The 125196-nt window shown below is 52.4% G+C and overlaps 2 protein-coding genes across 3 annotated transcripts; both read right to left on the bottom strand.

Moving 5' to 3' along the window:
* Positions 1–21527: 21527 nt before the first annotated feature.
* Positions 21528–23000, bottom strand: Txndc2 (thioredoxin domain containing 2). The gene is made up of 2 exons (XM_076836916.1): positions 22916–23000; positions 21528–22624 (listed from the first exon to the last, which is right to left on the bottom strand). The coding sequence occupies exons 1-2, from the start codon at positions 22998–23000 to the stop codon at positions 21528–21530; spliced, it is 1182 nt and encodes a 393-aa protein (XP_076693031.1).
* Positions 23001–29466: 6466 nt separating this feature from the next.
* Rab31 (RAB31, member RAS oncogene family) lies at positions 29467–121011 on the bottom strand. Of its 2 annotated transcripts, none has more exons than XM_076836652.1 (7): positions 120833–121011; positions 74132–74211; positions 70052–70133; positions 55816–55887; positions 54427–54533; positions 40506–40615; positions 29467–32384 (listed from the first exon to the last, which is right to left on the bottom strand). In XM_076836652.1, exons 1-7 carry the CDS (start codon positions 120869–120871, stop codon positions 32287–32289), a joined length of 588 nt encoding a protein of 195 aa, XP_076692767.1. In that variant the 5' UTR covers positions 120872–121011; the 3' UTR covers positions 29467–32286. The 2 variants fall into 2 exon arrangements, with proteins under 2 accessions (XP_076692767.1, XP_076692768.1); XM_076836653.1 differs by having other exon boundaries at positions 120848–121011.
* Positions 121012–125196: the final 4185 nt, after the last annotated feature.

Below are 125196 nucleotides of genomic sequence, written 5' to 3'. Positions count from 1 at the left end.
TAAGAGCGGACGTGCGCTGGGGGACCGACCGGCCCGCTAGGGTGGGAGGAAACCACTTCTCTGGCTATGCCTCGCGGTGGAGGGATCCTAGACGGCCGCCACGTCTACGTGCTGCAAAGAACCCGTCTGCGTCACGGGGTCGCTGCAGCACGCGGGGCCCGGAGAGGAAATCCCGCAGCAAAGCCGGTGGCCCGGCACTCTGGGACAGACAGGTGGAAGAAAGGGACGTGCGGGGTTGGGGAGAGCGTCGCTGTGCTTTCCACTCCGCGTGGACCTAAATCCAGGAGCCACCAGGATAGAAGGACGTGTTGAGGCCACTCCCGTGCAGGGGCAGCCCAGACCCTGGAAGCCCCGTCGACGGAACTGGCGCCCAGGTGGCCGAGCCCAGCGCCCGGAGACCTCTGGCCGTCGGCTGGCGCTCTCAGAGGACTGCCCGCCCAGGGTGGGCTTCGGTCGCGGAAGCCCCGGAGGGGCGCTTAAGCAGTTCGAAAAACGTGCCAAATTCACCTCTATGTCAGATTCTCTTTATTCACAAGATTTATTTTGAAATCGTACACTTATTAAAGGGAGGCTTGTGATTTGTTTCCTAAGATGCCGGTTGACTGTCAGCCCAAGGAAGATTTCCCATGTATTTAGCTGTGCACGGGCCACCCTGACAGCCCTCACCAACTCCCACTTTGCCGGCCTGAGAACCCTCCCCACGGGCAGGCTAGCACCGGTAAGACCGGCCCTCCACGGCTGAATACACCCCTCTTACCAGGAAGCCTTTTGGAATCCTGGGCACAAACTTCCAGTTAGCAGGACAGCATAGGAGGATGTCTTGTCACGCCCCTGTGGGACCATGGCTGCCGATTCACCAAGGGGCTTAATGGGAATCCTGAATTGGATGGGTTCCAGTTTGCAGGCTACATCGTTAAGAAAACTCTGCTCATTGAAGTCATTTGCCATTGGATTCAACTTTTTCTCTTCTCATTATTGCTCCAAAGATCATGTCTCAAGGTCTATAAGAATTTATGTAACTCATATTCTAAGAGTTACATGAAACATCTTGGAATTAACCCCCATTACTATTTTAGAGCTTTGCAGGAATAATGGGTCAGAGTCCTCCTGAATTATCTACCTCTCATCAAATAGTGCACTGTTTAAGTGGTTTGTGCTTTGGTAATATTAATACCTTTCTTCTAGAAGTGCAAAGAACTTTACAAACACCATCACACACCACTCAGAACAACTTTATAACTTTTGTCAAATATGGAAATGAAACTCTGTTACTAACAGAGCTAAACCATAGGGGAAAGTTGCCCAATGTTACATTCTGTTCATTTTTGTTGTTCCCAAAGCCACCATAAAATGACACCCCAATGATTAAGGTAATAGTTTTAAATGTGATTGACATCTATTGTTTAACATGTGACAGGGAGCTAATGTTCATTCTCTTTGCTCTTTTCAGATTGATTAATGCAACACAGGTCTCAAAATATATTCATATATATATATATATATATATATATATATATATATACACACACACACACATACACATATACATATCATTGAAGTATATATATACAGACATTTATATGCTTTTGAGCTTATTTCTCTAGCTAATTTTCATGAGACTAAAAGGTATGAAATCCTTGATTTATTTCAACTTGTTCAAGTCACTAACAGTGTTCACTTTTGGGTAGATTATCTTTTATGGGTTTGGCTACATTTTAAGAAAAAATTTCTAGTATAGTGGTATCAGTATATACCCATCTTCTTCCCTATAGTTAAACAAGTTTTACCATAGAAGTGCTCTGTAATTATGAATTTATGAACAATTCTCTGAGTAATTCCTTTCAAGGTACGTACTTCCAATAAATATTAAGGCAGTTGCAAAGTATGTTGGTAAAAGTAACTTGGGACTGAGTCCAAGTCCTGCTTCCCCTGTGTGATCTTGGGAGCTTGCTTCACCTCTCTGTACCTGTTTCACATTGTAAAATGAGGATAATCACAATGCCTACATCCTAGGTTTACAAGGATTAAATGAGTCACCACACATGAAGGACTTGGGGTATGCCTGGTCCAGCACTGTTACCTTATTATTGTGTTGAATCTTAAATTTTTGCTGTGTACTTGGTACCTGGAAGCTTCTGGTGACTAGTGATAGACAGGGTTCCTTCCCTTAAAGGCCTACGTTCAAGGCTGAAAAAAATGGAATACCAACCCCACAGTTATTTTATTTGAATTGTGAACATTAGGAACAAAAATCTAAGGTGACAAGAGAATATTCAGGGGGAAATGAGCAGAGGTTTGGAGACATCACCTTTGGAAAGTGACAGGAAATGTGTTCTGAAGGATTCGTGGACATCCCAGGCAAAGGAACCTGTGTGAGGACCGCACTGGACCTAGGAAGGCTTGTTTTGAGTCACTGAACAGAGTCCTGTGGGCCCTGGGAATAAGGTGAGGAAGGAATACCAGGAGTTAAGGCTGAAAAGTCGAGCTCAGCAGAGGATCGGAAGCCATATTAAGAATTTGTGTCTTTATCATTAGAAAATAGGAAACTGTGGTAGGGTTTACATAATGGAGTCATATGAGCAATCTTTGAAAGGTCTCTTGGCTACCAAGTGGAGATCAGATTAGCGTAAGAGAGCTGTTGGCATCGCTGCTGTAGTTTAGAAGGGAACAGTGTTGGAGAAGTTGGTGGCTGGCACTAAGGCAGATACAGTGGAGATGGATAAACATTTGGGTGGATTTGAGAGATCTTTCAATGGTGGATTCCAATGAATCCACCATTGACCAATCAGTTATTGATTAGATATAGGGGGAAAGGGAAAGTGAGACGGTGGGGCTCCCTTCCCTTCCTCTGGCTTGTGCAGGTGGGCAGATGATGGCGTCATCCACAGGACAAGATTCTGATATTGGATGCAGCAGAGGGAAGATGGGGAGGCTAACTAGATGTAAGCTAGCAACATTCATGAGAAATGTTGCATAAGTGACTGGATGTTCGTGCTGGAGTTCAGAGCAAGGAGCTCTGGGCTGAAAACTAAAACTTCATGCTTGGCACTTGATGTCCTGGGCCATAGTGTGGATGAATTTCATCATCTAAGACAGAAATGAAGAGACTTTTCAACTGCAACTATTGTATATTGCATTAACTCCCAGCAGCTCAAGAGGCAGAGGCAGGAGAATCACAGGCTCAAAGCCAGCCTCGGCACCTCAGCAAGGACCTTAGAAGCTCAGCAAGATCCTTTCTCTAAAGAAAATATAAAAAGGGCTGGAGACATTCACCCCTGGTTACCATATGTATCTATCTATCTCTCATTAAGTAGAATAAGTCAGCCCTTTCGGCTTCCTCTGGGGATGCCTCCTGTATTGCAGAGGTCAACTGCTTTGTAGCTGGGATCTTGTTCATGAAATAGGTCCAACGATGAGATACACTTGTGTGAGACTTGGAATTAGAATGCTCTGAAGGCCATTGTTCTGTCCCTCCCAGCAATTTTCCTGCACAGAGCACAGAGACATGAGGTTTTTCTTAGCGACATTCCAGTACTCACTTACCAGCTTCCTGGATACCAAGAGCAATTAACTCGTGCAGGTTCAACAGAAGCTGTAACACCAGAAGCAAACAGTGGCCCCAGTGTCCTGACTTCTGGATCAAAGGTACGGGTGTGTCTTCAAGTCACCAGTTCCAGGGCAGCCTCCTCAGGTGGGAGCCCTGGTGAGACTGTTCAGTCTTGTCCTGAGAGCCATTCCTGGGGAACCCACTCTGGGTCCTGTCCCTCCAGGCCTCCCAACAATTTTGTGAGCACTTGTCACTCATCCTGCTTGTCATATCTGGACGGTCAAGAGAGCGAGTTGTCAAGAGGCCAGGAGAAGACTAGAAAGGAGCTCGCCAGAGCAGAAACCTGCCCACTTGTCCCATAAGGCCACACCTGGAAAACACCTGCAGAGTGGGGGTGACAAATGAATGAACACAGTACACACCTTCAGCAGACCCACACAACACTGATAAGGAGCCAGAATGTGCACAAGGCCAGCAAGAGTCATGGTGATGCTGTGCCCCAGAGTTACATAGGCTTATTGCAGCATATTGTCAGGCGTCTACAAGAAACAAAGTTCCCTAGAGAAGGCTGATGGAAGTGTCACCCTGTAAAACCAAAGCTGGAAGACACTTGTCCTGAGGACTTGACCTTGAATGTGCAGGTGAAGTTAAAACTGTAAGATCAGCCATCTTTATTGGTGAAAAGTCATTTGAAGAACATGTGTTCCCCTGTTAACCTTTTCTACTGTGGAAGCAGTGTGTGCTTATTGTGACAATGACACACCCAAAGGCATAAACACAACTTCCTCCTACATCTGCCAGTTCCCACTCCCCCTGAGGTAGCCAGTGTTAACTACCAGGGGATGTGTCACACCCCAGCCTTATCCACACCTGTAAAAATATAGCTTATTGCTGTTGCCACCATTGTCTACACATGCAGTTCTAGCTCGTGTGATGGGAGTGCCTTGTTCACCTGATGGTGCATTAGACTATCTGACCAGGTCAGCTGGTGTAGATCCAGCTTAGTCTTTTAATAGCACAGTCTGTAGAACAGATTGCCTTACCGGGGAGTCATTTGTCCCCATTGATAAATGTGTAAATTGATGTGTACTTTTATCACCACAGTGAGCACTGAGTAAAGATACTTATAATGTATCTTAGCCCAGGATGCTTCTATTTCCAGGAAAGGTCCCAATAGGACTGCAGGATCAGGGACCGTTCTGTTTCACTAGACTACACTCTTGTTTACCTAAAAGGGTGTACCATCACACCAACAGGGAAGTGCCAGGGTCCAGCACCCATCACACCAAGCGCCAGCTCTCACTCTTCTTTTAAACACCTAGGGGCGTTATAGATGTCCTTGAGTGGTTTAGGCCTGTAGTCCTGCCCTCTGAAAATGTAGGCATCTGCCCATTTCCACTGAATGCACCCTGCTCCTTCCATTGCCATTCAATAAATTGCAAAGATTAAGCAACCAGAGACTCTGCAGCTGACATGACCATTGTTCTTAAAGGCAACTCAACCAGAAGATGCCTGTGAACACTACCTCCTCATTTGACACCTCGCCTGGCAGCTCCCAGTTTCTGCCTAGGTTTCTTTGCACCGCCGCAAGGACACCTAGAGTAGATATGCATGTGCATCAGCAGAGGGTCATCCTAGTCCATCACTTTTCCCCTGTCATGGTGCAGTTAACTCTAAGGTAATGGATAGAAAGGCAACAGTGTAGCCTATATCTTGTATTGTAAATGATACAATATGTTTGAAGTGTTTAGGGCAGTGCTTCCCAGGTAGTAGGCTTTTTTTTTTTTTTTTTTTTTGTACTGGGAATTGATTCCAGGGATACTTCACCACTGAGCCACATCCAAAACCCTTTTTATTTTTTATTTTGAGACAGGGTCTCTCCAAGTTGCTTAGGGCCTCCCTGCATTCCTAAGGCTGGCTTTGCGCTTTGGGTCCTCCTACCTCAGCCTCCCAAGCTGCTGGGATTACAGGGGTGCATCACCATGCTAAACTAGTTAGTTTTTAATAAATGATTGATCTATGTTTCACAAGATTTAATTTCTATTTGAAAGATAATTTGTCAGACAATCCCTTAACCAGACATTGGTAAAAATAATTGGTTTCTTCATGTCTTTTGAAGTATAATTTGCTAATCATTTAAATCCACAATCAAATTATGTCTCCTTAATAAAATGCTTCTTAAACAGAAGACAGTTTTCCAGTGTTTTCTGAAAATAATGAGGATTTCTTTTAAATACTACTTATTCAAAATGGGGTCAATGATCTGTTTGAGACCAGCCTCTGGAGCAGGCTTGGAGAGACACAAAAACTGATACCTAGTTTCAGTCCTGAAGATGTTGATCTAAAAATGAACTTGAATAAGCATAAGCCAGTGTGTGAACTATTCTGGAAGAATAAAGGCAGCAGTGGTTAACTTAGGAGAGTTGGAAAGACCACAAATATTTGACCATTTCAGTATCTTTTATATTTGTATACACACACACAGATACACTCATACTCAGACACATAACCTTTTCTAAGATTTCCTACAAACCCACTTAACTTCTTTTCCTAGAGATTTTTGTTGTTAAGAACAGAGCCATTTGTTCTTAGCAGAGTTATTCACTATATCATGGAAACAATCCTAGTGCTCATCCTTAGATGAACACACAGACAAGACTGGATCCATGCACACAGCAGAACAGTATGCAGCCTTGAAGAGGAAGGAAATGCTCTTTTGCAGCAGGGATGGACCTTGAGTACTATGCTGAGCGAAGTGAGGTAGCTGCAACAGGACAAGTGTGAGTCCACTCTCAAGGCGGCTGGGGTGTGCCACTCAGCACCGCAAGGGGAGGGCAGGCGGAGAGGGTGCCTGCGTTTAACAGGTACAGAGTTCGGCTTCATGGGATGAAGAGAGTTCAGGAGCCTGGCTGCACAGCATTGTGATCATACTCAACACAGTTGAAGCACACTCGTAAAAGTGGTCAAGGTGATCAGTGGGGCACTATGTATATTGTACAATAAAAGGACACAGCACTTTTTCATTTTGGGCAGATGGTTAATCATTCAAGGCTGTAAGAAGGCCCTTGGTCTCTCTTTCTCATTCGAAGCTCTTCTTACCCCGCTTGTCTTGAGCAACAGCCTAGGGATCAGGAGCCCAGGGCTCATTCAGACCTGGGTTCAACCCTGTCGTTAAAATGGGGTCAATAAAACTCTTGCCCTGCCAGGTTGTTGTGGAAGTTACATGAGATAATACTTCTAAATACCTGAGCACTGTAGTTGGCACGTGTAAGTGCTCCCCAAATATTGGTGCGACTGACTTTATCATTGCTGGGCGGATGTGTGCCTATTTTTGTTTCCCTTTAGAGAATACCCAAGACTGGTTAATTTATAAAGAAAGGGGGTGAATTGGGCTCATGATAATTGGGCTCTGGAGAATGAGAAGTCCAAGACCAGGCAGCCAGAATGCTAAGGGCCAGACTCAGCTGTGGCACAGAGCAGAAGGTGAAGTGGGCCCCTGCGGAGGAGAGCAGAGGGCGCAGCTACTCACTCCCAGAGAAAGTGACCGTCCACCTGGCACCTCCCCAGACCCTCTCCCCACCGGTCTCTCTCACCCCTCCCAGAGCTGCCACAGTGAGGGATTCAGGTCCCAACATGTAGACTTTGGGGGACACAGCAAGAGGGCAAGTTGCTGGGGATAACGAGGATCCTACATTTATCTGGAGAAAGTGGTGCTTCGTGGATTCTCGCCAAGAGGCATTTCCAAGGGGTCTCCTTTAGACTCTGTTGAATGGACACCAGAGCTGTCAAGTAGATCTGTAGATCTTCACTACCATTTCTTTAGTACATTAAGTGAATTCTTAGTTGTTAGGTTGAAACAGGAATGTGAATCCATTGGGGGATTCTTTTCTATTTTACAGATGAATACACACGCCCAGCCCTAACCCAGTGATTTGGGCCTAGGGGCAGATGAAAGTGTGACCCTTGAATAGGAAGGCTCTGCCCAGGGGGCCCCCATCCTGCCAGGCAGGAGGCCAGCTGTCCAGTCTGAACTACAGAGGTGAACAGCAGGGAAGCCTGGTTCCCTGAGTGTGTCCCACCCCCACCCCCATGTTCGGAATCTGAGCTGATGGCACACTGAGGGGCAAAGGCTGGGCCCTGTGGTGCTCTCAGCATTTCCAGGTGGACACTTCATGCCTGACCTTCAGTGATGGACGCTGGAAGAGATCCCACAGGCCTCCTCCTCCGGCTGAGGCCTTTCTCTGGAATTGGAAACGCTAGGCAGATTCTGCATGTGACTCACCAGGCTGTCCATCCTCTCAGAGGTAAGGAGAGTCTGGAACCCTTGGGACACTCGCACTGCATTCTTCAGATTCTCTCTCTCCTCTCAGCTCCCTTTAAGTGACTGGCTTGCAGATGCCACACCATTCCAGCAGAGAGGAGAGACCAGACAGGCCTCAATCACCCTCCTAGAATGACAGCACTGGGTCCCCACCACTGCACTCCCTTCCACTGTGTGTTCCACGCTCTCAGCTGCTTGCACTGCCCCACAGAGAAGACCCAGTGTGTTGCGTGTTTCAGACAGACAGACAGACAGACCCACCAGGACTGCCCCAAGCTCAGTTTCCCCACGAGGGGAGAGAGACAGACACATTTGGACAAGTGAATTGAGCACATGGACTAACTAGGGTTATTCCTGTTTTTAATCGGGTCAGTAATTCATAGAATCACAGGTTAAGCTGTAGGAATGAAGTCAGAACTCAGATACAAGTCACGGGCTGAAATGCTAAGAATGAGTCTTTAAGTTTCTGTAGTCACTTGTAAAGTACTATTTGGATCATGTGTGGCTTATCTCATGTCATCTTGTCAACACGATTCCAGTTCAGAGGAAGCAGATGAAGCTGCAATTAGATTATGCCCTGCCAAGAAGACTTAGTAGCTGTGAAATTTTGGAAATTAATATATAAATTCCAAAGCTGTTGGCAATGTAGTCAACATATCTATCTATACATTGTCTTTTTTGAGAAATCTTTGAGCTAGAAACCAAGTGCCCCTATAAACCCCCAGCTGGAATATCCCAATCTGTAAAGGATAATATTCTCACTGCCTGTGTTAGGAATGGTCAGTGATAGGCCAAGACAATGACTTTATGTGAATCCGGGGCAGCAGGGACCTCACACACGGCCAGACCACAGTGTTTAGAACAAGTCTGGGGTGAGGGAGGTGCTCAAAATATATACATTGTTTTCCAAAAAAAAAAAAAAAAAGAGGGGAGAGCTCTTCCAGGTCCTTCCTCCAGCTGTTGCTGAAGGTGATCTTACGTAACCATAGAGCAGCTCTCAAACAGGCAATACTACTGATTCAGTATTATCCGAGAGTCTCTATCTGCATTAGAACATCTCAGTTTTTCTGCTAATGTGCTTTGACTCCTCCAGGATACAACTCGGGCACGGAGCTGTCCTCATCTGCTCTGTTCTGTGAGGGCGACTTCGACGTTTTTGTCTTCCCCAGCCTTGGTAGTTTTGTGGATACCCGAGAGTTATTCTGCACGAGGTTGCACATTCAGGGTCTGTCAGGGCTGTCTTCTTATTCAATGGAGTTTTGGTAAGGATGTGGTGACATGGGACTCCTCAGGGTATCCTGTGAGACGGCACCTGCTGCCAACCTACTACTGGTGGTGACTTGACCACGTGGTGAAGGTGGTGGCTGCCAGTTCTCCCCACTGTGTTGCTGTTTTCCCCTTGGGCATAAATGTCCTGTGGCAAGACAGGTCCAGGTGGTGCAGATATACTGTTTCTAGTCAGCACTAACTGTAGCGTCCATCAGTGGTTCTTGTCCGTCACAATTATCCCGGGGGGTTTGCCCAGCAGTGATTTTCTATTTTCATCATTCCTTCTGCACTTGTTAATTGGGACCAACTCTCCTTCCTCCCTCATTTCTGTTTTTATTTGCTTATTTGTTCATTGAAGTATGGACTCAGGGCTGCTTATGATGGTGCTCGGCTCCTCCCTCTGTGGCCACGGAAGGCCTCAGGTGGCTCCGGGCTCCCAGTGTGCCCACACTCTCTTACACACACACATTTACCTCAGGTGCCACCAGACACTTCAGGATCATCCTGTGTTTCCACATCCTGTAGGCCCTGCTTCCTTTTTTCAGATAAGAGTATTTAAAAAACAAAATCTGGCCAGTGGGTGTGCTCATTGCCACTGGTGTGGCTTTGCCTCTTTTGGTGGAAAAAGCATGGACATAACGTATAGTAAACACTCCTGCACACCCTGTCCAGCTGTCTACACAGTGGAAACCAGGAGCTCGTGCTGAGGCCTTCCACTGAACACCACACAGTTCATCCTAGCACCCCCCTTCCTTTCTGTACCTCCTCTCTCCAGTAAGGACCCTTGGGTCAGTCTCAGTAGATGTCCCTATTTGCTCAGTCATCACATGCACCCAGGCCATTGAAGGCTGCTGACCCACACCTCTGTTTGTATTTCACTTTACAACAGACAATGGAATACACTGTCCCACTGTCACTTTGGTAAGAGCTTCTCTTTGTTCCTAATACAGCTCAGTCCAGTGGCTGCTTTTGGAACTTGGCGATGCCCCCTCCCCTGTTCTATCTGCTTTGGGGTGGGTGAAGTGTCAGCTGGGCTAAGAGCATCAGCCGGCTCTAAACATTAGTAAAGGTAGCACTTCCCCTAGGGGGACATGCCTCCCGTCCCCACTACCTATTCTCACTGGTACCTTTGTCCCCTGTTCGACCCAACACCTGTATGTGTCCAGTCTCACTTGTCTCTAGTTTACTCTTACATTTCTTGTCACAAATGAGCAGATCATGTGAGCTTTCTTATATTACCCTTGTTTTTCTTGAAGGGTAGAACTTTATACTTTCTTCACCTTGCTTTGTTTCACTAAACATACCTTAGAAATCACTCCATACCCATTCATGGGGTGCTTCCCCATTCTTTTTTGGAACTGTGTAGTACTCCATGGTGTGGATGCTATTCAACTGCTTCCTGTGTATTGACATTTAGGTTGTTTCCAATTTTACAATAACAGTCGATGAATAGGTTGTCCAAACCCCGGGTCACCCACACAGTTACCCAGTGTCCTGCCCCCAAATCACACCCCTGGTCACATGGAGGGTTCTGTATAGCTGGCTGGAAGAGGGGGAAAGAGCACGGTTTGGCTGACAGAAGGGTTCACTCAGTACACAGATGCAAGATGAAAACACTCTTGTCTTCTAGTCCCTAGGCCCCCTGCAAGGCTCCCTGTTGAGCAATGAATAACCAGGTGCCTGTGTGTTTTCATTCTGTTGGAGGCGTGTCTGCAGGGCAGGTTCCCAGAGGGGCGACTGACAGGAGAGCAGCTATGCAGATTCAGGTACTCATACATTCCCTTCCTTTGTGCTGTGTGTTTCCGAGTCTGCCCTTCAGAACAAGCCCACCTTCTATGCCACGCCCAAGGGAAGAAAAGTTCACCAGGCCTTAGAGCAGAACAGTAAATGAAGATTCCCACCCGTTCCACATGAACACACAGGATTTCTCTTTGGAATAGAATAGGGGGCAACATGAAGTTCAAAAAGCAGCCACTGGACTGAGCTGTATTATGAAACACAAGCACCCCGTCTTTCTGCCTGAGCCTTAATAATTTGCTGCAGCAGGTTGTGATACTGCTGTTTGGTAGCTGCAATGGCACTGCCACTTGGTGAGTGTGTGCTACTCCAGCACCAGGACCTGCAAGCAGTGGGGACAGGACACCCCTGGACCCTCTGGGAGGTGCTAGTCTTAGTGGTGCTGTATTGCTTGCGTGCACTGTTTTGGCCCAGGGGTGGGAGTGGTTTCAGAGGCTCCTACTCAGCCTTCCTCACTACAGTGGCTCTGAGGCTGAGCTCCTCAGGTCCAAGAGCATGACCGCTGGGTGGCCACGGAGGGCCCACGACAAGCAGGAAAGCACATAACTGGCCAGGTCTCTAAGCTGGTGGGGTGAGGCATGCAGATGGCATGTCAGAACGGCAGGTGTCGATGCCAACTGAGTCCCTCTGCCAACAGCCCTTGAAAAGTCTGGGCATTCCCTGTGTTTATTATTATTTTATTAATATAATTTTGTTAATAATTTGTTATTTAGGATTTATCAGCCACATTGTTTTTGGACCTCCCTCTGGGGACTTGGCCATCTCCTCAGTTAAAGAGCTTGGAATGTGAAGACTGATCCTGGCCAGAATGGAGCAAGGAACGTGGCTTTTCATTGGCTCATCAAGCCTCGGCCTCCTGCTTCTCTGAACACTCACTGTTTCACAAACCCAGGGCCAGCTCCAGATCATCTCTCACAGTAACTGTGAGATGCCCGCTGCCCAAATGCCACCTTGCAATCTCTTCTATTTCTTAGGTTTGGGCTTAACACTTCTGTGACCCTAAAAGACATGGGAATTTCTCCACCAGCAAGCAAGTCACTAGACACCAGCTGGTGACAGCGTCAGACCCCACAGGTGGAGAGCTCAGTCCCTAGAACTGCCCCTACCAGGTGCCCAATCAGCTGCCTTGCCCTGCTTCTGACAGACCAGCTGTCCATCAGGGTTCTGTGACCCCCTCTTGGGTGCAGTTATTTGCTTGGGCAGCTCACAGAACTCAGGAAGGCACTGGATAAAGGACATTGCAAAGGATAGCAATGAGGCACTGCACAGGGTGAGGTGGGGAGAAGGGCACAGGGCTCCCACACCCTCTCCAGGTACATCACCCTCCGGAAACTTCCATGGTCAACTCTCCAGATGTGCTCTGAACCCTCTCCTTGGGGGTTTATGGAGACTTCACTGCACAGGCGTGGCCGGCCTGGAAAGATTCCTCACAGCCCCTTCCTGGGGGTATGGGGCGAGAAGCCCTGGAGCGAGGAGGTCTTGTGGCCTATTATCTGAGCTCTAGGGGCCAGCCTGGGGGCAGTTACAAGCCAAGGACCAAGAGACACATACATATGTATAAACTTTACCTGAAAGCCAAGCAACCATCTCCTGGAAGAAAGGGAGCTCCAAGGTGGCACTTGGGTGCTGAGACTGGGGAGGAGCAGACCTAGTCACAGCGACACCAGGATGACCTGGCCCTGCACATACCTAGCCCCACTCATCATGGTTGTCCCAGGTTACATCTCCTCCACTGCCCACGCCTCTCCCCGTCATCTCAACCCACCTTCTTCTCTCCATGCCCAGAATCAGTTGGACTTTTATACCCACCGATTGGCCCATGTAACTTAGCAACTTCTGTAGCCACCTCCTGGTTTCCTGTCCTGTGTCTCCTTCCTTTTCTTCTTTTTTTTTAAATTTAATTTAATTTAATTTTATTTTTTGGTACGGGAGATTGAACCCAGGGGCACTTAACTACTGAACCACATCCCCAGCCTTTTTTATCTTTTATTTAGAGACAGGGTCTTGCTGAGTTGCTAAGGGCCTTGCTAAGTGCTGAGGCTGGCTTTGAACTCGCGATCCTCCTGCCTCAGCCTCCCCAGCCACTGGGATGACAGGTGTGGGCCACCACTCCGCGTCTCCTTCTTTCTGCTTCTCTCTCAGCACAACAGGCTTCCTCTGCTGGCTACAGCAGGAGAGACCACTACTCAAAGACCTCCCATTCCCCCAGCCCCTCGGCTCAACTTTGGACTGAGAAACTAATGTGACTCCATTTTTAAAAACAAATAAATAACAACAGCTTCTACCTCAAGGCCTGTCCTAAGGAAGGGGGCGTGACCCTTATTCTTGGAAAAACCCACAGAGCACTCCTAAGCACATACCCACCCTGCTGAGTTGTCTGTAAATAACAGGAGAGGTCTGAGGCGCCAGGTGTCCCTGACTCAGTTAGACTAGGTGAGGACCCATAGCAACCCCCCTAGCAACCTCCAATCAGCATGAGACAGGGAAAATACCTGGGATGCCAGATGACCCCCAAGTAGTTTATGGTGGTTGATAACATGTTGGGAAACCATGTAGTTTAGCACGGACACCCATCATGGCCTAAACCAACCAGTTCAAACAAATCCCCCTTTAGTACTAACCAATCACCCCTACCCAACTTGTCCCCCCACTGAGTGCTAATCAATGTTAAGAGTTGTTGTTTGACTTTCCTGCGGTATGGAATGATTTGCTGTGTGATGTTGTGATGCATAGAGTATCCCCCCCCCAAACCTATAAAATCTCACTGAAAAAAGGACCAGGACTCACTCCCCGGGACCACTGCGTCGGGAACGGTTGTGAGACCAGGCTCGAGCTTGCAATAAAGACTCTTGTGTGCTTGCATTGGATTCGGCTCCTGGAGGTCTATTGGGGTCCCACGAATCTGGCATAACAGGACATGTTCACTTGACTTGTTGGAGAGGAGTCTAATTTCAACCCAAGGCGGCAAATGAGGCATCTCAAGATCTTGGCTTAAGCAAGTCAATAAAATATAAGAGTCCTAAGAACTAGCAATTAATTTGTTCACTTTAATTCAGAGTAGCTTTTCAGTTCCACGTGCACTGCTCTCAGCTTTCCCAGGGGACAGCCTGTGAGCTGTGCTCCCAGCAGCCACTCACAGGCGGTGGGCAGGCCTTGTGGTCACCCATCAGGCTTCCTCACCTGCAACCCACCCCCCTCAATTCAGTCTGAACGTCTGCCACAATCAGACGTGGCATCTGAGCCACTTGTGATGAATCCTGCTCTTTTTTTTTTTTAAGTACATAAGGAAAGAATAAGACCACAGTGGCCTGAGGGGATGACAGCTGATGGGAACTCACACAGCTGTCAACATCATTTTAGCATTTTTATGCTGGACTCATACCTACAATATATGAAAATAGCAATCCAAAATGAAGTCATGTTATAATGTGAATTTACAAATATAGTTTTTAAAAATCTCAGATGCCAAAACAAAATCCACTCCAAGGTAAATGTGTTCTTCTTCCTAAGAGCAGCAAGTGCTTGCAAAGGCACTAGGTATGGGCATGAGCCCTTTACTTTCCTGTGCTTATTTTATACAGAGTTTTACTTGAGTCAATTCAACTCTGATAAATTCCTGCCTAAATTTCTTAACTTCGGCTGGTTCCTGTTGAATCTGTAATTAAAGCTGTTATTTTAAAAAAGAAGGAAGGATCTTTTTTTAATATTTATTTTTTAGTTGTAGTTGGGCACAATACCTTTATTTTATTTATTTTTATGTGATGCTGAGGATCCAACCCAGGGTTTCTCATGTGCTAGTGAACATTCTACTGCTGAGCCACAATCCCAGCCCTGGAAGGAAGGCTCTTTACTGTATGAGTGAGTCCAGGCTCCAAGGTCTCGTGGGCCAAGTGCCAGGTTGTCTCTGGGTTTGCACCCTAACTTTCCTTTGCACCTTTGGGTCACCCTTGTTTTTTTAGTTAATTTCCATCTCCATAGAATGTAGGCTGTAGTTCAAATTAATTAGGGATAGGAACCCAAGGAAGGAATCATAGAAATCCATTCATGATGAACTCCAGTGATTCAGTGGCTTCTGGTAGCAAGGCGCTACTCCAAGTCCAGCCGGCAGCAACAGAATCTTTCTGAGGCCTTCCCTGGGAGGCGGCCACACCTGCCCTCCCTAGACAAGGATTGTCAGCTCACTGGCAACTTCCTCCTCGCTCTTGCTGAGGTCAGCAACAGATACTGACCTCTGAGTCATTGGACTCGAGTCCAGCTTTGCCTCTGGACCAAGGCTCTGTGGTGTTCCTGGGGCAAAGGAGACAGAAGCAGCTGGCTTCCCACCCTTCCTCAAGACTCCCAGGTCAGAGTGTCTCCAGTGATCACTGTCCCTCACTCAGGGGTCCTGAGAAAGCACCCAGATCACAGGACCTCACAGAGGACAGCAACTCCGCTCTTCCCCGTTCTTCCCCATGCAGCTCACTCTCAAAACTGCCACCTTACTGTAGAGTGAGTCCAGGCTCCAAGGTCTCAACTTGCAAGATTTTTTGTTTTAGTATTTTAGTTGTTGATGGATCTTTATTTTTATTTATTTCTATGCGGTGCTGAGAATCGATCCCAGTGCCTCACACATGCCAGCCAAGAGCGTTACTGCTGAGCCCAGCCCCAGCCCCTCACTAGAAGTGCCACACTTCCAGCCAGTGCACAGCAGGAGGATTCCATTTTCTCTTAGTTTTCACAATTACCCTTTCTCCATTCCAATCCTTGTCTATCTGACCAACTTCAGCTTCTTTGCATTACCATTTCTATGATCAACATTTTAGTTTTCAAATAATTCCTCGTGTCTCCATTCTGGAATTTGAAAATCTCGAGTTCCCAACCCTTCAAGCCACGGCCTTGGGTGGTACTGACCACACTGCCTAGAGCCAAACATTTGCCACCGTTGTGCCGGCACTTCTTACCACAGTGTTGAAAGGTCTTGTGGGCCAAGTGCCAGGTTGTCTCTGGGTTTGCACCTTGGGGTCACCTTGTTTTTTAGTTAATTTCCAACTCCATAGAATGGGGCTGTAGTAGGTCACAGTTCCCTTACAAGTTCTGGGAAGCAAAATATATATGTATATATATCTGCCAAAAATCACAATAGAATCTTACAGTATACTATAGCCCCCGAGTGCTTGCGGAATACAACTGAGTTGAAATAACCACTTCTGCCTCTATGGGACAGAAGTGCTGACCATGGAGGAAGTGGCCTACGTGGAACCCTGCTGTTAAAGCGAATGGGGCTTATTTCAAGACAGTAAGTTTCAAAAACATTGCTAGAGGGGACCCGCAGCTCTCCTCCCTGTTCACAGCCTCTGCGGCCCTGTGGCCTCCGCTCTTCCCTGATGCTCGCTACGCACTGAGGCTGGTTTGGGTCTTGGAAGTGTGGTCCAGTGCGGTGGGGCTGAGATGGAAGAACCCGGTCCTGGAAGGTGGAGGAGTCATATACACGCAGCTTGAGGAGGGGATGGAATTCTGGTCTCGTAGGATGAGTTATTTCTCAGGGGAGCAAGGTCACTCCGTGCGTGGTCCCTTCTTCATGAGGCAGTTTCTCTTCCTGCTCCTCTCTCATGCTGTGACAGTAGAGCCTGAACTGGTGGTGGCCCCTGATTTTGCACTCCCAGACTCTCAAACCGTGAGCTAAATAAATCTCTTTTCTTTACAAAGAAGCCAGTGTCAGGTATTCTATTAGAGCAAACAAACTAATATGATGTTTCATATTCCCCTTTGACTCACAAGCCATGTGCCACTTTTAGTGGAAGTCACTTGTTAGCATAAGATAATTGATCATTTGAATAAGGCACAAGCCTTTAGTTCTAAGGCTGCACACGTACAGACTCAAGGAAGTTAGATTGGATCAGAGTATAATGAGAGGGTGTGTTAAAAGGAATGTGATAAATACCCAGCCTGTTAATGGGTCTGGTTTTCCACTGTGACTTATAAGTGGGGAGAAGGTGATTCTGACGGCATCACTAGTGCAGCCTCTTGGTCTAATGCAGGGAGGCCACATGCCATTTCCTGAGATCAATATGCTTGTGTGCATGGCTGCTCTTCCTCCCAGTGCCCACAGAAATCCTTCCACTCCTGTGGCTTTGCAGGCCTGACAGGCTCCAGGCCCTGCAGTGGGGTTACAGTTGCTGTTGTTTGTTTGTGGTGCTGGGGATCAAACCAGGGCCTAACCTGTGCTGGGCCAGCACCTACTCCTGGACCACACCCCAGCACCTCTGGGTATACTATTAGAGCAAACAAACTAACAGGATGTTTCATATTCTCCTTTGACTCACAAGCCATATTAGCGTCACTTAGTGTCAGCGTCAGCAGGAGCAGCAGATGAGAGGTGGAAAACATCTGAGTCCGGCTGCTGTGGCCATCCCCTTAGGCTATCTGATTCCACTCTCTCTGAAGCAGGTTCCAGCTGGGCTTCTGCGTGACCAAAGCATGGTAAACCACCTACTTAGTGTCACACAAAGTCCACCTCCACGCAGGAGAGCCACCTTTGACTTGGCCTCCATTCCTAGACCATTTATAGTCTGAGGGCAACAAACACAGAGACTCTGCCTGAGGTGGCCCTGGGAGGTGTGGCCTGGGGCTGGAGTGTGGCCAGGGCTAGGTGCTGGCCCTCCGTCCACATGCCCAGGCTCCTGTCCTCCCCAGAGAGGCCTCCTCTAGGTCGTGTCTATTCCCTAGCAGGATCTCTCCAGCTGGAGTCTCCACAGCTCTCCATTAGTTTTCTTTTTTATTTTTTTAATTATATAAGTAAGTAGAAAAAACAAAATCAGAGTGAAAAAATCATCCATAGACACAGACGACCAATCATCATGACATGGGTTCAATTTCATGCCTTGGGTTCAATTTCAGTGAAGCAGGGACCTGTCTTTAGCACTTGACTTGCTTTTCTTTGTCTTGCCCTCTTCTCAATGCCCTCCCTCCTCTGGACGTGGCCAGCCAGCACGGAGGTCCTCTGCCTGCTACAGGAAGCTCAGAGCTGGGGCCCTGGGGAGGCAGCACTGGAATTCAGAGGGATATGAGCGGGCAACCAGCCGTGTTCTTATCCCTGGGTGCACACTGAGGAACCCGGGGTAGGAGCTGAGGTCAGGACCCTCCTCGTGAGGACAGCAGCAGGCTCCCTGGCGCCACCGCCCAAGAGGGCACAGCTGTGAGCGTATCTCCTGTCTAACTCAGAAGCCTCTCTCCAAGAGCCGTGCCCAAGAATGTCATCTTCAAAGGAACAAGACCTCTGTCTCCCAGCCGCCCCGGGCAGAGTCCTCTGACAGATGCCAGCCTGCAACATAGGCCTGGTCTCCCTCACCTCACCAGCCCTGTGTCCTTTCCAAGACTGGGACTCTGAAGCCACGCCCCCTCCCAAACCACCCAGATCAGATGGAGTTCAGTTCCTTCCCCCACCGCTGGGCATGTTTAAATGATGTCCTCATTTCCATCGGCTGTGGAAGATAATCACAGAACACACTGTCCTGTAAAAGTGACCACAAGGTGTCAAGATGGATGGAACCTTGGATTTAGGACCAGGGAAACAGGGATGACCATCAGGAGTGAGGGATGCTGACCATGAAATCATAACAGGACTAGGATACTAAAAACCTGACCGACACCACTGTATCCAATCAAGACTCAAGACGTCATGGACTCACCGATTCTCAATAGCCCTAAAGAACCTCCTCCCAGCTGACTGCCAGGGGGGACCAGGCATGTGTGTGTCTCCTTGCAAGGGGGACCTGGCATGGCCCCATCTCCTTGCAGGGGGTCCGGGCAGGGCCCCATCTCCTTGATGGTGAAGCTTTGATAAAGTTTTCTTCTTATAGAAGTCAGGGCAGCCATAGTTTGGGCTTCTACGCACACTGGGCAGCAATCCTTGCTCATATCAGGAATAACGTGAGTCCTGACCCTGCAGGGACACAGGAGTTGGGGCAGCAGCGGGGAGGGTGTTTCTGCAGGGGCTGGCGGCTCGTCACTGTGTCTGCCCTGGCCACCGTGCTCTGCTACCAGGAGACAAAGGGGGCACATCTGTGAGTCCTACTAGTGGTGAGATCCCAGAGGACACAGGCCCAGCCCTGCCCCAGGGCCTTGTGTGGACCCCCTTGGCAGTGCTATTCCAAACTGAGGAACCCACACTGGAGGAGGAGATGCTGAGGAGAAGATGGCCAGTTCCCAGTGTGTTCGTCGGCTTTCCATTGCTTCGACCGAATACCTGAGGTAGTCAACTCTTTTTTCTATTTAATTTTTTAAACTTATTTATTTATTTTTTTTATGTGGTGCTGAGGATCCAAGATAAGCACTCTGCCAGCGAGCGCCAACCCTAGCCCCTGACGTTAACAATACTCTTAAATCTCAATAGCAACCACAAAATTTGGGGGATTTTTGATGTCATTGTCCATAACATTACTTCGCAATCTAGATATTGATAACAATGACTTTGAATCTAGGGTCCCAGAAAGTCATTGCTTGGTGTATGTCACCAATGTCAGATTTCGGGGTCCCCGATCCTTCAGATTGCATAGTTTAAAGGTGTGGGCTCACCCGTGGCCAGACTGGCTCTGGTGGAATGGGTGGGGCCAACTCAGGAATGTCTGGGCCCCTGTGTCGAAGCTGGCAGAATCAAGGAAGCTGTTCTGCTCTGAGGGAAAGCAGGAGCAAGGCACAGTGTAAAGTCAGAGGAAGCCCCTCCCCAGAAGGAGTCCGTCTACTGGATGGAATCTGGACTCTTCCCACTGAGAAGACCTTCTCCATCTTGGCGCTGGCTTCTCCCCATGATCACTGCCCGGAGTGGCCGTGTGAAGACTCTTCTGGGCCCGGCATCAGCATCTGCTCGAGCACAGCATCTGTGGTTCAGCGTCTCACACTTAAGTCCTCAGAGAGACGTTTCACCCAGGGAGTTAGTTCAGGAACCACGGGGCTCCTCCTCCGCATCCTGAAGCTTGTTCAATTCAGGTAATGGCATCTGGGTGCTGCTGAATTTCCATCTTCTCTCCTGTTGGTCAAGAAGCTCAGGACAAAATACCAGCCCTCAGAGTGGACGTGGTATTCACTGAATGCTTCTAATTTCCTCTTACTAGTTCGCTGGCCTTATCATTATCCCTTTGTGCAGATCATTCCAAATCTTTTTTGGAACGAGGGCCAAGTGTAAAGGGTATTTGGTTCGCTCTTAATGGAGCAAAGGAGGCCTAACTCTGGGGTATCTCTGAGGGGGCCAGGGCAGGCCCACGGCCAGGCGAGGCCCACGGCCAGGCAATGGGCAGCACCACTAGAATTTTTCTTCCCCAGAGATTGCCACCCACCTGGATAAACAAAGTCGCCCACAGCTCTGTGACAGATGTCCCCTTCAAGGAGTGTGCTGCCCCTCAGCCCCCAGGATTGATTGGTTCAAATAAAGCAAACCTCTGATTGCCAGATCTTTGCATTTTTTCAAGAAAATCTAAAAATCTATATTTTAGAGGAAATCCTGGTCTTTAAAGTGTTGGCCATAAATTCATATTTTTAAAAACATTTGGACCTGCATAAAAGAGAACAGTGGCTGCTGGGTGGGGTGAGGGGAAATGGGAGTGACTGTTCAGTAGGAACAGAGCTCAGTCACACAAGGTAAGGTTACCTGCCTGGAGTGGGCAGTGTGGGGTCAGCCACTAGGACTTTGTTCAGAGGGCAGATCGGCTCAGGTGTTCATGTTACAATAACAAAAAGCAAAGGAACCCGAGGCAACTCTGGAGGGGGCAGGTGGCAGGTGTGAGCACTTGGCCAGACTCCTCCAGCTGCCCGGGGTCAGTGTGAGCAGTTCCTGGTACATCAATCGTGCCTCAGTGAAGCTGTTCAAAAAATAACCAGCCACTCTGGACCAAGCCAACACCTGAGGTCCAGACCTGGGCCTTTGGGATTGGAGACACCTGGGATTAGAAATCAGGAACCAGTAACCAGGGAGACAAGGCAGGAACTTTGCCACCAGGGCATTGATGTCATAGTGACACCAAGGGCAGGGGAACGTGAGACTCTGAGAAAACCCAAGTTTTGAGCTCTGTCTCAGATCTTTAAGGATGGATTAGTAAAGGGAGCCTTGGCCTGAAATCTGGGGACAGCCTCAGCTGCAGGCAGCTCCTCAGCACTCCCAGCATAAGACGTGTGGCCAGGCAAGGCACCAGTCTCTTCCAAACTCTTTATTTCCAAAAGTCTTTTATCAGAATCCCCAAAGGTATGTGAGCTCACAAGAAAAGACCTTTTTCCACTCATCTTTTAGTCGTATTCTCCTACAAAGGAGTTACCTAAGTTCCCAATGTTGCTGCAAAAAAAAATGAGCAGAATTTTCAAAGGCAAATGGAAAAATAAAACTGAGATTGAAAATGAGGGGACACTGGGGCTCTCGATGTCCACCCACGGAATCTCTGTCCTCAGCAAGAAGCTCACCACGGGCTTCAATGCCTTGAGCTGTGGAAAGGGTGACACTCCTGTCAGAGCAGTGCCATTCACACATACACTTTGGTTACCCTTGGTTTGTAAATCAAACAACAACAACAACAACAAAATCACAAGCTGTAAACTGCCGACTGTTGACGGTGTTTTTGAAATATACGGTCACTTTAATTCTGCAATGGCTGCCTCGAGGTTTTCTATCAGGGCTCCACTGAACTCGCCCACCTTCTCCTCCTTCTTATAAAACTGGAAGGTGGGGAGGGAGAAAACCTCCAAGTCCTTCACCAGCTCCTCGCAGACGTCGATGTCCACCTCCAGGAACACCACGTCCTTGTGCCTCAGGGACAGGGCATGGAAGAGCGGCCGGATATGCCGGCAAGGCCCGCACCAGGTGGCCGAGAATTCCACGGCCACCAGCCGCTCGCCGGCCGTCGTCAGCACCTCCTGGAGGTCCTCCTTGTCCAAGATCACTTTCACCAAGTCCTCCTCCAGGGGCTCCGGCGCCTTTTCCTCGAGCTCAAAGAGGTCGGCGTCCTGCAGCAGGAGGGCTTCCTCTGAGGGCTCGGGGACGTCACCCTGTTGGGGCTGCACGGTTTCCTCTAAAGATGCAGGGACACTGCCCAACACGGGCTGGAAGGTTTCCTCTATGGACTTGGGGGCCATTCCCACTGTGGCTTCAGTGGCTTCTTCTAAGGACTTGGGGACACTGCCCACCCTGGGCTGGAAGGCTTGTCCGAAGGCCTTGGAGATGATGCCCAGCCTGGACTGGGTGGCTTGTCCGAAGGACTTGGGGGCCTTCCCCGACCTGGCATGGATGGCTTCGTCTAGGGACTTGGGGGAGTCCCCCTTCTTGGGCTGGGTGCCCTTCTCGGAGGCCTGCAGACTGTGGCCCTGCAGGGGCTCTGTGATGTTGGCTGGGGCCTTGGGGGGGTTCCTGAGCTTGAGCTGCATGGCTTTCGCCAGGAGCTTGGGGGTGCTGCCTGGCTTGGGCTGGGCAGGGTCTGCAGAGGACTTGGGAATGCTCCCCGGTTTGGGGAGCACAGTTTTGGCTGTGGTCTTAGAGAACTGTGGAGACTGGGGGTTTTTTGCTGACAACTTGGGGAGGTCACTGCTCTGCTGCAGGCTCTGAGACCTTTCTGTGGCGAGCTGGAGTGTGTTATTGACCCCAGGGACAAAAGTCTTCTCTTTGGCCTTGGCTGTGTCCAAGAACTCTGGGACCCGAAGAGCCCCTTTGTTGGGCAGAACCTGTAATGGGCTTTCTGAACAACAACAACAAAAAAAGTAGATAGATAAAGTAAAAATATGAAAGAAGAAGTAAAACTCTCTGGGCTCCTACCCCGAGGAAGGCTGCTGCCCCTCCCAGGTCCTCCGTGGGGTCTGGTGAATGAGGTGCTAATGCCAATGACGTCATTCATCAGAAATCCGAGCAGCTTGGGAGGACTGGGCCTTTGGCTACTTTTTTGTTTTAATGACAACTTTCCTCTTGGTTGACAATGCCACCTTCTCCCCAAGGACATGTCCCCAAGGTGGCCCTCTTCCATCCCTCTTACCATTAGCGTCATCCTCAGCGGTTTCTTCTTGATCGTCCGATCTCATTTGAGACTCTTCTGTGGCTCTGGATGGAACACTTTCCATTTCCGGCCCCTGCCTCCGCCCTTCCTGACCCTTCGCAGAGGCCTCATGGTGAGGGGTGCCCTGCCCCTCTGCCCTGCTATCCACACGGGCACTGGAGTGCCAGGGCCATGTCTGCCCAGCCCGCATGTTACAGCTGGATTTCCCACTCAGGGTCCCCACAGTGACACCCGCAGTCCCCTGCTGGCTGGGTGCAGGGCCTGGCCACACTGTGCCTGAGACATTGTAACAGGCCACTGAGGTAAGTGCCATTATGATCAGCACTTTACAAAGGGGAAGCAGCTTTGCAGTGTGTGGCTTGCCCAAGGTCACAGACCTAGGGTGGAGGGCAAGTTCCAAGCTCACACTCTGAACTGCTGCTCAGGGCTATTCATGTCCTGTCCAGTCTGGTGGTGTGAACCCACTTTCCTGAGATCTCTGTTTAGGATTGCCCAGATTTAGTTTTCTCTTTATGATTTACTCATTGTATTAGTCTGTTTTCAATTACTATAATAAAACACCTGAGGTGGGGTATTTTATAAAGTAAAGACATTGATTTGGCTCACAGTTCTGGGAGTTCAAGGGTGTAGTGCCATATCAGCTCAGCTCCCAGCAGCACTGCTGTATTCTTCTGCAGCAGCACCCGTGGCGTGACCAGCTCCCACGAGACTCTGCTTCGGGACGAGACCACCACTCTGGGAGCCAAGCTTCTGACGCAGGAGCCTTTGGACAAGCCACACACAAAGCGCAGCACCACCTGTGGCTGTGGCCAGTGTGTCCCCTCGTTGCAACGGAGGCTCTTCCAGAGTGCCCAGGACAGGTTCAGCTCCTGCCAGAGCCTTTCCCCACCCTCCAGCTCCACCTGCACTCTCCTGCCAGGCACATCCCTCCCCTCAGAGGGAGAGTGTCCTGTGTCTGGCGCTGTCTCCCTCGGCCACACCTGCCCCACGGTGCTGAATGCAGTCCACGCTTTCCTCTGTTCTCGCAGCAGGTTGCACCTGTTCCCTGCACTTTGCAGGGTGCACCCAGGCCAAGGCGACGGTTGTTAAGGGGATTCTGCTCCCCGACATGCACTTTGCACAAGTATTCACCTGTTTTAGAAACCAAGAGGTAGTCAGGTTGGCCACAGGGGCAGCGAGACATCTGGGGGCCGCATTCTCCTCTGAGCTTCTACACCAACGTGCGGAACGGAGGGGGGAGAGAGACACGACGCAGCAAAGCCACATTCCTGACAACATCCGTCCTTGTTTCCCCAGATGCCACCAAGCACACCCCCACCTCGCTCCTGGAAAGCACTGGGCGAGGATCTCAAGGACAAGATGTGATGCTTTAAAGGACAAGAGCACATCTTTCCCCAATGTAAAGTGCCTCTGCAGCAAGAGGCCTCTCAGCTCATGCACGATTCTTAAGCAGAGGATGGGAATAAACGCCAAACCTTCTCCCATCAACGTCTTCCTCTTCATTAAATGTTAGGAAAAAAGAATCAGAACAGCGAGGCTGGGCATGTGTGTTGCTGACAGGAGGGGACAGTTCAAGGCGTTTCAGGAGGGAGTTTTAGCACTTGGGGACATGCCTAGATATGAGCTGGGATTCTCCAATACCTGAGTGGTTAACTTATGAGGAGCAGGGCTTACTGTGGCTCAGCATTGGAGGCTGTGATCCTCTGGCGGGCAGCACAGCAGGGGAGGAGCACCCGGGTGGAGCAGAGCCCTCAGCGCGTGGTCAGGAGGTGGGAAAGAGGAGGAAGCTATGCCCTCCTGACCCCAGGGCATACCCTCTTCAAGTTCCCACCACCACCCAGTGCCCAGTGGGACCATACTCCACACGTCTGCAGGGACAGTTCAGATCCAGCTATAGCAAGGTGTGTGTAGGGCCAGGGAGAGCCCAAGGGGAGGGGCACAGACACTAGGCCCACCTGGGGACACCAGTCTGGGCACTGGGTTCTCAGAAGCAAACTCAGTGCTTGAGGCCCTACAGGATCGAGATCACTGGACCCTGGTGCATGGGGGTCCAGGCCAGCTGAGAATCCAGAGAGGGCTGAGCAAGGTCTCAGCCTTGGGGCCAGGGATACAGCAAGGACACCGCAGGCAGCCTGCTGGTCCGCTGAGCAGTTGCAGCAGCAGGCAAGATCAGATGGTGGTGGAGGCCCACCACCAGGTCTCTGTCAGTGAGAGAACTCAGTGCTCCTGCGAGCGGCCACCAACGTTCCCTGGTGGAGACCCTGCCAAGGGTGCCTCTCCCTCCCCTCCCTGAGGGCAAGTCAGTCTGGAGAGGTAGACCTCACGCCCCAGGGGAGACCTTCCCCTGAGGGCCAGTAGGTCTGGAGGGGTGGACCTGGGGTGATGCAGCTTGCCCTACTTTCTTGCTGCATGAAACTGAGAGCCCCACGTCAGCTCTCCAGGGTCCTGACAGACGAGAGCAACTGTGCACCCTTCTCAGATGTGTTTCTTGAACAAAATGAGAGATGACATAAACTCCAGGTGGTGCCTGGTGTAGCCAGTGGCTCTGCTCACAGCAGCTGCTGCTCCTGGGCTCTTACTGGCTGCTAGCACCAGGTGCCTTCTGCAGGGGAGAACCCTGAGGTCCCACTCAGGGGCACCAAGAGCGTCCTCCACACCATCCTTGCTGGGGCTGCCTGCGGCTCCCACGGGGCAGCTCTTCCTCTGCACTTCCTTGCTCCAGCTCCAGGGCCTGGGGCACCCCACAGTACTCGATGCCTTGGGGAAAGGCATCTTCAACTTCAGAATTCTTGCTTAGATTTTACAGACATGGTGTGTCTATCACAGAACATTCCAGCCCAGCTGCAGGAGGACTCTCTAATCAAACAATGCAACATTTCTCAGCTTCATCACCCAATGGTCACCCCTGGTTGGAGAAATACAGTTGTAAATAGCTTTGCCCAAGTTCAGGTTTGGTTCTGCTGCCAAGCGATTCTGCCAAACATGGAAAAAAAAAAACACCAAACTTTCTTTTTGCAAAACCTTTTGATTCCAGGAGTGTGGATATGGGTGCATGTGAATTATTATCCACAGATTGCATTGAGGAAACTGAGGCTCGGGGAGGTTACCCACCAAAGGCCCTCAGCCAGCCCGTCAAAGTTGGGAGCCAGAATCAGCTGGTCTGACTCTGGATTCCTGAATCTCTACCCTGCATTGCCTCCGGAGAGAGAGAAAAAGGAAGAGAAGAAAAAGAAGAAAGTGGCGAGTGAAAAGCCAGGAGCAGAGACGCCACCTCAGGGCCAGGGCCAAGGTCTGCATCCTTGTCACAGCCACCAAGTTCTCTGTCACTCCACTTCATCCCGATGTCAACCCTGGAATGTGGCACTATGTCTATTTATAGGAGGAAACAGACCCAGAGAGACCAAGTTACTTGCTCAGCATCACATGAGGAGTAAGGGCAGGTGGGGGGATGGATGGGGGGGGGGATGGGAAGATGGGTGGATGGTGGGTGGATGGATGGAGGGAAGGTGAAAGATGGATGGATGGCTGGATGGTTGGGTGGGTGGACAGGTGGATGGGCGTACGGGTGAGAGGATGACTTTACAGAGGTAGCTGCAATAGGGTGCTTACCCCCAAGAACCCCTGAGTTTCCTGACCCTCTCCCTGACACTTCCCCCACTTTGCCAGGTGTGACGCATGTCAGGCTAGAATGATGAAAGTTCTACTTTGCTGCTAACAACACAGTACCACAGAGCGGGTGATTTATAAGGCAAAGAGGTTTGTTTCAGCTCACGTTCTGGCCTGTGGTCCAGGACCCACGTCTGGTGATGACCTCCTTGCTGGCAGAGCCCAGGTGGGGAGAAACAGAGGGTCTCTCTCCCTCTCTCATAGAACGTCACCAGAACTCAATAATGAGAGTCTTCCCTAGTGACCTAATCCTAGTCACTCCTCAAAGGCCCACCTCTGGACACCTCTAAATGCCATGGTGGCTTGTGATTCCGCCTTCTTCCTACCTCCCACTGGGGAGGACGTGGTTCTGGAGTGGATGCTCCCATTGGACCACAGCGCTGCACATTGCAGTTTGCCTGGTGAGGCCACTTGCTCCTGCTGAGTGTGGACAGCACCGCTCCGTCTGAGGTGCCCCGTCTGGAGGTGAAGTGTGCACGAGCAGAGAATTTCAGCCTCGAGGAGGCCGGCCTGGAGCTGCTCTGCCTCCCCCACCCCAGGCTCTAGGAAGGGGCCCTGGAGATAAGAAAAAGCTTAGCAGGTCAGGCTGGAGAAATAGGTTGGGACCAGCTCACCCAAACATGGGCGCAGGGGCCACAGCCACAGCCCCGAGCGGAGGAGTCCCCTCTGCAGGGCTGCAGCCAAGCAGGGCGCCCCTGGGCAGGTCCATGCCCTGGAGCAGGCACACCATGGCACCTCTGGAAACTTCCACACACCCTTCCCCCACCCCAGGGAGAAGGTGCAGGTTAGAGCCAGACGGCACATTAGGCCTAAGTGCTAGAAGCCACTATGGGCCACTAGGGGAAGGGAGGTGACTGGCTCAGCTCTGCCTTCAACATGGGGCCCCTCCCATCGTGGGGCCACTCAAGCAATCCACGGAGGGTCCAACTGGTGGCCACAGAGGCCTCCTGCCTATGGCGGGGGCAGGGAATGGGGCCCCTGAATCCCAGCCAGGCCAAGGCTCTGGGCAGGCCGGCTGCAGCCCAGCCAGGCCCCAGGCCCCTGCCCGGAAGCTGAAGGGCAGCGGGTGGTCATTGCTTTATGCCAATTTAAGTTCTGGCTGCACGTGTTGCACAACACGCAGTGCAGATGTGTGGACACACGTGGGCATTTAGAACCAGTTCTGAGAAAAGCTGAGAATTCGGGCTGGGGGACATGACCCTTCCAGCTGTGTCAGGCTTGGAGTGACAAACACTCTGGAGAGATGGTGCCCGCTCCTGTCCTCACCGCCCCACGGGGCACAGCCCATTTCTGGCACCTGCCACCACAGGTGTCATCCTTCGGTTTTCTCGCAGGAGCGAGGGAAGAAGGTAAGGCCATGAGCAGGCGGCTCAGCCGCTGTCACTGGGGAGTCTAGAAACCTAAGGGAAGCCATGCTTGCAGGGGATAGGCTGGTGACAGGTCGGAACCTCCCTCCTGCCCTGTCCGCAGGGCCTGCTCTCTGGACAGCACTGGGCTGCACAGGGAATAGGTGCAGACAGTTCAGAGGGGCCTGAGGATGCTGAAGGAGTGCCACCAGTCGCACCCTGAGCTCGTCGTTGTCCTCCAGGCCCCTCTGCCCATCATCCTGTGAGCCCCCCAAGCTGCCTGGGAAGGCCCCAGCCTCAGGGCACAACTCTCCCGACACCAGGTCCTATTACATACACCTGTGTGGGAAGGGGCGTAGCACCTATGCGGGGAGGAGGTAGGAGGGCGAATCCGTGCAGGGTGCCACTGACCAAGGAGGCCGCTGTCCAGTGGACATGTGGGTCCTCTCGTTCCTGGTGTAGATGGGGAAGCCCCAGCAGACACAAAGGAGGGCCGCCTCCCCAGAGACCAGGGCCCTGGGTCTCCTGTTGGTCATAGGGGTTTCTTTCTTTCTTCCTGCTTTTTTTTTTTTTTTTTTTTTTTTTTGGTACCAGGGATAAATTGAACCCAGGGACACTCGACCACTGGGTCACATCCCAGCCTTTTTTATATTTAGACACAGGGTCTCACTGAGTTGCTAAGGGCCTCGCTAATGCTGAGGCTGCCTTTGAACTCACAATCCTCCTGCCTCAGCCTCCTGAGCTGCTGGAATGATAGATGTGTGCCACTGCACCCGGCAGCATTTCTTGTTCTTGTTGGTGCCACACTGAAAGTGGAGTCCCAGCTGTGGCTCAGCAGTGTCTGGAACACTAGGAACAAGAGGCTCAGCCTGTTCCCAGGGCGTCTAACCTCACCTGAAGCTCTGCCTGGCATCAAGAGGCCCCGAGGGCACACTGCACCAGTGAGCTGTGTGCTGCGGGGGGCAGGGGAGCCCAGGCCCAGGGGACATGCCCATCTGCAATCCCCCCACAAGTTGGTGACTGTACTTATAAAATACCCGCAGCGTGGCACACTGGGCGGATGCTTCATGGCTTCCATCTCCACACCCTTCCTTGCTGGGGAATATTATGACAGAGTAATACAGGGGCTAGTGAGGCACACACCTTGACTCTGGGCCTTCTCGGTGTGTCCTGTTGGCTTTTATATCACGAGACAGATAAAGATTCCTAATAGGGCTCTGTTACTGCACAGGAGTGGCTCCCTGGGGCTGTGCAGGGTGACAGCTTGCCGTCCTGCAATTCAGACAGTGCGCTCATTTTAATTGGCCCATAGCTGCCACCATTGACTGTGCCATAGTTTACCATCCATTTCTGCAGCGGGAGACTGCGTTTTGCTCTAGCAAAAATGGTTCTCGTGTGAGCGGGTGCACGCGTTCCTCTGGGGATTCGCCACTGTTCATTCAGAGTTGACTGCCAAAAAAATTGATTTCCCAAAAAATGATTCTACTGAACATTTTAATAAGAAAAGGACACACTTGGTAAAACTTAGAATATTTATTAGTATGAATCAGTGTGTTAAATCCAAAAATAATAGACATGGTCGGGCACTGCTGAGGGAGCTACGCGCGGAGGAGCATACGAGGCGCGTGGCCTGCAGCAGATCAAGAACTGGGTCCAGCCCAGACAGAGGAAGCCCTTTACAGAAAGATCAGGTCAGGCCACGAGGGCAGGACAGGGCACTGCCCTGCATGACCAGCTTCGCAGTGAGGCCCACAGAGCAGTCTACACCCTGTGAGGTCTGAACGCGGCTCAGAGCCCATCACTCAACTTGCCATGAGCTCAGCTTCAGCCACCGCCAGTCACTAGCCTCCCAGGAACCTGGCACAGCCCTCTCTGTTGGTTACACCTAGGTCTGCAGCCTTTCAGTCTGCAAGGCCAGGTCTGCTCAGCACCCATGGGGCCATTTTAACCACCACGTGGAAGTCGATTCTGTCCCCACCCAAGATGTTTTCACTACTCTGCTGCCACTAGATGTCCCTGGGAACAACCCCTGTGAGAGTCCATGCCAGTCTGACAGAAGGCACGGCCGAGAGCCAAACCCATCCAGGGTGAACTGAATTATGTGTTGGCACAACCAGCACCAAGTCCTATTTACACATATACACACGACCACCTGTGGAGGAGGACAGGGAAGGAGCCAATTTTGGAAAATGTTGGCAGGGACAAGGCCTCCTATGACACTGCTTGTCATGTGGGACAGTGGCGATTCCCAGGCCTTTCTGTACCGTGGAGGTCAGAGCTCACTGATAGATAGGCCTGGGCAGCAAAAAGGGCAAAAGCCTCCCGGGGAACAGGCCTGGGCAGCCATCTGCAGAGGAGGCACAGCGTCAGGGTGCCCAGTGCCCAGGTGCCGCCTACTCTGCCTGCTGCCAAGTGCACTTTGTCCTCAGACTGGCCACAATAGCCAAGGCACAGAGCAAGGTAAGAGAGGGCTTCACACCCTGTGTGCTCCCGAAATAGGGCCAGGGGCTCATTAATGGCCAGCTCTCGACCTGTGGTCAAGACTGGACACCTTCTGCAAGATGCAACACCAAGAACCTCTTCCGGAGCTGTGGCACTGCCCTGGGCCTGTGCCGTGTCAGCTCCCGAGCCCGAGTCTCTGGCTAGAGAGAAGCACAGGTTTCCTCAAAGAGGAGAGTCCAACACAGGCTGCCCGTCTCCTGCAGAGCGTCACTTCAAGGTTCAACGTGGGTTCTTTATTTTAACTGTTGGCAAGAGGCAAAATAACATTCTGGCTTGCAAATAAATCGAGCCAGCCAGTTATGCTGGTGACATGGAAAACCCCAGGAGCCCTTGCAAGGGCCCTGCCAAGACATTAAATGCCACTCGCTAGCAGTTTCTGAGGCACTATGTGGGACAGCCAAGGTCATGCTACAATCAAAATGAGTGCTTCCTGCTGTCACATCCTGAGACTGTCAATCAACTCCCCCAAGGTGGGCAGTCCACTTGGCAGCACATCCCTGGGGTGAAGCACGTAGCTCTCTCTCCCGGAGCTTCATCACGGAAGGTTTGCTGGCCGTTGAATGCCCACCGCACAGAAGATACCAGCTGGCCTGTGCCCACACACACATGGTTTTCCTGGCCCCACCCCTCAACAGAAGCCCGTTCAGGAGACCAACTGCTTCTTAATCCCAAGATTCTTTGAAAGCTGGAGTGGGAACAGGATCTGAATCTTCAGTGAAAAAGCTCCTCTTCTTTTCCATGCTTTCCTCCCTTTACTTCCCTTGGAGTCGGCGTCTCTAATCAATGGGAAGAGAGGCTTTCAGGAGCCTCCTCCCAGCTGATGGACAATCTGGGCTGGACTGATGCACCGGCTACCTTCCTCCCCTAGCCTGGCAGCGTTTAAAATGCCCTCTCTGGTCTTAGAGCTTTGGGGGTCTAGAACTTTAAGGTGGCAATCCTTCCTTGGGCTGGCTTTGCGGTCACTCGGGATTAGTTGCTATTATTAGACGTTTGTCCTACAATTTAGATTCCAACACCCTCCAGTTAGTACTCCCTGGACATGACACCGTAAGACATTCTCTTAGGAAAACATTACTCTGTGCATTCAATGTCTGCAGAGAGAGATGGGGGCCAGGTGGTCCCCTGAGTGACATCCGCACATTCCCTCTGCCACTCTTTACATGGTGAGGACTTCGCTGACTTTCAACCTGGGGCCCCCAATCCCAAAATCATGTATGACTTTTGGTCTGATTTTGTTTTCAAAAGTTAGGAAAATGCTCATCCATCAGATGGAGAGATGTCCATGACAATTGCTAAGACCTCTCTCTCTTACCGCAGTTCAGGCCAGCGTCCACGGCGGTCCAGTCACGCTACTCTGGCTTCCTTCAGAACACTGATAAATAAGGCTGGCTTCGACAGCCAGCGAAACCTGACCTCTACAGTGACTCTGCCCTTCAGTGAAGGCTGGTCAGGGCACACAGGCCAGGGCACTGAAAACGTCCCAGACTCCAGCGAGGTGACTCAGGAAACCAGATAACAGTACTTTAAGACTTGGCTACAAATCCAAACTTCTTCTAATGTTAAAAAGGCAACTATACCTATTGCCTAATAAGTATAAAACCTCCCGTGTGCATCTCACGCTCCAAAGGCCACGTTGTGGTGGTGTGGTGGGTTTCCCCAGAGTTCCATAAAGTCCCCATTCAGGGACATTTCCTGCCTCGGTCTCTGCAGGTGTTCCAGGGTGGGAAGCTGCCAGCTCAGTTCTCCGAGTGCCATGCCAGCCCCCAAGAGTGGGGTCCCTGGAGGGCGCAGCACACGGCTCCTGCTTCCTCCAGCACTGTGCGCGGTGGCCCCTGGTCAGCAGCACCGCCGGCCCCCTTGCGAGGACAGATTCGCCACCTTGATGCAATCTATGTTCCCGTTCTTGTGGGGTTCCAAGGGTGGGATCTGGCGGCCTGGAACAAAGGAGGCCAAGGTTGAGCTCACCTTCCCAGTCTCCCCCACACCTGTCCCTGCTCTGCCCCCAAGTCAAGTCCACGGTCAGAAAGTCCTGAAGCCAGCAGCTCCTGACCATGCAGACGTCCTGGGATAGGCAGCATCTGCTCTGGGGAGATGGTTCCCAGCACCCCACCCTGCCCGTCCACCTGCCACCCCTTCCTCCCCAGCCCTCCCACCACCCACCTCACTTTTACATCCTGACTCCCACAGGAACAGGGAAAGCTCATCTGCTTCTCAAAATAGAAGTGGTCTGGGAATGGCAACCAGGAGCCAAACCCTCCACCAACACGCGGCCTGCCACTCTCCTGCCCAGCACCCAGGCCTGCCCCAGGCCCCATCTCAGGAAACGGGCTTCAAAGTCAGTACGAGAGACCTTAATTTAACTTAGAAATAAACGCAGAATAAAAGTGAGAAGGGAGGGGAGGGGCAGGGGTGGGAGCTGAGGGCCTGGCTTCCTTTGGATTCAATGCTGGTTTTGAGGGGGACAGGCCAGTGGTTGCATGCACCTGAGTGTTAAAACTGTCCATTCTGCCCAGGTGGGCGGGATGTCTGGTATGGGAATTCATCTCAAAAAACATTTTTAAAGGCCACGAAACCTGGAAGTCCACCCTTGGGACAATGGCAGCACTGTTGGCGGTTTCGCAGATGATGTCTGAGCCTGACACGGGGGCGGGGGTGGCACGGGCGCCACAGTCACCACCACTCTGCTGCACCTGGAGAGCCTGGTCATGGGCGAAGTCACCAGGGAGAAGTGACACAGGTGGACTTGACTCGGCCTCCACCCTGACTGTCCCCCAGACACCAGGCCCATTCCTGGTTCTCCCCACAGAGTCTCCTCTGTTTCTCAAGTCACCAGCCTGAAGGCAGGGCTCTGAAACAGCCCGTCCAGCCACGTGGGCAGTGGGAAGGACAGAGCTCCAGAGAGTCTTGACACAGCAGACACTCCTGGGGCCTTGCAGTGGCCAGGGCCCGGCAGAGGGCCAGGCAGGGGGAACTGACTCCGGAGGCACCAACAAATAGGAGACTGGGCCGTGTGGACAGCCACCCAGGCCCTGCAGTCAAGGTTGTCGGCATTTCAAGGTTAACAGCAGAGACCTTCATCTGCCTGATTAGTGCAAGGACTTTAATCTTAATGTCTGTGACAAATCAGAATCAACACCCGGGAAGACAGAGTTCACGCTGCTCGTCATGCTCGGACGGCAGGAGCCTCCTGGCCTCCTCACCTCACCCGCCCCACAGCCTCCCACCTTAGGTTTTCATAGTCTGGTTTTTTTTTTTTTCTGTGAAAAGTACCCGAAATATACAAAAAGCCTATGTGTGTGAGATTCATTAAAGTGACAAAGTGTTGGTGGGAATCTAGGAACAGGGCGCAGAGGGCAGGACACCCGGAGGCCAGCCACCTCCGCTTCCTGCCTGGCATGTCCTTCCCAAGGAGACGGTGAGCAGCCCTGCGTGGGCGCAGCCTCCACTGGCCCCTCTCCCTCAGGGTGTGCTGAGCTGGTGGGGGGGCATGGTCCAACCAGAGGCCAGGCTGGCTTCCTGGGGCGCCAGGTTCTCACATTTTCAGGACAGCCAACCCCTCACTCGGGAGAAATAAGCCCCATTGTCCCCATTCTCTCAGGATGAGTCGAAGACCCCTAGGGCTACCTAGAACTGGGGGTGCAGGTACCCTCCTCACACCGCTCTGCAGGAGCCCCGAGGCCTGGCTCCCATCCCCAGCCCCATGGGGAAGACAGAGTGGGGTTTTCATGGCCATCTCTTTGTACCAGTGACAAGGTCTGACTGCGGACCAGGCCCAGTGAGACAAGGTGACAATGGGAATGGTAATTAGGACAATTCCAACCACAGGCTGCACTAAAGGGCATCAAGACTTGGGAATTTCTTTAGGATTTTCCACTTCATATTTTCAGATGGCAGATGATGTGGGTGACTGAGAGCATGGCAGAGTGCCAGCCCCATGAGGCTGCACACACATGGTAGGGAGGAGGTGACCGCCAGGCCCTGGCCCACTCCTGGTCTCTGCCTGGGGAAACGCCTCATGCCTCCTGGCCAGGCCCAGGGTCCTTCTAGGGATCAGCGAGTAGAATGGGACCCACCCTGCTCTCCTGCAGAGCATGGCCCAGGGTGGGGGCCACACTCCCACCTCTAATGGAGCTAGCGGAGAAGACAGAGAGGACAGAGAGCTAGTGGCCGCAGGGAGGCCAGCACTCAGAGGAGGATGCATATGAGCGGCCCCTGGGTGACCCACAGAAGAGGCAAGCCCTGGGAAGGCTGCTAACGTGGGCACACGGCGGCACCGGGACACACCAGCAGCTGAAAAGGCTCTGAGCTCCATTGGGATGTCTCTGACTTGGACAACGTCCTCCGCCTGGGCGACCTCTGAAACAAGCTGTTTGAACATAAATCCCAGGCCAGAGTTTTCTCTTAAAGTGGTTTGTGCTGTGGGGGAGTCTCTGGGAGAGGCTGAGGACGCGTTTTTGAAGTCCAGTTTTCCCAACAGTTAACAGTCTAGACAAAAGCGTGCTCAGGAAGGACAAACCCACACCTACAGATCGCCTCGTGGCTCTCACCACAGCATAGGCACTTACACGCTGCAGGAAACGAAGCCTGCGCCCAGCGGCAGAGGCTTCAGCCCCACGGGAGGCCCAGCGTTCTGGGCCCAGGCCCAAGTCCTCCCCAGGGCCTGCAGATCTGGTCCTCTCCTTCCTCACACCCCAGCATCAGCTGGCTGGGCCCCCTTGTTTGGTTAGCCGGGCGGCCACTTGGGTCCAGCTCCCATTCTTGACCCTGATTTTCTGAGTCACCCAGATGAGTCACCGAGTCTGGTTTCCTAGGACTTGCCCTCCTTATCTTGTAAGGACCCTCACACCTCTCCAGTTTGGGAGGGGCTTTCGCATGCTGCAGGGGCTTATGGTCATGGGTTACCACCCTACAAATGCAGAAGGGGACACACAGAACACAAGGTTACCCCTGCACATCAGGGTGAAGAGCCTCAATGCCCCATATAGGGCCTGGGTGGGTGGGGAGACAGGGAGCGTGTTGGTCCAGAGCCCTGGAGACAGTCCAGGCCAGGATCGCGAGAGCTGTGGGAAGAGTGCAGTGCAGGAGAAGAGAGGGGCAGCGGGAAACCACAGGGGGATGTCCGGAAAGGGAAGGTCCCAAACACTGAAGCTGCTAAGGAATGGCCGTGCCTCTGGAAGGAGCAAGGGACACGGTCTCTGTCCAAAGTGCCTGCTGGAGGGACTAGCTGCCTTAAAACCCCAGGTCTCCCGTGACCTCACAATGTCTTTCCCTCTCCTTTCTTCCTTCCTTCCTTCTTAATTGATATACTTTTTTTAAGGCAACTTTGGGTTTACAGAAAAAAAAAAAAAAACCTGAAAACCAGAGTCCCGCATCCCTGTGCCCTCAGGCAGTGTCTGCACCATGCACTGGGGTGGGGCGTTCATTAGTTGAGCCAATATTAACACGGTGCTGGTACTAAAGCCCAGCCTGCACGGGCTCTCTCTGTGTGTGTCCACCTCGTAATATCCTAGAGAAAGGCCGTGGCCTGGCCCTCCCCTCCGTCCCCCCACAGAGCTTTGGCAGCCATTGATCTTCCCACTGTCCCCACTGCCTTCTCCAGAACGTCACGCACTGGGAACTTGTCAGATTGGCTTCTCTGAGTGAGCAAAACCCATTTAAGGTTTCCTGCATTGCGTGATCGCTCAGTTCTTTTTATCCACGAGTAATATTCCACTGTCTGGATATATTATTTCAATTTTCTAACAATTAAAAATCAAAAGAAACAAAAAAACATAAGTGAAAGAAGAAAGTGTTGAGAAAAATTAAAAGCTGTGCTGGGCAGGATGGCACAGGGTCAGAACGGGGAGGCTGAGGCAGGAGGACACCTCGGGCCCAGAAGTCTGAGAGCCGCCTGTGAACGCAGCAGGACCCCATCTCAGAAAAAATAAAATAAAACTCCTGCTCTTCAAAGGACCCTCCTGAAACAAGAGGACAAGCCTGGGAGGAAGTATCCGGAAACCAGACACCTGACAAATAAGGTCTACCCCAATCTGTAGATGACCCCGAGACTCGACAAGCAGATGGCAGAGGGCCCATGCAGGTCTGCCACTTTCTGGTTTGGGGTCTCACCCCATTGCTCAGGCTCATCTGGAACCCTGAACTCAAGGGGTCCTCCTGCCCGGGCTTCCAAACAGCCAGGACTGCAGGCATGGGGGCACCACCTCGGGCTCCAAGTGGCAAGATTTGAAGGATGTGTCACCAAATCATCCAGATGACAAGTAAGACCATGAAAAGACACTCAATGTCACTAGTCTTTAGGAAAACAAACTAAGACTACACTGAGACACCACCCTTACTTCCTCTCTCTCTCTCTCTCTCTCTCTCTCTCTCTGTACAGGGGATTGAACCAAGGGACACCTAACCACGGAGTCACATCCCCACCCCTTGTTTATATTTTATTTGGAGACAGGGTCTCTATGAGGTGCTTAGGGCCTTCCTAAGTTATGGAGGCTGGCTTTGAGCTGGAGATCCTCCTGCCTCAGCTCCCAAGCTGCTGTGCCACCCTACTCTCTTTACAACAGCTGACATCTTGGGTACCCAGTGAGGCTAGGGTGTGGAGTGACTGGAGATGGTGACAGAAGATGGAGACAGCCCTGGAGACAGTGTGGCAGCCTCCTGGAAAGGCAACTGCACAAGGTAGGCCACCCGGGCCGTTCCCTCCCAGGTGTTCAGCCCCGTGAGCCTGGCACAGGTGCTCATAGCAGCCAGAGAGCAACTGGGGCACGAAGCAGGCAAACAGGTGAACCACTGTGGCTTACCTAGACTGTGAACTGGTATGTGGCCAAGAAAGGAAAGGAGGAGCTCAGCAAGACCACATGGCATCCGCTCTGCACGACACCAGTCTGATGGCCCAGAGGACAAAACTCACCCCCGTGTATGGGACTCAAACAGACTCCAGTACCACCTTCCTGACTCAAACAGACTCCAGTGCCACCAGGCTGTCCAGGACAATTATGAGCCGTTGAAGACAGACCATGGATGGGACACCCTCACTCTCGGGTACCGTGTCCTTGGCTCGTCAGTGTTCCCAGGTGTTCCCCAGGCAACACAGTCAACCACCATGAACACTGCCTTGACCCTGTTAGGTGTCTCAAGTCATCCAGAGATGATTTAAAGGACACAGGAAGGTGCTTTTAACTGTGCATGTGCCATATGCAAATACGATGCCATCTGAATAAGGGACATGAGTACCTGCAGATCTCGGTATCCTGGGGTCCTGGAGCCAACTCCCTCCGATAATAAGGGACTAATAAGGGACAACTGACTGCACTGTTTTGCTCACCTGACCGACATCCTCTTTAGAACTGCTGATTAAAGGAAGGCTGCTTAGGGTTTTTGTATCCATTTGCTCACAGCCCAAATGGCCTTATTTCACACAGATCTCCTGTGGCTGCAGCTGCTAAATTAGTTTTTTTTGGCAGCAAAGATGGGCGGTCCTCGTCCTTGCCTTGCCCCTTACCTACTAAGCACGCCTTCATCAACAGCTGCCTGCTCTAATATAAAAGGGTTTTTTTTGTTGTTGTTGTTTTTTTTTTTTTTTGGTACCAAGGATTGAACCCCAGGGTACTTAACCACTGAGCCACATCCCGGCCCTTTTTAATATTTTATTTAGAGGCAGGGTCTCGGATCCTCCTGCCTCAGCCTCCAGAGCTGCCCTGACTTAAAATTTAGAGAAAAGGGGAAGCTGGGGGGGGGTGGGCGGGCTGAGTGGGAAAGTGTCCCTGGGTTCAATCTCTGCATTGCTCCCCCCAACACAAATTCTCATGCTCTAAACCACAGAGATGCCCTAGGGGGTTTCAAACCTCTCGTGGATTTAAAATAGACAACACTCTGGGCACTGCACCCGCTGCAGGGGTGGGGGGAGGGGAGGGGGTGGGGGAGGGAGGGAAGCATGGATAAGGACAGATGCACAGATGGATGGGCAGCAGAAATAGGTGAACAGGGATGGATGGGTAGACAGAGATGGATGGAGAGAGATGATAGAGATAATGAAGAGGTAGAGACAGGCAGAAACAGATACATAGATGAATTGAGACTTAGAAACGGAGAGAGAAAGATGAAGAGAGGGACAGATAGAGGTGGTAGATGGATGAGTACCTAGGTGGGATGGTAGGGAAACACCTGGGCAGACAGGTTCTGCCATGGACTACGCATCTCTGAGCTCACTGTCAAGGCCACTATAACTAAAGTCTTAATAACACAGAAACAAGCAAGTGTTGATCTGACACAGAGGACGAGGGTACAGGTATTCATTCAATGGCTTACAAAGGAATCAGTTACTTTGAAGCCATAATTACCCAGTGCCTTCAGCAAAACATGGAAAGGGATGCATAATGGCTGAACCACACCAAAAAACTCTTGCAAGTTAGTAGATTAACACTTGCCACTTAGGCTCCTTCTCTTTGAGGTCCTTGTTTAACTTTTACTTTAGTAATGACTTTCACAAATCTCAGAAAGTCTCCAAGCTCCTGCAGAAATCTCAAGGTGAATTCAAGGTGCACAAAGCCCTGGGCTTTTGTGGCTGGGCACTGCTGTCTGCCCTCTGAGCAGGGCTCATGCTGGGGGAAAGATAATAACTGTGCAAATGACAGGTGTAATGTCCCAGCGGCAGGTCATTCAGTAGAACCACCCAGAAAGCAAAATGCCAACAGCTGAATATGCCAGAAAAGCCTAAGGCCACCAGGAAGGAAGCAGCTCGCTCTTGGGGACACTCTGAGATGTCCCCCTGAGGGACACATGTGCAGAGCACCACCACTGCCCGTCAGGAGTCAGAGTGTGAGAACCGGGGTCCCCGCCGCAGCCTCTGCAAACCAGAGCTCAACCCTGCTCTGCTGAGTGTGGAATAACAACAGGACCGAACCCTTCTCAAGTCGGGAGGGGAGGCGGTGGCTGCAGGGGTAGCTTGGTGGCACTCTTCTCACAGTGGAAGGGACAGGGCTCAGAGCCCATCTCCGTGAGTTCTCTGTCCAGCTGAGGTAAACAAACAGGAGCTTCCCTGCTGTGAGCTCTCAGAGGCCAAAGTCATGGTTCCAAACCAGTAAGTGGGAATGGCATCTGTCCAGGGGCGAGGGCCCTCTGTGCCTTAGGCAGAAGGCCTCAGAGGAGAGGCAGACACTGGGCTGCCCTTCTGGAACTCCTGGTGCCAAGATGTTTGAGGTCAGCTGCCAACTGTTCAGGGCACCGCTTTTCCTAAGGAGGGTACCGGGACCGAGGTGCCAGCCTTTCCCAAGTGTGGCCTTGCCTAGCCTCCCTGCCCACATTGCTGACTGCCCCTGGGCCAGGGCAGCACCCAGAGCTCAGCGTCCCCACCCCTCTGTCAGCAGGTACTTCTGTGGCAGGAGCCAGAACAGAACGTCAGGAACAGAGTTGAGGAAGGTGGACCTGCCACTGCAGACAGGTGAGTGGGAAGATCAGCTGGGGAGCAGCTCTTGGAGAGGTTAACATGGGAAACCATCACAAGAAAGAAAAGCGCAGGTGACCAGGTGGGCCGTCCCCTCCCAGGAATCAGCACATCCGCTGAGGAAGATCTTTACAGAGTGACTCTGCTCACGCCCAGGTTCAGGTCATGTGGGAGGCAGATGTTATTTTTTGTGGACAATGAACAGGCAAAAGAAATGATGAGAAGGTTCCCTCATTTTGTTCACCTGGAATTAGTGGGTTTAGCCGGTGACCGGAACTTTTAGACCTCATGGTTCTGTTTCACGTTTCGTTTCCTAAAGGTGCCAACATAAAATGCAATCAATGCATACCTTTAAATTAATATGCATTTGACTTTGGAAACAGGGCTACTTCCTTTGAATTCACAAAATGTAGATGAACAGGCCAAAACACAGAATTATGGAAACAAAACTGAGGGGCACAGCAGATGTGGGTTCTGACAGGTGCCCAGCTGTGGGCTTAATCTGCACAGCATCAGATCTGCTCAACAGAGCGAGGGGCTGCCTGGGAGCTAGCTCTACACGGCATCCTGGCTCCTCCAGCACCGAACGGCTGAAAACACGGTTTCAGGTACTTACTGATTCCTTGAAAGAGCTCCTCGATGTTAATGGCATTCTTTGCACTGGTCTCGACCACAATAGCACCTATGGATTCGGCGTACTCCTTCGCATCCTTCAGGGGGACCTCCCTGGAAGAGGGCAAACCCAGATCATCATTAATGCAGGTGACCCCAGGTACTCCTCAAGGGAACAGCTTGGTTTTCCTACAGAATGACAATCACCTAGCAGGTGTTGCAAGCCTGGTCTCTGGGATGGGGGAGGCATGTTGGACCAGTGCTCCTTGTCCCCAGCAGAACAAGTTGTGGGCAGGGGGAAATGGCTGAGAGGGTGGCGGTGTACATTTCAGCCTTCAGAGCCAGGGCTGTGCTGTGGTTTAAATGTCTGTCCCCTGCAAAACTCACGCTGAAATTTAGCCATTATAACAGCATTATGAGGTGGCAACTTCATGAGGAGATTAGGCCCTGGGGCCCCACCCTGACTGCTGGGATTAATGCCTCTGTAAGAGGGTGAGTTTGGGTCCCCTTTGCCTCTTGGACCTTCCATCTGTGAAAAGGAAGGATTTCCTTAAGGGGACAAAGCATTCAGGGTGCATTTTGAAGCCAGAATTCCCAGACCTGCTGGTGCCCTGATGTGGAACTTCCTGGGCTCCTGAGTTGAGAGCCGCTGGGTCCCTGTTCGATGGATGGGTCTGGGGCATGCTGTCACACCAGCACCACACTGGCCAAGGCAGACTGTTCCGTGACTTGACATCAGAACATCACCACTGGTGCCCATGCACTCACTCCACACAGCCGTCCCTCCCTGTCCACAGGTTCTGAGTCCACAAATTTGACCAGCTGCAGATGCCAAATATTCAAAATAAAATGGTGCCTGTACTGAGCACGTGCAGAGGTTTCCCCTCAACTCCCCAATGGCGCGGTGTGACAAGTGCCCTCAGCATCCACACTGCGAGGTCACGATTCAGAGGCCACTCAGTCACAGGGGACATGGGCAGGTTCTCTGCAGACACAGGCCATTCATTCCACACAGGGACCTGAGCACCCAGACTTGGGTGACCTTAGGGGGTCCTAGAACCCATGCCCACAGGATAACAAGGGACAAGTGTATCATCTTTCACAAACCAGAGGAAACATGTGACATGATTTGAGGATCTGGAAGTGACAGTGGCTGTGTGACCACGTGGTTGGCACTTAGAGGCCTTTACTTCTCACAGGCAGTTCCCCGAAGGCTTCAGGATACGCGCTCAACCTACATGAACAGCCTCAAAGAGATGGACAGCTCGGTTTTCAGTGTGAAGATGCTGTGGTGGACCTCCCAAAAGAAGGACAGATGCTATGGAAGTTCATTTATTTGTTCAGTGAATATTCCTCCGGCTGCCGTTGTATGCCGTCCCTCTTGCACGTGGGGGGGACAAGGTGGGACCCTGCCTTCTGCAGCCTGCACCTTAGAGCAAAGACACACAAAATGCACCTGTGGGCTGGGGCTGGGCTGTGGTCAGAGGCAGAGCACTCGCTTCGCATGTGTGAGGCATAAAAACAAATAAGTAAAAGTCCATCGACAGCTAAAATACTATTTTTAAAAAAATCAGAGGATAGAAAGTGGTGTCTTTTGACTTGGGAAGAAGCCCTGGAGGAGTCACCTCACGGGTGACCCTGACAGCTGGGCAAGGTGGGGGTGGGGGAAGGAGGCACTCAGCCCCAGGTACCATCAAAGGTGGGTTCTGCACCCCACTCTGCTGGGTGCCATGGTGGCTTCACAAGGGAACACTCTGGGGTCCGAGTGGACCGAGTTCAGGGTGTCTGTTAGGAGAGGTCCACGGGAATCATGGCAGGTGGCCAGGAAGGCCCCTCAAGCCTGGTCTCATACCCGGTGGCCTCTGAAGAACAGGAGGTGACAGGGTGGCTCCAGGAATGCAGCTGCACTAAGTGGATGGGGGAGGGGGAAGGAGAACCTGGAGCTCTCCTGAGGCTGGAGGAGACAACCCACTGACCAGAAGGACGGCTGTGGGAAGGAGACAGGGCAGACACCAGGCCAGACCGGGCAGGGAATCAGGGACGGCACCCCGACCCTCCTCTCCCTGCCTTCAAACACCGCACACATGGTCTCGACTGGTGTACAAAGTTACCGAGAAGATTCTACATTGGCCCTCAGATTCCTTATGGACCCCAATCATACGAGAAGAGAACTTTCCAGATCTCAGCCAGAGAAGGCTGTAGAGTCTGCCCTGTGGCCACTGAGGCGGACCCGGCCTCACCTCCTTGTCCCTGGCAGGGTGTAACTGCCCCGAGGTGGGCGGGCATTCCAAACCACTTCAGTCCAAACGGCTGCCCCACTCGGGCATTGCAAATAAAGCCACTAAGGATCTGCGGGACTCGAATCCTTGGTGTCTTTGGTCTTTGTTGGTTGGCTTCTTGTGATGGGGGTTTCGACCCTGGGCCTTACCACTGCGCGACACTACGAGGCCATAGTACTGGCTGTGGAAACACTTAAGGAGCCGGCGGTTACTGAGAGTCAGGAGGGCCAGCGAGAGCCAAGCAGCGACCATGTGGGAGTCTGCCAGTGCTTCCTCGCTGTGGCAGAGCAGAAAGTTCCTGAACGTCGGAAATAGGGGCCACCTTGAGGGACTGAGCCCTCAACCTGAGAGGTCTGCTCCACTCTGGGCAGCTGGTGCTGGAATTCGGTCAGGCGCAGGCACTGGACACCATGTTGGGAGGAATAGGGGCTCTAGGAGGTTCAACAGGCCTGTGCTGCCCACAGGGTCCTTGGGCTGTGCATGGATGTCCCCTGCAGCTTCCAGCTGACACATTCTAACAGCAGGCCAGCTCAGGTTCCCTTCCTCCTGCACCATGGCTGCAGGAAGGAAGCTGGTGCCCCAGGAAGGGCTCCTCTTCAGGAGGAGCGAGGAGGGGCGTCCGCCCGCTGGGTTACGGTTGGAATAAGGCTGCTTCAGCCTCACCAAGCTCCCTTCACTCCATCCACCAGCAGGACGCTGTCCAGCGCCGCGGTGAGGACAGGGGTGGGCACAGGCAGCCTAGGTAAGAACCTGACTGGGGAGGTGGCCAGGCTCAGGCCCCAGGTGCTGCCCAGGGAAAGCCCCTCCCCCATTGAGCGTCCTCCTCACGCACTTCCCCAGGTCCCAGGCCCCCACTCCTGCCAGTGGGTGGGTGACCACTGTAGGACCGCCTCGTGCCAAGAGAGTGGGCGCTGTGAACACCCGCAGGAGACCCTGTCCACAGTAGAGGCCCTGCCACAGGGGAGGCCCCGTGTCGGTGTTTCTCAAGTAGACCTTGGCAGAGCCGAGTCAGCAGGCGCTGGCCCCTGCGCCCTCCCACAGAAGCCAAGACTTGGGCAGACATGCGTAGCAGAGAACGGGGGCTATCGGGTTCCTCGGAGTCCACTGCCACCTTATGCCCCAGGAGGGCTCGTCTGGGTCCCCTCTCCTCTGACACACAGGGGCAGGAACTGCCAGCCAACTCGCCAAGCACGCTGGCTTCCACGAAGGACCCCAAGAAGAAGCAGCCTCATGTTCTCAAATCTTTTCTTGATTAAAAGACTCTGAAGTCCATTCGGAGCGACCCCAGGGTGTTGGGGAGCAGGGGAGCCCAGCGACCCCTGGAGTGAGCCCCTACCTGAAGGCCCTGGGGCCCTTTCCTGACTGTGAAGGTGCCCCTGGCACAGCCAGCCTTTCCACACCCTTCCAGCCTGTCCTTTGTCTCGGGACCTTGTTTGGGTATTTTTTGCCACAGGGAAGCCTCCACCTTGTCAATGTCACCACTTTCCTCAGTGGCTTCTGTGGTCCTGGGTCTGACTGAGGTCATGGTGCAGGGTCACCCTCGTCCAAGCTCAACTCTGCAGTTCGCCTGTCTTCTCCGACTTTTATGGTTTTGTTATTTGACATCTGAATCTTTGTTCCATTTTGAATTTATCTTGTCTGATTTTTCGCCTGTGACTAGCTCATCATCCCATCACTGATTACTCCTTTTTTACACTGACTTAAGTATCATCTTTATCACAAACTAATTTCCCTGTCTATTTCTCCCTACTTCTTGGTCCTCCGGGCTGTTTGCCGATCCTTTGGTCCAGTCTGGGCAGTGCTGTCAATAATTTACTACTGAATCTGAAGGGATAAGTTCCCCCTCAACACTATGTTTAGTTTTCTACATGAATTTTAGGATCGTTCTACAAAACCTCTTTTACAAGAGTCATTTTTGTTAACTGATGGATACCTTAGCAGATTCACACATCAATTTAGAGCAGATGGACATTTTTACAATACTCCAGTGCCCTATCCAAGGAAGAAGTACCCATTTCCATTGAAGTCTTCTTTTATGCCCTAATGGAAAGTTTTATCTATTTAGATTTGACTCATTTCTTGCTAAATTCATTCCTAAGATTTGCAAGTCTTCAAAAAATTTTATATTATATACATGTCAATAATTGATCATTGGGTATTATAAATTTGTATTACTAATGTCATGAAAAGCTTAATTTCTAATGTTTTTTCAAGTTGGTTTGTGTGTAGGTAAAGAGCAGACGCTCTATTCCAACAGTATTCAGAGGATAATCTTGGTTTTACTAATCTGGCTAGCAATTAAGGAAATTCCCACGAAAACAAGGACTACGCGTAGACTGGCCAAGAGGGAGCGTTCACTGCCACCAGCCACAGAATGCAGAGGACTCCACCCAGCAGTGGCAGGGCCTCGCAACGCCAGAGCTCACAGGGTTCACTGCAGTGCCCACTTCTGCCAAGATGCTTCCAGGTACCTTGGAGCACGCAGAAAAGTCCTTGTTTTCCCCGGAAAATCAAACACCCAAGTTAAAAACCAAAACACCTGGATACTAAGAACAAGGAGATGGACAGAGGAAGACCAGGACCCTGCAGTCCCCCTGGACTCAGCCTTCTAGACAGCCTGGGGCCCGGTTTCCCAGAGCAAGTACACTGTGCCAGCAGTTATCTGGGGCTGGCTAGGCATGAGGATCCTGTGCCCCTGAACTACCCCATCAGACGTCTCAAGGGCAAGCCCCACATTCCAGCAGCTCCCACCCGCTGCCTATTAAGGGGGTGGACTGCAACGTGTTGGAGTCTGCACTCTACCCACTAGTAACCGGACCCTGTGAAGCGAGAGTTTGGACCTCTGTGCCAAGGCAACTCTGCGAAGGACACGGCGAGACATCCACTGCTCAGCCCCATTTTGCAGGCAGAAGAATGCAAGGACAATGCACTTGAGCCTTTCCCAAGACAGATCTGGTGGCTTCCAGCAGTATGTCACACTTCCAGAGTTCCACCCTGGCAGTGGCTAGGCACTTACATTCCGCCTCTCCTGGAACATGACAGAATGCCTCCTTTAAAACTTCCCCTGTGCTTTCACTCTCTCCCAGGCACAGCCCTATTCAAGGTCAAGTTTAACAGACCAACCAAGCCATCCTATGCAACACGGTCACAGTGAGCAGAGACAGCTGAGTGCCCAGTGGGACCCTTGTCCGTCAAAACCATCCCACTGGCTTAAGGTACTGCAGCCCGATGCCTTGGGAATCGTCCACAGCATCCCATCAGAGTTGAGCGTTCAGAGGCAGGTTAGGGGACCACACGCAGGGCCGCCCAGCCTTCCCTCCTCAGCACCCACCCTGTGGGCAGTCAGAGCTCACTACCCTCCCGCCAGCCTGTATTGTCCCTAAATATGCAGAAAACATCTGTGTAACTAACACAGGGTTGAGGCAACTGAGAAGAACCAAACCTCTGCTAAAAATGCTAGTGCTTATGACACGAACTGGTTTACCCACCAGTGGAATGACAACTGAAATGGTTTTCTTTTAAAGAACAAAGAATAATTACTACCTTCACAGAAACAGTCTGACTGGACAATGACCCACTTCAACCATCTGAGCCCTTCACCTGTCCTGGGCGCCCGGAAGAAGGTCGGTTCCCACGGGTCCTGCCTGCTTAACACCCTGTGTGGGAGCTGCTGACCACGGCCCCGCCCTGGTGTCAGGTTCCGGCCTCAGGCCTGTGTGGCCTGTTTCTCATGGAAAACATCAGCATTGGATTCCATGAGCGTAAAACAGGGTTCTCTTGGGGGCCTTGGCTGTACCTTGGCTCCTTAACAGCCTTTCTCCAGGCAGAAGTTTAGGCTGGTCCTGAAGAAGCCAGAGAACGCTGGACACAGCAGTGAGCTCCAAATCCCCCAGCAGGGTCAGACCGGCTCCGTTTCCCCTCTTGCTGGCTTGGGGATTACTGCTGGTCATGGGTCCCATTTGTACTTTATTTCTGGCAGGAAGGTCAAGATCGCAGGCTCTGGAACACATGACTGCCCCTCCCCCCAGGTGCTCTGGGCTTGGTTTCCTGGTGGCTAACACGGGGCACAGGAGCAGCCTTGGCGCCCTCCCCAACCTGGAAAGCAACAGGGGCACCTAGCTTGGGCAGGGCGTCGGGGCAGGCAGGAGCAGGCCACTCTCGGCATGAGGCACACACCCAGGGCATGACCCTGGTGCCTCAGTGTCACAGAAGAAAGCGCCGTGTGCCGTGACTAGGCCTCCAGACCAGTGGTCAGCCACAATGTGCTCCAACACGTACCTTCTAACATTTGGGATACGTCAGATCTTTATTATCCAGCATCTCAAATTCTGTTATTTGGTTTGTGTAATTAGTAATAAAAAAATTCCTATGTCCAATTTTGGCCCACTCCCAAGACTGGAATACATTTTAGAGTCACGTGAAAGCAATATAATTCTTATTTTCCGCCAAAAAATGTGTATTTCCAAATATGTTTTTAATCTGTTGAAAATGTCAGCATTACTCCCAAACGTGGAGCAACAGAGGAGCTGCCTGGGGTTAGCTGCACAGCCCCCAGGAATCCAGAGAGCTCTCACTGCCTGCCAAGAGGCTGGCAAACGGATATCCTATCTCCAACTAGCAGTGTCTCCTGAAGCATCAGGAGCCCAGGGCCACCACAGGCTCTGGAGGAGACGGTGCCCGACAGGCAGCAACAGCTGCCACCGGCCTGAGTGAAGGGGAAGCAGGGGCAGGAGCCCTCCGGTCCAGCACACTGGCCACTGGAGACCCATTCCCTGTGCCCTTCCTAACCTCTCAGCCAGCAAGGCGCCGACCCTCCCTATCACACGAACCACGTTCACCCCCTGCTCCACCTCCTCCCAAAGCTGCCTCCCTCCAGCCAGGCACAGGGGCTTGGGAGGCAGAGGCAGGAAGATCATGAGTTCAAAGCCAGTCTTGGCAATTTAGCGAGGTGGTAAACAACTCAGTGAGACCCTGTCCCTAATAAAATACAAAATAGGGCTGGGGGTGTGGCTCAGGGGTCAAGTACCCCTGAGTCCAATCCCTGGTACCAAAAAAAAAAAAAAAAAGATCCTTCTCCTCTTTTCTTGTTATCGAGCCACGGAAACGGATTTGCTGACTGAATGACTGAGGGCTGGTGATACAAAGCCCCTTCTACCTGACCACACCATTGGCCCTCTCCCCTCCAGTGCCTTCGGCTGGCCACAGCCTCCAGTCCAGGAGAGACATTCTCCACTCAGGGGCAGCAGTCCCAAGGGTCCCCCCTTAGAGCTAGAGACACCCCAGTGCTGACGTAAGACCCTAGACCATGAGTCTACTCCTCAGACAGGGAAGAGGCCAGACCGGCGTCTGCAGGGCCTCCTGGGCTGCCTTCGCTGGGAGCTGGGGTCCTGGCAGAGGGCTGCCCACAAGCCTTGCTGGGAGGCCTTCCCCACTTCCCCTGGAAGACAGAACAAACGAGGCTTGATGCCCTCCATCGGCCATCTCCTGCACCCTCCCTTGCCCCTCCTGACTCACAGCCCAACGCTATGGAACCAGGAAGTGCCCACAGACCCTGAGTGTGAGGAGCTGCTCACAGGAGCATCCACTGGACAAAGGCCAGTTCCCCAAGGAAGAGCCCACACCTGGGAATCCAGAAGGCCCAGCACAGGGTGTGGACCCAAGGAGATGAGGCCAAGCATGGGCACAGGGACAAGCCTGCTCTGGGAGGGCTGGGCAGCAGTTTCCCCAGGAGATGGACTGTGGTGGCAGCTATGAGTGGAGCCTTGCTCACAGAGAGGACCTTGACCCCAGAGGAAGGGTGAGGGGTCATTCTGCTGAAGGCTCGGGTAGGGAGAGGCTGCCTGTTCCTCTCTGATCCGACCCTGGAGGGTCCTGGCCCTCTGACAATCCAAGCAGATGTTCCTGAAGTACCTGCAGCCCCTTCATGGACACTGCACGGCCAGGTGACCCTAATCCCTTGCCTGTCCCAAAGACAACCAGGGAGGGGCTGGGTGTCAGGCTGCAGCCCGTGGGGCCTCATCCTGACAGAGGCAGGCAGACCAGCCCCGGCTGGTTCTCCCGAGGGCCATGAGGTGAGAGGCCCAGGAAGAGGGGCGGGCAGCTGGGCTGCTCCTCCTGCTGTGGGCATGGACAGTGCTGGCCTGCTGCAGTTCTCCTGGGGTCTGGAGGGCACAAGAGAGGACAGGCGGTGGGGCCTGCAGTCAGAGCCCCTGGCAGAGCCGGGCTAGATCCGGGACGGCCTCCTCTCTCCCACCCACTCCTCTCACCTAAGACAATGCTTTCCGCGTCTGGTCCAGTCTGCGGACACTTGTCAAAGGATCACTAAAAATGGCCGAGTTCCCTGCTCCCTCTCCTGTGAGTGACAGCCTCTGGAGCTGGATCCTGGAACTTTTAACAAGTGCCCTATGGATTCGGAAGTTAAGGAACCTTCTAAAGCCCAGAGGCAAGGTCACCCGTTTCTTCTCTCTCAGCACTCGACTGCCCCACTTTCCTGCCAGGCCCAGGACAAGGCTCCCAGCCCTTCTGAGAGGCTTTTTTTCTGAGACCCCCGGCCAAGCTGCGGGCAGGGAGCGAGACAGGCCGGCGGGAGCAGTGCCAGCTCCTCAGCCTGCTCCCTGATGGCTTTATGCCCACACAAGTCTCCAGATTCTGAGATCTAATCACCACTGGCCCAACAGTTGGGATCGAGGCCCCTCCACCATCCCCTCCACCTGCGTCCTCTGGAGCAAGCACATGAGGCACGCTGATCCCTGAGCGGGCTCCTCCTCTGCCCGGCACTGTGCACTCAGATGCCTCCAATGGTGGAGCCCAGTTCAGAAGCTGCTCCACTCCTGTCCCAGCACCTGTCACACGGCGGCAGAGCTCCTCCCACAGCTGACAGACTTGTGCCATTAGAGCCTGCTGGGTGAGATATCTCTCTCTCTCTCTCTCTCTCTCTCTCTCACACACACACACACACACACACACACACACACACACAGAGTCCCTTGCAACCCTGATGAAAATACTGTTTTCTGGGAATTACAGGAGAGCAAAGCATTTGGGGATTAGAGGAAAAGAAGGTCAAACTCTGAATGAAGCCTGGGAGGTTTGCAGACTTGGCTGACACCCCAGAAAACCCAGGCCAGGGGAGGTCTGCAGCAGACAGACCAGCTGGCCATCGCCCCTGTCCTGCATGGGACACCCGACGGACAGAGGCCCTTTGGCTCATAGGCCCCACCTTTTCCTGGAATATTCCTGTCTCATGTGTTTGGGGCAGAGACCGTAGGGCGGGCCTCCTGTTGCCTGGGTGGGAGGCTTTGGTTGCTGCCTTGGGTTTCTGTTTGTTTGTTTTGCAGTGCTGAGGATCAAGCCCAGGGCCAGCCCAGCAAGCACTGAACCACTGAGCCATGTCCCACTTCTGGAGGGAGTGTCATAGCCTCCTCCTGTGTTTCCTTTGCACACTGGTATGTGACTTGGTTGATCACTTGGCTGGATGTGTTCACAAAACTTCAAGGAGCATAGCCTGTGGGAGACCAACCTTGCACGTGACTGGGTCATACACCCCGGCTGGGTGCTGAGGCGCTCAGTCACAGAAATGTGGCAGAGCTCTCCCTACCCTTCTTGGGTTCAAGGGACAGTGTCTCATGCATGGGTGTGTCTTGCTACAGCCCCATGGGTGGAGCTACGCTCAACTGTTCCTTTGTAATATAACCCCTTGCCCTGTTTAGGATAGAATCTTCCGTGGAAGTGCCTTGTGTGTGTCCCCTGCTCTTACTGTACCCTTGGGCGTGGCCTACCCAGATGTCAGTCAACTTGCTGACAGTGGACATCATGAAGATAGACTCAGCCCCCTGAAACCTGACCCCTTGCCTCATTTGAACAGCTTCTCCTCAATAAAAGGGGTCAGCACAAGCTCTTCCTGCGGACCCTTAAGGTCGAGGAGCCGTCACAGTGACCCAAATTAAAAGGTATTTGTGTCTCTTTTGTGGTTATTTTGCGCATCCCACTTAGCCCAGTTTTCCTGGAGTGACCCCTGAGCCTTTTAGTCTCGAGAACAGAAACCCGGCAATAGCCCCTCTGAGTTTTGCTGTATGTACAAGTGGTGTGTATGTAACGTGCATATGTAGACATACCACACAAACCCCTGTTCCAACACTCACCATTTTATCTAAATAAACTTTTTATTCATCGAATTTTTAGTGAGGCAATATACAGGCAGCTATCAAAAATAATACCAAGAGATTCCTTGCACTTTTGCAGTTTCCCAACAGGGTCACATTTCACAAAACCATCAAGAAAAGATGTCAGCACTGAGACCCTGTCCCGTGCTGTCTTCCCAGGTTTCCTTGTGTCCACTGGTGGGTGTCAAGTTCCTATCACCTGGCAAGGGCATGTTGCTGGTGCCAAGTCTAAGGACTCTTTAGCCTGGGCTGGGGTTGTGGCTCAGCAGTAGAGCACTCGCCTAGCACATGCGAGGCCCTGGGTTCAATTCTCAGCACCACATAAGAAGTAAAATAAAGATATTGTGTCCATTTACAACTAAAAAATAAATATTAAAAAAAAGACTCTTTAGCCTTAGATCCTAATTTTTCTTGGGAGTTTTTCTGAAAGTTTTATGGTTTTACATTAAAATCCATGACCCATAGATTGGCATTTGTTTTCATTTTGCCTGTGAAGTTGGACCACCGGAGCTCCCTGTGGGAAAGGCTCTCCTGCCTTCCTCCCGTCCCTCCTCTGTCAGCCAGCTGAGTGCAGCTGTGCAGGGTCACTTCCGTGCTATCCCAGGGCCTCTTCGCACACTCCTTGGCTGCTCCTGGCTACCACAGTGCGCCTGGCTACGGGACGCGGGGTCCTCCATTCTATGTCCTCTCAGTGCTCAGCTGTCCTGGTGCCTGACTCAACCAGCAGGCATGACACTCTTTGTAGGGTGATGGGAAGGTTCTAGAATCACCTCTGTGAGTACTGAACTTACTGAGCCACACACTTAGATAGAATTTTATGGATTTTGTGGTTCATAAGCTATTTCAATTTAACTATTGTTTGTAAGTAATACTGTTTAAAGGTACAAGGATCAAACTAGATTTTGTTGTTGACCTAATCAGAGGTTGAAGGAGAATCACAGAGTGATTTCCTTGCTGCGTGAGCCAAAAACAAATGCCATCTAAAATGGTTTTGTGCCTGACAAGAAGTCAGTACTCTGCGCTGTACCCGCAGCTGCGAGACTGGCAGAAAGGGCACTACCTGGGACTGTGGGCTGCGGATCAGCAGCCCTGACGTCGCCCCTGGAGGCAGGACTGGGTGGCCTTGGGTTCTCCCAAAGGACCTGGGTTGTCAGTGCATCTCCAGTCGGGAGTGAGGCGGTGGGTCGTGTCAGCCAGGGATCCTGACAACGGCCCAGGCAGGAACCCACTGGGCACCAGAATGCTGCAGAGGAGGGCACAGGGCCAGTGCTCACAGGGCGGCCTCGGCCGAGGTGAGTGTCCCCAGTGCTGGTGGCAAGGCCAGGACAGGGCAGGCCCGTCTCCCTGGTTGAGGAGCCACCCTGTGACAGAGCCCTCCCTGAGCCGCAGGGGCCTCTTAACTGCTTCGATATTTTGAACTTGAACCAGAGAATACCAAGCCAGGATCTCTGGAGACCAAGGCTGGGCGTCCTGGTCACCAGAGGTAAAGGCAGCCCTGCTGCCCCAGGCAGATGTTGCTGGCCGGCAAATGCCCATTTCAACTGGATGCCAGCTCTACATAACCATGAGCCCTCACCAAGGCCATTCCTCTGGGAACTATTTCCACTGGACCCTGCTCCAGCCAAGGCCACTGCCCTGCCCTGCTCCCAGGTCGAGCGGAAAGTGATCCTGCAGGTGGGGGCCGGGCAGCCTTTCCGGATCACAGCAAAGACGGCAGACATCTGAACTCAGTCCAGGGAGCTTGAGGATCGTCCAACCCCCATGAAAACAGACAATTAAGTGGGTTTATGGCTATTACTATAAACCAACAAGATGCAACGTGATATAAGGCTTCTAAAATCCCAAAGCAGCCAAGCAATTTGTCAAATGCCGTGATACAGACCTTTGCAAGATCCATTTTCATTGCTTATTTAACTCTGGTGTGGTCAAATTTGGATTAGCAAAACCAGAAGCCTGACATAACTGTCCTTGTGAAAATCGACGACTGGACATCCTGAAATTAGATCAGGAATGGGGACCACGCGGTCCAATGCAGCAGACCCCCGCCCCGCTCAGTGGGTTCAAAAACATTACGTGGAAAATTCCAGGAAAAATGGTTTACATTTGAATAACTTTTATTACAGATTGTTGCGTTTCATTTCCATCCGTGGTTGGGGTCCTCTGCTGTACTGTGTTAATACGCTTTCCCAGAGGATGTATAGATAGGAGAAATGGGGTACAACCTGCAGCTTCAGGTACCCACTGAAGACCGTGGACTGTGTCCCCATGGAAGCAGGGGGACCACTGCACAGCCTTTTTAATCCCATTCAGTTAATTAAACAGCTTGCTCACTAGGCTAGAGGGAGCCACTTCAAACTCCAACCGTGTGGACTGGGTCCCTCTCTGTGTGCTCTGGTGTGGATGTGACTGCGTATGCCCCAGGGGCACAGTCCCTATGGGGGGGTGCTGAGCTGTGGGACCCTTCAGAGGCGAGGCTGACTGACGGTGGGCACCACCCCAGGGAGGGGTGAATGTAGTGCCCACTGGACCCTCAGCCAGCTCCCGCAGGGTTAGGGCTGTGAAGAGAGAAACTGGCCCCAGCTCTGCGTGGCTCCTGTGTCACCAAGTGACCCTTCTGCACACAGCTGGGCCCTTTATGTTATGCAACAGCCATGGGACACTTGCCAGGACACCACTGTCACATTCTTGAACCTCCAGACAAAGCTCAATAAGCCTCTTTTCTTTATAGTGCCCAGCCTCAGGTATTCTAACACAGCAAGCACCAGGCAAAGGAAGCTACAGGACCCACGTCACAGGGGGCCATTGTGCAGCTTTACTCCTAGAGGAAATGCACCAGAGTCAGACCTCCAAACCCCACAGCAATGTTCTGTGGACCAGACTATATGCTTAGGTTAAAATCCAGAATTAAAACAGGTACGGATGCTATGGAAAATATTAAGAATTTAAATGGTCATTTTCCATACGAACATGTTGCTAAAATTGTTAGTGGGAATGAGAATAGTAATGGAAATCGTAGCAATAAAAAGTCAACAAAACACTACAGAGATACCTAGGGTCAGGCATGTGACTGTGCTGTATATGGATTGTTGGTTTTGATTTTTTTTTGTACTAGGGATTAAACCCAGGGGTGCTGAACCACTGAGCCACACCCCCAGTTCTTTTCATGTTTTATTTAGAAAACAGGGTCTTACTGAATTGGTTAGGGCCTCACTAAGTTGCAGAGACTGGCCTCAAACTTGTGATTCTCCTGCCTCAGCCTCCCGAGTCACTAGGATTATAGGCGTGTGCCACCGTGCTCCACATGGGTTGGATTTTAACATTCCTCATCTCCTGGCTGTCAGATTTGCATCAATTCTCCTTGACCACGTTGACCACCACAAGTGAGTAGCTATCAACTGTGTCATCACCCAGGGAGGCCAGAACCCCCAGCCAGCGGGGAGGAGGGCAAAGGGCGAGCCCTGCGAACAGGCTCGAGCCGGCTCACCTGATGTCTGAGAGGTCACACTTGTTCCCCGCGATGGCCACCACGATGCGTTCTGGGCCATGTTCCTTCAGTTCTTTCACCCATTTCTTCAGCGTGTGGAATGAATCCTAGACCAGAGCACAAGGCAGTTGTTGAGCCAACCCGCCAATGTGACATTTGGCCAAGTACAAACACAATCTCCCCATAATTTAGAGGAGACCAACATTTTTAAGAAACTCTCATAGTCAACATTAGCTACATGATTCCTGCATAGTCTATGGCAGTTTCCTTTCTCCAAAATTAACACCTGGTGAGGTTCAGAAAATCACTGTAGTCGTTTTTCTATAAACAGCATAGATTTAACGCTCTCAGGGCTGGGAGGTGGCTCCCGTAGGACAGCCTGCCTGGATGTGAGGCCTCATGTTCCGCCCCAGCTCCGACAAACACAGCCGCGGCCTTGACTCTGGTGCAGGAGCCCGCTTGCCTGCACGGGCCTTCACCACCGTCCCCCAGGTCACAGGACAGGGGTCAGAACTCAGGACAGCACAGTGTCACTAGAGCAAGGGCCATGCACACTGAGTGGCACTTCAGGGGAAGAAGTCATGATCCAGTTGCTGGAAATCGGGGAAAATGCCGCCAAACTACTGCATCTACTTGCCCATGAGACCCTACAGCCCCGACTCAGGGACGACACATGCACCTGAATTCTGTGCACACTGCCCTCATCTGTGGGGGATGCGCCCCAAGACCCTCAGTGATGCTTGACAGCATGTAGTCCCAAGCCCCAGTGTTCACCCTGATTTTCCTCCACCTACATGTGCATGCTGACGTTTGATTTATAAAGTAACAACAGCATGGGATGACTATGGCCGTGCCCTGCAATGCAGTCATTGAAACTTAGGAAATGTCTTTCTGGAATTTTCCACTTCGTATTTTCTGATGGCAGTTGACCTTGGGTGACGGAAACTGGAGACAGGGTGACAACTGTACGCAAACACAGCACACGCACCTGCGTGCGCCTGTGCCCTTGGCATTTAAAGGAGCACGATCAAAACACTACCAGAAAATAAGTACGCAGACTTAATGAAACAGAGCTGAAAGATGGACTTTTACTTAAAATGCTGACACTCTGGAGGCAATGTCAGCAGACAAGATCTGGGGACAATATCTGCAAGTGGACGATCCAGTGTTTAGAAAGGGAGGTTCTCTGTGGTCTGATTTAGAGGTGAGTCTGATACGCTTCATCAGGTAGGGGTGACATACACTCAAGGAGGGTCCTTGCCCTTGACCACCCACTAGGAGGCCTCGTCCCAGGCTCCTGGCAAGACTCAACAGTGCCAGCTCTGCTGGGGTCCCCCGAGACAGGGATGTCACCACAAGGGCCCCTGGTCCTAAAGGAGGCGCTCTCACCTGTTTGGTGATGTCGTACACGATCACGGCAGCGGCCGACCCTCGGTAGTACATGGGCGCCAGAGAATGGAACTGCAAGGACGCAGACAGACGTTAGACCACCGACATCAACGTGTGCTTCCACTGTTGTCCCCGCAGGGTCTGCAAACTCCTCTTGGGGTTCTTCCAGGGATCCTGTTAACTTTCCTCCCCTCACCCCCCGACACTGGCTTGCGGTTTCCAGACCATGAAACCTCCTCAAGAGTGCAAAACCCAAAGCCCAATTTTACTTCCAATGACACCGTCCTGGGAACTGTCTTCTCTGCACTGCCCGTCACTGATCTAACGTGGCCACCCCGGGCAATCCCAGGAGATTACATAGCAGCAAGAAAATACGTGTCCCAAGGGAGGGAAAGAGCACGCTGGAGAGACAGCTGGACCTTGCAGAGCTGGTGGCCGGGGCAGCCTCAAGCAGTGTCCCTGCTTGCTGGCCCTGGCCCTGCCAGCTCCTCGGTCCAACAGATACCACCCCAAAACTCTCGAGAGGAGGCAACTGTCTGCCACGGGTCTTTCCAAGCCCACTGATGCCACCTAAGTGTGCCTGTTGCAATTGCTAGACTCCCACAGTGTACGCCTAGTGGCCTGAGATCCACGTGTCACACCCAACAAAATGCCCATGGTTTTCGAAACAGCCTCCACCTTAGGAAGAGAGTCGTACAAACTTCAGTTCTCAAAGCTCCCGGTGGAGCCAGGCAGCGGTGGCCTGAGGTGGACAGAGCTCCCTTCCACCCAGGCCTCCTCGAGCGGGCGGGGCGCAGGCCTCATGAATGATTGAAGAGAAAGTGGCAAAGGAGGCATTACTCATTCCTTCCTTCCTCCAAACGGAATCACTTTGAAATAAATCTGCTGGCTCAGCCACTTAGAGGGCTTTATTGCTGGGGACGTGGGGGTTTTAATGAGTTAGAAGTTCCCATCTCACTTCCAGAAGTCAATAATGCACTGACCAAGGGTAATGTTTGTGGGGGACAAAACGATGACTCACTCCTGGCACACACTTTCCACATACATAAAGCAGATGCGCCACCGTCAGCCTCCGAACGCCCCACGACGCCACGTGACTTCTGCAGGGTTAGGACTAGGACCCAGGGGACGCTGGCAGAAAGACTCGGCTAGAAATGAAGGTCAGGATCCCAGGAGGCTGACAAAGCTCTGTTTTAAAATCTCACTGAAAGGATGTTGGAGAATCAGCCCAATAGATGTCAGTTCAAAATCCCTTCTTCCCCAGTCACCAACGACACACCTGTGAGACCAGACTCCAGGGCTCAGGTCACTCTGTGGCCCATTTAATTGTTCAGAAGCAGCCCGGGAACTGTGAAAGGCTATACTTCAAAAGAGCGGGTGTCCACGTCCTCAGTGGCTCTTAACCACAGCTGTCCAGCATACGGAGGAAGGGGTCTGCCAGGGGTGTCCCTCTGTAAGAGGGCGGGTCAAGCACTCCAGCTCCCTGGACAGTGCTCACCAGGGGATATTTGTCAGCTCTGCATCACTGTCATGAAATGCCTGCCGTGACCAACTCAGGAAGACAACAGGCTTATTCCAGTGTGCATCTGGGCAGCATCAGTCCGTTGGGGGTCACCCCAAGGCTCTGGGCAGCACATCATGGCGAAGCTCTGCTCACCGTGAGCCAGGCAGCAACAGACAGGAAAAGTGGGGGACCAGGGCCTGTCTCCCCACCAAGGGCACGTCCCCAACAACCTGAAAGGCCTCCGGCAAAGCCCCACCTTCTCCCCAGAGCACCACCCTGGGGACCCAGCCTCCCACAGGGCCTTTGGGGCACTCCAGACCCACCCCCAGCAGGGCAGAGGGTGGATGGGCGTGGCCTCATAAGTGTCTACACACTGACTCAGGGCTGGGCCTCTCGAGGACACAGAGCCCTCCAAGGGCACCATGACTCACTCTCCTCGCCAACCTCAAGGCCTGGCCACCAGGAGTGGGAATTTGGTTCTGGTGGACCACAGCACGGGACACCAGAGAACCATCAAGCCCAGGTTCCAGAAGAACACTCGATGGCACGTGGGCGAGATGGCATCATTCAGTGACTCCCAGCGTCCCCTATGGGCATCGAGGCCTTCAGGCGCTTTTTGGGGAAAAGGTTTCTTGGCAAAATGGGCTTGAGAGACACGAGACATAGTGCTGCTGCCCCAGAGGTGCACGGGGAACCATGGGCACATAAGGGGCGGCCCAGCTTGCCGTGAAGGCACCTGTCCCTCTTGGTCTGGACTCTGAGTTCCCAGCACCTCCTATGCCTTGTTTCAGGTTGTCCACATCAACACCCAGGAACCTGTAGCGCTTAGAGCCACCTTAGAGCACGGCCTGACAGGAAGGGGGCTCTGAGTCTGGCCTGGCTCTGTCTTGGTTTTCAAATCTTGTCAAATGAAATGGGGTCAGCAATGACAGCCTGGTTCTTCCAGCTCTGTGACAGCGCTCATTGCACAGGGACCAGGGGCTCTGGGCGAAGCCAGCTGCCCAGCCTTGCTCTTCTGACTGCCGCACTTGCAACACACTCACTTTTTCCTGTCCCACACCCGCCTTCATGTGCGCACACACACACGCACACACACAGGGCTCAGCTGCATGGTGCACATGTGACTCAGTAGACCCCCTAACCCTCAGACCACCCTGTCCACTTGAGGCAAGAACCCTTCAGTGCAGGTTGGTGGCATCAGAAATCTCATGGCAGCATGCTCCTGTGGTCAGGAGTGTGCGGTGCTGGATGACCACTACATTTCCAAGGCGCAGCTTGTGCTGGGCTCTGCCTCCTGGAGAAGAAGGAGCTTAGCTGAGTGCGCCCAGGCTGGAATGCAAGAGGGGTTTCACAGCAGGATGTCCGGGGGGGGGGGCGGGCAGCACTGGTCTGTGACCATGACAGCATGGGGGTCTGCCTCGGGAGCCACTCAATCATAGGCCCACCCAGTCTCCAGACACTGTCCCCCAAGGCCTGTGTCCTGAAGCCACAGAGCTGGGGATTCAGAGAAGGAAGCAGGAGAGAAGATTCCTGACATTCCAGCGTCAGCAAAAGAATGGAAACACATCCCCAGGGTGTCTTCCTTCCCTCACAGCACCCTCTCTCACGAGGAAGCAGAGCGCCTTCCAGACAGGCCACTAAGGACCTAAGGACAGCGAGGGGAACCGCAGGAGACAGAGGCTGAGCTCCTGCAGCAGCTCCTGCTGGGGACCTCAGAGGGCAGCGCTCCTCGCTCTGCGCTCTGCTGTGTCTGAATTGCTCGAGAAAGTGTTCAGCACGATGCGTGACTCTGACTCTGACTCAGACAAGACAATGACAAGACTTCTCTTTCTTTCCTAATCACTGGGGTTAGAGCTTCTTACAGCAGGGGTCCCAGGTAGAGGTGAAGTACCAGGAAGAACTGGGTTAGGGTGACCTAGGAGCCCAGTTCTCCTTTCTGCAGGTGCAGGGTGAACCTTCTTAGCAGGAAACAGACTTCTCTCCATGAGTCAGGGCCTGGGGTGTGGATCAGTCTAAAAGGCCACCCATGAAACCACGCCCCCAGGGCAGTGAGCCTCAGCTATGAGCTGTCTGTGGGCAACAGGAATTTCCTAAAGTCCAGAGGGTGGCCCCACCTTCCTAGTTGTCATGTCACAGGCAGCCGCTGACCCAGGCATCTGCAAAAAAATGACCTGGTGTGGGCACCAGCATTGGAGGAAGGTGGTCACTGCCTCTCTTCCTGTCCTCCCCACTTGGCTGGCTCTGGGGTCTCACACCCTGTCCAAGGCAATGCCCTGCAGGGTGCAACAGCAGGCCAGCCTTAGCCAGGAGGCAGCAGGCACAGCGGGAGGAAAAGGCGGATCCGGGGCTCTCCTGGGCTCAGGCAGCCCATCTGCACAGCCCCAGAAAGTCCCCCAGTGACCCAATCACACAGATGCCATACAAGAGTGGGGTCTGGGTCCCCCAACAGCCTTAGACCTGCCCCGGAGGCCCTGTCCCTGCCACTGCCTCCTCTCCAAGCAAGGTGACCTTCCTTGAATGGGTGCTGGGCATCTGGACAGTGCAGTGGCCTCTGAGCTGACCACAGCGGCCAGAGGGATCCTGATTTGAGCAGCTGGATTGTGATATTTGTTTCCACAGAATGTATTTATCTTCAACTTCTTGTTGTGGAAGTTTCCAATAAACCCAAGACAAGAACAGTGTATAAAGAACTTCATGTTCTCGTCCCCACCTTCAAGGTCATCACCACCACAGCTGCTGGCTTCCTTGCTGCCCCTCCTCGGCTCCCACCTCACGGGCCACAGCCCCAGAAGGCTCTGAAGCAAATAAATACCTGGCGTCTTGTGGATCTCAACACCAGAGTCTGTTTTCCCCTCTGTAAGTCAGACTGTATCACTTCCTCCTTCCAAACCCTTCTGATTTACCCAGTGCAGATCGAGCTCCCCACGCTGGTGTCCAAGACGCGCTCCTGGGCTCCTCCTGCTCCTGGAACACACAGCCACCCAGGCCTGACCTGCCCCTGAACACCCCCAGGGCCACTCCCTCACAGTTCCCACCTAGGAGCACAGAGCCCTCCAATGGCCCACAGCAGGACTCCACAGATACCTAATGACTGAACTGTGTGCTGTGACTCAATGGCCCTGGGACAGCAAGCAGAGAAGACAGACTTAGGCTCAGCGTGGTCATGTGAGCTGTCGCCCCATAGCTCCTAAATGGCAAAACTGGACCTGAACACAGGTCTTTTGGCTCCAAGTTGCACTCTTCTCCCACTCCCGTGTTGCTTCTCTGAAAGGAAATGTTGCTTAAACTGATGAAACAGAGACATACTTAGTGCATCACTGAACACGTGGTATGTGCCAGCAGCCACCAGGCCCTGGGGACCCTGGAGTGTGGCAGGCAGAATAGTGGCCGCAAGGATGCCCCTCCCCAGTTCCCAGGGCCTGTGCTGTGTCCTGTTTGAGGCAAGAGGGAACTAAGTTTGCCAGTCCGCCGACCTTCAGGTGGGGAGATGACCTTGGATTATCTGGGTGGCCCCGTGTGATTAGAGGTCATCAGTGGAGGTAGTGAATCAGAGACCCGAAGGTGCTGCTCTGCTGGCTCTGGAGATGGACAGGGTGGCTCCAGCCAAGCCATGCAGGTGGTCTCCACAAGAGGCAAGGAAGGACGGGAGCTTCGACACAAATCTGCAGTCCCAGGGCCTCGGCCACTTAGCAATGAGAAACTGATGTGACTCCATTTTTGAGAAACCAGCCTCTACCTCAGAGCAAAGCCTGTCCAAGGGAGTGGGCATGACCCTTGTCCTTGGAAAAACCTACAGAGCCTTCCTACGCGCATACCCACCCTGCTGAGTTGTTTATCTACGAATAACAGGAGAGATCTGCGGTGCCAGGTGTCCTTGACTCACTCAGGCTAGGTGGGGACCCATAGCAATTCCCTAGCAGCCACCAATCAGCATGAAACAGGGAAAATACCTGGGATGCCAGATGACCCCCCAGTAGTTTATGGTGGTTAATAACATGTTGGGAAACCATGTAGTTCAGCACGCACACCCCTCGTGGCCTAAACCAATCAGTTCAAACGAATCCCCCTCTTGTACTAACCAATCACCTTACCCAACTTGTTCCCGACAGTGAATGTGCTAATCAATGTTAAGAGTTGTTGTTTGATTTTCCCGTGGTATGGAATGATTTGCTGTGTGATGTTGTGACACATGGAGTATCCCCAATAAAATCTCACTGAACTGGGACTCACTCCCTGGGACCGCTGTGTCAGGAACGGTTGTAAGTCCAGACTCGAGCTTGCAATAAAGACTCTTGTGTGCTTGCATCGGATTTGGCTCCTGGAGGTCTATTGGGGTCCCACAAATATGGCACTACAGCAAGACGGGGTCTCAAAGTGCAACAAAAAGGGCTGGGTTGAGGCTCAGTGGTAGAGCATCTTGGGTTCACTCCCCAGTACCTCAAAAAGAGAAAGTAAATAAATAAAAGGCAAGGGAGGCTCTTCCTCACGCCTTCAGGAAGGACCACAGAGCCCTGGGTCACTTTAGCTTCAGCCCAGTGATACCCATTTTGGAGTTCACACCTTCCAAGGGGGAAGACAGTGAGTCTAATGTGTGAAGCTCTGAGTTGTGGCCCTCACTGTGGCAGCAATGCAGGGCACCCAGCCATGGTGAGGAAGATTAAAAGGTCCCACGGAACAGCCTGGGGTTTGCAGTAGGCAAGGGGCGCCTCCACACAGCAGGCTGGGGGCAGGACCCTGGGGCAGCGTCAGCTGCTGGTGTCCAGCTGGGCCATCCTGCTGCAGGGCCAGTAGAGCGGGCAGCACAGAGCTCATTCTGGGCTCCTGAGAGCCCCACTCTTCAAGAGCTTCCCAAGGTCAATTTTTCCTCTGACTCTGGCCAACTGCCTATGAACAGTGAGCCACTTTCTGGAGGGTAGATTCCAGCACTCTGAACAAAGGCAGAAGGAGGGCCCAGGAGTTTCCTTTGATGTCTGGAGAGCGTGAACTTGGCCCAAGGCAGGTGCCCTCTGGGGCCTGCGCCTTCTCTGGGTGCCCCCAGACTCTGCCTTTCACCACAGCTGGGTGGAGAGCAGTCCTGGAGCTCTGAGGCAGTGCCCTTCAGCTGGTCTTTCCAAGGACGGTAGGCAGACAGGGGGACAAACAGAAGGGGAACAAGAAGTCTGGCCAAGAGCACAGGGCGCCCAAATCCCCAAGTGCTTCCAGGAAATCCTCGGCTCCTGGAGGAGGCAGAGATGGCCCTCTCTACCTGGTATGGAAGGTCAAAGGTGAGGGCTGGCGGGCAGTGGGCTGGTGCGTGCATAAGACCCTGGGTTCCATTCCCAACACCAAAATTTTTTTAAAAAGTCTACACTACACGGCTGGGGTGCAACTCCAGGGGCTTATCACGTGCTCATCTGTGCTCTTCCATGAGGCCCGGGACACCTCCTAGCTAAGAGGAGGGCACAGGAACTAGGTCAGAGGGCACCTCTGCTCAGGGAGCCGGGTCACATGCTCTCAAGCACGAAGCACCACTTAACAAGGCCCCCGTCCTGGTTTAGAATGTATTGCTGAAAAAATGAAACCAGTGAAAATAATCCTTTTAAAAATGCAACTTGTCAAATATCATAAATTTTAAGATGGTTTGCTAAATTTTAAATGATAACCTCACAAACTAATCTTGTTTATGGTTCTATATGAGTTTACTATGGGGAACACATTTAAACAGACAAAAGATTTAATTCTTTATTCAGACTTTTTCCTCTGAGATCATGTTCCATTTCCAATCTTCGAGTTATTTCTAAAGAGATGAAAGACAACTTGGCTTATCACTTAAAGTGTAAATGAGCACTTCTACGTCGGGGACTAGGTAACCCCAAAGTCTTCTATAGACTGAATACAATCCCTATCCAAATTCCAGTCGATTTTTTCTTTGTAAATTTATACACAGGCTGATATAAAAATTCATGTGGAAATGTAAGGGCCCAGAGTGGCCAAAACCACCTGGAGAAAGAACCAAGCTTCCCAAGCTCAAAGCTAAACACAAAGCCACAAATGACAGGCAGGACAAGGTGGTGCCGCCCGCCCAGACCACCAACACGAAGCTCAGAAACGGTCAGCTGGTTTCCAGCAAAGATGCCAGGACAACTAACTGAGCAAAGACAGTCTTCACAACAAATCATACTGGGACAATGGAGCAAAGAGGGGTCCTTTCCATACCAGAGACACAAAAATCAGAAAGAGCTGGCCTGTGACACTTTTGGAAGAGAAGGCAGGACTTGCCTTCAGACCCAGGACAGGCACAAGCAGCACTGGGGAGAGCGTGGAGACTGAGACTGCGCACCCGGGACACAGGGCAGGACGGTCCTTTGGAAAACCCCTGGGCCGTTCCTCCGACTGCCAACCCCAGAGCTCCCACAGGACCCGTCAGGTCAGCTCCCCTCCTGAACACGTATGCCTGGTCAGCTCCCCTCCTGGACATGTATGCCAGGGAGACCCAAAACACACCTGCACAAAACTGCATAGAACATTCCAGCGCCACTCCTCCAACAGCACAGAAGTGGAGACCACCCGGGTCCACTCCCACGGCAGATTCGTGTGTTACAGGTGATCAACCTTCACCGAAGCCAGCACCCCAAATGGTGCAGAATCTGAGACCTGAGCATGAACCTGACCCCACAGGTGGACAACTCCACACCTGACCTCACACAAGGCCAAACACAGGGGCACCAAAGAGACCACACAAATTACCTTCAGACCGTGTGAGCGGTGTGCACCTGACATCAGTGAGCTCTGTGTTAGACAGAGTCCCGTCTCCCAGGTACCTCACTACACGTATTCAAATATCCCAAGGTTTTAAAAACCAGATCGGGAACCTTCTGATGTCAGGTGCTCTGGGTGAGGGACGCTCAGCCCGATCCTTGTACAACGTCCCTATTCCTCCACCACCAGCGAGCAAGGAGCATTCTGCACAGCTGTGACGGAGTGGAGGGACTCATCACAGGCATGCAGATCCTGGTCCCACTTGCATGACCCGTCTAGACAGCAGCACAGGGCCTGGGGTGCAGCAGAGTGGGCTTCGCACGTGACCGGCTCTGTGTTCCACCCCAGCACCATAAAAAGGAAAAGGAACCCCCTACCCACAGGGCTGGGGCATTTGCAGGAAGGTGGGCGTGACTGCTGACGGGGTTTCCTCCTGGGAACTGGGGGGCTCCAAAGCTGACTGTGCAGTACTGGGTACCCCAGAACCCCTGACTGCACAGGCCAAGTGCGGGAAGTGAATGGCGTGTGCGTCACATCTCAGTGAAGACTATAAAAAAAGAAGAGGCGGGTAGTGCTCCACCTGATAGCGGACAGATGGACAGACCCGAGCGGAGCGAACAGAGGTTAAGGCAACATTCCATGCCCTGGCCCACCGCCCTGCCCCCACATGCTGTCTTCTCCAAGAAGTAATTCACCTGCAGCCCTGCCTGGCCTGAGTGGACAGGGCATGTCACATTCCTCAGCCAACTACCTGTTATCTGCAGGAGAAATGCAGGCCTGAAACAGTGTTGATAAGAGGAACCCAAGTCACGCTGAAGGGGGACTTTTGTGACCCCCTTCACGGACCAGATCCTAAAACTCAGGGAGATAAGGAAAATTCCTCCCAAGCAAAAAATTTGTTAAGAACAGATTCCAATTAGAACCTGACAGCATGGGTCAAAGTGACCTAGAGTTGTCATTGCAGTGGCGACTTCAAAGTCTGATGTCATCCTTCTGTCAGTCACACATCAAGAGGTGGACCTGGACAGGACTGTCTGGAAACCTCTCAGGGATCCCAATAAAACCAGAGTGCAGGAGGGGCACCCTGACCTTCTCTCTGAGAGGACCCACACTCTCCTTTCCCTTGTCCTGTCCCTTCAATAAACTCACGCCTGTTACTGTGAGTGACATGTCTGAAATTTTCTGAGTTGACCATAAGAATCGGGGTTCGAAGGAGGATGTTTGTGCTGCCTCAGTTTCCTGGAAGGCGCAGCCTGGGGCACGCAAACCAGCAGTCAACGCAGAAAAAATGTGGACGAGAGCACGTCTTGGATAACGAGATTCCCAACCGCTAACCCTCCAGGATGGATTATCCAGAAAAGATGAGGGAGGGCAGGGTCAGCTGCACCCAAGGCGAACCAGAGGAAGAGGACGGAAAGACCCAAGGCCAGAGCTCCCAGTGAGCCTCAACCAGGCCACGAGGGGTCCCGGGAAGTGGAGAGACCCAGAGCCACAGTACATCTGCTTCTTCTAGATGCCCTCCCAGGGCGCTGCCTCCTCCCAGCCCTGAGTGAACAGCAGGCCCCTGTCATGCACAGCCACGGGAGAAGTAGGGCCTGCAGCCCCTGAGCCCCCATGTTGTTTTTGCAAATTTTCGGTTAAGTGTGATTACTTCAAAATTAAAAGATTAAAACAAAAAAGACCTCACACACATGTAACCAAGGGCCAATTTTCAGGATTAATCATATTCTGTACCCTAAAGTCTCAGGTGTTTAAGAGTGCACTTGGAATTTCCAGTCACGCGGCTGTACTGGATAAAGGCAGCTTGCTCAGGCCCACAGGGCACCATTCAATTTGTTATCCCTTAGTCTTTCTTTCCTATCTATGTTCTAGCAAGTTTTTTTTTACATACTGAAAAAAGATAACAGTAGCAAATGACATAATGTCCTCTCCATACCCCAGTGGTGACTGGAGGCAGGTGGGTGTGGCTGGTGGAGGTGGGAATTGGGGGCCTGGCTGTGGGTATATATTTTGTATCTGGAGAGTGGAGTCTCTCTCTCTCTCTGCCTCCTGGTCACCGTGATGTCAGCTGCTTTCCTCCGCCATCCTCTCCCACCATGATGTTCCGCCTCACCCTGAGCCCTGAGAAGTGGAGCCTGCCTTTTATGGACCGAGACCTCCAAAACTGTGAGCCCCCGAATAAACCCACAGCATCAGAAATGCTGACTAAAACGTAAGTGAAGACATTATCCTCCAGCCTAATGGAAAACCCAGGAGGGACGTTCACAGGGCTGGATGGGGCTGAGATGTCACGGCCCCATCACAGATCCTGCCAATGGGCACTGGAGGGCGGGCTGGCAGATGCGTCCCTCTGTGTCCCAGGGACCACTCAGGTGTGGCTCCTGCACACAGGGTGGGGCACTGAGGCTCCTCCTGTGTCACCAAGCCATTCTTTCTTGTCCAGCTCCCTTTAAACATCCTTCTTTGTTAGAGCTTCCTATGTAGAGCGGGGGGGCGTGCTATTAAAAAGTCTCCCCACACGCATAAGGTAATAGCCCTCCAAAGCCCGCAGAGGCCACCACAAGGACCCAGAGGCACCCTCTCCTCTCCCTGCCCTCCTGGGAACCACCCTGAATGCGCAAATGTTGAAAATGTCCAGCTGCTAACTAGCTGGACTCAACAGCGGACTTTTAAAGACTCCTCCAGGAGGTGGCCACACCTCTCCTCCCACCCTGCAGGAAGGAGGCCAAACGCATGCTCCGCTGGATGAAGAGAAGACCATCTGGGCAGCGTGTGGAGGTCGCACTGCCTCTTATACAGAGGGAAGGAGGAGGATCCTTTGGCATTTACAGCGCTCAGAGGGAAAAATGATTTCTCCAGAATGCATAAGTCTGTGCCCAGCCAAAGAAGAACCAGGACTGGGCGGTGAGTGGGCCCTCTCCTCAACATGTGGCAGGCAGAGCTGGGGCCGCACCTCCACTCCTCAGCACTGGCCGGTCCCTAACTCCTGAGAGGCTCTGGTGGGGCTGGTCCCTCCAAGGGCCCAGAAAGCCGCCTTGACACAGTCACGCCATAAACCTGGACACTGTGGTTTGAAATTGTGAAATCAGGGAGGGATTTGTACAAAGAGAATAGAAGACGGTCAAGTCCGCCAAGTCCGCTGGCTCCAGTCATCGCGGAGGCGGGACGCCTGGCCACAGTATTTTTAGCTCAGAATTAGGCAAGGCCAATACTGGGGCAGTTAGAGCCAGCACAGGGCTGCCCAAACCCCTGAAGGCAAACATCCCTGAAGCTGCAAGACCCCACCAGGGAGCAGGGGACCGGCAGCCCCCGGGGAACCAGGCTGGCCTCCAAGGGCTGCACAGACCAGGTGACCACAAGCCTCCAGACATTGCTCACGCTGTCCACAAAACTGGACCCTGAAGGCGTTCACTTGGAATCGTCACCCCAATTAAATCCTGTTCCCAGAAGCACCAAGGAAGAATGTCCTGCCGTGGACCCCAGACTTAAAAAAAAACATCATTTTTAAGATTATGGATGCAGGCTGGGGTGCAGCTCAGTGGCAGGGCACCTGCTGAGCTCGCCCAAGGCCCTGAGTGTGCTCCCAGCACTGGAAAAGGAAAACGAGGCTTTGATATATTAATAGAGTCACAGATGTCTGCAGCCAAAAGGCAAAGTGAAGGAAAGCAGCAATTATGATCATGAGAAATATGATCAACTGAAAATTTCAACAAAATACCAAGTTTCATCAAAAGCTGTCAAGGCTTTGAATGGTGTATTAGAATAGATGTCACACATTGCTCAGAAATCTCTCCTTGGTGACACTATATATTCAAATGAGAACAGCACACTACAAAGAACCATGATTTCACTGATAAAAATCATCAACAGGGAGAGAAGCAGATGAAAAATGATCATCTAATGCCAATGTTGGAACTATCTGGGTGGTGGGAGTTTGGATAATCTTACTTTCAAACATATGGCTTTTGTGTGGTTTTTATATCAAAACAAAACTATAAGGCTCAGGTCCCATATGCTGGGACTCAGATTTTAGCTTTGCGCCTTATTAGCAGGGCAGCCGTGGGCAAGTTACTTAACCTCTCTGGGCCTCGATGACCTCACCTGTAAAGGGGGCAGATGCCCATACCTCCTGGTGCTTGTGTGAGTTCACACAAGGCTCACTCCAGTCTGTGGGGACACAGAAGTCACCAGCAGCCTCAGCCAGTAGCAGAAGCAGCAATACTGCCAATACTAAGCCAGCTGCTTCTAAAATCAGCTTAAAATGCTCTGGAAAAGCATTTATAAAAGCAACTATTTCAAGGCCAAAAGTAATAAGAGGGGGGAAAAAATCATTCTGCTTAAGTTTATACAACAATCCACAGAAACAAAACAAAAAAACTAGCAGGCTGGGTTGTGGCTCAGTGGTAGAGTGCTTGCCTAGTACGTGTGAGGTACTGGGTTGGATTCTCAGCACCACATACAAATAAATAAAATAAAAAGGCCCATCAACAACTAAAAACAAATATTTAAAATAAACAAATAAACAAAAAACTAGTAAGTCAACTACCAGAAACACACAGGCTATGTGAAGAAGTGAGATTCCTAAGTTGCCTCTTCCTTGAATATGGCATCTGCTTTAGAAGTCAGCACACCAGATACCCACAAAGTTAGAGGGGCCCTGGGCATTGGCAGAGCAGAGGGACCCCCGGTCAGTGATGAGTTAGAGGGGACCGGGAAGTGGCAGAGTTAAAAGAGGGAGGCAGGCTCTGGCTTCAGGTCTGCAAGTCTGTGCCCTCAATTTAGGAGCAAAAGGAGAAAACTGTCTAATGAGGTTAGGGTTTTAGGCCAGAAGACTCATCCTTTAAAAAACAAAAAAACTTCTTTCATATGCCTTAACCCACAAATTCGGAACGTTAGTTTTAAAAAGGGGTTAGTATAAAATGAAAATTATATAAACTAACATGATTAACAAAGAGCAGAAAATCAGGCATCCTCATGAACCCTGATCCTTTTTGGAGAGTGAAACAGTGAGCATGACTATGAAGCGAATTTACCAGATCACAGTCCGACCCCAGGGGCTCCGGAGAAGATGGGCAGGAAGTGCGTGGAGAGGGAGGGGACAAGTGACCTCGGATCAGACAAGATAAAGTGTGACCAACTTACCCAGGAGCTGTCGGCTCTGACAGAAGTCTCCATCAGGTGAAAGCTCAGGGGAGCCCAAGTCCTGGCCGGCTCTGCCTTGCGACTCCAGCCCCCCCTTTTGGCTTTGGTGACATGCACTACGGTTATTGCAAAGCCACCCTCTGCTGGTGTTAGTTCCATTTTGAAAATACTAAGGGCCTGTGTTTCTTAAACATGTGATCTTCTCCATACGTGTTTTCAGCAAATAAGGAGCATTAAGAACACGTAACAAGTCGGCCGCTCCTTCTGGGAGCTGAGCATCTGTTCTCCCACTTTCCAGTAAGACGACCCAGCTTTTCCCTGGAAACGAAGCCACCTGACTTCCAGCCACTGTGACAGCTTCCTTCCAGGGTCCTGTCATCACCTAGCCCTGCCAGGAGGGGGACCAAGTCCCTTGGAATGCTGAATGCAGGAGGGGAGGTGTGCCCGAGAACCCTCGGGAGGAGCCCCTTTCTCCTCCTGCTGAGGGGGTGAGCAGTGACCCCAGCCCAGTCCCTGGGAACTGCAGGTGCGGTGCAGGTGCTCTGGGCGGAGAGGCTCTCCTGCAGGGTGCCTAAAGTGGGCAACACAGGTCTGGAGCGTGGAAAGGAGCCAGAAGGGGCTGTCTAAAAATGATAGCAGCAGGGGCAGCAGGCGTCGTGACAGATGGCCCCTCTGAGCACCCTTGCCTCGCCCTGAGTGCCCGCTGGGAGCGCACACAGCGGAGGAGAAGCGTTCCCTCTGCCTGAGTCCCCTGGAGCCTGGCTTCTGTGATTGGCAGTAGAGAGCCTTGTCTGCCCGGGGACCCTCAGAAGCCCTCCCGGGTTCCCCAGAAAGCCACCTGGCGACACTCACCCGTTCCTGACCAGCAGTGTCCCAGATGAGGAACTTGTGAAGCTCATTTCCGCAAGGCACAGTTTTGGTCATGAAGGACGCCCTGGAGAGAGAGTGGACACCCCACGTTACTTGGGCCAGCGGTTCTTGTTAAGCCTCAGCAGGGCAAGAGCACCGGTGCTCGGAGAACCGGACAGCGGGTGCACAGGCCGGAGGAAGAGGTTCCGCACTGTGCAGGAGAGCAAGCACATTTCTGAACCACAACATGGATGCTCTCCCAGACTTTAAAGAGCAGCTCCAACTGCTCCAAGACAACAGCCAGCTCTCAGGGAGGGGTGTACACATGACCTTAGGGGCTCAGCACTGACTCTTGCAACAAGAGTAAAAAGGAAGCTTGTGTTTTGGTATTTTGGGGTTTTGACCGAACAGGGCACAAAAAGAAAGTTGTTCTGCATACTGGCCCCACTGATCCGCACCCAAGCCAGCTGCAGCCAGCCAGGCCCCAGGTAAGCCCCAGCCTGCCCGCACAGTGTAGGGGAAAGATGAGCAGTTGCAAAACTTATGTTTTCTCTGTTAAAAAAGGCGGGGGGTGGGGGGGTGGGGCGGGATTTTAAAGTCTCAGAAGATCATGAAACACTTGCTATTTTCTTCTTTGTGCATTTTCTCTTAAGGGTTTTCTTTGTACTTATGAAAGGGCAGAAATTCAATATTTAATAGTCTTGACTCCTGTGAGCAAAACATTCTCATTCAAAAAATACCAAGCATGGCTGGGGTTGTGGCTCAGTGGTAGAGTACTTGCCTGGCATGCGTGAGGCACTAGGTTCGATTCTCAGCACCACATACAAATAAATAAAATAAAAGTCCATCTAAAAAAAAAAAAATACCAAGCAGCCAGACACTATAGTGCACCCCCGTCACCCCAGCAACTCGGGAGGCTGAGGAAAGAGGATCACAAGTTGGAGGTTGGCCTTGGCAACTTAGCAAGACATTGTCTCAAAAAATAAAAAGGTGTGCGTGGGTAGTTCAGTGATAGAGCACCCCTAGATTCCGGTACTCCCCCAACCCCAAATAGCAAGCATCCCCAGTAGTGGGACAACCTGACATAAGAATCTTCCCAAAGTGAGGGAATGGCAAACACTCATCTACCTCCGGCCAAAAGTGTTTAATCTGGATTTAATCACACAGGAAACAATCACAAGTGGAGTGTGTGGACCTTGGCTGTGCCCTGGGTTAGGGAGAAACAGCTTTCAAAGCTATTTTAAGGGCAACTGGAGAGGGGCTGGAGCACAGCTCAGTCGGGGGAGCTGGCCTAGCATGCACCAGGCCCTGGGCTGCACTAGAACAAAAAATAGAACTAAGAGCAACTAGAGAAGTTGAGGTCTGAGCTAGATGGGAGGCATCACATTGCATCGGATCAGTTTTTGAGATATAATAATGGTGTCTTCCTTACATTCTGATTCTTGGGAGATGTGGACGGGGGTCTTCAGGGGTACAGAATCAGGGGTCTCTCCCTGACTACCCTCAGCCCTGCCTGGCCAGAGCCCTCTCAGGCTGATGGCTGCACTCCACCATCTGGCCGCCCGCCCTGACCCGCCTGGGCGGAGTGTGCACCTTAACTGGTCACCTCGCTGCTCTGGGCTGGGGGAGGCCGGTGGGGTGCTGCAAGGAAGGCACTGGGGCCGGGGACATGAACCGAGTGACGAGGCAGGACATAGCAATGAGCAAAGCAGGCAAAAGCAATACTGATCAAAACACTGGTGATGAGGAATAGTGCAGTGCGCAGCTCGAGCACCCGCCTAAGCATGCAGCATGGTCAGCTCTGGACGCTCGGCTCCAAGTCATCGACTCGAGGGAGGCCAGGAGCTCCAGAAACAGTGTGTGTCCCATGCTGGGAAGCCAGGCCACGGGGCCACTACTGCGCTGCCACAGGACGTGAGCCAAGCAGATGCTTAGGTTGAAGTTCAGAGGAAGAGAAGAGAATTCTAAATCACATGTGCAGATTCCAAAATAATCCCTAAAGCTGCAGCAAAAGTGAGGACCACCTTCCTGAAACACCACCTGGCAGTGCCCGCCCCATCCTCAACACAGACCCTGGGGCTAAGTTACTCCAGTGCTTTGAATCTAACCTAAAGAATAACACATAGATGGAGCAACAAAGGCTTGAACAATGAGGTCACTGAAAAATCAGTCAATGGCCTAAAATTCACAAAGTCATGATGAGTGGAAAAAAATACACTAACACACAGAGGGAGAGGCGGGAGGCCAAGGGAGCCCGGTCCAGGGAGCTGCTGGGAGGCAGGCGAGGGGTGGGGTCGGTTGTCCTTCATGGTTTTCCTCATTTTCAGTCACTGTACTTTCGTAATAGTGTTTCCATCATGTTCTTAAAGATAATGCGACATCATAAAAAGTGCTCAAGACATATGCAGCCTCCAGGTGTGGACGTCACCTCAGGGACGTGGGGCTGAGAAGGAGGATGGCAGGGTGGAGGCCAGCCCGGGCAACTCAGCAAGACCCTCTCAGAATAAGACAAAAAGGGCCGGGTGTCGCTCAGTGGCAGAGCGTTTGCCTATCACACTGGGGCCCTGGGCTCAATCCCAGCACCACCAAAAAAAGAAGAAAAAGAAAAAAAGAACTGCATATATACCGATTTCTATTTCTATGAATTTTGGGGGTTTTATGGTGAACAGGAATGTCTACAATCAGAAAAACTATTCTCTAATCTGTTCTGTGAAGGAAATGCACAGGCAGCCGCTAAAAAGAACCAGAAAGAGCTGTGTGGGCTGGGAAGGCGGGCTGCAGCCCCAGGTGTGGTGAGACACACCCTGACTTTTACAGTCTGTCTATCTGAAGACCTTTGGACCCAGAGAAAACACTCACCATGCATGCACTTGGGACACTAAATACTGGTTATATAAATTGAAGAGACAGGCATGGTGGCTCATGCCTGTAATCTCAGCTACTCGGGAGGCTGAGGTGGGAGGATGGCAAGTTTGAGGCCAGCCTCAGCATCTTGGCAAGACTCTGCTTCTAACTAAGAAACAAAATAAAAAGGGCTGGGGAAGTAGCTCAGTGGAAGAACACCCCAATACTGAAAACACACACACACACACACACACACACACACACACACACACACTATGGGATTAGAGAGCAAATAAAATCCTTTGATTTCACTTTTTATTTTATTTTATGTGCTTCTGTATAGTCTGGATGTTTTTATAACACGCATTACAATTTTAAAGACTGATATATAATTAGTAATTAATACTTCATCTTTAGAGCAGTTTTAGGTTTATAGGAAAATCAAGCAGAAATCAGAGTTTCCATATAATTTCTCTTGGGTTTTCTTTTCGTACCTGGGATTGAACCCGGGGTCGCTTAACTCCTGAGCCACGTCCCCAGACCATTTTATATTTTATTTAGAGACAGGGTCTTGATAAGTGGCTTAGGGCCTCTCTAAGTTGCTGAGGCTGGCTTAGAACTTGCACTCTTCCTGCCTCCGCCTCCCGAGCCTCTAGATTCCAGGTGTGCACTGCTGCACCCAGCCACATAATGTATGTTTTAAAACCCCAAATCAGCAAAACATATTTCCTAGATGAAACATCATCAACGGTGCCCATGGCAGAAGTGCCACTCACGCCCAGCAGCCCCCGCCCCGTGAACCTGTTGCTCGTCCCACCATGAGAGGCACACTCCCCGCCCTTGAACCTGGGCTGGCTCTGCACTGCTCTGACCAAGAGATGGTGAAAGGAGCCTGGGAAAGGAGCTTCTGCCAGCTTCCCTGCCTCGCTGGGGCAGAAACCGCATCAGATCTGCCCGGGGGCCGGGGGGACACGCTGTGGGCAGTGCCAGGTATAGCAGTGGTCGAAATAGAACTGCTGGGAACTGGCCGGGACCCTTTTGTCTGGAAATGTGGGCAGCGCGGTGTGCAGAACCGTGCTGCTGGAGTCCAGGAGAGGGCGCGCAGAACTAAAAACCACGGCAGGGACATCAGGCTGGATGTGGCAATCCACACTGCTGGGCGATGTTCACCACGGTCCTGCTGAGGCCCAGCTGAGCAGCCCCAAGGAGCAAGGAGAAAGGGGACCCACGGGCACTCACCCGATGGTGGGGCTGATGTTGTGGTCGAAGTGATCCTGCACGAACCGGCACACGATGCTCGACTTCCCGACACCGGTGTCCTAGGAGAAAAGGGAGGCTGCCGTGAGGACCCAGGGGTCAATGCCCACCTGACGCAGCCAGCCGAGCCGAGACCGGGGAGGGGCCAACTGCCTCCACCTCTTACCAGTGTTTCCTGATAGTGCAATTGTGTTGCTCTCACAGGAAGAAGAGAAATGGGGTGAAAACGAGTGTGAGGACCGTGTCTCACGTAGGTGCCACAGTCAGCCTCCAATGAGCATTTCACCGACAAGAATGGCTAGAAATGTGGGAATTTGGGGAGTGGTCTAAAGAAGATGTATGGCAACACAATGTGTTGGTAGAAACAACTAGTTTTGTTCAGAGTCTTGAAAGAAAGAAAGAAGACAGGAAGAGAGAGAGAAAGGGAGGGAGGGAGGCAGAAAGAAGAAAGGAAGAAAGAAAGAGAAAGACAGGCTCGTATCATCAGAGCGCCCGCCTCTCACATGTGAGGCACTGGGTTTGATCCTCAGCACCATAAAAATAATAAGTAAAGATACTGTGTCCATCTACTACTAAAAAAGTTTTTTAAAAAGAGAGGAAGGAAGAAAGGGATAAAATAAAAGCCACCATCTGCTTCCCCGGGAGTCACCCTGTAACACCTTGAATGCTGATTTCTACATGTCTGATGCTTTCTCTCTCAAATCTGATGTCTGGATTGTAGCCTCCAGTTGTACTTAATTCTAGAAAGGTCTCGACTCAGCTCTTTCTCTGCTAAATGATTCTTGAAAGCTGACTGGGACAGGTGTCCAGTTACACATGGCAAATTAAATACACAGTGTTCGTCTCTAGTCCCCTCCTGAACCACTGTAAGGCAGTCTAAGAAATCAGAGTCTGACTCACAAGGTCAGAGAGCTAGGACTAGGGACAGCCCCCAGACCAGTGACATCAACAAAACCCAGGAGGATGAGCGGCACTCGAGAAAGAAGCTGCCACTCAGGTGCCCGCAGGGAGGGAGGCTGGGTATGCAGGCCAGGTCATGCCAGGGAACAGCCTGCAATCCAGGAGGAAATGGGGGTCCCCCTGCAGGACCCTGGGGCTTGGGGACTTGGGCACAGCAAACACAGAGGCCACACACTATGCGCCTGATTATGTGAGCCCAGGAAGGTCTCCCTCCAGTGACACCATTTCCTAGACGAAATGAAATTTCCTAGATCAACGGTGCCCATGGCAGAAGTGCCACTCACGCCCAGCAGCTCCCCCCCCCCGAACCTTTTTGGTGTCTCCCTCCAGTGACACCAAAAAGCCCCACAAATTCTGATATTGGAGTTCCCCAACAAAAGACCCTGTGTGCACCATCCACAAGCCCCAGGATCGAGCTTTCAATTTGCATTTTAATGTTTTTAAAAGAAACACTAAGAAAACCCAGACGTTGATACCCACCAACAAAAGAGCAGGACACTATCTTGAAAGATCTGAGAATAAGAGCAACTTCTTAGAAATCAAAAGTTAAGACACTAGAAATTAAAAGGACGGCGAAGGAGTTAGGAGACAAAGTCAGGACAGTGCCCAGAAAGTGGAACAAGGTCAACAAAGCAGACGCCCTGGTTGGTAAGCACTGCTCTGCTGAGGCAGCGAGGCAGGGGATGTCAGGTTCAGACTGGCAGAGAGCTGGGTGGCAGCTCTTATCTCAAAGGATCGTGAGACCTTTCCCGAGCTATAAGCCACAAGGGCAAAGATGGCCACCCGGTTCTCTTATATTGAAGGTGGAAGGGTCAAAGTCAGAAGATTGAGGAGGCAATGCTGCCACTTCAGAGAAAGGTGTTTTTCTTCAGACACTGATATGTGAAATGCCAGCAGCAACCTGAATCTTCTGTGTTCCCTCCCACTCCTGTGTTTGGGGGACCATTCCAGCAAGCCCGGAGCAAGGGGGACCTGGGCTGGTGCCCTCATCAGACAATCCTGTCAGAGGGCTGTCCCCGTGAGGGGGCTGCCTGCTGGGAGTCCCCCCAGCACAGAGCCAGGCTCTCCCTCTGTAGCGTGGGGATCCGTGCGCAGGGCTCAGGGGTGGACAGCAGCAGCTCGCGGATCCCACCCGATGCCTTCATAGGAATCCGGCTTCTGTTCCCTCCCCAGCCTTCAGACACAGCTCAGTTCTTTCCATCTCCATGGCTTTTAAGCCCCGCTGTGGATAAGTGTGTCCTCGCCCCCCTGCGTCCACCCCTGAGAAATGGATAAGGTGGTGCCGCCTGCTGCCCTGAGGATCAGGAAACGCCCCTGGACCAGCTTTTTCCAGGAAGCCAACTGCTTCCTACAGACGGCCATGGGTGGGGTGGGGTGGGGGGAGTGGCCCTGCTGAGCTGACCACGCTCCACCACAGTTCAGGGATTCTCAGGGTGCCTCCGTCCGTCCATCATCATTCGTTCACCCCTATTCTTGCCCACCTGCTGCACATCCACAGCGGGCTACATGCCACAGTGGAAGGTCAGGGCCCCTTCCCTGGAGGGTCTCAGAACAGTGCTGGGTGCCCAGCAGGGTGCGTGCCAGCAGAGGCAGAGCAGGATTGTAGTCCACTCAGTCCAGGGCCTAGGAACCAGCTCCCCACCCCTCAGGCTGCTGCTGTTCAGCTCACACAGGCCACCTGCTGCCACACCAACAAACTGCGCTCCGGACAGCCACTAGACCCCCCCCCACTTGAAGCTCTGGGCAGCAGCTCTCCGTGCTCTCGTGGCCCTGGGTGCACCGGGCTTTGACAGAGGCTGCTCTGAGAAGCCCAGCTACCCAAGGGCTCTGCTCCAAACAACTGGCGCCAAGTCCCCAAAGCAGCCCCAAAGAAGCTGCCTGCAAGTCCACCCTCAACCTGCCCTTCTTGGTAAAAACTAAAAAGCCACATGACAATTACGCGACTCTCTTCTCACCTTCTGCATGGCTCACGCCAAAACTCCAGCTTCTCTGGATAGTTAGAGCAGCAGATTGTTTGACAACTCAACTCTCAGTGTTTCTCCTCCTTATACATCTTATAGGATTCACAGGACATAAGGGATAGGGGAATTTTTAGTTTGTCTCCGTAAAGGAAATCTTACAAAGAACAGCACCAAAGGGTCCTCTCTGGCCAGTGCTTTTGTGACAGGGGAAGTGGCTGCAGGCAGGGACCTGCCTGGCATCCTTCTTCCAGGACAGCTGCTGTTCCCCAGATGGCCACCAGGGGAAGCCCTGCCCACGCCAGGCCTGCAAAGCAGGAGGCTCCCCCAGCACCCGGCTTCTTTTCCCTGCTGAAGCCTCGCTGGGCTGTGTCACATAGGGAGAGCTGGCCCCGTGAGTCACAGCGCTTCACATGGAAACCGAATGGGAACAGGAAGCAGAACTGAGAGTCCATTAAGAAGAGAGGCGGACAGGGCAGGTCCTGGTGGCCCACCAGCCCCAAAGGCGACTGTATGTTTAGTGGACTTAGCCGGATGGAAGTGTTTCCATGTGTGACTTTTCTGTCTTGTAAGACCGAGGCTATGGTGGCCCATCTCATGCCATCCTCCGAGTTGAGGGCCTTCCTCAAGCTCACGCGCCTGGCCGGGAGTCAGAATCAAATGTTTCCAGCCCCTTCCTCTCAAACCTCTCACCAGTTAAATCCACCTCCCACCAAGGCAGAATTTCCTTTAGAGATAAAAGGTCGTTCCTAGAGGTCACAGGACTACTTTCATCATTGCTTTCTAGTTTCACCTTGCTTAGCTCCAATTACTCATCATGTCCTCAAGATATAACTGCTGTTATCTTGACAGTAATGAAAGGGAATTAGAATAAAGCCAGTTCTGAGTCCACAACCTGAAATAAGGTTCAGGTTCAGTGACACCGCCCCCACCACGCCATCCGTACTTCACTGTGTGCCTGACGTCAGCTGGTTCCATCAGTTTACTGGGAAAGGGACCTCTCACATGACGTCCCTCCATAATGCAGCCCTCTGGGAACAACCACTTACTCTGAGACGGGGATCTCCACCATTTGAACTGTCACATTTAGTTATCATGTGCAAACCTATAATTATGAAATGAGGAACCACAGACTTTTAGCTGATGTCTTACTCTAGGCACCCCAACCTGTAAAACCAAGCCGAACACTCCCCTCATCCCTGGATTGCTGCAATGGCCTTCGATTTTCCTACAACAGGAGAGAATGGCAACTCCAGCAAACATCTCACCGTGACCGACTCCTACTCTCACGGCAGACATCACTAGTCAATTCCACACCACGTCTCACCGAACCCAAAAAGGTCCTCAACATCTCTTCACCGCAGCTCTACAGGGAATCAGTATGAGGTGGTGGAGGAGGCACTGAGAAGCAACTGCTATCCTCCCTGGTCACCCTGACCTTCCAACACACCCCTGCACTCCAAACTCAAAAAGCCCACTCTGCAGACGCTATAGAGATCTTCATGAGTGGTAAGGTGCTGTGGGAAGCTTGCAAGAAATGTACATTGTTAATAATACTATAAATCAACATGCCTCTTATGCAAAGGAAATTATAAAACGTTAACAAGACCTATAGGTCCAGGAATTCCATTCCTAAGAACGCAGCTAAAGGAAGAAAACGATCAGTAGCTAGAAATCAGCTCGGTGCTGAGCACTTGCTTCCCATGCCTGAGGCCTTGGGTTCAACTCCCAGCACTGCAAGGAAAAGAAAAAAATGTGGGTTCCATCCCTAGACAAGGAGGAGGATCAGGGGAAACAGCATAACATCACTGCAGTAGCTGTGCCCAGTGGCACACGTCGGTAATCCCAGCAAACTCAGGAGCCTGAGGCAGGAGGCTCGCAAGTTTGAGGCCAGCCTTAGCAACTTACCAAGACCCTTGGCAACTTGGCAAAACCCTGTCTCCAAATTAAAAATTAATCCCTCCCCAAAATTCACTGCAGTACAATTTATAAGAAATGGCCTAAAAATTAACTATGTGTGAGATAAATTACAGCATATACAGTAATCTTCTAAACTGTTAAAGAGGCAGAATATATGATTTCTCCATTGTGTACTGCTTGATGTCTCTTGACTTACGACGGGGTCCGTGTCCTGATAAGTCTCCTAAGCTGAGAGTGCAGAATGCCTGGAATACAACTGACCCCTGAACACGGCAGGGTGCCTAATCACCTCCATGTGCTCAGAGGGCTGACTAGCAATGCCACCTAACATGGGCCTGTTTTATAACAAAGTGCTGGACGTCTCCTGTGAGCTGGTAGAGGCTGTACTGAGGTAAACAGCAGTGGGTACGTGGTACTTTCACACCAGGGCAAAATCACAAGCCAACGTGTCCTAAGTTGGGGGTCATCTTACACAGCAGAACAGCCAGAGTATCGTGCTCCCTTCTGGAGCACTGGGGTCCCAGCGCCCCTCATTGGTCTCAGAATCAGCTGACATGGGTCTCTGAGTTCCCCCATTTCTTTGATTCGGTCATCCAGTTAGCTCAGCGCCTACACACTTGGAAAGGTCTTCAGTGCTGATGAGGGGCAGAGTCAGGAAGTTCAGAGGACCCCAGGTGGCAGCTGGGGATAAGGAGAGAAGAGTCCAGACTGTGGGTAGTAAGTGGCCCTGGTCCCCTGACGAGGGGAGCCATGAACACATAGGAGCCCCCTGAAGGGTGAAAGTGCCGTTGGGGCACATGGGCCCTGGGCACAGCCACCTCACATGCACATGTCCTCACACACAGGTGGTGGGGTGCCATGCCTGGCCAGGCCCCTGGGAGGAGGGCGGGAGAGACCAAGTCCTGGGCTCACCCTCCTGGGCCAGGGCCCAGCAATCCAGGCCTTGGCCACTCGAAGACACCTCCTGGTCTCTCCACAGTCCACTCAGAGCAGTAAGCAGACTCAGGACACTCAGGGATACCACGGAAATGCCCTGGAGGCTCCAAACCAACAACCAGTGAAGCCCGTCTTTACAGCTCTGGCTAGAGCAGGGTATGTCCCCCAGCAAAGCCCCAAGCCCCCCACAGTCAGGAGGTCAAGGTCCCCAGGCTGGCACACCCTGTCACTTGGCTGGACTCGAGGCCAAAGGCTGAACATCACTCTAAAGCCACCCACGGACTCCCTGGGTCTCCAGTCTGGCCTCAAGTTGACTCTGGGCCTCGGCCTCCCTTTCCAAGGGGGTCTGAGGCTCGGGCACCTGGACACCTGCATGGGAACTAGACACTGAATGACATCGTGGTGGTATGAGCACTTCCCCTGTGTCAGAGCGCTCTTCACCCGAGAGGGCCTCTCACAGAGCAGGGAAAGGGCCCAGTTTAGACATCACGGCGACTCCCGCCAGACCAGCAGGAAGCAGAACCCGCTGATGCCCGCAGGGGGCCAGGGGGCCTCCTTCCCAGGCACGGTGCCAACAGGCCCCACCCAGGCAGAGGACACCTTGGCCTTCACACCATGACCCAGGCAGGCCGAGCAAAGCCACTCAGACACTGCAGGGACCATGCCACTAACAACCCAAGGGACACACCATATGGCCCTGAAATGCCATGGCCACTTGCTCACGTGGCTGCACTGGTGTGGGTCAGGGCTTGAGCCGTCACAGAAGCTCCTGGAGCTCACACATGTGGCACTCACAGTCAGCAGGGTGGGTTCTGCGGGGTCTGGGTTACAGACTGCACTTACTGTCCCCCCAACAGGGGACATGCCGCCCCAGACCTACTCTGAAGACACGGGGAGCCTTAACAAGGGGGAGTGTAGAGGAGTGGCCCAGGGACAGGCAGGAGCGCAGACTGGGGCTGTCCAGTCCACATGAGAAGATCTAAAGCCACCTAAGAACCCAGGGGTGCAGAAGCGGGAGAGACAGGGAGTCCTGCTGGAGCAAGGCAATCCCCGGTCCTCACCGCAGCTCATCCCAAGGGGCTGGGCCAATGGCACTGTCCACAACGCCTACATCAGGAGACTGTGGCCAAAAGTCATGTGGCTTGTCCAAGACCCTGTCACCAGTAAGAGCAGAGTTGAGATTCAGAAGGCGCCTGTACAGGAATTCAGCCAGTCAGCCACCAGCCGGGGGACAGAGAGACCAGGTCCCGACTCCCACAGAGAGGACCTTACCAATCTGCAGAGGACTCAACATTGGGTCTAGGGGGACAATGACAGGACTGCTTTCTCAGGCCATCCCTAGCACATCAGCCAGGCTGCCAGTGGCTGTGATCCAGAAGGGCATTTGTTGGAGAATCACTTGAAACTCAAATATGCATTTTTCCATTGAAATAATGCCACAAATAATGGTGATTTCCCCAGCCTGAGGCTGAACACAGCAACCCACTCACAACACTGTCTGCAGAGGAAAACCTCCACTCGTTGCAAAGGGAAGATCTTCGCCCCTGGGGACCCACCTCCCAGCCTTCAGGACAAGCGGACGCCCCAGGATTGAGGGAGAACATTTGGTGAGCCCCAGTTTCCACAGATGAATCTCACATGGTGACAGATGATGAAGCCATATGCTAATTTCCCAATATTGATTATAATTTTTTAGTTGTACAATTTGCATTTGATTCATTGTATAATTTTCGTGTCCTTGCCAATTCTTGAAATCTCTGTTTTTCACTTCCTTGAACCTAATAAACACTCACGATGTAAATCCATGTCTGATGACTGCCTCCTTTAGGCCCTCTGTGGGCCTGGCTCTGTGTGGTCCTGTGGAAGGTTTGGGGGAACTTGCCTGCTGTTCACATGTCTGGTCACATAGGGTCAGGCCTTGGCATGACCATCTTAATGAGGAACCTGGAGCAGCCTGTCCAGGCACATGTCCAAGCTGGAACTCCACCACATCTTCTTGGACACTTGGGTGACCATCTAAAGAAACGGTTCCATGGTAGCATCTCCCTACAGAAACTGTCCTGGTTTAGAAGACCTAAAGTGTGTGTGTGGTCAACAGCGCTGTCCCTTTCTGCTGTCAGTGAATTTACTGTGACTGTCACTCGAAGGCTGGCAGATGCCGCAGATTCCCCTTCAGTCGCGGAGTGCGCTGGCCACCGAGGCAGGGTGACACCCCTACCCTGCTGACGCAAAGAACACCCCCCTGGCACGTCCTAGGACAGCCAGAGTCACTGCCACCAAGAGTGAGAGGGTCTAGGTGCCGGTCGCCCGTCTCTCTTGGGTCCCCACCCCTGGGAAGACCTCTGGTCACCACCCTCCTCCCCGCACCTGCCCGGCGAGTGACAGAAGGCAAGGGAAGACAGTTTCCAGACGGGGAAGAGGCGAGTCCATGGCTGCTTCGTTTCCGTTTTCTTAAAATAGGCCCCTCCCGAGAGCAGGTGTCCCAAAGTGCAAACTGTGAGGCCACGCAGAAGCTTCAGTTTATCTTAGAAAGTGTGACCCTAACTGTTGAAAAAGAATTAACACACATCTCTGCTCTGATCCCACCTCCTGCCAAAGTCCACTGTCCCTCTGGGCACATTTCTTCCGGCACAACCTCTTGATTGGGCAGGATGGACCCTCGACCAGGACGCAGGGCCCACCTCCCGAGGGAAAGCTCCCCTCCCCAGTCATGGAGACTTCCTGGGTCATAAAAGCACCAAGCTCCAAACCTTGGGTTTCATTGTCCCGGGCTTAGCTTGTTTTCCAGAATAATATGTATGGTCCCCAAGTTGCAGGCCTAGCAAACCAGGGATGGCCACAGTTGTGGTAGGCAGCGTCTCAGCGGCTCCCAGGGGCCTCTCTCTAGGCACTTGCTCTTGTGTGTCACCTTTGTCTCCTAGAACGGAGGCACGCGACTTCTGAGGTCGGGGTATGAGACAGTCTGGTCTTCGCACCCCACTGCCCTCTCACCTGCTGGCTTGGACGGGACCACGGACAAGGAACCACGAGAGGCCCCAGCACACGTCAGGGACAGGTGCCCAGGCACTGCATCCCACCGACACCGAGGGAGGTAGCAGGCAGGTCCTCTCCTGGTTCCATCCCATGACTGTCACTCCAGCTGACGCCTGGTTGTGACCTTGTGAGAGATGCTGAGCTGGATGACCCACAAGCCAACCCACAGAAACCATGAGAAATAAGTGCTGCTTAAGGCCCTGGGCCTGGGTATCGGTCACCCGGCAGCAGTCACCCAGCAGCAGATGCCACAGGTGACATCCACCAAGCACGGACCCAGGGTGTTTGACCCAGGCAACAACCCAGGGCAGGTCACCCCCCTTTCAGATTAGGAGACTCAGGCTCAGGCCAGGTCAGCCGCATGAGAGGCTGGTCAGGGAGATGTCACAGCATCCAGGAGCAGACAGCGAGAGGGCAGATCAGAACCTGCTTCTAAGCTCCTAGGGGAGAACCTGGGAGTCTGCTGGGTGGCATCGCCACACCCTGCCAAGCACTGTGTGGTGTTGAGTGCCTCCACATGTCACTAGGAGAGGCCACTCTCAGGCACTGCGGCTCCCTGGGGAATCCAGCACTGTGTCCCCTCTCCTCCCTCCACGCCCTCGGTGGGGCAGTGCCAGCCACCACTGTTTCAGGGACACAGGAAAGCGCTCCACCCCGCAGAGTGGCCACGGCCAGAACCAGGGCTGCCCGGCCTGGGCAGACAGAGGGGAGGCAGGTGAGGACAGCCGGGCTCATTCCCTCTCCTCTGGGTTTGGGACGATTCTGGGAACGCCTCTCCTGAGCCCGTTCTACAGAGCAGCTCTTTAGGGACCCCGAGGCACTCTGGAGAGACACAGAGTGCCAAAGCCTTAGAAGAGTCCAGGCAACAGGACCGGCGACTTACCCACCCTGGTCTCCCCTGAGCGTGCTCCTGGGGTCCCTTTCCCATCTCGCCAGCCCCTCTCCAGCTGGGGGGCTGCCGACAGGCGTAACCCACCACCTAGGATTAATGTATCAGAACTTGAGGCACTGCTGCTGTTCCCACCTCTCTGATAAACAGGAAGACTAACCTTTCTGTTCAGGCAGGGACAGCACTGGAGACATCCTCTCCCCTCTGCCGGCTCAGCCTCGGGCAAGCGCATGCCTGTTTGGTCCTGTGTGCGTGTGTGGTGCAGGGGATGGAACCCAGGGCCTCACACCTGCTAGGCAAATGCTCTACCACCGAGACACACCCCAGCCCATTTAAATTTTATTTTCAGTCAGAGCCTCACTAAGATGCTGGTGCCAGCCTTGAACTTGCAATCCTCCTGCCTCAGCCTCTGGAGTAGTTGGGGTTACAGGCATGAGCCGCCATGTCTAGCAACCTTCTTTGGTCCTTGGTCAGCGTACTCTCATCAGACTCTTGTGACCTGGACAGACGCCCTTGGAGAGCAGAGCTCCCATGTCGCACACCACTGTCCTGGTCTCTGTACATCTGTGTTTGAAGCAACCCAGGGTCACAGCTCCTATTCACCCATCCCAAATCCACAACCTGCTTCATCTCAACAACTACACATTCTGCCTTGTCTCCCAACCCTGCTTCCTGCTCCTGTCCAACAGGGCCACTGGTGAATTGTGCAAGGTTTCCAGTTACAGGGTCCTGAGGTCCCACCCTCCATGCCATATTTTCAAAGCAGAGGTCCCGGCAGTGGTAACCATTCTTTGGCCACCCTCATGGAGAGAGGCAGAAGGACCCATGAGCAGGCACATGCATGTTCCACTGGGGTACTGGGAAGGACAGCACTGGCCACACTGCCACGAGCCAGCACCGTCCTCTGCCTGGACCCTTCCAACACTCCTGGTCCAGGAAGGAGACAGACAAGGAAGCACCATCCACGGTGACCAGTGCCGTGAAAGACACGGGGACACCTGGCCCCTAGCTGGGAGGTGGAGCAGAGACGCCTCAGCCAGGCAAGGCAGAGAGGGGCTGGGAGCACAGGATCAGAGCACCCAGGGAGGCTTCCAGTGAGCAGGAGGTGGGGCTCCTCCCCAGGGAAGACTGGGGCATGGAGGCCCCAGGGCAGCCACCAAGCCCCACCTCCCCCTTGTCTCCCCTCCCACTAACCCCACTCCCACTGGAAAGAGGACTCGCACCTGGTACAGGTCACTCGGGCGGTTCACTCGTTCTCTGCATTTTTTGAGCACTTACTATGTGTGAGTGTTATCGCAGATAAGGGCACCCTGTCACAGCAGCTCTACGGCCCTAGCCTAAGAGCCCGGTTTATGCTCCATTTCCACTCCACAGAGCAGGCAAATGATGAGGTCACACATCCCCACCATCAGGACACGGAAGAGCCAGTGTTTCAGACCACTCTCAAATACCAATAGCGCTCAAAGGCTGGCAGATCTTGAAGCAGAGGTCCTGGGTCACACAGGACCTGCAATCCCATAACCAAGAGCCGGACTGCGGCTGCCAGTGCGGCTCAGTGGTTGTGTGTGTACATCATGCCTGCGGCCCTGGGTTCGATCCCCAGCCCCACAGGAGAAAGCTGCTACATTACTGCAGGTGTCGTTTCATCAAATGAGGCCAGCACCCTCGGAGACTGTGCAGGGAGCTGGCAGACGGCATGCTAGCCCCGTCTATGAGCCGAGGTTCAGGCTCTCACCATCTACTCTCTCCCATACTCCCTCACAGCGTTATTGTGTCTGTGATGGTGTTTGACTTCCAAGGTCAAGGACACCAGGGCCTGGGTGGCATTGTCCTGCATCAGGAGAGGACTTGGGAGAGGGAGGAAGCGTGTCAGAATCGGGGAGGTTGGGCCCAGGGTTGGAGGAAGCCACACGCCCTGTCCACCACACCACGGCTCTCGGCCAGTTTGTCTGCTGTGGGTGAGGTCCTCCTGGTGGCCTAGCACTTCTGCAAGTACCAGAGACACTTTACAGAACACAAAAGCCATCCCCAACTCAGGGAGACCACCGTGGCCCTCACCTTCAACCTATGCTCTTTGGAAAAATAATGCTCAGAGGTTAAGAAACCTTACAAGGGAATGCAAGACAGACTGAACCGCAGCTAGAGAAGAATCCACCCCACAGAGCAGCCTCTAGCAGGGTTGCCCCTCCACTCTTCAAGACCGTCACATGGAGCAGAGATGTGACAGAAGGTGAAGACAGGGACAGCAGATGTGGACACATTTCCCAGGACAACCTGCATCAGCGTCTGGCTGACGGTGAGCTCTAAAGCCATGGAGGTATGTACCCTGGCTCGTAGGCAGTGTCCTCACTGCTACCCAGCTGAGGACAAACCGAAGGTCACGGTAGACTCCAGTGGCTGCGGGGTCCTTCCTCATGGCGGCGTTGGACAGTCCACCACAGAGCTAACACGTGTTGCTAACCCTGAAGTCCACCTGTCCAGCACAGAACACCAGGGAGCTCCTGCTGACAGATCAGGACCAGGGAACAGGCATGGGCCTGGCTAGAACAGCCTGTGCCTGCGGCCAGCTCAGCTGAAGTCGCAGCCAAACTTGGAAACCAGAGAGAATCAGAGAAGCCACCCAAGTGCCAGGCAAGGTGGGGCCACGGAGCCGTCACGCTCGGCCTGTCTCCGCGGCAAAGGCTTCAGAAGGGCTCACTGCCCGCGTCACCTGCCTGCGTTCCCGCCTGCACTGCAGGCCACGGTCATGGTCGGGAGGCACCACTACACACACCCCTCATCGCGTTCACAGAACCCAAGTCAGAGGGTTTCCTGCGGCATCTCATCTGTCGCAGAAAGTTCATTCCTAGGCTCCAGCTTTGCAAAGGCGGATGGGACTGACTTCATAAAAAGGAGGTGGTGGGGAGAAAGAGGAGGAGCAGTTCCAGCACAGATCCTCCGGGTTTGGACCCTCTGATCTCTTCCTCTAGCATTCTGGGAGCCATGGTGCACTGCCCCTACCCCGCTCCACTTTCCAGGCAGGAAGAAGACGGTTACACCAAGGTGACGGGCCAGAATTGTGAGGTTGGATGAGCCAAAGGAAGTGTGTTTCTTCACTTGGTGGTTTGGGCGACTGCAGAGCTCAGGAAGCGATTGCAGACCTTTCCTGAACTCAGCCCAACCTCTGCTCTGCCATGATCTGACCATAACCTTAGCAGCTCATTGGGAGTTCCCAGAGTCTGGCGCCTGCCAAGCCTGCACTTCACCACAGGCCACTTCTAGCTGAGAATCCTTCTCTGTTAAAAGGATCTAAGTGGCAAACGGTGCAGCCGTTAGTAGCAGAGGCAGCAAGACACAGGACAACAGCTGCACCCGTGTCCCCTAGGCTGCAGCGAGGAAGCTCTGAGCTGCGAGGGTTCTATTTGCTTCCTCTTGATCCCAGATCCAAACCAGCAGGTTGTCTATGCTCCTTCAAAACAGAAGAAAGAGGGTGTCTGTGTCCCGTGCTGTCTCCCCAGAGAGGAGACAAGCCTCTCCACCCCTCTTCTTCAAAGTCCCCAAATAGGCTCCCTCCTCAGCTCCAACCCTTCAGTGCAGCCGCCTGTTATCCAGGTCACCTTTCAACTGTTCAGGAAAACACCACACCCCGGGGTGGAGACAGACAGATGAGGGCCATGAGCTCGCTCCAGGGCCCCAGCCCTGCCTTCTGCATCTAGTCGCTCTCTGGGTGAAGGCAACCCCAGCCTCTCGGGTGCCGTTCACTCACCAGCATCCCCAGACACAACCCTGACCCACCTCCTTCCAGGACAGCAGGGCAGCTGATGAGACCCTTCCATACCCACTCCATGCTGTAACAGCTGCAGACACTCTGCTCCAGGATCCAGACCTGCAGCCATTCTGGGGAACAATTTTTCAGACCTTGGTCACAGTTGTTATTAGTCATCCCCGGCCCTTCATATGTGTAAGAGAACTCTGGTAAGCAGAGGCCCCAGGAGATCACAGAGACATATTTTCTTAGAAAATACTTTTACAAGATTAGAAAAGGAAAGCAATCCAAAAGTAGGATCATGCAAAGTGCAAGGGACAAATTCCAGCTCATCCACAGGGTAGCTGTGTGGGGAGCCGAATTTTCTGGTGTTCAGAGCATGGGAGCAATGGCGGGCCACATGGACTCCAGGATCAGATGCACAGAATCTGAATTTCCTCCTTCGTGCCTCTGTGCTATGGTTCCCTCTTCTGTAAAAAGCAGTCCCTACCTCCTGGGATTATCATGAAACCTAACTGCGCACGGCGCTCCGAGGGTACCAGTGGGGAGCAGAGGGTCCACAGCTGCTAATTCTCGTGATGCTTCTCTGTGGCCAGTTAAGAGCAGAGTAGGTGCTGGTTACTGTGGGAAGAGCCAAGGCACACAGTGAAGTCAGCTGCACCCAAACCTGCAACCATCTCCTTTTGTTTGTTCCTAGGGATGGAACCCAGGAGCACTTGAGTCACATCCCCAGCCCTTTTTATTTTTTATTTTGAGACAGGGGCTCACTGAGTTGCTTAAGGCCTCGCCAAGTTGCTGAGGCTGGCCTTGAACTTGCAGTCCTCCTGCCTCAGCCTCTTGAGTTGCTGGGATGACAGGCATGCGCCACCACTCCTGGTTGCAATGACCTCTCGATTCCAGAATCATCCTGTGTGGTCACAAGCACACCGACCTCAAACAGGGCTCTAAAAGCACAAGGCCATCCCACTGGTACTTGCCCTCACTTTCCAGTCTGTCCTTCCTACATCTGAATTTTGTAAGCCTACACGAGGCACTGCTGGTATTTTTTCAGAAGTCAACAGATAGGATCCAAGTGGCAGGATCTGGGCACAGACGTTCTGCTCTTCTCCGAGCCACCCTCTGTACCTGTGCCTTTCGACACTAACATCCTCCCACACTCCTGTCCTGACCCTGACATCACCATTTAAGTCCACCTTAGCCTGCACCACAGCCTAGTCTCGGGAGGATGCACTGTCAGAGTTGACCTAGCCAAGCCCGTCTGGCTCTTCTTTTTAGATAACTTTGGCTACTAGTGGCCATCTGTCTTGTTATGTGCATTTCGGAATTGGCCTTCCTATTTCTACAAAGGAGGGCTTTGAAATGTGGGTAGTAACTCTGTCAATCACTTTGGGTGATCAGTGCATCCCAGCTCACCGACAAGTCTTCCAATTCGTGAACAGATGCACTTGGGCGGCTTGGGTGCTATCTGATTCTCTCAGGAACATGTGGCTTTGGGTGCAGTCTTCGCTCACTAGGTTAAACTCAACCCAGGTATGTCCTTCTGGATGCGCCTGTGAGGGCATTGCTGTTAATTCGGAAGCCTTCAGAAGCCATGTCAGAAAGCACAAGTGACTCTGTGTGTGCCTGCACCGGAAGCTTTGCTGGCTTCTTTATTAGCTCTGGTAGGGACTGTGGTTCCTCGAGTCTGTCCACTCCTAGGGTCGAATCACCAGCACACAGATGTAGGTTGGCTTCTTCCCTCCAATTTGATGCTTCTTTTTCTTGCCTGAATTCTCCATCAGGCCTTCCAGGACCAAGGGTCAGGAGTGACAGTGGGCTTCCTTGTCTGTCCCTGACCTTGGAGGAAACGCTGAGGCCTTCCCCTGTGAGTATGATGTCGCTGAGGGCTCTTCATATACTCCCTCTACCCCGACAGGGCGGCTCCCTCAGGCTCTGGCTTTCCCAGTGTTCCTGTCATGAAAGGGTGTCAACACGATCAAGGGCTCTTTCTGCACCCTTGAGATGATAGGAGGGTTTCCTCTGTGCCGTTAAGGAGGCATGCTGCCTGGGTAGATTGCTTTAGTCTCATCATACCTGTGCTCCGGGGAAGACCCCCTTGGTCCTGGCATGTGACCCTGCTGCTGGGTCCAGCCTGCTAGCCTTTTGTTGAGGGTTTTGGCTCCCAGGTCATAAGGGGCTTGGGTCAGATTTTCCTGTAGTGGCACTGTCTCTGGTTTTAGCACCAGCCTCATTAAAAGAGTTGGGGGTGTTCCCTCCTCTTCCACGTTTGGAGGAGCCTGATGTTACTCTCCTTTACACACCTTGTGGAATTTGCCGGTAAAGCCTTCGGGGCTGAGCGTTCCTGCTGGGAGGCGCTGGTTTCTCTCTCACCTCTTGACTTGTTCCAGGTGGGTCCTTGTCTCATCCTCTGTCGGAGCTGCTCTGCAGCCGTGTCTAGCAGGGCCTCTGTCTCCTCCGGGCATCTCCTCGGCTGGAGCGTGACCACCCCAGCTCCCTCGCAGCCTGTCGGCAGCTCCCTGCCAGTTAACGTGTCCTCTCCTGGTGCTCCAGCTCAATGCGGGCCTCTGCTGATATTCTAAGAAGCGACCTCTGGTTCCGCGGACTGCCCTCCTGTTTCTGCTCTCTGTTTGCCTGCACTCAAGCCCGCGACGCCCCTGATCCCGCACACTGGAGTATGCTTTGTTGCTCTTCTGGTCCGCTGGGTGAGGGGCTGGGCACTGACATCATCTCCGTCCTTTCCAACACAGCTGCGCATCCCCCACTGTGCGCTGCTTCTGTGTCTCTAAGCACTGGATGCTGTGTTTTCATTTTCATTCACCTCCAAGTATTTTCTGGTGTCCACTATCAGCTCCTCTTGACCCACTGGTTGTTGATGAACCTTCACCCATTTCTACAATACAAAGAGAAGAAGTCCCCAAACCCTGAGCCCACAGATTCCCTAGCTCTTCCACCATCTGCACTCAAGCTCCTTGCAGCAGGGCCCCTTCCTGTTCCCTGGTGTTTTGTCATTTTTAGTAGGGACCATAAAATGTCCAGTTAAGGAATCATCACCAAAGCAAAATCCATCCTCCCACGATTTAAAGAGAACACATGCTGAGGACTGGACTGACCGCGTTGCTGGTGAGGAAATCAGTAAGATGTCACAACAAGGTTGGAGGATAGGCACGAATTTATATGGAGGGAAGGAAGGAACACTGAAACAAGTCTAAAAGTCGGAACTGGCTTTTCCCAGGGTAGGACAGGGTCATTTTAACCACTGTTAGTAGATTTTTTTTCCTATCCACGGATAGCAAGGACTTTGCAGGGCTGCTAGTCATGCGCAGCCTACAGAGGCGGAAAGCTGACCCACGGCCAGGCGGGGGCGGAATGGCGCATCCTGAAGAGCATCTGTCCAACACCTTTTTCCACTGGAGATGTGATCTTTTCTGCTTATTCTAAGTGTCCTCTCAATATACACAGAAAATAAAAAGAGAAAAATGAAAGGTATCGATGAGAAAAGGATTCACAGAGGCAAGCCCACCACCAAATTCAAAGGAAGTACACTGACTAAAGATCAGCACACCTGGGAGCCTGAGGCCACGGGGAGGACCTGGCGAAGAGGGCAGGCTGGGCGGCTGGAGGCCAGGTGCATCCCGGGCACCCCATGGGAGGCAGGTGCATGGGCCACGTCACTTGGCATGGCTGTGGATGTTGCGCGGCTGCATGGACAACTAACAGGGGGTTTTGCATAAGGCCTGCAAGACAGATGCCCTGGAGCCAGGCCGCAGGATGCCCATCCAGTCAGTGGAGACCCAGGACGCTAGAGCCTTCAGCCTGGGCGCAGCATCTCTCCAGGGAGCTGTGATCAGGTGCCCCAGGCTCTGCTTCTCACCAACTGCCTTCCTGTGCTAGACTCCAGAGGACAACAGCAACTTAAAAATGCTTCTCACTTAGGCTTCATATTAAGGTTTATTATTTGACTTAAGGCAACACTTTGTTTCCCAGTGACCAAAAGACAGTATATCTTGAGCTATTACATCTATCCTGTTTATTTCCAGTGACCTTGTCTTTATAGCTTTTGAGTATACTAAAATTTTTTGTAATCTATTTTCATCATCCTTCCTCCTATGCTGGTAATGCCTGTAGAGAAAAAGTCACAGACAGAACAGAAGAAATAAAAATTACAAAATTCAAGGAAAAAGAGATTATTTCAGGGAAGACCATTTCAAGCAAAAAGCAGGTGTAGGGGCTGAGATATTAACAGCCTTCTCACCAGCACTCCCCCCCATTTTAAAATATTTTTCTAGTTATAGTTGACATAACACCTTTTTTAAAAAAAGATTTTTTTAGTTTAGATGGACACAATGTCTTCATTTATTTTTATGTGGTACTGGAGAATCGAACCCAGTGCCTCACATGTGCAAGGCTCTACCACTGAGCTACAGCCCCAGCTTGCACCAGCCCCAACTTTAGCAAAGTAAAATCATGTTTCAGGGCATGTCCACGCTGCGCCTTAAGTGAGGATTATTTCCTCAGTTTTATTAGAAGACAAAAAACCATCCAGGAGAACCGTGCGCCTTAGAATCCTGGCATGCCGAGTCCCCAGCCCTGGAAGCCGCCCTGGGCCCCCTGACAGGACCTTCCACCCCTGCCTTGTCAGCCTTTGCTGTTGGGGCTGCCAGACAGAACAGCTGTCCACAGCCAGAACCAGAAGCCATCAGCTGCACAGCCTCCCCCAGGAGCCCAACCCTCGGAGGACCTGGCCCCACTGCTTCCACGAACCCCACTGGGGCTGCGACATCAGATTCCATGCAGCCCACCAAGCCTCTGCCTGAAACACAGCCCCAAGTCAACCTGCCACCTGGAGGAAATCTGCTATCAGCCCCACTCACTGTGCTGACAGGGCTGGGAAAACTCAGAAGAGCGCAGGGGGAGAGAGCAGGAGCCTCACCAGGGAACGCAGTCCATGAGGAATGGGCTCCACTCTAGGAGGGACAAAGGAGCACTTCCAAGTGAACTAAGTCCCTGCGTCCTCCCAGCAAGCTCCTGGTCCACGTGGAAACCCACCGCCCCTGGGAGGCCAAGGGAACTGAGGCTGGCCACGGCCTGGCCCCCACCCTGAGAGCCAGCAGTTCCCTGGAGCTGCTGTGTGTGTGCAAGTGTTTCAGGTCTGTGGGCACAAGTGCATGTGCAGGGGGTGCAGGCCCTCAGGGCGGGTGTGGCCTTCTCTGCCCCCTGTGCCTCCTGGGCTCCCCCTCCCCCACCTGGGCAGGGCATGTGGCTGCAGGGTACTCCTCCAGCTCTGACCTCCTCAGTCCTGTGATCCACCCACAATGGTTCTGTCTGGTGGCTCAGGGCTGTGCCCATTCTAAAGTCTGCCACGTCCCAGGATGCCCAGAGTGGCCACCTCTCAGGTTCACAGCATACAATGCCCCAGCATGAGTTGCCTGCCTGTGTGTGACCCCTGCAGGGACCTGCCCAAGTGCAGCATCCCACACAGTGAGGTCTGGGCCTGAGAATCCAGGGCCAGCTGCTACAGGACAGGAGGACAAATGCACATAGTGTCCTCTGGAGGTAACATGCTGCCATTGAAGACCCCTGTGCAGCAGCTGACACTGTCATTTCCCAAGGAAATCTGATTTTCTGTTTGTATCCTTAATCCAGCATTGATGTGATGTGGCCAGAAGATAACGGGGCTTCTGGAGAGACAGAGCCCCCAAACAGAATTTTCACACTTGCATTTGGAGAAGTAAAGATGCCTTCCCTCTAAAGTGATGTCATCTGGTGCAATAATGCAAACTAAGTCAAGTGCCGAGCAAGTCACCTTGCTTTTCCTGCAAGGGTTAGGGAGGCAGACGACCTCTGCGGTTCTCAAGAGGAAGAGTGGACAGTTCACCCCATGACCGCACCATCCTCAGGCTCCCGCCACACTGTGGCTTTTCAATGGTCGCCAGGGCACCGTGAGTCAGTAACCCCCTCAGCGCTCTGGGGTGAGGAGTCTGGGTCTGAGGCTCCACAACTCCGCGTGGGCCCGGGGGAGCAGCAGCAATGGACCCTGGGTTCACCGTGTCAGGTGGTCCAACCATACCACACAGTGCTCCCAGGACCCCCGTCCCTCCCCCTCAGAGTCCCCATCAAGACAAGAATCAGTGCCAAGTCTGCATCAAGCCTGCAGTCGAGGCACTGTTCCTTGTTGGAACATAAAAGGTGTTTGGGAGAAAAACTGCTCAAGATCCGCCACGCCCACCCTCTCCTTCACCCATCAGGAAGAGCCTGAGTTTAAGAAGAGCCCTCAGTCACCCAGCTGACCACTACATGTTCCCATCTCCCTAGGAGGCATCTGTGGCAGGTGGCTCAGTTCTGGCAAACAGGAGTGGGGTGGGCAATGTGCTAACAAGCCATCAAGCCAGGTCCCACCAGCCACCAGAACTCACGAAGGAGAAAGAGGACTTTACCCTGTTGACTCTCTCTATTCGGAGACCTCTTGTCTCAGCAGCTTAGCCAAAACAGTATCTAGAACCAGGCCCAGTGGCATCTGCAGTCCCTGCTCCTCAGGAGCCACGGGAGGAAGATGGCTAGAGCCTGGCTCTTCGAGACCAGTCTGCCCACCTAACAAGACCCTATCTCAGAAAGAAAAAAAACAAGAAGAGCAACTCTGAACCTAAGAAGCTTAAAACATGAGCTTCCCTCTCGAGTCAAGGACACCCGGCCGCTGGGGAACTTGTTGACTGATGGCTCGGCACACCACTTCTCACAGGGACAAATGCATCCCTGACGCATCTGAATTCTCATGAGTTCTTAAAGCAGGGAAATTCAAATTCACGAGGGCTTCTTGCCCAGCACGCCACTGCTCCATCACAATCCAGTTCTTCAGATCCACACTCTTACCAAGCCCCTCTTTGGAAAATGCTACCTGAGTAGAAAAAGGCTTTCTCCCCGTACAACACTCAGCCCAGAATGTTGACCAAGCACGCGGCGCTCTGCACACACCAAGCTGTCTGCAGGGGACAGCGGCTGCGCAGCCCGTAACTAGGCTGTCAGCACTACCCTAGCGAGGGATGACGCAGACCCCACATTGATGGCTCTGTCTACAGACTGGCCCCTCCGTAAGATGCCAGGTGCAAGTGACAGATTATTGCCCACACTTCTGACCAAGTGGCCACGGGGTGACTCACCATCACCCCCTCCCCACTGGAGCCACTCAGAGGACACGGAAAACACACTGACCTATCACAGGGATACTACAAAGGACCTGGAGGAAGAGACAACTGGGGCAGGCCTGGGAGAGGGATGCAGAGCCTCGTGCCTCTCCAGGGGTGCTGCCCCCCACCCCCCGAGAGCTCTCAGGCCCCTGGACACGTCATTGCCAGGCGTGATTGATTACATTGCTGGCACTGGTGACCAACTCTGCCTCCCAGAAGTCAGGGAAAGACTCCATTCTCTATCACGTCTTGATCTTTCCATGACCTGCCCCTGTCCTGAAGTTCTCTGGAGGCTGCAGGACACCAGTCATCTCATTAGTACAGAAAGGACACTCATCATTGGAGAAACCACAGTTTTAAGAGCCCTAAGCTCACTGTATGTCAGGGAACAGATGAAGGTCAAATATGTGTTTCACAATGTCCAGTAGGTGGCCGGTGAGCCACCCTGGCCTGCCAGGGGCATTCCTGGGACCAACCCATGCTCCCTACCTCTGCTTCCGGGTTGCTCTTCTTGGGCAGCTGCATCTGTTGTCATTGCAAAAGGCCCAGTGGGGTTGCCAAGGCAGCGGGCATCATCTGAACGGCAGCAGGTGGCGGCTGGCCAGCACTGCACTGTTGGGGATCCTGTCTTGTTGTTAGACAGAACTCCTTTTATGGCCATTCAGGAGCGAGCTTTCAACAGAAGCAGGAGCTGTGGGGAGTCTGTTGGGACCCTGACCTATTTAGAGACCCCTGCTTGGCTTCCTTAGATATGCCCTCGGGCATGACCAGCATCATCACAAGAGATGGTATAATAGGTATAGGACAGTTTGTTCTCCAGGCAATTTCCTGCCTTCGTGACAACCTATTACCAACCTCAGACTGATTTACTCTGGCAGCTGGTCCTATCCCAGGACCAGAATAACAAACACAAGCAAGTCACTTTGCAAGGATACTTGTGTAGAAGAGCCACCGTAGAAAATGACAGTAATTCGCTCATTTGTAGTGACATAGATACTGCTGGTGGGACTGCAAATTGGTGCAGCCAATATGGAAAGCAGTATAGAAAGATTCCTTGGAAAACTGGGAATGGAACCCCCATTTGACCCAGCTATCCCTCTCCTCGGTCTACACCCAAAGGACTTAAAAACAGGGACTACTATAGGGACATAGTCACATCAATGTTCATAGCAGCACAATTTACAATAGCTAAACTGTGGAACCAACCTAGGTGTCTTTCAGTAGATGAATGGATAAAGAAAATGTGGCATATATATACACAGTGGAATATTACTCAGCAATAAAAGAGAATAAAATCATGGCATCTGCAGGTAAATGGATGGAGTTGGAGAAGATAATGCTAAGTGAAGTTAGCCAATCCCCAAAACACAAATGCTGAGTGTTTTCTCTGATATAAGGAGGCTTATTCATAGTGGGGTAGTGGGGGGGGGGAGCATGGGAGGAATACACGAACTCTAGATAGGGCAAAGGGGTGGGAGGGGAAGGGTTAGAAATGATGGGGGAATGTGACGGTCATCATTATCCAAAGTACATGTATGAAGACAAGAATTAGTAAGAATTTACTTTATATACAACCAGAGGCATATAAAAATTGTGCTGTATATGTGTAATACGAACTGTAATACATGCTGCTGTCATATATAAATTTGAATAAAAGTTTTTTTTTTTAAAAAGTAGTGATGTAAAAGCCACAGCATTAGTGGTCCACTGAAAGCCAAACAGTTCATGGAAAAAGACAAACTGTTTCACAGAGAGAAAACAGCTTCCTGCTCTCTGTATTGAAATTTCTCTACCATCCCATCCACTGGCCTGGCACCGCCCAAATAAAGATACTTAATATCTACGGTCTATATAATGACACATTAATATGCATCGTATAGTCACGTTATATAAGGAAACTGTGTGTGTGTGACACCTGCCACAGAGGCAGGACCACAGGTCACCTCAGGTGCAAACAGATGGAATAGCTAGCTAAACTGACAAAAAGACTGCTGTAGAATTAACCTGACATATGGAACTTGCTTTTATTAGGGCCTGATTGGAGCTTTTATGTGCTTGACCTTGTCACAATAGCAGAATCCATCATCTGTGGAAAGTCATAAAGTCGAGATACGACCTTGGCATACAATTCAAAACTAATTAACCGATTCTCTGCTAGACACATAAATCTACTGATCCAATCTTAAAATCAGTACGTAAAACACAGGTGCAAATATGTTATAAATTTAAATAGCTTTTTGAAAGAATAAACCACAGATAATACTGATTAAGAACAAAAATAATGAATGAGTCCTTTCCACCAACATTCAATAGTATATTAAAACATGAGCACCAAAACATTTCCAAGCGTTAGGGGGAAATGTAGGGATTTACCATAAAAGAGTACAGTGCCCATAAAATAAGTGTATTCTAATACAAACTATGCATAATTTTCTAAGCAAATTTATTCTCACCACAGTCTGAAGTCTTTTTAGAAACTGAATGCAGAGCCCCTTAAGATTTCTCTCGCCTCTGACTAACCTTATTAACCAAGACTTATCGAGGGGCTTCAGATGTAGGCTGCATTAATAACACACAATCTGCAAACATTTACCTCGAATTCCCGAGAGGAACCCCACTATTTTCATGTCCTAAGTCATGATGGGATTTTATAAATGAACAAAAACAAATTCACACACTGAGAAACTGCAGCTCCCCCTACAACCCACGGAGAAGCCGCCGGGCAGTGGGAGGCTGAGGCCCTCGGCTGACCAGGGAGTGGCTCCATCCACAGAGGGCCCAGGCCAGTGCTGGTCCTGGACGGCCTAGAGCCGCAGAAAGACAAGCAGCACAGAGGCAGCTCTGGGCTTGGGAACCAGATGCCAGAATCCTGTTGAAAAGAAGACGTGCTACACCAGGACGGTGAGAGACTGGTGTGCACAAGGTGAACCCGCTGATGCGCTGCCCTGGGCAGCAAGAGGCAAGGCCCTCCTTACACCAGAGCCCAGCAGTCCCAGTAGCCTCTAGCCCACGGATCCAGGCCAATGAAGGCTGTGTGGCCTTGAGGCCCGGGGCTGACCAAGGCGCCCCGATTCAGAGCCCAGGCCAACACTAGGCACCGAGACCGGGCCTTTCACAAGCACCGCCTCTGGGGCAAGGCCTTTCACAAGCACCACCCCAGGGGCGGGGCCTTTCACAAGCACCTCCCCAGGGGCGGGGCCTTTCACAAGCACCTCCCCAGGGGTGGGGCCTTTCATAAGTGCTTCCTCTGGGGCGGGGTCGTTCATAAGCACCTCCTCTGGAGGCGGGGCCTTTCATAAGCACCTCCTCCAGGGCGGAGCCTTTCACAAGTGCCTCCGCCGCCGCGGGTCTTTGGGTCCTCTTCTGTGTCTGTGACCTGTCTCCTCCTGTCTGCCAGCTGCTCCTGAAAGGCTGCCCCCTCTTGGTTTCCTGCCTGGCTAACAGCCTCTGGACACTAGCAGTTGGGGTTAGAGGTGGGAGGTACGTTTGAGCAGAAAGGAATTTACTGGAAAGATTTTGGCAAAGAAACAAAAAGATGCAAAATAAACAACAGAATGAGAGCTGGTGAGGGTCTGGAATGGAGGACTAGACACAGATACATCAATTAATAAGCTAAAATATAAGGGCTATGGGGTGCAGGCACCTAGGACTATAAGGCGGCATGAACTGGGGAGAGACCCCAACCGAGCCCTCTGGGCCTGAGGAACACAAAGGCAGGGTGGATTGGAGTGATATTGTGAACTCACTGGGTCTTCAAAACATTAGAACTGGGAGCTGATTAAATAGCAACCTCAGCAGAAATTGCCCCATGTCCCCAGACTGGCAAGGAAGCCCCCCACCCCAGCACATGATGTCACAGCCCAGTTGGGCAGTCTCCGCAGGTCCCAGCTTTTCAGGAACTGGTTCTCAAGCCTCTCTGATAGGTCACTGCCCAGATCCCACAGCAAAAGAAAGATCTGGCCTTCTTAGCGTCCCTCTGAAATTAACTTTTAAGGACTTCTTGAAAGGAAAGACAAACAGCTAACACACTCAAGGCACCGGCTGGTTGACTTGGACGATTCTGGCCTGGTTCCGGCCCCAACCCCTCACTCCAGACAGGCTCAGCTGTGTCCCAGGGAAGCTGCGCCTCCCTGGGCACTGCTCAGGTCCTGGGCAATCCCTACACACCCTCCGGATCCCGGCCATGGAAGCCTCACACTCTGTGATTTTGAAGGCTTGAAGGCAACAGCCAGTGTTCACCTTTCAGCAAACGAAAGTTTTCTCCAATTAAAAAGTAATGAGCCCATTTCCTATCCCCTGAAATGTTACCTTCAGGGGCTTGGATTCACACGTGCAGATGGTGGCACTAACTGAGGAAGTGTCAGACTCCACACTGGAGCCAGAAAGTGCACGTACAAGGTCACTGTGACTCCATTTCTCAATCAGTGTGCGAAACCCAGGACTTCCCTGTTACAAAGTCAGCATTTCAGGACACACCAGGCAACTAAAGTTGAAAGAAAAGCCCCAATCCAATCCTTCCTTGGGGCAGGCAGGGCCTTAGGAATCCCCCTTACAAACAAATGTGCACGTCCCGCTCTTCCTGGTCTGGTTCCCCACTGCCACCACTGAAACTTACACAAAAAGTCTGACCATCGTAAACGACTTTTTTCAGTACATCTGAACACACATAAGAGGCTTAGATGTGCCCCAAAACAGGATGTTTCAATACACTTTCAACATTGCTAGTCAGCTTGTGTCACTGTGACCCAAAGACCTGACAAGAACAGCTCAGAGGAGGAGAAGCATATTTTGGGCTCAGGGTTTTCGAGGTCTCAGTCCATGGTCAGGTGACTCCACTGCACAGGACCTGAGGGGAGGTAGAATTCATGGAGGAAGGACATGGTGAGGAAAGCTGTTGGCTCACGGTATCCAGGTACCAGAGAGAAAGAGAGAGGGAGGGAGGGAGGAGCCAGGGGAAACATAATCCCAAGAGTAAGCCCACAATGACCTGCTCCTCTAGCCGTGCCCCACACCCCACCTGCCTGCAGTTATCACACAGTAATCCATTAGAATTATTACTTCATCAAATGATGCATTCACTGACGAAGGCACAGCTGTCGTAACGCCCTGGTTTCACCTCTGCATGAACGCTCTAATACATGACATTTTTAGACCCATACCATAACACTCCTCCCAAGGGGTTTAGGTAGGGTGGGACAGGGAGGGGGGTTGTGTGACTCCACGGTAGAGCACTTGCCCAGCGTGCGTAAGGCCTTTGGCTGGATTCCCAGCACCGTGCAAAAAAAGAAAAAGGACAGAGGTTTGCCTGGGAGGAGCCCAGCCATCAGTTTTCTAGTTGAAGCTTAAAGGCCGCTGGAGCCCAGGCAGTTGGGCCGCTGCTGCAGGAGCTGGGCATGGCTCAGCCCAGATCACTGTCTTCCTTCTGTGCAGCAACCGCAGGGTACATGTGCAAAATGCTACCCTGGGTTTTAGAAAATGCCCAGTGACCATGTGCACAACCCTGACTTCGTCACTCAGCTCTGTTTAAACACCTCCTGTGACAAAAAAAAACCCAAGAGTTCCATCCTTTACCTTCCTCAGTCTTGCAAACGTCACATGGCGGTGCCACAGCACCCCGCACATCACCAAGACTCCCTGGCACGGGGACAGCCCCCAGGTGAAAGACGATGCTTCAGAATAGGGACCTGCCCTTCCCCACTTGCTCATCAGTAAACAAAACCCAACAGTCCGACAGCCCTGGCCCTTCCTGCCTAAGGCTTACCCTGAGCCCTCGTCAACTGACACCCCCAATCTCTGCCCACACTCTCCTGGACATCTGCCCCCAGTAGGAAGGCAGCACCTGCTGACTAAACACAGTCACTGGAGACTTCAGGGCCACAGGTCCTGCCTCTGGCTGACCACCGGCTCTGAGCAAGCATCAGACTCTCGGGCTCCATTCCATCTCTGCAGTGATGACCGCTATGGCTCATTGGCCTGTGGTAGGAGGACACAGGGGAAGCACTGCCCAGGGCCCAGCAGATAAAGCGCAGGACAGACTCTGGCTCTTCCATATTTCCTGCCACAGGCCTTGCAATCTGTGGACTAACTCCACGGGAAGCAAACTCTATCCCATGGACACCCACGCATGGGAAATACCCCAGTGCTGGGGAGTGTGTGCCGAGTCACACCGTTGCTGGTTTTGCATCCTGAGCTGCACCTTAGCACTGGGTGCCCCGGCAGAGGCCCAGTGCACTGTGCCCTTGTTCTGAGCTCATTAAGAGCCCAAGGCAACACCACCAAGTGCAGTCCAGGTCATCTTCCAGATTACTATTCCAGATTACAAAACGATCATTGGTCACTGACTGACAAAGCTCAAGTCCACTAAGTACCCAGCAAAACTCCTGCATGTTAATAGCGGCTCAATAAATCTTTATTGAATGAGCCACCTGACAGAGCCAAAAGGACTGCTGTGAGAATCAGAAGTCACAACCGAGGGGCTCGGTGAGTGGCCTGCGGCCTGCTCTGCACTGTGTTCCCATCAGGGTTTCTGCATCTGTTCACCCACCTACAACCGGGGCCCCCCAGCAAGGAAGTTTCTCTGGAGCCTCCTTGCTGCCTACACAAGCCGGCCCTCCTCTCCCGCCAAGCAGACTGCCAGCACCACGCCCGCAGACAGCTTGTGCTGCCTATGCTCAGAGAGCTCAGGGAAACCGCTGGGGAGCCACGGGAGATGGGGGCTGGGCCACTGCTCACCATGGACTCATGGTCCCACCTTCTGCCTTCGGGGACCGTCCTGACATACAATGGCTTGACTCCCAGTTTTTCCACCTTACAATGGTTCCGGAGCCTTATGCATTTGATGGAAACCTGGGATTCTGAATCTGGATCTTTCCTTGGCCTAGTAACACGCAGTGCCATCCCCTCACACCAGGTGGGGTGGCAGCAGTGAGTGGCAGTTCCAGTAGCCACACAACCACAGGGTGAAACACGGACTCCTGAGCTGCGATGTTCAGGGAGTTAGGTGGATCCCACGCATTTCAGACCTAAGGCTGGGTTCGACTCACGGAGGGTCTGTAGGAGGCATTCTACATCACCAGGAGCATCTACAGAGAAGAGGAGGAGAGGAACTACAACTTTCAGCCTACCTTTCTGAATGTGAGCACATTAAAGTGTGATGTCAACTCACATGAGTGGGGAGGGTTATCATAGATTAAAAAGCAAACTCATCTTTCTATCACACAGGAACTGTCTCCTGGGATCTACTGGGAAGGGTGGATTCTTGGTACCGTGGGTCACTGGTGGGTCACTGGTCACCCTGGTCACTGGCAAATCAGCACAGACAAGTGAGCTGCAGAGAGGATTGCACAGCGTCCTGCAGGACTCGATCTTCTAAGGTGACTATTCCCCCTGCCTGTGTCCACTGCCAAGGAATTACTTAATGTACAAAAAAGTTCCCAAAATGGAATAAAAGCCCAAGCAACAGGGTAGATCTGGCAGTGCCAACTGTCCAAGCTGCCCCAGGTGAGAAGAGCTGGCTGGACCTGCAGCTGCGGAATCAGCAGGAGCCCAGGAGCCGGGAAGACACAGCCAGCAGTGGAGAAGCCGCCTCTGTAGGTCCCACTCCATTTCCACTGGGCTCAAGTGGAACTCTCAAAATCCAGAGCCGTCAGCTCAGCATCCCCAAACGCAACCCACAGCAGACAGTAAATGTCAGGACTCCCTCCGTCTCCCCACCAGTCTTGGATACAGAGCTCCCTCAACACCAGACCCTTCACTGCCATCTCTGCATGTCACACCACCTTCATGTCAGGACGACCTTGCCAATCAGGACCCAGCACCCATGTTTAGAATGTTGGCTTCTCCAAATGCAACCAATTCTTTGGAAACACATTTCCAAAGACTGAGGCTCAAAGCACTGTTTTTCTAAAATACTAAGATAGCGAAATGAATATATTTTAACTTGCCCATTAAGTTTGGTGCTGGCTGAGGGATGAAATAAAAAAATATTTCCAAACAACATTCAGAAGGTCTGTTTGCAAGCTTAAAATCTCACGCTAGCTACACCCACACAGAGGGCATGCAGATGAGCTGAATTTCATCAGTGTCAGAATAGTTGAGAGTGTTTCCTCCCAAAGAGATCCTCTCACCGAAGCATGTGAAAAAAAAAAAAAAACACCCAGAATTTATAGTTACTACACAAACATCCTCCGATCTGTCAATCAAAACTATGTCTTCCCTCTTACACATCAGAACGCAGGTAGTGAGATGTCAAGACACCAATAAATAGGACCAGACACTAATGGCTATATCTTCTAAAGTTCAGAACTAAATGGACGCTCACCAGATCAATATGCAGCCCAGAAATAGACCCATATACACATGGGGATCTCTTTAGGGCAAGGATAGCAGATCAGATCAGCAGACAATGATGAATTAATCATCGGAGGCATTAAAATAACCAGCTGAGCATTTGGATTGTGAGAAAAAGTCTGAATTCCTGCCTGGTTCTTTACCCCTAAGCCTTCAAGATCACATAATTTTTTTTTTTAATGTAAAAAAAGAAATGAAAATACAAAAGCAAAATGCAGGTAAAAACACTTATAATATTAGATACAGAAGGACTTTCTAAGCAATATATCACACACCAAACACACAAAGACAAGTGGATATATGGGACTAAATAGAGACTTCTAAATATTGGCACAAGTTTTAAAAATACAGCAAACAGTAAATAGCAAGCACTCCACTGAGAGAAGTACATGCAACACAAAGGACAGGGGGCTTGATTTCTTAATGTACAAATGCCCTCACAAACCAGTGAGGAAAACAGCTATGCACATAAACGAAGTGAGTAGGCAGGTGTGTAGAAAATCGAACAAACTCAAACTCAGGGTCTTCCACTCCACTCACAGAACACTCACACCCTTGACTGCAGCTGTGAGCACCAGCTGGGCTGAACTACACCCCCTGTTTTGCTTACCTACCAGGACAGGAAGACTGAAGGCCAAAGTCCCTCCTGGGGGGCTGGCGGAAACCAGCTGGGTCCCCAGTGGCCAGGCAACCCGTAATCGCTTTACGCCCCAGTGCCATCACCGGGCCACCACCTCGCACAGTTCAGATCGTGGGTCACGAGGCTCCATCACAGGCCCGGGTGACTGATCCCCAGGCCTCGGGTGAGCCACTGAACCTCAGCTACTCTGCCCTGCTGCAGGCAAGGGCCGAGCTCCTGGGGACCTTCAGGTGACAGCCCCACTCTGAAGCTGCCGGTGGGCTGCCAGCCATTAGTCAACTCATGGGCACACAAACGGCTTGTATCACTCTGAAGATTCTAGGCACTGCATGCAGGAAAAGGGGCCAGAGCTCAAATATAGGGACAAAGACCAAATGCATACTTCACAAGATCATAGAGGCTGGCAGAAAAATGTCAAAAAACACATGAACAGATGCTCGATGTCATTAATAAAGACATGCAAATTAGATTTTAAATCTATATTATGTATTTAGATTTTTTATTATATTCAATGTTCGTAAGGGGGTAAAAAATGGTGTCTTCAGACACTTACAGGAAGTGTGGATTGGTGCGCCAATTTGAAGGTTGATCCTGTAATTGTATCTCATATATATATATGAGATACAATTCTTGGACCCAATGTTCTGTTTCTTTCTTTTTTTTTTCCCCAAGACAAGGTCTGGCTAAGTTGCTGAGTCTAGCCTTGACCTTGCAATCCTTCTGCCTTGGCCTCCCAAGTTGCTGGGATTATAGATGTGCCATCACGCCTAGTTCCACACTGTGTTTCTAGAAATTATCCCACAAACATGCTTCATACATACATTAAGATTCAGGCACAGGGCTGGGGATGTAGCTCAGTAGGTGAAGTGCTTGTTTTGCATGCACAAGGCCCTGGGTTCAACCCCCAGCATGGAGGGGGGAAAAAATAAAGATTCAGGCACAAGGATTTGCACTGCAGAATTGCTTATTTACAGCCCCAAGAATTACCTAAACATTTATCCTTGGGGCACCAACTGTACATCATGGTGAACCACTGTGATAGAACAAGGCATGTGTGATTTCTGAAAAAATCAGAAAGACCTACACTTACAGCCAAGGAAACACATTCAAGGATGAAGAGCAATGCCTACATACACACAGACCACAGGGGAACACAAGAACCGTGACATTGGTGGGGGAGGTAGTCTCTGTTCACTTTTCACTTTGTACCTTTTTATATTGTTTTTATTCTTCTTAAGTATGCAACTAAGTTTTGTCATAAAAACAATTTTAAGAACGACTGATCTATTTGCTGAGAGTAGATCTTAACTAGTCTCACAAAAGAAAAGGTAACTATTTGAGGCAGTGGGTGTTAATTAGCTTGATTATGATAATCACTTCACAACATATATATATATCACATATATATAACACATATATATAAATATTACATTGCAAACCTTAAATACAATATTTTTCAATTATACCTCAATAAAGCTATGAGAGGGAGACTGATCTTAACAAATGTTTTCTTTCTTAAAAATGGAAACAAGTTTTGCATTTGTGTGCATACACACACACACAAACACACACACATTTTTGTGTGTGTGGTACTGGGGATTGAACCCATGGACACTGTCTGCAGAGCTACATCCCAGCCCTTTTTATTTATCTTGAGACAGAGTCTCACTGAGTTGCCCAGTCTAGCCTTGAACTAGGACTTCTCCTGCGTCAGCCTCCCAAGTCACTGGGATTGTAGGTGTGCATGTATTTTTAATATTGGGAGAACTTTAAAAACGTTAACTCATGAACAATTCACATTTTAATTAACTGAGGGTTCAGCAAATGTCAGCTTGTAAATGGGATCCATCAAGAAGGCCTGCCTGCCCGAGGGGGAACGTGTTGGACCTAGAAGCTCCTTCATCTGCTGGTTCCACTGGGGAAGCACAGCTGCCGGGGTGGCACAGGGGTGTGGCTTCCGAAGACACTGCCTTCTGACCTAACTCAGGGCCCCAGCATGGGTCACAAGGCTCCTGTCCCAGGAACTAGAGCAAACATCACTTTCACACAGGCACTTAAAAAGAAAGAAGATGTTCCAGTAAGCATATGCTACAGTCTAAAAACGAGTTTAAAAATAGATTTTCTGGGAGCTGGGCATGGTGGCACAGGTCTGTACTCCTACCTGCTAAGGAGGCTGAGGCAGGAGGATTCAAATTCAAGGTCAGCCTGAGACTCTGTCTCAAGTTAAAAATTCAAAAAGGACAGGAGATGTAAGTTGGTGGTAGCACTCTAGCCTAGCCTGGTTAGGGCTGTGCGTTCGAAAACCTAACACCAACAAATAAATAAATATAGAAATACATTTCCTGGTGTTAAGTTACCTTTTATGTAAAGGTAATGTCTGGAAGGGGAATAGGGTGGGCTTCTGGGGCTGGCAATCTTCTATTTCTTGATCTGGGTGTTTATATAGTTGTGTTCCAGTTGTGAAAGTCCATTGACCCCTAATGTTAATTGGTGACTTTGCTGTATGTGGATAGTGTGTGTGTGTGTGTGTGTGTGTGTGTGTGTGTGTGTCAGTCATACGTCAATCTAAGAATTCAGATTTATGTTTTAAATTTGGTCAAGTGGATGAAGATAGTGATGTCCTGCAGTGTTCATATAGTCAACCAAACACCACTACCTGGCAGGGTCCATTACAGAAAGCCACAGGAGACAGAGCTCCTCTGGAGGGAGAATCTGGTTTAATTCCTCTACACCTTAAGGTTATCAGGATGCAAAATGGTCTTGGGGAAGAGGCTGGTCAGAGGCTTATTCTTAATACAGGCCTGGCAGTATTCCCTGCTGGACAAGTCATCTATGCAAACTGGCAACATTTCACCATAAGGAAACCAGCCTGAGAGGATGGGATCTGCCATTGCTTGGCCACCAGAGCCCACGTGCACACGGCTGGGCCATGCCCGCAGTGGGCAGCCCTGCTTCCCTGTTGAACCAGCTGAACAAGGAGCTTCTAGATGCAGCCAGCTGGCCTCCCTGAGTGATCCCGTTCACAAGCCGACACTTCCTGAACCAATTATAGTGCTTAACAGGACTCCCTGAGGGAGTGGAAGGAACAAAGAGCGGGAGCCAGAACGTGGACCAGGCCAGAGGACCAAGTCCTCCCCAGGCACCGCCTCCTTGGCCTGGACAGAGCATTTCCCACAGCCGCATATCAGAGGGGAAACGCCTACCACGTAGGGCTGGCTGTGCAAGGGTCAAGTGAGATGTCACACAGGTGGCGCACGGTGACTGGGAGGGCAGGCCAGGTGCTGCTGCCATCAGTGCCCCTATGCATGAGCCCCTCCCACCTTCCAGGCTAGGTCGCCCCGACTCAGGATCCCTCTCTCCACACCTCACACCTGCCCACACCTCACACCTGCCCACAGGTGGGCAACAGTCACCTGCACTCTCCAGGAACCTGACCAGGACCCTGACATTGTAGCGATTCGCCTCTTTTCCTTCCACAGGAGTATTTCAAACCTGGTTCCACTGTTCAATCAACTATTTTCAAAATTGTTTCAATACAATACTTCCCTTTTCACATTTCTCTGTGGAGCTCAGGGCCCTGCACACGCACCACAGGAGCTGCACCCCTGAGCTGCACACCAGCCAGAGACACCCCTCTTCAATGCCCATCCTGTGGAGTAGCGGGAGCCCCCACAGCATGCTGGTGGGGACCGGAGCAGTGACAGCTGACGTCGACAGCACAGGAAAGCAGCTGTGTGCTTGGGCTCTGAGCCCCGCAGACCAGCTCCACTCCTGAAACACCGCCTGTGAGCACGGTCCTGAGCATGCTCCTCCACCCTGCACCCTCCCCCTCCCCCTCCCTCTCCCTGGTGAGCAAAGTGAGCACAGTGACAGAAGGGCCCTCACGAGCCCCTTACTGTCCTTAGGAGTGTGACGCCCTCGCACAGGGGGAGAACTGAAGATGACCACAAAGTCCTGCTGCTCCTCCCAAGAGGCGGACTCTACTCTCCACCCCACCCCACCCCCCGCTTCTGGACTGGCCTTGGTGACACACTGGTCAATGACAGGGGGCACAAACGACATTCTGGGAGGGTGGCAGCTGGCCAGAAGTGACAGATCCGCTACCCGCTTAGTGGGGCAAGCAAGCCTGCCAACCTCAGATTCCGGGATAGGAGGAGAAGCCACCAGGAGGGGCCGGGTGGAAGGAGGTTCCCGATTTGCAGCCAGCTCAGGCGCACACATAAGTGACGGAGCCCTCCCTTGTCCTGGCCCGGCCACCACCAGATGGGAACTGCAGGAGAAGTCCCAAGTGAGCAAGCCCTCCTCACCCAGTCACCCACTGGCCACAAGAAACACCAGCCAACAGTGCTGAGCCAATCCCGTGGGGGCCCCATAGGGATCGGTGGGTGACCGTGCCACGCAGCAGACACCTGGCCACTGTGGTGGGTGGTCACAGAATGTCACCTACAGTGAACAGCAGGGATCCCAGCTCATCGAGGATGGGCCATGACATTCCAGTTAACACTGGTTCCAAAGCACAATGGCGTATGAAGTTCTCGGACCAAGAATAACCAGTCGCGGTGCTACTGTGATGGGGTCCCGTGCTGCAGGAACGGCACCGGGCGGTGCTCAGAACACCCCACCTTCCCCCCACTGTGCCCCTGCCCTTTCAGAATCCTGCCAACACACTGACACCTCGTCAGGGAACTGGAGTGTCCTCTAACCCTCAGCCAGCACTGGTGGTCAGAGCAGGGTTCTTCAGGCTTCCAGGGCCTGCTCTCCATGGAGAAAGACAGTCCCAACGTAGCCACTAGCTATTTTTTTATGTAAATATACACAAACACTAAGAGTGCACCTAAACCGTGTACGCTACTCTAAATCTACACAGGACGGACGGACGCACTGAGGAATCTGGAACCCATGGAACTCAACACTTCCTGTCCCTGCAGTGCTGGGGGGTGCACCCAGGGCCTCGCACCAGCTGCCCAAGCCTCTGGCACCGAGCTGTGTCCCAGGCCAATCTCAGCCGTCTGCTGTGGCCAGACCCCAAGGTCAGCAGAGCCCTGGTACTTCAAGCCACGTCAGTGTTCCCATCCTCCACCCATCTGTCAGTGACAATGTCACTCTACCTTCAAAACAGCCCACCTGGGGGGCACCAAGTGCCCTGCTGCCAGGCTCTGAAGTCACTGCTACCTCCCAGGCTCTGCTCTGCCTCCTCCTGGTCCACCCCCACATGGCTGCCAGGTGATCTCCATAAGAGGTGACTGGACCCGTCCCTGCTCTGCACAGAAGACTTCCAGAGCCCCCCATGCCAAGGAAATGCAAAGTTCCCCACACGAGCACACAGACCCCAGACCAAGCCACAGCCCTGCCTGCCCTGCCCTCCTTCCACCCGCTCCTCCACCTGCCCTCCTCTACCCAGCCTCACTGCCCACCTGCTTCTGGAGGTCCCAGCCAAGGTCCTCCTCCCGGGGCCTGCCCGGCTCCCCAGGCCCTCCAGGCCCTTCCCTGCTCCCTTTCCCTCCCAGCTCATGCGTGGCACCTGTGTGCTACTAAGGTGTCAGCTCTGTGAGCTCAGGCGCCCTGGTCTCTTCTGTCACCTTGGCAGGGTGCCTGGCTCAGAGCAGGGGACACCTGTGGCACTGCTGAGGAGCCACACAGCCTTCACATGACCCCAGTGCACGATTTCCGTTCTCACTGCCCATTCTTTCCCCATTAACCCGTTTAACCCATTGGCATTAAAGCTGTGGCAGAGTTCTGTACAGGATAATCACACAGAAGACGGAGGAGTGCTTTCGTTTATTTTTCAAATAACAGAACACCGGGGACGGGGCTTAGTATGCAGCTCAGGCGCAAGGCCCTGGGCCCACCCCAGCGCCCAAAGCCAAGCATACAACACAACACAGAAGTGACCCACAGAAAGCCACCAGAACCTCCGGGGCAGACCCCCCTTCAGGAACCCAAGTCTACAGTGCTGAGTGACCCCAACCCCTGTCCCTGCGGAGGACCCCAGGCCCCAACAGAGGTGGCTGCCACCCATGACGGAGCAGAGACCCAGGAAAGGCCTGCACAAATGGAAGTGTGTTGCCACTGCAAACGTCACCCAGAGTGTATGTCCTGCTGTCATTTCACCAAACAGAGAGAAACTCCGACTTCAAGGCCCTCTGGCAATCTGACAGAAGCTCACTTTCCAGCGTTATTTTCAGGTAACCAGAACCAAACAATATCCACCTCTCAAACATCACCTTCGGCCTTACGATACATTTTGTAGGTTTAAATTTCAGCATATAAGTCACACATGCTCATGAATAAACCAAACAAAAAAGATGCCGGGTGCTGTGGCACACGCCTGTGATCCCAGCAGCTCGGGAGGCTGAGGCAGGAGGATCCCGAGTTCAAAGCCAGCCTCAGCAATGGGGAGATGCTGAGCAACTGTCTCTAAATAAAATACAAACTAGGTCTGGGGATGTGGCTCAGTGGTCCAGTGCCCCTGGATTCAATCCCCAGTACAAAAAAGAAAAAATAGGGGCCCACTGAGAGACCCACTCTGCTCCGCTGCACACGATGACCACATTGCATCCAGTCTTTTCAGACTCCTTTCTGCTAGGAATGCAGCATGCACAGAGCCCCTAGCGCTCCAGAGGCATTCCCCTCTGCACTAACCTAATCTCAGCCATGCTCCTAGCTGGTCAGCAGGTACCCAGCAGCCCTCCCAGCCACACCCACACTCCATGCACCTCCACTTTGGAACATCTGGCCACAGAGCATCCTGTGGCCTCCCATAAGATTGAGCTGAGTGGCTACTCAGCTCTCCCCATGCATGGCCGTCAGGACCGTGAACCCTGAGGTCAGAGTCCCTTCTTCTCGGGCCATTGTTACCTGTGCATACCGCAGGGCAGTCAGGCAAGCCACACCCTGGTGAAGATTCCTATTATCTTCCCCAGCACTTGGCAATTCATTGTTAAAGAACCCTCATTCACGAAGTCTGGCTGAGCGTGGGGGCAACCCTGGCAGTGCCCCACTGAGCCCAGCAGCTTGCAGAGCACCCTGGGGTGGCACGGCAGCCAGTGGAGCTGGTGGAGGAAACAGGAAAGCAGGGCTGGGCCCGGGGTGCCTCTTCCCGAAGGATGCAATGCGGAGGAGCAGATCAAAGTGCTGGAAGGTGGTGACCCTGCCGGGCAGGACAGAGGACAACCATGGCAGGATGAGGAGGCTGAAGGTGAGGTCCAGGTGATCAGAGGACAGAGAGGAGTCACCTGAGTGTAAAACGAAAGACCGAAGGAAGGAGAGGACCAGGTAGAGGCAACAACTTGGGCGCCCATGGTTTGCCAACCAACTAAAAACGAAAATGCAGTGGGGGGCGAGGGGGGCAATCAGCACAGCATAAGCCACTGCAGGAAAACACAGCTCAGGGGTCAGCAGGAATCCCGAACTTTTGCTGAAATAAAAATGTCTCATCTCACTGTGTCAAAACAGATTCGAATTTAAAGATGCAGGAGTCACTTTGCTCTGTGTTGGCCCAGTGTGTTCCCCTCCCAGTTCTATGTTGAAACCCTCCCCCAGGGGACAGTGTGAGCAGGTGGGCCTCCAGAGGGGACCAGGTCACAGGGTGGAGCACTCATGGAGGGATCAGTGCCTTCTAGAGGAGACCCAGGGAGTGCCCGCCCACTCTCCAGCACGCCAGGGGAGGATGCAGAGAGGAGACGGGCACAGTCTGCCATGGGCCATCCTGATGGACTTCCAGCCTCCACAACACTGAGAAACCAGTCACCGGCCTGTGACTCTGTTCTAGCTCTCCCTTCCAGGCACCTGCTGGGGACAAGTACTGAGACATTTTACAATGAAAACTTGGCTCTTTGCAAGCTTATTAGGAAGAAATTCAGAAAATATTTTTGCTCCTAAAACAAAAGGCAAGTTCATGAAGTATGCAGTACCTAATGCTATGAAAAGTGCTTTTACAAAAATGTCTTTTCAATTAAACTTGCCATAAGTGGCCAATTGTGGTGGCTCAGGCCTGTAGTCTCAGCATCTCGGGAGGCTAAGGAAGGAGGATGGAAAGTTAAAAGAGCCTCAGCAACTTAGTGAGGCTCTAAGCAATTTAGCGAGAACCTGTCTCAGATAAAAATTTTTTAAAAGGGCTGGGGATGTGACTCAGTAGTTAAGCACCACTCATTCAATCTCTGGTACCAAAAAATAAAAATAAAAAATAAAAACAAACAAGCAAGAACTTGCCATTAATGTAAATGTCTTGACCAATAGTTTGATTTTAAAAATAAATAAATAAATAAAGCAACCAGGAACAATCTGTTCTTGCCCCTTTTCCAACAGAAGCAAGGGCAAGTTTCATGTGATACTCTGAGCTAGCAAGTGCAAGTGTGTGTGTGTGTGTGTGTGTGTGTGTGTGTGTGTGTTCCTCTCCCCCTCTTTCCCCTTCTCTCCTCTTTTTCCCATCTCTCCTCCTCTCCTCTCCCGCCCCCTTCTTCTCTCTCTCTCCCTCCTTCTTTCCCAGGGAAGGACCTTTGACAAAGGCACCTTTAGGAGGACACATTCTATTTGCAAATCCTAGGCAGGATAGTGGCTGTGCCCCATGAGGGTAGAAAGGGAAGGAACTGGAGAACCCAGCTATCTTCTTCTTCCTGAAAAACAAATTGGAGCATAGAAAAGGATCTAACTCTCCGAGACATCTTGCTCAAAGACGACAAAATGAAGCTGGGTGTGGTGGCGTTCACCTGTCATCCCAGCTGCCTGGGAGGCTGAGGCAGGGGGATCATGAGTTCAAAGCCAGCCCCAGCAACTTAGTGAAGTCCTCCGCAACTTAGCAAGACCCTGTCTCTAAATAAAATACAAAAAATAGCTGGGGATGTCGCTCAGTATTTTAGCACCCCTGGATTCCATACCTGGTACAAAAAAAAGAAAGAGAGAAAATGGAGAGGAGAGGAAATCATTTCCCTGTCTTCCGCCTGCCGTCCTGCAGACCCCATTCAAATTTTGAGTCTTCCCGATACCTCTAGGGGAACTGAAAGTAGCTGAAGCATCTTCTGGGTTAAATACAGAGCAAACAGAAGCCACATTCCTAACCTCCAGAGAAGTCCAGAAGGCCCCAGGCACCAAGAACAAAAAATATGTCAGACTATCAGACAGCCAGGTGCACACCTATAACCCCAGGAACCTGGAAACCAGGGCAGCAGGATTGCAAGTTTGAGGCCAGTCTGAGCAACTTAGCAAGACCCTGTTTCAAAATAAAAAATGAAAGGGCTGGGATGTAGCTCAGTGGTAGAGCGCCCCTGGGTTCAACCCCCAGTGCCTAAATAAATAAATTAAAATTGTTATATGTACATATATATACACACATATGTATATGTGTGTGTATGTGTGTGTGTGTGTGTGTGTGAGAGAGAGAGAGAGAGAGAGAGAGAGAGAGAGAGAGAGAGAATCACAAAGATGCTGAAGCAAAAGGTCCCACGGTGAGAAACCTGCTCAGTGACTCCAGGTTAAGTAGCACTCTGCTGTATTCCCGCTGACAGGCAAAGGGAAAGGCAGGTCGGACTGCGCAGGACAGAGTTCCTCCTGGCAGCTCAACCGCCACGGCTGGGGTGAGAGCTGCAGAACCACGTCACCCCTGGGGAAGCCAGAAGCTGGGGCATCCCCTGCCTCCACAGAAGCCCAGCACCAGCTCCCGCCTGCTTCGTGCAGGGTCTGACCTGCACAGCCCTGGGCCACACACCTTGAGCAGCCTGAGCAGCCCGCACACAGGCCCGGCCTCAAACCCAGACGTCTGAAAGGCGAAAGGCTCCGAAATCCCCAACCGTTTGAGAGCCACCACGGCACTAGAGCATTTGGGCCTTCAGATCTCTGGCTGGAGGCACAGTCGGTAATTTAAGCCAACATTCCACTATTTGAAGAACCCCAAATCTGAAACTCCTCCCGGCCAGGCGTTTCAAGGACAGGGTGCCCAACCTGTCACTGGCTTCCCCGGTACCTGTGGAAAGGCAGGCTCCACACATCAAGTCCTGCATCTGCTCCTCTAGACACACTGCTGCCTGGCACAGGGGAGCTAAGGGACGTCGTTTAGTGGGTGCCAGATGGCAGAATGGAGATGACCACATGAAACCAGAGGAAGCCACAAGGAAGCCACCAGACACATCCAGGTCCTGGGGCTTCCTACAAGACACGTGGTCAGGATTGTCACAGATGCTTGTGTCACCAGACAAAAGGAGGGGACTTGCCTTGGATGCAAAGTGACTACAGAAACATGACAATCAGTGTCACACCTGCCCTCCCACAGGACCCTGGGTGGTGGCAAACAGCTGTGCAGGACACTCCGGGGACAGCTGGAAACATCTGAATAGGGACCGTGCGATTGACACGGGTATTGTGGCGTGCCCATCATAGGCGTGAGATGATAATGTCCTGGTGTGTAGGAGAGCACCTTTTTCCCTAAAGGACACCTGCTGGAGTCCTCAGAAGGAAAGTGTCCAGTCTGCAAGTTACTTCCAGTGGTGCAGGAGAAACACAGAGCTGTTGGTGATCATGAGAGGAAGGGAGAAGAAGAGGGGCCCTGTGTTCCCGCTGCCTCTAGGGGAAGGAAGACACAGGGTCACTGCCGCTGCCCCGCTTATCTGTGGGAACATGCTCCGCTACCCCCAGTGAAACCTGCACCCTCGTGACAGGAAGACGGGAAAGCTGACTTACAGCTTGAGTGTCCTGACGCTGGAAGCCCGGGACAGTCCCAGACCCCCCACACGCTGTTTTCTCCCGAGCAGGCACACCTGGGATTCAATTAATTTGTAAGTTAAGCATAGCAAGAGGTCGGCAATAATAGCTGTAATAAAATAATCATAACAACAAACTGCAGTAAAACTAACGTGGATGAGGTCTGTCTCCTTCAAAATATCCTACCCCGTGGGCTCGCCCTCCTTTTCTTGATGGTGTGAGGCAGTTGAAAGGAAGCCCTTCGTGGCTCCTCTGCTGCATATCCCAATTGCTGACCCCTCCACTTTAGTGCTTCAGGGTCACTGTTAAGTGAAACAAGAGTCACTGGCTAACACACAAGGGTTGTGACACTGTATCAGTCGATCCGATAACCAAGAAGGCTGCGAAGTCACTGCCAGGCGGGTCGCTCACACAGGATGGACACAGTGAGTCAGAGCGAGACCAAGGGCAGTGTGAGCCTCCATCGCACCACACAGGATGTCACACACTGGAAAACATATGAGTTATTTCCAAAATTTTCCATTTAACATCTTTCAATGGCGGCAGGGGGGTAGGGGGACTGCTGTAGTATCCTTTCAACTGTTTCATACATTTGAAAATTTTCAAAATGAAACATGGGAGAAGTGGAATCAAAAACAACAACAAACCGTTGCTGAAAGGAGGGCGGAGTCAGCGGAAGAGGGGTCAGGCTGAGAGAGGAGGGACAGAGCCCCGAGTCCATGCTGCTGCCCTCTCCTGTCAGGCCCTCCAGGAAGGCCCTGCTGGACCCTTCCGCCCCCAGGCACCCTCCAGATCCCCCTTACCCAGAGTCCACTGCGTGCAGCCTCCACCACCCCACAGTACCTGGTCACGCCCATCTGCCCAGCCTGGCCATGGACACCACTTCCTGTGCACCCAGCTGTCCCTGCAGTGCAGCCAGTGACCTCTCTCCCCAGCGGGGACCAGAGCCCACCTTCCTTGCTCCTGTCTCCAACCAGTGGCACTGCCCCTTGCAACAGCAGGTGCTCAGAGCGGAGCTGGACAGACCCTGTGCCTGTGTGTCCTCATGTCCAGGAGGCCAGGCAGCCCTGATCCCGCACACCACACCAGGCCCTCGGTGCCGGCACGCCACCGTCAGCGCCAAGGGAGGAAAGGAGGGATACCGCATGACTCGCCACCGTGCGTCCACGTCCCCGGAAAGGTGAGGACCACAGCCATCCTGTCGACCTGAGGCCACCCACAGCTCCCGGCACCACAGAGGCACTGAAGGGACAGGCACTTAGTCATCTCCAAATACACACAGACAGAAAGAGGACAGAGGAAGTGCCACCTTTGCCCCCACAGGAAGCACCAGACAAGTTTAGCCTGTTGAACAAAGGACACCTGAAGCCCCTTCCAATTGGCCCAGGATCGCCTTAGGTCCAGCACCTTAGAGTGCAGTTTACTCAGGACTGTGGCCCTGGGTCCGACCTAAGGGATCCGGCACGGCCACAAAAACAAGGAGACTGGCCCCAAAGGTGAGCCATGCCGGAGGGCATGGGGGAGGGCAAGTGCCACAGACTGAATATCTGAGCCCCCCATGCGTACACCGAAGCCCCATGCCCCAAGTGAGCGTGTCCGGAGGAGGCAGCTTGGGAGACCATAGGGTCACAAGGGTGGATTATCATCAAAGGGATTAGTATCCTCTTGAGAAGGATCCTGTCTCTCTGCCATTCGGGGACACAGCAGGAGAGCCAAGCAGACTGTGAGCTGGCACCTTGCGCTCCTCAGCCTCCAGAGCCCTGAGAAGTCCGTGTCATTGAGCTTCCAGGCTGCGGTATCAGCTGCCTGAACTAGGAAACGGGGACGAACGAGGGGGAGGCCAGGGGGAGGCTGGAGATGTTCCACCAATGGTTCAGAGACACACGCCAAAGAGACACTGAGTTCCGGAAGCCCTCGGAGGGGTGTGGCAGGCAGACTCGGAAGAAAAGAGGAACCAGGGAGCCTGAGGGACTGGGTCAGCCTGACCGGGGACAGGGCACGGCGTCAGCCACATGCCAGGTGCTGCCGAAGGACACCCCCACAACAGCTGCACTAGTCCTGTTGACCCAGGCACCCCCGGGGTCACCCGTGCCCAACCTCACTTTATAAAAAGGGTGTGATGTAGCAGAGGAATCGGGCCCAACCTGCCGTCCTCCCACCCAGAGAAGCCCGAGATTCTCAGAAGGAAAACAGAATGAGCATGCCAACGGAACCCACCTCGGAAAGCAAACACCGTGGTGTCTGCTGTGGCCTCTGTCCACGTGGCCTGCCCCCAAGGGCTCAAGTGCTGGAAGCACCTGGTCCTCAGCATGACAAGGTTGAGGTGCTGGACCATGAAGAAGCTGGCCAAGCACAGGGCGGTTACACGTGGGGACAACCTCTGGGAAGGGATGAATGCTGGTCTCTTGGAGTGAGTTGTCACAAGAACACACTTGACCCCTTGCAACAGGGCCAGTTCCCTGTCCTTTCCACCAGGCTGTGAGGCAGCTGGGGGCAATGCCATGCTCTTAGGACCCTCCCGCCATCAGTATCACGAATTAGATAAACCTTCCCATTTTAAAAAGCACCCATTCTCAGATATTTTGTTACAGCCACAGAAAATGGATTAAGATGCCTCGCCCCACCCACTACCCTCCACATCAGTTCCATCTGCAAGAACTCTAATAAACCTGTGCTCCCTCCTCGGGGACTTTCAGTTCAGGAGAGCGCCTGTGGTGGCCCCGCGGAGTCCACACAGCTCTGACTGCTCCATGTCACGGTAAACAGAAACCCGTTCCACTCTGGGGCCCTAGTGTCCATGAGACCAAAGAGTCCTTCCACTGCGCAGCCCTGTACAAATCTGAAATCTCCACCACCCAGAGTCCCAGCAGACCCCAGGTGTGTGACAGCTCTTTGATGAGCCAGGACACAGCTGCGCACAGAGGTCAAGCTCCCACAGGACCAGGGAAGTCCTGGGCCGCCTTCACCACGCACCCAGCTGTGGACGAAGTGGCAGAAATCTCCAGCTGTTGTCAAGACAACCAAAGTACAAACAGAAATCTCCTTGGTATTCCGTCCGGAAGCAGTCTTTAAGTGCACACGCACACACCCCCAGAGGAAATTATAAAACAGAGATGCGCCTCCGCCCCTTCCTCCCGCTGCGGCCACGTGGCAATGTGTGTCAGGAATGCCGCTGGGAAGCTTTCCACCTCTGGGGTAGAAGCAGCTGCTGCCTTGGGATTGCTTTTTGGTTTGGGCTTGTGTGTGTGTGTGTGTGTGTGTGTGTGTGTGCGCGCGAGCGCGCGCTTTGCAGTGTTCATGAGTGCCGACATTCCACGGTGGGATGGTTGGCACTTTCTGGGCAGGGCTGAGACTCTGGGGGTCCTGGGCATCTGCTGACCCAGCCTGGTGTGCTTCCCTGGGTCAAAGGCACCCGCAGCAGGTCCGCAGGCAGCCTGGCTACCCGAGGAAAGAGCCTTCACACAGGCCTGCAAGGCCACCCCACGTGGGGTCCACAGGAGAGTCCATATGCGGGACATTCAAGCCAAGAGTGGATAACAGGTAACGTAGGTGAGCCCAGTGCCCCTGGGTCCTGGGCTTTCTGCGAGCACAAGGCATTCAGAGAATGTTTCAGGCCATTATTCGGCCCACCTGGAAGCACTCCCCAAGAGACAAGAGCAGACACACCTAGCAGGCCAAGAAAATGGCATCGGCAGGACCCCAAACAACACTGCTACGGGCCAGGGAGGCCACGCCTGCCACCTGCTGCCAGGGACCCAACCCTCACATCAATAGAAGGGATCTCTGACCCCAGGAGGGAGCCGGTGACTACAGCTAGGAGTCACCAGCAGGGAGCAGAGGTAAAGTTTGCCCTGGCCGCGCGTAAGATAGTCATGTGGGGAAAAGCACATCCCTGAGCCAGCACAGAGATGGGTCCCTCAGCCCCTTCAGTGACACAGCAAGCCTTCAGCATGAGGGCCACATTCTCTGTCACATTCGGTGGGGATGCCAGAGTCTTGATCAGACTGAGACAGCAGGCACGCTGAGAAAACAGGAAGTCAGTGCCGGGCACAGGCAGGGCTCAGTCTAGAAAGCATGGGTCCCTACCCAGAGAGAGAGCAGTTGTGGGTCTCTCTCTGAAGGGCCTCTGGACTTGGCACTGGCTCGCTTTTCCAGACACTGACCCCCAGGTCACCACAGTACAACTGGGCATTAGAAGGACTCTGACCTCCCACAAGCCCTGTCACCCAGAGAACCAGCCTGCTCAGGTGAGCTTGCTGCAAACACCTGGCCCAGGAAGGGACCAAGCAGGGGACGAAGCAAACACTGCTCGTGGTGGAAAACGTAAGGCCACCCTGAAAAATAGGAGGCCATGAGGTGATATGACTGATGTTTCAAAGCTGCCACCTGCACAGAAACCTCTTCTCCGCTTCAGCACCATTCTCCCCACTTCCAAGGGGAAATGCCAATCAGCAGAGCCATCAAAAGGAACCAGCAGTCAGAGGGGAGCCAAGGGAAGGCACCGTCTCCAGGAGCCCCTGAAAACACGTGCTGCTTCCTGCCTTTCTGTTTATGCATTAGAACCAGAGACTGAACCCAGGGAGGCTCTGCCACTAGGCTACATCACCAGCTTTTTTCATTTTTTATTTTGAGACAGGATCTCACTAAGTTGCTGAGGTTGGCCTCCAGCTTTCAATCCTCCTGCCTCAGCCTCCAAAGTCACTAGGATTACAGGTGTGTGCCACAGTGCCCAGCCAGAGTGTGCTTCATTTTGGAGATAAAGAAAAAAGGAAGTTAAACTTATCTCCAAGTTTTGCTGTCACCCTGTAATCACAGACTGACAGGAAGTGACCATGTATCTTAAGAGTTCATCTGGTACAATGCTCTGCCTTAACGGGGAAGATGTTATTATGTGCATTTACAGATGAGGCAACTGTATTAGTCATCCAAAGCAGCATAGCCAGTTGGTTGGGAAAGAGCCCAGGTGCAGGCTCTTGCCACGGATCACTGTCCTTGTACGCGGATATAAAGATTCTTGCCTAAATAGTGAAACTGAGAAGGAGGGGGCAGGCTTTGGGGCAGGAGCCTGTGCCACCTACATAGACAACAAGGGAGACAGAGACAGTGACCCAAAACAAGGCAAAGATATTTCCTCCCAAGCCCAACTGACACATGCGACTCACTGTGCCTCTGTAGGCCAGGCTTTCCTGCTAAGTCTTTGGAGCCCTGGGACTGAATGGCTTCTAATTCCTGGCATTTAGGTCTGGACTACAGCAGACAGCCTGGCACACATGAAACCCACCCTGCCACACCCACAGTTCAGCAAGGGACCCAGAACAGCCTCCCAGCCAGATCCCAGCAGCTGCCAAGTCCAGGCACTGGGAGAGCCCAGCAGGGCACATCGGGGACTCACAGGGCAGGCGGCCTCTGCCAGTTCCCCTGGAATTACCATCCAGTCAGCGTAATTAAGGATTTTGGCTGAGGACAGTGGTAGGGCCAGTCGAGATCGCCTGAGCCAGAAGATCCAGAGGCCCGGCACAGGCACACCGTGGTCTGGCACAACCCATTCCGACTGCCATGCTTCCTCTTGTGCACCACGGCCCTGACAGCCCAGTTAGCATTTCTGAGACAAACTGGAAGGGGGTCTGCCCTTCGGCTGCTTCTTTACTTAGGAAACGGTCTTCTTGGGAGAACAAAATCAGCTGGCCTTAGAAGACCAAGCCTGGGTGCCAAAGGCCACTGAAGACACAGTTTAGGGCCTCAGTCTGCTTTTGGAAGGATTCTGGAATTTGACGCGGACACCAGGAAATGACTATAAACATTATCCGAGTCCCCAGGGGACGCAGTTCGCATGGTGGCTGTGGGTTCCAGGCTGTTTCTTCAGGCTGAGAAACACCCAGTTTGGGTAGGGAAGTGGTGACGGGGGAGGGGGCTCTCGGTCCCGCTCATTCTCACCCGCAGCACGGACGCTCGCGGGGCGCACTGCTCCACAGTACTTTCTTTCTTCGCCTTCCAGCCCGGCCATGCCCGGCCATGCCCTCGGTTTTCTCGCCCTGGCTTGAACTTTTTTTTTTTTTTTTTTTTTTTTAAGTGAATAAACCCATCGCTCCCGGGAGGCGAAAGAAACCCGCGGCCTCCCGAGGAGCTTCGACACTCCGGAAATCATCCAAAGCCGCCGTCCCTGTCCCGCGCCCTGTCCCCGCCCCGCCCACCCCGCAGCCCAGCGAGGTCGGAGGGTACCCCGGGACGCGCGGGTGCGGGTGGGACGGCGGGCGGGCGCGGGAAGCCTGGGCCGGGGGACGCGGGGACCCCGGGGCTCGGCGAGCGGCGGCCCGGGAAGCAGGCGCGGGGTGGCCGAGGGGCGCGGGGTGGCCGAGGGCGGGGACAGGGCGCGGACTCACCCCGAGAAGGCACACCTTGAGCTCCCGGATGGCCATCATGTGCGGGCCGGGCGGGGCCGGGGCTCTGCAGCATCCCCCGGGCCGGGCCGCTGCGCCCAGCCGTGTCCAGCCGCGTCCAGCTGCGTCCAGCCGCCTCGGCCCGCGCTCGCGCCAACCCGCGGGCGGAACCGCCGCTGCTATTTCTGGGCCGCCGCGGCGGGTCACGTGGCCCGGCCGGCTCCTCCCGGCGCCGGGTCCAGGCCGGGCCGCCCACTCGCTGCGACGCCCGGCGTCAGCCTCGCCCGCGGCCCGGCCTGGGTATCCTGGGGACCCTGGCGCCCCTCAGGCCCTCGGAGCTGCCCAGCCGCGGGCGGGAAGACGGACCACGGCCGGGACCGCGACGCCCCGCACCGCAGTCGCGCTTGGAGCCCACGCGCAGGCCACCAGGAAGGACCCTGGGCTCCGCAGAAGCCAGGCCACTGAAAACAGGGACGGCCGCGAAGACGGGGTGAGGACGGAAGGGGCCACCGCGAGGCAGCCTCCACTCAGCCCCCTTCACTGTCTTCGCGCGGGCCGAGGAAGATTCTGGAAGCAGTGGCCTGTCTCTCCTTCCAAACCCAAACCAGTGCCGCTGGAGAGGAAGCCCCCTTTCTGGAACAGAGGACCCTGCAGAGGACTGGGGAGCTCCCCGCTGGGAAGTGAAGGCCGCTCCGCGCTCCCCAGGCCAGTGCCTTCCCTGCCCGCCAGGGAAATGTCCAGCCCGGGCTCTGGCAGTGCACTGGCATTGCGGGCTGAACATGTGTGTGTTTGCTTTTAAACCCGATGTTAACAGTTCGTCCCCCATCCCAAACCCTGGCCTCTCTGCTGACCTTTGATGGATGGCACGCGTGCTTTCTCAGCAGGCCACCCACCTGGTCTCTTTGGCTTTGCTCCTGTGAAAGCCAAGCCAAGCTACCTCACACCCGAGTATCCCCACAAGGTGGGGACTTCCAAAGCAAGCCCTCCAGGGAGAACAGTTCCAGAATACTGGACCAAGAGGGACCCCAGACAGACAATGGCAAGTGATTTCCCAGAGTCACAGCTTCCCTCCCCTGAAGTGCAGGCTTGTGGAAGGTGACTTATTGGGACTAAATGTTCCAAAAGTAGCCACAGACAAGTTACAGGTCCCATTCAACATCCCCGTTATATCGCTCTCCACCCCTGATTCAGTAGCCAAAGCATAGACAATCTTTTATGTGGGCAGGGTGGAAAGAGAGACCAGCCCAGAACTACCCAGCCCTGGGCACAATGCCTCACTGTCCTGCCATGCGGGGGCAGGGAGCAGCTGCTACACACTTGCCAGACACCTGCCAAGGGCTTCCTAGGTCTCACTGGCACCCACGCTGTCCTGCCTGCCAGCCAGCCTTCAACCTCATATAGAAAGTGTCCTGCTGACTTTTCTGCCAACTTCCCAAAGCCAGGCCAGCCGGGGTGGGAGTAGTCTCCATCAGAAGATGTGGAGCCAGTGGGGATCTGTGTCATTCAGTTGCAGAGGATACAGCCACCCCAGATGGAGTGAGCAGGAATTCTTACTGCTCCCTCATCCTTGGCTGCTCTCATTCTGCAGGCCCCCTCAGTCATCTAGGTGTCTGAGGGGTACACGGTTTGTAGACTGTACTGGGACGTTCCCCTATATAGGCCGATATGTCCACCTCCCTCTCCCGGTCCCACTGAGAATCACCCCCTTGGTACCTGAGTATGATCAAGCCTTTCTCTCTGCTTTACTAAGGGCTGTCTACTCTGTCAACCAGACCATGCTTATGGGTTTATATCCCCTCAGCCAGGCCACCCTGGAGACTGTAGCATGGTTCCACAGAAACCAGGTCCTGGGATCAGCCCCTGGTCATGCACAATGCTCTGCACCAAGGGGAGGATGAGGACTTTGGAAGATGTGTTTTAGGAGTGACAGGTCCTGGTGGCTTGGGACTTTGTAAAGTCAAAATGTTCTCTATTATTATTCTCTATGTTTACTGTACAAGGGCTGATTGTATTTGTCAGATTTTTATTACTATTAGCAGAATATTTAAGGCAGGCTAACTTTATAAGAAAAGAGGTTTATTTAGCTAACAGTTTTGGAGGCTGAAAGCCCAAACTGCTAGGTGCAGGCTCTGGTCAGCCCTGGAGAGGACTTCATGGTGAGTGCTCATGTAGGAAGGAGGAAGAGATCTCAGTAGAGAAGCCCGGAAGCATTTCAGGGGTCAGGACTCTTGAGCTCAGGTGCTGAGAATCACCTATTCTCTTTGGAAGACACACCCCCAATGATCTAGGGACCTCCCATTAGGCCCCACCTCTTAAAAGATCCACCACATCTCTATACTACCACACTAAGGACCATATGAATGTCTGGGGGACACACGCAAGCCACATCCAAACCACAACACCCAACCTGTCCTCTGGAATTTTCTGTAATTATGAAGAGATTCTGACATAACTTAAGCAGGAAAAAAAATCCAGTGGTACATAACTGACAATTTACTAAATCAAAAATAAAACATGTTGGGCTGGGGATGTGGCTCAAGTGGTAGCATGCTCGCCTGGCATGCGTGAGGGGCTGGGTTCGATCCTCAGCACCACATAAAAATAAAATAAAGATGTGTGTCCACCCACCGAAAACTAAAAAGTAAATATTAAAAAATTCTCTCTCTCTCGCTCTTAAAAAAAATAAAACATGTAAATTTTTCTTACGAACACCAATTCTGACTTCCACTTTTCTGCAGCTTCATCATCTCCCAAGACGCTGTACCACCTACAGGGTGATACCCAAGCTCCTCAGCCTCTCCAAACTAGCCTCTCCATGCACCTAGTGAAGCCTGTGGTTCTTCAAGCCCCCCTCAGATTTCACCTCCTGATACAATCCTCCCCGGCCCCGTATCCACTCTTATAACTCACTCAGCCTGAACTCAAATAAAGTAATCAGCAACAAATCAGGGCTAACAGACCCACAAAAGTAGTGATCTGTCTATATAAGGAGTTAACCAAGAGTCATCTCTCTGAATTGCCAAGGTCTAAAATGACTAGAAATTTATTTTAAATGACTAGAAATGAACCCTTTTCCCTTCTGTCTGCAACTCACGTATGGTTTTTTTTCTTTTTTCTTTTTTTGTACTAGGGATTTAACCTAGGGTCACTTTACCCCTGAGCTACATGCTCAGCTCTTTTTATTTATTTATTTATTTTATTTTGAGACAGAGTCTGACTAAGCTGCTTAGGGCCTCACTCAGTTGCTGAGACTGTCCTCAAATTTGCCATCCTCCTGTCTCAGCCTCTCACCCAGGGCTTGTTAGGCAGGATCTTCAGCCATTTCATGCTTTTCCAACAAGGTGATGCTCTGTGGACCTCTAGTATCTGGGGGGACCTTAGGGTCATCTTCACACCAGGACTGCCCATATGATAGCATCGTTGAGGCTGGAGAACTCCTCATCCTTAGAAGATGCTTCAATATCAGAAGAATCTGTATGGGAGTTTCTTCCAACAGAAAAGAGTAATTCATCAACAATTGCTTAGTGTAACTCCCCTGGAGAAACTCACTCTGGTTCTTTCTTTAAAAACTGACAAAAGATGGTAGCAGTCATAAAACTGATCATGCTCTTTTGATTCAAGAAATTATTTGGGGGATCATAGTAATGACTAAAAGTTACAAATAAAGCCTGAATGTGCACAGATACATACACATAAAAACATCAGAACAACAAAAAGTCACCTGTATGGGGCAAAGGGAGTGTAATAGCATTGACTTTAAGATTAAAGGGGTGGCAGACACTCAGATCTCTCACCACTGGTGGAGCCACTCATCGGGCCCAGGTGGTCGCGGAAAATGTTTAATGGCATACCACAGAACATGCTCAGGAGCCAGTGGGAATGTGTGTGCTCTGTAGACCCCCAGAGAAGTCTGTATCCAATAGGTTCTGAGAAAGCGATAGGGACACAAAGTGGGTCCTGCGTGTGAAACAGCATGAGCAATACAGATGGGTCTCAGTTCCCTGGGGCACAAGACAGTCCCTGTCCGCCAGGGGCGAGCGTCAGGTCTGCTCAAGGGCTGATTAAGGAAAAAACGTGAATTGGCTGAGAAACTTTATTTTTAGGTCTTTCACATGGAATTGTTATTTCTCAGTGTCAGATAAATGCCTGTCCCTGCTCTCTCTGGCTCACTCCCACCCTCCTCCCTTCCCTCCTTCTTTTCCTTTCCTGCCTCTTCTGCTCAGAAACTTTCTAACCAGCAGGTGCTGCCTAATCTTGTTTGTGACTCAAGCTCTCTCAACAAACCTTGAGGAGGTGGATCCTGTCCAGGGTCAAAGCACAGGCTGGTGTGCAGCCCAGTGGTATCGTGCATGCTCAGCACGCCCACA

This window comes from Callospermophilus lateralis, chromosome 17 (assembly GCF_048772815.1).
Source record: "Callospermophilus lateralis isolate mCalLat2 chromosome 17, mCalLat2.hap1, whole genome shotgun sequence".
Lineage (NCBI taxonomy): Eukaryota > Metazoa > Chordata > Mammalia > Rodentia > Sciuridae > Callospermophilus > Callospermophilus lateralis.
This window is presented reverse-complemented; position numbering and strand designations above follow the sequence as displayed.

Bases quoted from the DNA above. Each gene is read 5' to 3' on its own strand.
- Txndc2 (XM_076836916.1), bottom strand. From the start codon at position 23,000: ATGGAAAGTGTTCCATCCAGAGCCACAGAAGAGTCTCAAATGAGATCG. The intron at 22,625-22,915 runs GTAAGAGGGATG...GTTGTTGTTCAG, and splicing joins CGCTGAGGATGACGCTAATG to AAAGCCCATTACAGGTTCTG.
- Rab31 (XM_076836652.1), bottom strand. From the start codon at position 120,871: ATGATGGCCATCCGGGAGCTCAAGGTGTGCCTTCTCGGG. The intron at 55,888-70,051 runs GTGAGTGTCGCC...GCGTCCTTGCAG, and splicing joins ACACTGCTGGTCAGGAACGG to TTCCATTCTCTGGCGCCCAT. The intron at 32,385-40,505 runs GTAAGTACCTGA...CCTTTGTTCCAG, and splicing joins GGAGCTCTTTCAAGGAATCA to GCCGCCAGATCCCACCCTTG.